Source organism: Ursus maritimus, unplaced genomic scaffold (genome assembly GCF_017311325.1).
Source record: "Ursus maritimus isolate PB19 unplaced genomic scaffold, ASM1731132v1 scaffold_22, whole genome shotgun sequence".
Taxonomy (NCBI): Eukaryota; Metazoa; Chordata; class Mammalia; order Carnivora; family Ursidae; genus Ursus; species Ursus maritimus.
Window position 1 is genome coordinate 10,229,752 of NW_024424675.1, and position 136,400 is coordinate 10,366,151.

The 136,400-nt window shown below is 37.9% G+C and overlaps 3 protein-coding genes across 12 annotated transcripts; 1 reads left to right on the forward strand and 2 right to left on the reverse strand.

Annotated features, from left to right (window-relative positions):
* Positions 1 to 15,726: 15,726 nt before the first annotated feature.
* Positions 15,727 to 43,368, reverse strand: NDUFAF5 (NADH:ubiquinone oxidoreductase complex assembly factor 5). Of its 8 annotated transcripts, none has more exons than XM_040637974.1 (12): positions 43,081 to 43,211; positions 41,578 to 41,694; positions 40,668 to 40,708; positions 37,709 to 37,772; positions 34,641 to 34,688; positions 33,180 to 33,283; positions 31,559 to 31,598; positions 28,674 to 28,871; positions 23,004 to 23,064; positions 16,435 to 16,518; positions 16,003 to 16,085; positions 15,727 to 15,838 (listed from the first exon to the last, which is right to left on the reverse strand). In XM_040637974.1, the coding sequence occupies exons 6-12, from the start codon at positions 33,266 to 33,268 to the stop codon at positions 15,749 to 15,751; spliced, it is 645 nt and encodes a 214-aa protein (XP_040493908.1). In that variant the 5' UTR covers positions 33,269 to 33,283; positions 34,641 to 34,688; positions 37,709 to 37,772; positions 40,668 to 40,708; positions 41,578 to 41,694; positions 43,081 to 43,211; the 3' UTR covers positions 15,727 to 15,748. The 8 variants fall into 8 exon arrangements, 5 of the variants coding, with proteins under 5 accessions (XP_040493908.1, XP_040493907.1, XP_008701585.1 ...); XM_040637973.1 differs by having other exon boundaries at positions 41,578 to 41,639; positions 43,081 to 43,136; XM_008703363.2 differs by lacking the exon at positions 41,578 to 41,694 and having other exon boundaries at positions 43,081 to 43,366.
* Positions 43,369 to 43,383: 15 nt separating this feature from the next.
* Positions 43,384 to 106,644, forward strand: ESF1 (ESF1 nucleolar pre-rRNA processing protein homolog). Of its 3 annotated transcripts, XM_040637972.1 has the most exons (15): positions 43,464 to 43,496; positions 43,641 to 43,742; positions 45,233 to 45,915; positions 51,139 to 51,524; positions 52,565 to 52,678; positions 54,686 to 54,786; positions 55,774 to 55,926; positions 58,211 to 58,325; positions 59,950 to 60,097; positions 65,419 to 65,580; positions 89,449 to 89,570; positions 93,005 to 93,092; positions 100,379 to 100,461; positions 103,877 to 104,023; positions 104,740 to 106,644. In XM_040637972.1, the coding sequence occupies exons 3-15, from the start codon at positions 45,273 to 45,275 to the stop codon at positions 105,031 to 105,033; spliced, it is 2,556 nt and encodes an 851-aa protein (XP_040493906.1). In that variant the 5' UTR covers positions 43,464 to 43,496; positions 43,641 to 43,742; positions 45,233 to 45,272; the 3' UTR covers positions 105,034 to 106,644. The 3 variants fall into 3 exon arrangements, with proteins under 3 accessions (XP_008701584.1, XP_040493906.1, XP_008701583.1); XM_008703362.2 differs by lacking the exon at positions 43,641 to 43,742 and having other exon boundaries at positions 43,384 to 43,496; XM_008703361.2 differs by lacking the exon at positions 43,464 to 43,496 and having other exon boundaries at positions 43,504 to 43,742.
* A 12,710-nt stretch (positions 106,645 to 119,354) lies between these two features.
* On the reverse strand, positions 119,355 to 119,912 carry LOC103674546 (60S ribosomal protein L17-like). Its single transcript, XM_040637823.1, has one exon. It carries the CDS (start codon positions 119,712 to 119,714, stop codon positions 119,355 to 119,357), a length of 360 nt encoding a protein of 119 aa, XP_040493757.1. The 5' UTR covers positions 119,715 to 119,912.
* Between the last annotated feature and the right edge of the window lie 16,488 nt (positions 119,913 to 136,400).

The following is a 136,400-nucleotide window of genomic DNA, read 5'->3' on the forward strand; positions in this document are numbered from 1 at the left end:
TCCTCTAGGCTCTCCTCCACATATATTAGAAAATTCTACAAGAGTACACATGAAAATGAATGTTAACTGCTGACGTCTCCTCCTTCAGAACCACAGACTCCTTAGCTCTACGAAAAAGCAGCCTGTGACCAACCCATCTTCCTGATATGCTGCAGGTTAGGTCTCAGAGGAAATAGACAAAGTGCGGAGAATTTCAGCACTTGCTAGGGGACCAGCACCCTCAAAAAATGAAAGGAGCAAAAACAAAGTTTTGCCTATATTTAAGCGTATAGTACTTAATTAGCCCAGAGTTGGTGTCCCCTGGAAGAGCTATTAAAATAAGGTCTTCTAAAATTTTCTCAAAGGAGCAGTGACAACATTCTGGCTCTGTTTCTAGCTTCTCTCTGTACTGGCCTTTTCACTATTTTAGTCCATAAAAGATGCCATTAAATTAAAACCATTAATTTGGGGCGCCTTGGTGGCTCAGTCATTAAGCGTCTGCCTTTGGCTCAGGGCGTGATCCCGGAGTCCTGGGATCGAGCCCCACATCAGGCTCCTCCACTGGGAGCCTGCTTCTTCCTCTCCCACTCCCCCTGACTGTGTTTCTTCTCTCGCTGGCTGTCTCTCTCTCTCTGTCAAATAAAAAAATAAAATCTTAAAATAAATAAATAAATAAATAAATAAATAAATAAAAATAAATAAATAAATAAATAAATAAATAAATAAATAAAACCAGTAATTTGACTAAGAAAAGAGGAGGCTAAATTATTGAGCAACCACGTACTGACCATCATGGCAAAAACCCCTCCCAGTCCAGGCTGGACTTTACATTTGCATGATTTAGAAATGACCTCATGAAAACAACCAAAGTGTGTGGAAATAGGCACTCTGGTATGCCTCAGCTGCAATGGGTGGTTTGTTAACTTACATCAATTTCACCTTGACATTTACACTAAATAACTACAAATATGCATAAAATTAGTTATAAGGATGCTATTTTCATTGTGCTACTAGTAATGACAAAGAGGTGAAAATCATCTAAATATGATGGACTGGTAAAATGAATTGTCAAGACAACACTGAATGATTTTAAATGCCATATATCAATATTTATTGACATGGAAATATCACGTTCTATTGTGATGTGGGAGAAAAAAGCATATTTCAAAATAGTTTATGCAGTTTGGCCCCTTTGTATAAACACTGAGAAGTATGTATTTATATATGTAATATATTAGAAAATTCTACAAGAGCACACATGAAAATTTATCTTAACTGTGATTATCTCTGTGGTGGGACTGGCAGAATGGATTTCCTAAAAGCGTGATCCAACTATGTGCTGTCTACAAGAAACACACATTAGATTCAAAGACAGAAATGGGTTTAAAGTTAAAGGTTGGAGGAAGATATGCCATGCAAACAGTAACCAGAAGACAGCAAGAGTAGCTATCCTAATGTCAGACAAAAGAAACTTTAGACAAGAGTTGTTTTTAGAGACAAATAAGGATATTTTATAGTGAAAAAGGGCCAGTTTATCAGAGAAACATAACAATCATAAACATACGTTTCTAACAACAGGAACGCCAAGTACATGAAGCAAAAACTGAAAAAATTGAAGGAAAAAACAGAAAATTCAACAATTACCCACTTTCAGTAGTGGATAGAAAAACCAGGCAGAAGATCACAAGAGACTAGAAGGCTTGAACAGCACTATTAACCAACTAGACCTAATAGAATGTATAGACACTCTACCCAGCAACATTAGAATACACTGTGTGAAAAACAGTCCAGTAGTCTCTCAAAAGTTAAACATAGTTACTATATATGACACAGCAATTCTACCTCTTAGTATATACAGAAGAGAACTGAAAACACGTTTATACAAATATTTATATACAAATGTTCATAGCAGCATTATCCTTAATAGCCAAAAAGTGGAAATAATGCAAATGTCCGTCAACTCTGGTTTTTTAAAAATGTGGTATATCCATACCACAGAATATTATTCAACAGTAAAGAGGAAAGAAGTATAGATACTTGCAACAATGTGGATGAACGTTAAAAGCCATATGCTAAGTGAAAGAAGCCGGTCACAAATGGTCACGTGTTATGTGATTCCATCTACATGAAATACCCAGAACAGGCAAATCCAGGGAGACAGAAAGTAGATTAGGTATTGCCAGGGCCTGGGACAGGGGGAGTCTAGAAGCAAGTGCAACTGTGTGCAGTCCTTCATTTGGAGGTGACAAAAATGTTCGAACATCGGGTACTGATAATGGTTGCACAACTCTGTGAAAGTACTAAAAACCACTGAACTGTTCACTTTAAAACGGCAAAGTTTACAGCAAATAAAGCTGTTATAAGAAATAAATGGACACAAATGTGATGAAATCTCAAGTTATTCAGGTGGGGTTTGGAGAATAGGAATGTTATTTTATTCTTTAAATTTTAACTTATAAATATCTCTAAATTAAAAGAAAAGGGATGCTGGGACAATTGACTAGGTGAAAAAAAATTAGGTTATTCCCCCACTCCCTCTAGCAGAGACAGTTGTGTTCATCGATTCATTTTCCACATGTTCTCCTAAATTTCCCAGCTGCCCCGGTTGCTAGGCTGGGCCCATGTGACTAGTTCGATGACTCACGCAGTTGTGAGTAGCCCAGTGAACTGTGAGTGGATGTAATATTAGTCACTTCTAGGCTGGTGTGCTCCTTCCATCCTCCTTTTCCTGCCAAGAATACCTTCGAAGCCACGGGATGAGACAGAGCCCAAGACAGAGGGAACACGGTTCTCTGAGGCACTAGATAGAGGCCCTCTTCCCCATCCTACACACTTGTCCTGAAGGAGAAATTATTTTTGCTGTACAAGCCACTGGTACTTCAGGGTTTATTTGTAACTGCTGCCAAGTCTAGACTAGTCTAACTAAAATAAATAACAGATAGATTAAACCATTTTATACAGAAGCATTAAGAAATAGCCTAGAAAAAAAAAATCAAGAAAAATGTTTGACATCCCAGCGTGAAGAAATAATTTTTAAGCACCAAAGCAATGAAAGTTATCACAAAGGAAAATATGTACTGATATGAGTAGAAATAAAATAAAATTTTGGTACATTAAGAAAGCCACCACATACAAAATGACAGAAATGTGGGAAAATGTATGGAATGAATATGTCAGAGAGTTAAGGCCCTTAATGTTTAAAATAAGCTATGAAATAGAAAAAAGTGGGGAAAGGATATGAAAAGACAAATAATCAATTTAAAACATGATCAACATTTATTGCTCTGCATTTGCAGGCACTCTGCAGTATACATTACGTTATTCTTCTTCACAGTGATTCTATAAAGGGAGGGTACTATCATCATCTCCATTTTAAAAGGAGATAACAGGCTTAGTAAGCATTTTGCAGGACTCAAAAATTGCACAGCTAGTAAGTGTATGTAAACCTGAATTTTACCAAATGCCAGAACTAGCCTCTACCCTTTCACAGGAAAATACATGAGCTCATACTTAATGATCAAAGCAATAGTATGGAAAACAACAATGATATGTCATTATTCACTTATCAAATTGGCGAAGATCCATTAAATAATTATAACTGAAAGAGCGAGGGTGTGGCAAAACATTCATTCACTCACTCTTCATTCATCTATAATTTTTAAAAGTTCAGTAATTGTTGAATATCCACGAGAAGCCAGGTACTTTCTAGGTGCGGAGAGTATAACAATGAGCAAAACAGACCCAAATCTTTGCCTTTCTGGACCTGCCTTCTACCCAGCTGATAGAGGATATATATTGGTACAACTTTACTAGGGGTGCAGCTTGACAATAATTATCAAGAACCCTAAATATGTTTATGCATTTTAATCTGGTAATTCCACTCCTAGTAATTTACGCTATTCATCTTATAGTTGTCTATCAGGAGAAAAAAATTGAAAGAGATATAACCCTACAAAACAGAAATCTCTTACTAATGTATGATACACTCGCATGATGAAATGTTACATTGTCATTAAAAAGTCATGTTTTTTTAAAGAATGACAGGAAAATGCCCACAGCATGATATGTGAAAAGGGCAGGATGCCAGATGATATACTATATTTGATTTTTGTTATCTAGGTAGCTAGTAGTTACTAAAATACTGGAATGATATACACTGAAACTTTAATGGTGATTGATAGGATTTCAGGGTTTTAAGAATTATTATTTCCCCAAATGTCCACAGGAAACCCATATGACATTTATAATGATGGTAGGGGGTAATTAGGAAAAATGTTTTCTAAAAAAGTCTTGGTCCTCTTTTAATGGCCAGCTCAAATGGGAAGGAAGCTCCCTGCCTGTGTGGTATTTACTTATCACTAGATACATTCTTCCTGGACCATTTCATCCAGCATTCTCCATCCTCTCCCCAGCCTCCAAGCCGATCAATCAGTCACGGGTTCCTACTGATTACCACCTCCTAGATCTCTCATCCTCACATTTCAGCCTACGCTCACCCTCATCACCATCTGTCCAAACCATTCGGGATGCCTCCACCTCTCTGGACTCTTAGCTCTCTAGATCTAAATCTTCTGTCTCCCCTATGGCATTCCTCACACTGTATCCACAGTGATCTTTTTCAAAAAGAAATGATGTATCACTCCCTCAATTTAAACTCTTCAATGACTCTACATTGGCTTCAGGATGAAGGTCAAACTCCCTGTTACCAGTTTGGGTTCCACTGAACTAAACCCTGAGACAAGAGCTCAGTATGTGCAATCACTCACTCTGTCTGGGCCATAGAAAGCACTCTGGGTTATCTATTCCTACCTTATTTCATTAATTCTAAAATACATAATTTTCCAAAATTTCACATCTTTAAAATTAGGATACAACTCACAATGAACAGCATTTAGAATTAAAAAAAAAAAAAATCCTGTATTATTTGTTGTTATTCCTCCCCAGTTGACTGAGGGCCCTTAATGACTGCCCCTCCTTCATCATTACCTGGCACGATGTCTGGAACCTAGTAGGTGCCCAGTGAATTGGAGGAATGAACAAAAAAATTAACACCCCCACCCCCACCCCATACAGACTGCACATCGTCTGTCTCCTCTGAGTTCTCAACGTGCTTTGGTCAGACATCTTTTCTGGCATTTCTCATAGTCTGTTGAAGCTATCGTGGAGCACCTGTTACCCTGCACCACTGAAATGAAGGCAGGGTTGCTGCCAATTGATCTGAGAACCGCCACGCGCTATTTTGTATAGTGCCTTCACACAAGTGTCTACCAACGCACTTTTGGTTGCAAAAAAAATACACAACGTCAGCTTCACTGTGGTCTCCAGTCAGTCCAGGGGTGAGCTCTTTGAGGGTAGTGATTAGGTCCTCCTCATCGCTGGGTATCCAGTGCCTACCTAGCAGATGCTCGGTAAATACTGAATGACAAACTTGCCACACCCACCTTTCTTCAGCCCCCACCCCAGTCTGACATACCCTCCCTCTCCAACACAGGCTCATCACCAAGCACACAAAGACTCATGTGTTTTTATAACCAATATGGCATCAGGAGTCCTTCAGAATTCCCAACTATAAGAGAGGGGAGGTTAAAATGGGATCCATCCGTGATTCACACAGGCGCTTTCTCTCTGCTGGAAAGCTGTTGCTCTAGAGCAGATTGTATGGCTTTTAAGCCGCGCCCCCACCCCCACCTCCACCCCCACGCTAAATTAAACCAGAATCTCTGGGGTAGGAGCCAGAGAGTAGTACTTCCCAGTTCTCAACGTTCATTCTACTGTAATCTGCAACCCAGAAATTTGCTCTAAACAAATTTCACATAAGGGGTGACCAACTTTTGCAAAGAACTCAATATGGAAAGCCCTTAAATAGAGCAGTGGGAGAGGGACCTTGAGAATGTTCACTTGGCACACTTCATGACTCCACGTCCAGCGTAGGAGAAGTGTGGCAGCTGGGCCTCAGCTCTGCTGGGGTTGCATGAAGGACGTCCAGCCTGCCACAGGGTCCTAGACTCTGGAACACCCACCTTTCAAGACCCGGCTCTCCACGACCAGCTAGCGACCTCAGGCAAATCCATCCCTCGGTGGAACTCAGTTTCCTCAACTGTAAAACAAGATTTCGCCGAAGTCTTATAGCTCAAAAGTTTTATAATTCTGATCTAGCCTCTCAGACAAGAAACAAAAGTCTATAACAGAAAAATGCTTTAAAATCTTTTCACGTGTGGCAAGAATAGAATTATTGCTTAGGCTGTGAGGTGTTTTGTTTTTGTTTTTGTTTTTTTTTTTTTGACACCCAATTAATTTCATCCAGCATTGGTACCTATGTTTTGATTCAGAAACATTTTTTTTTGGTATTATGTGCTTGTGTGAAATAAGTTATCCTAACTTGTATTTCATTAATCAGAAAATAATGTCTACGTGAAGTGCCTCTAAAGAAAGAAACATTCAATCTTCACCTAACAGAGCATTAGAACAACGTCACTTAACTGAGATCTATTTGAATTTTGCCATAGAGGCTAAACAGCTGTCTGAGGCTGTGCAATTTATTCTTTTTTAAAAAGAGCAACTTTAAAAGCAGTTATCTATTTATTAATCAATCTTCTTGTGTGGGTAAGAGGGAATTTCATGTAGGACAAATGGTAAGCTAGCATCACAACAGAAGTCAATAATTTATTCTTGAAAGCATCTCTAAAATTCATTCTGTCTAGAATAATAGCTAACATTTCATGCTTATTATGTGCCAAGCACTGTTCTAACCCAATGTATTATTAACTCATTTGATCTTCACAGCTACCTTCCCAGGAGGATACCCTATCATCTTCCCTCTTTCACAGAAGAGGAAACAACTTATCCAACAACTTATCCAACAACTTATCCAAGGCCACACATTCAGGACAACCTGGTCAGAGTCCATGCTCTTAACTACTGCACTGGACTGCCTTGAGAAAGTTCATAAACAATTTTTCAGATGAGTAGATTCTGACAACTGAATGTAGGTTTTCCCACAACTATTCAACAAGCCTATACAATGCCTAGAATTAGCTAGGTTAATGTTTCCTCTAATAGGTTCAAGATCTTGCAAAGCCCTCCTTGATAAAAGGGTTATTGGGTCATTAAGTCTGGAAGTCTGGAATCACTCTACTAGGCCACCCCGGTATCTCATGACAGCTGGACATCTTGCCTGGACTTGAGACCTACCATTCCAGCATAATGCCCAGTCAGCACCACTGCCTGCCCTGCTTTGACCTCCCCTCATAGTTCTAGTATTATTCTCTAGGACTGAGCTCTTCTCTGTTTCCCAGTCCCAGCAATTGTGTCCTGTCCCGTTATCGATATCTAACTGCTTTGATACCAAGATTCCACCAGAATAAGAGTCAAGCCTTGAAGTCCAATCAAGTGGCTGATTTTTAGGATCTGCAGCTGAATGTGCCCAATGCAACTGCCGGTCTTTTAGGTCTCCTGCTGCTTGCTGTGCTCACAGAATCCCATTGTCTGTTTGGAGGGACTCCATCTGGGAGTTCCCTGAGGCATACGAAATCCCGGTTACAGCAATGCCAATACTTAGAAGAACTGAATATTTAGCTGAAGAGGCAGAACTCATGGATAGGAAATAACAAAGTGTTAAAGGAGAGAGAACTGCACGATAGTCTGGGACAAGAAAGCAAGATGAACTTGAGCTGATTTATCTTTTTTAATTTTTAAAAGATTTTATTTATTTGAGAGAGACACAGAGAAAGCACGAGTGGGGAGAAGGGCAGAGGGAGAAGCAGACTCCTCGCTGAGCAGGGACCCCCATGTGGGGCTAGATCCTGGGACTCCGGGATCATGACCTGAGCCAAAGGCAGACGCCTAACCAACTGAGCCACTCAGGCGTCCCAAGCTGCATTTAAAGGATGGCTGATTGTAGAGTGGAAGGGTCACAGAAGAGGTCAGAGGGCAGGCAGCTCTGCAGGAACAGATACAAGCACAGAGCTGAGCATGTGCTGGAGACAGTAGATGGAATCGCCTGCCTGGTTCCAATTTGCTGGTTGGAGTGTGAACTGGTTGTGGCAGGTTGGGGGGACATAGAGGGAAAGAACAGTAGCTCTTGGAAGGCTCTGACCTCCCCAGAGAAGGCGGCATAATAAAACTGTTAATCGCACTAGGTTTGTCACCAAAGAGACTGAAGTCACATATTGGCTCTGCCATTTATGTGACTTTGGAGAGGTCACAACCTCCCTGGGACCGTTTCCTCCTCTGAAGAATAGGGACAATAGTACTAATATCTACCTCATAAGGAGCTGTGAGTATGAAATAATTGAGGGTGCACATCAAAGGCCTGGAAAGAATGTACTTTAGAAAAAGGGCTTTACCAACCTATGACACTTTGGTACAGGTTAAATGAAGCTGCCTTTGTTGAGAAGTTTGGTTGGCTTCTCAAGATATGACGTACACATTCTTAGAGATCACAAAGTACTTCGTATCTATTCCTTCGCTTGGTCTTCCAGAGTGCTGCCACTTGAAGCCAGAGCACTTCCTCTTCTGACTTATAACCAGAAACTCATCACCTGGACAAATAACTGGGAACTTTCTGCAAGATTCAGGAACACTTCCTAAATGCTAAATGTTTGGTGACTGAAAAAATGGCACGTTCCATGGAAAACGTAGAAGGCAGTCCATGCTAAATACATAAGGGTGTGGAGCCCTCCTTTGTGGTCCAGAGACTTACAGCAATGATGCATTTGGGCCACTTCTAAGACTAGGAGACCTAAGGTAAATCATACTGTGCCCACCTTATCCTCAAATGAAATCCAAGATAACTTTGAAGGGAAAAGAAGTCCTCAAACATCATCATGGAATCTGAGAAATAACAAAGGGGGGAAAAAGAGAGAGAGACAAACCAAGAAACAGACTCTTAACTATACAGCACAAACTGATGGTTACAAAAGGGGAAGAGGATGGTGGTGGGGGGGGGGATGAGTGAAACAGGTGATGGGGATTAAGGATGCAATCGTGAGGAGCACCAGGTGCTGTATGAAAGTGTTGAATCACTGTATCGTACACCTGAAACTAATATTACACTGTATGTTAACTAACCGGAATTTAAATACTTGGGGAGAAAATGGATTAAAAAAATCAATATTGTGAAGGATTAAAAAAAAGAAGAAAAAAAGGCAGATAGAAAGAAACAAGGAAGGAAGGAAGGGATTGTGGAGATGGGAGGGCAATCCTATCCACTTGTCTTGGGACCCAGCTCCTAGTACCGGGCTGAATGCTTCTGATATCATCCCGCCAATAGCTCACTGCCATCTTCCCACCATGACATGATGAAGGGGTGTCCCAGTCCCCTCAGTGACAGAAGCTCCCTATGGCCATAGTTTCCAACCAACAGGAGGAAGGTAGAAATGTTCTGTTTGAAAAAGCCCCTCAGGAACTTGGAAGGCAGGCCAGGGGTCTCCTTTGAGACTCACTGAGTACCAAACCTGTAATTTCACAGACGAAACCCTGAGGTCAGAGAGAGGGAGTTTGCCCAAGTATTAGGAACCAGCAGGGCCAGGACTAAACCCAGACCACCTGACTCCCAGTCCCGGCACTGACAGAGCTAGCAATGGCACGCTGAGCACATGATGAGATTCTTGTACGAGGAGTCTGGACAATGTCCACACTACGCTTGCCACTTCAAAAGGGCAGGCAATTTACCTTCGCCTGGTTTTAGCAAGACAAGATCAATTCTAGCTTTAAAAAAGCCTTTACTTCTACAGCATCATGCTCAGCTGACAGCCTGGCAATTAAGTGCAGAGTGTCAACAGTCCATACTGGTAACAAGTTGTCAGCAACCCAACAGCTAAGGCACAAGGGAAGGGAGTGAGGAAGCCACATGCACTTTTTAGCTCACTGAATCCTCATGGTCAGAATCCTCTCAAATTCTATGGTTTCAGTTTGGACTAGCCCCAGGTGGGCTTCCAGAAAGTTGATCCTAGTATTCCTTGGAAATGAAATTTAAGGCCTGCTAAATGTACCTTGGGAGGTTAGTTCTATCTAGAGAGACCATGGACTCCCACCTCAAGGTAAGAGGATCGCCAGTCCAGGTTTCCCTGAGAACAAATGTAATACTAGTAGCTTATGCTGACTTTACCTAATTTGAAATAAGCAGGCTATATTCTATAGAGTAACAACCTGGCATACCCTGGGCACCCAACTTTTCTCAGGCAGTACTGTTATCTATTGCTACACTAAGAAATGACTCCAACTCCAAAGACAGTAGCTTAAACAACAAACATTTATTATCTCGGTTTCTGTGCTTTGGAAATTTGGGAGTGGCTTAGCTGGGTGGGTCTGGCTCAGGGTCTCTCATGAGGCTGCATCAAGGTGTCAGCCAGGACTGAGGTCATGTGAGTTAGATGGACTGGAGGATCCGCTTCCAATACAGCTCCCTCACACGGCTGCTGGTAGTTCCTCACCTCTATGTCCTCTCTACAGTGCTGCTTGAAGGCCCTCATGCTATGGCAACTGGCTTTTCCAGAGTGAGTGATCCTGGACAGAGCAAGGTGGAAGCAATGCCTTTCATCACCTTCTCTCAGAAGTGACACACCATCTCTTCCACATTTTATTTGTTGGAAGGGAATCACTAAATTCAACCTGTGCTCAAAGGGAAGGGAATTAAGATACTCCACTTAGAAAGGAACATATCGCACAATCTGTGGATAGATTTTAAAACCACCACAAGTCCAAAGCATTATTTACTTATTTGTTAACAACTTACCCGTGCCCACTGTACCTTCCATTATTTTCAAATTAATTGTTTTTAAACCAGCAAGATAAATATCTGTCAAGTATCCAGGCAGAGAACTAAAGTATACCAATTTCTGGAAGGGCAGGCCCACTTATGGTAAGTTTCCTGATGATAAACTTCACATTATTAATGACAGAGGTAATAAAACACTACCTCAAACCACCCCGCCCACAAGCTCAAAACATTTCTTCTTGGGCAAGAGGATAAAATAACTTATTAAGGAATAAATAATAATCACTGTGCCAAATACCCTTCTTTTCCCCAAATATCTATTAATCTTAACTTCTTTCCTATACAGAATCCAATCCATGGTAAAATACTTTTATCTCATCCTTACTTAAGGGCTGTCTTCAATACAAGCCATGCTGTAACTGTTTCCACCTAATAGGTAAAATGGTACTAAAAGGGTTTGAAATGCAAAACTTGCTTCATAGATACTTTTTATGGTCACATCACATACTTGATATCTAGGAGTGGCTTCCATCTCAACAAATCCTGCAAAAATTTTCTATAAAGCAACAATCTTTGTTTTAAAAATACAAACTGTCAGGGCGCCTGGGTGGCACAGTCGTTAAGCGTCTGCCTTCGGCTCAGGGCGTGATCCCAGCGTTCTGGGATCGAGCCCCACATCAGGCTCCTCCACTAGGAGCCTGCTTCTTCCTCTCCCACTCCCCCTGCTTGTAGTTCCCTCTCTCGCTGGCTGTCTCTGTCAAATTAATAAATAAAATCTTTTAAAAAAAACTGTCATATATACTGCATATACATATATACATATTCTGGAATTCTCCATACCAACAGTGTTTCCGGAATACTGCTAAGAAACAGGGAATAATCCAAAGTCTCTCAGCAGCCAACAGATGTCCCAGTGCCCATATATGGAAGCCCTGTTAGATCGACAACTAAAAGCAGAGAATTGGAAGCCTAGTACAAGAAACTCAAAGGAGATTTGTTAAGGAAACCAATAAAACCCATGCATTTTACTGCAAAGGAGAGTCTTTTCCCCAGAGCCTTGCTCCTCTTTCCTACCTTACACACTGGGCCTGGAAACCTTCTAATCTGAATTCTAATCTTACTAACCAGAAAGAAGAACAGATTCCCCAAAGTTCATTTGGTGAGCTGATGAAATTGACAAGTGGCAGTAAATTTAAGAAGTGTTGGATAAGAGTCAAACCATATCATTCTTGGGGTCAGTGTAGAAACAAGCAATGCAGTGTAACCTGAGTTTATGACAATAACTGTGGAGTTATAAAGAAATGGTCATGTTCTACACACTAAGAATGTGACATATTTTGGAAATATTGTTGCTTCAACATTTTTCTAGATAAGTATCCTCAGGCAAGGGAAACAAAAGGAAAAATAAACCATTGGGACTACACCAAAATAAAAAGTTTTTGCACAAGGAGGAAACCATCAACAAAATGAAAAGGCAACCTAGTAAAAGGAAAAGACATTTACAAATGATATATCTGATAAGGAGTTAATATCCAAAAAATATAAAGAACTTATACAACTTAACACCAAAAAACAAAAACCAAAACCAAAAAATCAAACTCCATACAATCCAATTAAAACATGGGCAGAGGACCCAAACAGACATTTTTCCAGAGAAGACATACAGATGGCTAAGAGACACATGAAAAAGATGCTCAACATCACTCATCAGGGAAATACAAATCAAAGCCACAATGAAATATCAGCTGTACCTATCAGAATGGCTAGAGTCGAAGAGGTAAGGAAGTAACAATTGTTGGCAAGGATGTGGAGTAAAAGGGACCCTCATACACTGTCCGTGCGAATACAAATTGGTGCAGCCACTGCAGAAAACAATATGGAAGTTCCTCAAAAAATTAAAAATAAAAATACCGTATGATCCCAGTAATTCTACTACTGACTGGGCATTTACTCCAAGAAAACAAAAACACTAATTCAAAAAAATATACGCATGCCTATGTTTATTGCAGCATTATTTGAAAGAGAGAGAGTGGGAGAGAGAACTCACACACACAAGCAGAGGGAGGAGAAGAGGGAGAGAGAGAAGCAGACTCCCTGCTGAGCAGGGAGCCCGATGCAGGGCTCCGATCCCAGGACCCCAGGATCATGACCTGAGCCAAAGGCAGACACTTAACGGACTGAGCCACCTATTACAGGTGCCCCTACTGCAGTGTTATTTATTATAGCCAAGATATGGAAGCAACCCAAGTGTCCATCAACAGATGAATGGATAAAGAGGTGGTATATATATATACATATATACATATATACAATGGAATGTTAGTCATAAAAAAGAATGAGTTCTTGCCATTTGCAACATGGATGGACCTAGAGGGTATTATGCTAAGTGAAATAAATCAGGTAGAGAAAGACAAATACTATATGATTTCACGTATAAGTGGAATCTAAAAAAACAAAGAAACAAAAACAGAAACAGACCCACAGATAGGGTCTTCCAGAAGGGAAGGGGCTTGGGGGTAGGCAAAATGGGTAAAGGGGAGTGGGAGATACAGACTTCCATTTATGGAATGAATAGGTCATGGAGATGAAAGGTACAGCATAAGGAATATAATCAATGGTATTGATAGTACTTTATGGTGATAAATGGCAGCTACATTTACAGTGAGCATAGCATAACATAAACTTGTCAAATCACTAAGTTGTACGTTTGAAATTAATGTAACATGTCAACTACAATTTTTAAAAAATTGTTTTTAAAAAAGAAATTTTAAAAATAAAGTTTTTTAAATTAAAAAAAATAAAGTAGTGTTGCTTAAAAGGATGAGTTCTTAATCATCTGGAAAACACAGCTATTCAGAAATACGAACTGCCTGAGGGTTTCAAACAATTAAAGCTTGATAGATACTTCAAGCATATATTAACTAAAAATTACTACTGTCACTCGTGTTAAACAATAAGTGTCCTCGATTAGTTGTGCTAATTTTTCTTTCCTTTATTTTTTTAAACCATAATCGTATTTTTGAGATAGCCCAGGGTAGACTCCTCCCGGCCCACCCCACCATCCATGTATCCACAATCAGCATGAAATAAACAGGTAATATTCTTGGTAAGAAACTTCAAATTTTACAGAAAGATAAACAAATGAAAAGTACAAGTCTCCTTCCTAGCTTCTGCCCACCTCCTGCACCGGACGTTCAAATAGGACAGATGCAGACACACCTAGTTCCTCAGTCCCTTTCCTCGGCAATAAGCACTTCACAGGTTTGTATGCATTTTTCAAAAACAAATAATGCATATAAACACATGTCCTTTAGGAAACATAGTCACCACAGGACTTATCTGTTCCTCAGTTATCACTTTGCAATTTTAACACATGGGTTTTTGTTATTTTTCTCTTCTGCCTTCAAATTCTAAAAATTAAGCTTAAAAACTTCACCAAATTCTACTTCCTAAATATTCCTTTGTGTTAAAAACAAAACAAAACAAAAAGCTGAAATGAGTATCCCAATTTCTAATACTGATAGATTTCCTACCCAAAGACAGCAAGAATAGTAATTTCTTTTTCTCCTACAAAACCTTGGTTTTTAAACTGTAACTTAAGTTTTTCAAAGGGCACATTTTTCACATAATTCAATTCAAAATGTCGTTGAATATCTACTATGTGCAAAGCACTATGCTGTTGACAAGGCAGACACAGACCCTACCCAGGAGAGCTTGGTGCCAGTGTGGTCATGGGAGGGAAGGCGAGGGGACACAAACACTGTAATAACTTACCTGAGGCTGAAGAGGAGGCTGAGCGATACCTGGTAAAATGGTGAAATGTAAAGGAGAGCAATAGCTCTCCATCGCCTGGTAATGCAGACTCAGCTCTCACCTTTTTTTTTTTTTTAAGTATGGTGAGTTTTGTGCTTTATCCCATGTGAACTGACACAGACCTGTCTCTGCTGCATTTTTCTCAACATATATGACAAACAAGCAAGCGCCACCACCTGGCATTTCACAGTGAGGATGAAGTTTTAAACACACCTGCTCAGCTGTCCCACAGTTAGACAGCTGCTGGCACTACTCCCTATCTCAGCTTGGAGCAATGGACGTCGGTACTCACTCTTGTTTGCTTCCCAGCCTCCTCCCTGCTTCCTCATCACCACCTTCTTCCCTCCATTCTAAGCTGTCTGCGATTGACTGCTTCCAAAAGATTTTGATAACTACTAGATGACAATGGGACAGTGGACCTGGATTAGCATAATAATGCCAAAGGCCTGAAATGACAAAGGAAAGTCAAACAACCAACAGCACTTCTCATCACTGTGCAGATACTCTCACGTAGAGGGTTTTGCCTCTGTAATTCTTTCAAACGTACTCTTCTTACCTAAGGTAGCATGGGGTATAAAACCCTGGGGGTCCTACCAAGATCACGAAGGTAAAAAAGAAGTAAGAAGAATTCAGGTCAGGAAAGAGTCAATAAAGATCCATACTTTTCTAAAGTACAAAACTATATAATAGCTCTGAAGAGACATATAATCCTATATTGTCTTCACAACAAAGATGACAGTGTGATAAATAATTTTAGCTTTAGTATCTTAGTGATTATAAAAACGTTTTTATTCCAAATGATCCAGAACTCTAGAGAAATCTACCAACTTGTCCTTCCTCTCATCTCCATGGCTATCGGCCTCTCACGGCAATAACAAAAGACCGGAAGGAGAAAAAGGTACAAAATGTCAGCATGAGCAATGTTTTTCCATCAAGTCAGGCGCTTATATATAACATATCTGTGGATTTTTCATCGAAATATCTTCTTGCTTTTGGGCTGAATCTATAAATAAGACATTCGAATCACCAGGTAACAGTACCCATAAGAAAACAGAAACCACGTTAAACTGAAAGGGTTACCAGACGTAGATGTAGGATTAGGTTATTCTAATTACTACAAGTCTGACAGTACATCGCTTACACATTGCTTCTTGCTCCAAAATGTAATAATTTAAGATGTGAAAATTATCTATCTCTGATGAAAATTCTGGACTACGTTAACATTGAATAAAATATTTATTATGACTTTTTCTCCTGTGACATAAGCTTGTTTATTTTTCCCAGCTCTCCAAATGACACAGTTGCCGAACCTCTTTCAGCTGGTCTTGCCTGAAAATAATGAAAGATTAAAGATATTAGAAATAGGTAAATATACTCTACATTAAATCCCTTAATGCCATCATATATATATATTTTTAAAAACCCACCCTATGTAAATAAAAAGAAAATAAACATGAACCCACTAAATAAATGATTTGTCGTAATAATATTACCTGTGAATCATGGTATTTCCACCCTATCATGTAATAGATCTGATATGTGGCAGGTACTGAACCATCCTCATTTCTGTACATTTCTATAAAGACAAATAATGGTTATGATCTGAAAAAAATGGAAGTAGAAAGAAAAAAAATCTGCTCAATAAAAGTTATGTCCTCCAAAAAGAAATGGATATTGGGATACCTGGGAGGACTTCAAGAATGCCTCACATGAAAAATCAATGCTGAAAAGCTGATAGAACTAGCTAAGGGTTGTTTGGAAAAAGAATATGGAACCATAGGATCTGTGTTCTGAAAGGAAGGACAAGAAATCTGATGATGCCTTCATGGGAAAGGAGAAAAGTACTGGCAACTTTAAGGGATAAACATGGCAGGGCATGCGTTCCTCAGCGAGGCGCAGGTGGAAAGGACGGCCAGCTCACTTACCTCTGTACACGGCAGCCGCCGCCAACATCGTGTCTCGGTGCAGCAGGGCTTTTCTATTCCAAGCACAGTTACTCTCACCCATACCTAAAAATACACTACAGGCAGTTTTAGATAATACCGCCAATACCTTAGCTGCTCAAAGCCCAAATTTAACCTCTTCATCTCCAACAGTGTACCCGTCCCCATTCTCTAATAGATTGTGTCACTCTAAGGCAAAAACTACTGAAGTTTCTGGTTATTAAGACCAGAGACGAAGTCAAATTTCAGGAGGCAAGTCCCGTAAGCATGCCTCACTTGCCAACAGTGGTCTAAAGCGGGCCAGCTGGGCAAAAGCAAGGCAAGTGACCCTCCAGGTGAGTCATCAGGACTTGGCAAGTACCTTTCCAAGGACGCCACATTTTATGCCCCTTTTAGCTGCTCTTCAGAGGACAGGGCACTGCTCTAGTTGCCTCACTCCATCCAAGCCAGAAATGTCTGTCTGATCGTGACACTTGGGAAAGGGCTCTGAGACTCGTTAGACAGTACCAAAACTACAAAGTGTTTTCAGATTTTACAATATCTTACTAATCCCAGATTAGGAAGAAATTATGTGCATTCTTTACAAGGGAACTTTTTTTAATGTTTTAAAATTTAGTCTTCTGGGGCACCTGGGTGGCTCAGTTGGTTAAACAGCTGACTCTTAATCTCAGCTCAGGTCTTGATCTCAGGGTTGAGAGTTCAAGCCCCAGACTGGAGCCAAGCCCAACTTGGAGCCTGCATACATACATACATAAAATTTAGATTTTTTTTTTAGATTTTATTTATTTATTTGTCAGAGAGACAGAGAGGGAGAGCACAAATAGGGGGAACAGCATGCAGAGGGAGAAACAGACTCCCTGCTGAGCAAGGAGCCTGATGAAGGACTCAATCCCAGGACCCCGGGATCATGACCTGAGCTAAAGGCAGATGCTTAATTGACTAAGCCACCCAGGCGTCCCTGGACTTTTTTTTCTTCAAGTTGATAGCTAAAAGCTAGGATTGATATTCTTCTACTGTTCATTAACAATTAGTGCTGTATATTTGATTTTTTTGCACATACTTAAAATTCCTTTGAAAGGCCACATTTTAAACTAGTCCACAAAATCAAAACAAATTTCAAAGATAAACTTTATATTTATTCTCTATATAAAATACCATCAAAAATCAGTTTACTTTTGTTTTCTATTTTCACAAAAAAAAACCAACAAACTTCCCAATATCAGTTGTTCTGTAGAAGTTTAAAAATAATAATCTTCCAAGTTTTCAATGGCCTTATTAAAAACAATCAACAAATCAGCTGTATAATAAATGAACCTTTTTTCTTCTCTCCAATCCCAAAAGGTTCCTACTATTCCTTAAGATAATGAATCTCTGACACTAAAAGCAATGTCCAGCATCCTGTGAGTACAACAGCCCCAATTCATGAAGAACAATAGACATAGGAACTAGACTGTCATAAAGAAAAAGGTGGATCTTTCTGTCACGACGCAGCTACTGACCTCAGACCAACTGCTGTGGGTCTTCCAGGTGGCCAGACCACAGGATCTCGGAAAGCATCTATAGCTATCATTACAGACCCATTACACAATCTAATTTAAAACATTCTCCTATATTGTGAGTATCAACCGTATCAAGTGACTAGAGGTAAACTGGGAGTTGGACTGAAAGAATCTATTGCTGATGATGGCTGTGGTGCTTTCATTTCTGTTCACCTTCCCAGTACCGTGACTGATTTATTACACATTAGACATAGGCAATACCAGTGGAAAACAGGTTTAATTTACTTAATGTAAATAATACATGAGGAGCGAGGGGCGGGGGAATATTTAATACACTAGAAATTCTAAAATGCCTTTTAAATAATTGGTATTAGATACACTAATTAAGATTATTAGGCATAATGTTCTTTCTGATACAGAAATTCAAGAACACTACTAGTAGTCAGTAACTCTGCTGCAAGGGCAGCATCCCCCTGCTTCACAAGAGAAACAAATCACCATACCAACCTTCCTTTCTCCTCACGGTAGCAGTGTGATGTGGTGCAGAAAGTCTAAATTTTGGGATCATAACCCCAGTTCGATCCTTAAATAATCTAGGGCAATCTCTCTGAACTCTAATTAAACTCAGTTTTATCATCTTCAAAATGGAATGATAGCACTTCATAATGCATCATGGTAGACCTTCACTGAAGACCACCTGGGAAACACACTCAGGAGCTTTTGACCAGCTCTGGGCTTTGGGATAACAGAAAAATCCAGGAAGCAAGTGACTGTTTAAGACTCTCACAGTGTTTTTAAGGTTAAGTTCAACTGCTTGTATAAAAATCTAATCTATTATGCTTTAGAAGGAACAATACTAAGTATTGTCTTTAAAAAACAAACTGAACTTACCTTAAAACTACTGTGAAAGCCTCCAAAACTTTTCATGCATTCATCAGCTGATACACAACTTGTTTTGTAAAATTAGGTCAACATTCTGGATTTTTTTCTGTGAATTAATAACAACGGCAGCTCAAATGAGAAACACTACAACCATCAAGAAAAATGTGTAACAATATAAAACATCAAAAACCAGTTTGAAGGTAACACAATCTTCCAGTAGGCAAACATACCTGGAAGTAGTCACCCAAGCTCCTCCCCTCTTCCATTCATCCCTGGACCACTCTCCTTCCCATCTCAGCTGCCTCTGACCTTTTAAAGGCAGAATGGCTGAGATTTCAGGATCTGAGTTAGGCTGCTACACTGGACTTAAATCCTGGATCTATCACTTATATCACCTTGGGCAAGTTACTTAATTTCTCTCTGTGCCTCAGTTTACTCATGTGTAACAAGAGAGATGAACTATGTTAGTTCTAGTCTTACTTTCCTCATAGAGTATGCTTTATAACCAATGCTGGAGGATAAGCTTTTTAACACAGTAATCTAACAGTCTCTCCTCTGCATGAAATGCTCCCCCCACAGTACCAGGCTCACCTGATAAAATCTAGAAGCCTCTGCTGGACTATCCTGCATCATTTCCCATCATCTCTCCATTCGACATATTCCAGCAATACAGAATTACTGTAGAGTTTCTTAATTAGGAAAGTGAAGGAAGTTGTTTATCCTCTCGCATCTCCATGAATTTACACAGACCATTCCCTTGGCTTGGAAGGCAATGCCCCAAACCTGTACCCACCCACTCACTCCTCCAGGCAAACTCATTTTAGCTTAGGCCCTGCCTCTTCTACAAAAGCATCCCTGACTCCATAAATAGATTGTTTTTCCCTATACTTTAAAACACAATTACCTCACTTTACAGTTAAATGCCTATGTCTCTCTCTCTATCTCTGTGTCTCTACTAGAGCACAAGCTCCCATAAGAAACTATGCATTTTCATCACTGGCACAATAGTTGGCACGTGGTAGATGTTCAATAAATGGTAAGTGAATGAATATAAAATCAACCATTTAATGTTTGTATCTACTTTGTTAAATATCACTTTTACAAGTCATCTTTACAAAATTCTTCTTAATCCTAAGGATAGGAGACTCAAAGACTAAAATATATGATTTATGTAAAAGGCTTCATAGTAAAAATAAGAGAAGCATTGCCAAAGCCTCTTAAGGTAAATATTAGGCAACAGGTCCTCAAATAAATGACCAATTTAAAACCCTTGGGGGAAGCGGGGGTTATCAACTGGATAGTGGCATGAGGCAACCTTCTGAGGGGGCTGGAAATGTTCTAGTCCTTGTCTGGTTAGTGATTAAAAATATAAGCAACTATACAGTTAAGATTAGAGCATTTTACTATGCTAACTTCAATGAAAAAATAATGCACTGTACAGATCAAGTAGGCAGTATTGGATTTTGGATTCAAATCCTAATTCCAGATCCCGTGTGACCATGAACTAGATACTTCTCAATGTCTCTATTTGCTCATCTGTAAAATTAGGATATCAGAAAATGTCACAAAACCACACGCAGCACAGAGTAAGTTCTGTATTTTTTAATCAGTGAGTAGTAACCTTTTCCAACTGATGCATCTAATTTCTAGTCTCTTTCTTGCTTCTCTCTTGAAATGAATCATGAGCATAGCATTTATTATATATCAGAATAAAAATAAATGCTGCATTTGAGAAATATTTTTATCATTAGAGTCTGAATGATACATCATTGGCCCACCACCACCTCTCAAGTCTTTGGATGAAGGGACTCTGTGATTATGTCATTGGAAGCCAAGTGTTTGGGGCAGAGCTGGGGAGAGGATATGTGATTTATCATCAATCCCCTGTCATCTCAAGTACACATGCTATAAGCTGCCAATCCCTGTATTAAATTATAATGAACAAAGAGTGACTCAAATAGTTAGGTTTTCAGCTACATATCTTTCTCGTTGTAAAGCCAACAGAAGTGCCATTCTCAGAGGAAGCTGGATGATGGGTAAAATGGACTGTTAGAAATGGGCAGCCAAAAGTAGAGGCAGGTAAGAGAGTGCCAGAGCAGGAGTCAAGAAGGCAAGGGTTTGGCACCTAATTCTGCCACTAACTGACAAGTGTTCCCTTTAGGCCTAATATTCCTTACTTGTAATAGAGAGATAAAGTAGTTACCAGAAGACTACTGAGAGAAGCAACTGCAATGGCGTTTAAGAAAAACTATAAATCTGTAAACAACTGCAAGCTATTCAGTCTTATAAATCTCTTGCTTAAATCATCTTATCATTTTTCAGGATCCAGATTAAGGTTCCCCTAGGTAAGCACAGTTCTAGTTTCAACGAACACACCTTTAATCACTTCAGCTTCCCTCATTCATCAAAACTGCCTATGCCGTTTGTGTAAGAAAGTCAAAGCTCATAATTTCTGAGGCAAGTTGAAGCGCTCCTCGGAGAAAATCACTTCTCCAGCAGCCCCCTGCGTGGCAGATGTGTATGTCTGCGTACCTTAGCTCTTTCAGAATTGGGAGGTAAGGGTTTGTATCCTTGTTGCTCCTCAAAGCCTCTTCCAGGCCATTTTCTCTAACTTGTTAAAAACCCTTGCCCTGCTGAGACCCACACTATTTGGCCGTCACCCTCTCCTACTCCTGCTTGCTGTGAGACACAGACATCAGGATCCCAGTCCCTGTTCTCATTCTTCGGAGGGTTGGCGCCTGGTTCAGGTTCCATCTGTACCCCAAGTCCTACCACCACCCTAGGTGACTTCAGTGTTAATAATCACCAGTACCATGGTCTCTAAGATTTTTTAGTCTTCCCACCGCTAATGGTTCTCCATTACTCTGCCTCTGCCATCAAAACTGTAATACATCCAGACGTGTCCTCCTTTCACACAGTCACTGTATATTAGGTTCCTAACGGCTCAGTATCAGGCCATGTTCTCTTCTCACTTCACGCTCTTGTTCCAGGCAATTGCTTCAAATACCACCAATTCACAAATGACTCATGATATTTTAACCAGGCAATCACCTCCTCTAAAACGACATACCCACACACCCAGCCACCTACTTGACATCTCCTCTTAGACATTTCACAAGCACTTCAAACCCAAAATACCCACATGTGAACTCAAGAGGTATCCCTGCCCATACTTGGTCTTCTACTGTTTTCTCTGTCAATAAAGGGGCACCGTCTATCTGGCTGTGTGAGCCAGAAACTCAGCAGTTATGTTTGAAATAGCTCTCTTGACTCACCCTCATGTAACCCATCAGTAAGGACTGTCAAATTTACATCCTAATTATCTCTAGAATCCATTTACTTGTCTCACATCTCCACTGCCACCACCTTAGTCCAAGCCACCATCATTTCTCAATAAGCTTTACAGCAATGAGTTTCCCTACTAGTTGATCTGCCAATCCATTTTATCCAAAATGCAAATCTGATTGACTTCCCCCCTCTCCCTCCATTAAATGCCTCAAAGGGGTTTTAAGATAAAGACAATCTCAACAGGGACTGTAGGGTGCCCATCTACTCACAAATTTCATTATTTAATTCTCTCGTTTTTATTCCCTGTACTCTAGCCAAAATGCCCTGCTCTCAGTACTTGCCATGTTCTTTCTTGCCACAGAGCCTTTGCACATGCTATTCTCCCTGCCTGTGATTCACTTTCCTCCCCTCTTCGCCTAGTTAACTCATTTTTTAGAGTACAATCACCACTTCCTCAGACAAGATTTTGCTGACTCTCTCCGACTAGGACTTATCCCTCTAATAAACCACAATCCTATACTAACTCAACTACCCGCTTTCTTGTGCTTGGACCTGACCTGCCAACTGTTGCTGAAGAAAGTCCCGGATGTGCTCTACCAGCCTCAGATGCACCCTTCAAGAAAGACCCACCATCTTTTTAGAGGCAATCATAGCACCACGCACCTCAATTTTGTAGCACTTACCAAAATTCCAATTTAACATTTATTTTTATGGCAGCTGCATGATGTCTGCCTCACCCATTTTATTTTATAAGCTCCAGGAAGACAGTCTGTTTTCTCCTCACCAATGTATCCCTAGTGCGTAGCCCCAGTACCTGCCATTGAGTCTGCTCTCAAAATATGACTCTCAAATGGAGACTAAACATTCTTTAAAGTGCCTTACCTTGTAAATCTTCCATCAATTCAAACATCCCAGGATAGTTAACCTGAATTTCATCAGTATCCTATTTAAAAGAAAAAGGAGTAATTTACTTGACATTCATCATAAAAGACCCATATTTGAAAACAGGCCACAGAGATTACCAGACCAATTTCTCATGGTAAACAGGAGTCTTCTTTATAATATTCTTCATAGATGTCAAGAGAAATTTCTAAGAGAAATTCTAAGAGAATTCTAAGAGGAATCTTCCTAAAACTCCATCAGCCCAGTTCTAGTTCTCTCCTTGGAAACAACACAGAACAAGTCTATTTTGTATCTGCAAACCATCACCCTCTTCTACAAACGATCACCCTCTTCTTCAAGTCTCTGAACTCTTCCAGGACACTGTCAGCTTTTAGATGGAAGAGTTAGTCTTCTGGACAAAATTTATAGATTTATAGATCCTTACGCATCCTTACTATGTTACTCTGTACATTGTCAGTATTAGTGTCTTAAAATGTGGCACCCAGAGGCACCTGGGTGGTGCAGTGATTAAGCATATGAATCTTGGTTTCCACTAAGGTTGTGATCTCAGGGTCATGAGACTGAGCTCCACGTCGGGCTGTGCTCAACTCGGAATCTGCTTGGAATTCTCTCTCCCTCTCCCCTACTCTCTAAAAATCTTAAAAAAAAAAAAAAAATGTGGCCCTCAGAATCAAGCCAAATAGAGTCATATCCCAAGATGTGTCCAATTTGCTTCTAAAAATGCAGCCACACTGCACTAGCTTACTTGGGAGACAGGCACACCACTGGCACATACAGTTTATTTCTCAAATGGACTTCAGGGCAATTATGCTCCATTTTTTCTGAAGCCTGATACAAGAGTTTACTATTGGTACAGTGGCAGAGACTACTGATGCTCCCCAGATATCCGGGTGTTCCTTGATACTTCCCAGCCCCCGAAAGCCATTTCTTCTGGCCTACCACAGCAAAAGAAAAGGAGAGAAAAAGGTAATAAAGAGCTAGTGAGCCTTTCTCAGGCCATCCCTTTTGCTGCGGTAACCTCAGAAGATGCAAGGACCAGGTGGCACAACTACAGGATGGAGATAAGCTGCCCAACCAGCACAGGACTGTAATGTCATAAAATTCTGTGTTAAGCACGAAGATGTAGGAGTGTCTATATTGGAAATTAGCCCCCAATACAGGACACATACTTTTTTTTTTTCCAAGTTTGGTATCAAAATGCTGCACGTATCTCAAACTTCATTTTATTTGCACTAACCACTTTTGAAGTGTCTAGATCTTTTCGTGTTTTGTAACTTTATCTAATGTGCTCATTATTCCTCCTAATTTTGGACTTCAATGTTGAACAGAATCTTAAGTATAAAACCCAAAGAACGCTTATCAAAAACATCCATTCTGGGGGCGCCTGGGTGGCTCAATTGGTTAAGCATCTGCCTCTGGCTCAGGTCATGATCCCAGGGTCCTGGGATCGTGTCCCATATCAGGCTCCCTGCTCTGCAGAGAGTCTGCTTCTCCCTCTGCCCCACCCCCGCCACACGTTTTTTCTCTCTTTCACTTTTTCTCAAATAAATCTTAAAAAAAAATCCATTCTAATTCCCAGAGAAATGAGAAACAAAATGACCACTTTTTTTAACCTTAGAGATACAAAACAAAGTATAAGCAAGAGTTCCCATATTCCTATATTGTTGATGGAGCATATAAATTGATGCTACGTTTGGAAAGTCATCTGACCCTATCTATCAAAATTTCAATGTATAGATTCTTTGACCCAGCAATTTCATTGCTAGTAATTGACCTCACAGATGTGCCAAGATTATGTGAAAGGAAATTCATTGCAGCACTGTTTGAAATAGCAACAAAATAACAATGAAAAACCAAAAAACGAGCTGTAAATAATCTAAATGCCCATTAACAGAGAACTGGTTAGATACAGTATATCTATTTAATGAAATACTATACAGCTGTTAGAAAATGTGGTAGATACATGTAGGGGAAGATCTCCAAGCGCTATTAACTAGGCCACCTGGGTGGCTCAGTCTATTAAGTGTCTGCCTTCAACTCAGGTCATAATCCCAGGGTCCTGGGATAGAGCCCGGCATCTGGCACCCTGCTCAGCATGGAGTTGGCTTCTCCCTCTCCCTCTGCTCCCCTCTGTCAAATAAATAAATAAAATCTTAAAAAAAAAAAAAAAAAAAGATACGCTATTAACTAAAAAAACCCTAAAGAGTGCTTATAGAAAAAAAAAATCAAGAGTGTATACATTGTTGCATATGCAGGTCTAAATGACATAGTTTTATAGTGGTCTATGATGAAGAATTATTCTGAAGGGATATACACAAAATAATGGTCATCTTTGGGGAGAGGGACCAGGTATCATAAGTCAGGAGGAGGAGACTTCTTTTCACTTTAGACCTGCTCTGTTTATCTCAGCCTATCCATGTATTTTTTAAAATTTCCTTTTTCTTGTTAACATATGCATGACCATGTTGTATGGGCACTTTTTAATAAGACCATCTCTGGGTAGTCAATTTCTTCTCTATATTTTTCTACCTTAGGAAACTGTTTTTTAAAAGAGATCATAAGATTAAAAACAAAATTCCTTCTAGCCTAATACCTAGCCATTAAGGAATATCTTTCTAAAACAATCTTTCAATGAAACTAAAAGCACTATCTCCATCTCAATCAAAAGAATACCACAAAAGCTTTGTCAAAGTCCTTATTCAAATTAAGATGGACCATGTCTGCAGTGTTCTCCTAATACATTAGTCTGGCAACTCTATTCTAAAAGGAAATGATCCTCATTCCGAATGCCCACTAACTCTGAAAATAATTCACTATGAAAGTCATATAAATGTAAACAGGCAAATCTTGAATTCACTTTAAAAATAAAAATCCACTGCAGTATAAAAATGATATACCTAATGTTTGCAACATAAACCTGCATAACTGATTTTATAAGCTTTTTGGGATGAGATTTTTAGAAAATGAATTATGATACAATGTTAATACAGCATGTTAAGAGACAGCATTATGTCTCAAGGAACAAATCTGTATATAATTATTATTAAATCAGCAACTCTCTTAATTTTTATAAACCACCAAGAAGATTTCATACCAATATTTTTGTATTATCTTAATGTCGGAGTTATTCAGCTCATTTTTTAGAGAAGAATATAGAAGATATTTCCATAATAGATTTCCCAGCTAACAGAAATGTAGGATTTTAAGTGCTATGTTGGGTTAAACATTTTCAGTAGAAATTTTTTTTTAAAGACAGATTTATTTATTTATTGAGCATGTGCATGCTAGCGGGGGGAGGGGAAGAGAGAATCTCAAGCAGACTCTGTGCTGAGCACAGAGCCCAATATGCGACTTGATCTCATAACTCTGAGATCCTGACCTGAGCCGAAATCAAGAGTCAAACACTTAACCGACTAAGCCACCCAGGGCTCCAGTAGAAATTTTTCTAAAACGCACAGTCCACTTTACAACCATAGAAAACCACAAGAAGGCACACTTTTGGGGGTCCACAAAGTCAAAACTATTCTTATAACACTAAGATGCTATTTGGCTTTTTCACCTCTCAGGCTCTCACGACTAAATTGGATTTTTCATAAGTTACGTGACATGTGATCTTTTTTTTTTTTTTTTTTTAAGATTTTTTAATTTATTTATGTGACAGAGAGACAGCCAGCGAGAGAGGGAACACAGCAGGGGGAGTGGGAGAGGAAGAAGCAGGCTCATAGCGGAGGAGCCCGATGTGGGACTCGATCCCGGTACGCCGGGATCACGCCCTGAGCCGAAGGCAGACGCTTTAACGACTAAGCTACCCAGGCACCCCGACATGTGATATTCTAATAGACAGTCTTATGACTGCAGAAGGTGGCATGAGAACTTAGCACTTTTATTATATCATATGTTAAAGAAGTTTGCAAAAATGTAAAGCAATGACATTCTTCTAATTTGTTCTTTTAGAAAATAGTTTTCTTCCCCCACAAAAAATAGGTTATTTATGTTAATACATAATAGGTACACTATTGTTAGTTTCCAAATGTATTAATAAATACTAAAATTCAGTTTCAATTTCTAACTTAATATTGGTAGATATAACCCACATAACAAAAGCTCTCTAAGGTCCTCAATAATTTTAAGTGTGCAGCAAGGTCCTAAAAACAAAATTTTGAGAACTGCTGCTCACAGGAGAAATTGAATATTTCGGGGATTAAAGGCAAATGACAAACTGTCACTTCTTCTGTACCGTTTATAATGTTTACAACCAAAATGTATTTGTGTTATTACTTATATAATTAAAAAATGTTGAAAAATATACACTGATCCCTCTTGTACAACTGCCTGTGTTTGCCAGTGTTTGCTTTAATTACAAAGCAGAACCCTCACATGAGGCAGAGCTTTCCCATTTCTAGCTGCCAACAGCTGACTGTTGTTCTGCTGACTCAGGCCATTAGCAGTTTATAAAAGACACAGCTGTGAAATCTCAAGGGTTGCTGTCAGTTCCTTGCCTACTGTCTCTTCCCTTCTTGAGGCCCCTTCCCAACATCAGAGACCCTCGTGGTCTACGCCCCGTGCTTTCTACCAAAACAAGGAAGGACAGGACAATCTTTTTTTGGTTGGTTGATTTTATGATATATTTACATTAAATCTCCTTAAATGGTTATTTCAATCTTAAGCCTATCATCAATGAGAAGCTTTCCTCCTCAGGGAATTCCTGTTTCCTCTAGGATAGAGATGTGTTTAAACCTGAGAAGTTTAGAAAATCATAGCAAGTCTACTCAACTGCCTTCCGAAGGCAATAAAATCCTTTAGAGTGACTGCACTAATGAAAGGAGCTGGAAGAGGGCAACCACTGTCTCTCCAGATTACCCCCTGTTGGAAGCCTTGGATAGAAAAGTACTAAGAGTATGACGAGAGGGAGAGAGGAAGGCAGGAGCGAATAGTTATTCAGCATCTTCCACGGTACAGGCACTTCACAACCTTTATCTTAATACTAATAGCCACCTGAAGTGAGAAACATTTGAATTTCTTTTAAAAACATGAATGCCCAAATTCCGCTAGCTAGTAAAGGGGCAAGATAAGGAACCAAATTACACCTGTCAGACACTTATGCCCCGTACCATCACTGTACTGTGCTAACTCCCATGTTTCTTCTGACAGCCTACAGGTCCTCTTTCCAGATCTCTCCAGCCATAATGGAGTATAGCCCCCTTTCCTACATTTTCTACCCTGGACCATAAATGCACATACCTTCATTTCTGCCTCATACAGCACTATTTGAGGGCTGGTTGGTAGAGGTAGTGCTGTAAATGCTCCTGTACATCCCCTTTCCCCATCATCTGAAATGCTCTCATATTACATGTAACTCTGGTTTTAAAGATTCTAATGGAGTAGTAAGTCTTGGAAGACAATCTCCTTGTTTACTGAGGTTTGGGTTTTTTGTGCTACATATTCAGGTAACAAATACTAAAAATTTCACGTTCCTACCTTTATCAATCAAGATGTGTTTATACAAACTAAATTTAAAAAGAGAAAAAGTGCAAAAACCTTTCCACAATACCATCAATACCTACAGATTTCTACTTCAAAATGAGACGTTTTTCCTGGACTGTGTGATCAATGGGTTAATGAGAATTAATCAACTCTCTTGATAGTTACCACAGTCAGTGTATTAAAGCCAGCTCTCCCAAGCAGATGTCCTAAGTCATTGACTGCAGTGAAAGGAGAAACGTGTGGAGAAAATCCTCCTTCCCTTTCTGTTTCTGCTAACTGTAACGAACACCGAAGTTCATAGAGTGTGTCACCTCCAAACATTGCGCCAATAAATACTCCATCTGGTTTTAAAACATAGTGAATCTGTAATAAATACAAGACAACAAAATTAGTTAAAATTTTATATTAAAAAATGTTAGAAGGATAAAAAAAATTAAAAGAATGAACATATGCTAAATCAATATTTTATGATTACTGTTCTTATCATGTCAAATAATCAGAAAATAAATAACACCTAAGGCAACCAAATGTCACAAAGGAACTGTGGTATAATATTATAAAGACAGACAATAATTCATTGATAGTATTAATACCTATAAAATATGTTATATGTTTTCAACTTTTCTAATAATAGACATAAATTACTTTTATAATGAGAAAAATACTGAAAGAAAAAAATTTAAAGTGTGGTAGACTGCAAAAATCACAAACCTCTAGTGTGCCCTTTAAATGTCACTCCCATCAAAAAATGAAGTCTATTTCCCCTCTCCCTGAATTTGGGACAGCCTTGTGACTTGCTGCGGCCAAAAGGCAGTGCAAGGTGACAGTGTGCCAGTGTCACACCAAAGTTTGAAATGGCCTTACGTGAGTGATTCTTTGTGCTGCCACCATGCTGTGAACTAGCCTGAGCTAGCCTGGTGAGGATGAGAGATATGAGGAGCAGAGATTACGCAGACATTCCAGCTAAGGCCATTCTTGAGAGGCCAGCTTCAAGATAATTGAAGATCAAGATAACAGCAGATCAGAGACACTGGCTTGGTGAGCCAAGCCAGACCCAGAAGGCTTTCCTGACTAAGGCCAACCCAAATTCCCACCCAATCCACAAAATCCTGAGCTAAGTAAACTGTTGTTTTAAACCATTAAGTTGGGGTCGCTTTTTAGCAGAAAAAGCTAATTGATACAGAACTTATTATGATTCACAACATTAACCCAGTCAAACATTAGTTTCCTTTAAGGAGAAGTAACTAACTTATTTTCCAACTTTAAAACAAAAGCAATTTTTAATTGATAACTCAAGCAAAATAGTGGCTGGAATGGCTTCCAGAATCACAAATGTTTATTCACGGACTCTCTCGGAACTACCATATGTAACTAGATTTGATGGACTATTCTCAACAATGAGGAATGTTACAGGAAAATGCAGATTCTGAAGTAAAGCCAAATCATAGTACGCTCTCTCATCAAAGTATCCACCTTACATTTATATTTAATAAATTATGAAGCAATTACAAAACAGTATATAAGCAAACCAACTCATACAGTCTTTGCTTTCTTCCCTTCTGCCCCTTTGGTGTTGCTTCCTTCCATTGTCACCAAACCGTAATATAGCAGGGACCTAAGAGGTCTGATCCTCAGCTCTCTGCAGCTTCTTTCTGCCTCAGAGAGGCTTATCAATTCCCATGGATTTCACAAGGATGACTTCCAATCACTACTATCTTTAGCCTGGACATCTTCCCAGAATTCTAAACTCATTTTCATCTGCCTGTGCCATGGACATTTGTCTCTTGGCAAACTCACCCTCCCAACACAACTAACACACACACAACATTTATTCTCAAACCCACTCCGCTCTCCAATTGCCATATTTCTGTCAATTACCATTTTTCATTCCCTTTAGCTGATCATTACCATTCTTCCCCCTGCTTTTACTAATTATTCTCCCAGGCATCCAGACTCAAAACTTTAAGGTGAGCTTGGACTCCTCCCTGTCTTTGCTCTTCAGATCTAACCAGCCACCAAACTGTTGATTCTTCCTCTACAGAGTTCCAAATACTCTCTCTTCCTGTTAACTCCTGCCACTGCCACCTAGCTTTTAGTTTCTCTCATGCCTGGACCATGGAAACAGTCTCTTTAATCGAACCAAAACTTCTGGCATCAGTTTTCCAAGTAGCAAAATGAAGACATCTTACAGAGTTATTTATTTAATGCACATATAAAACAGGGCACAGTGATAGGCAAACAGTATGTGCTTAAGATATGGTAGTTATCCTGCCAGCCTTCTAATCATGTCACTTTTCTCTTCAAAATTTTCCAGCTGAATTACATAAAGAATGAACTCTAAATTCCTTAATCTGTTACCCAAGTCTTCCTAAATCTGGTCCCAATATACCTTATCTTCCAGTACTATACTAATCGCCAAACAGGCTCCCTCTCCGTCCCTTCATGCTTCTGAGGCTCTGATACCTCCCACCTATCCTGTGATTCTGCCTTCCCACCCCAAATCTGACCTATTCTCTAAGGCCCTGCTCAAGTAATTCCCTGTTCTTGAAGTTTTCCTAGGCTACTCCAAGCCACAGTGATCTCCTTCCCTCTTCGAACACAATGCTTTTTACCTACTCTTCACCAGTTCACTGATAAATGCTACCCAACAAACATACCTCACACTCTAATTATAAGGCACAAGGAAGATACAAATATGAACAAAGAGGTTCCTACCCACACAAAATTTATAAGCAATTGAGGGACCCACACAGAAAATGTCTTTTACCAATGTGATGTCAATATCATTTTGTCCAAGTTTTTTGTGTAACTTTTCATGAATATTTAAAACATTTCCATAATTAGATTTCTTGAATCCTAGGCAAGGGAGTCACTCAGTGTACTTAATATGCCAAAGGGTACCAAGTGTATCTTGCCCATAGAAGATAATAAATACTTGATTTGCATATAAAATGGAAAATATCTGGAAGATTCTGGTAAAAACAGAAATATTTAGAAGTTTCTAATAATAAAATAACACAGGCTACTAGAGTCAACATTAAGTTTCTTACCTGTTCAAGCGCTCTAGGAAGGTCATTCACCCAGTGTAAACTAGAATATTAATAACACATTGGTTTTAGCTTAATTCATATAATTAACTAGTATAATTATCACTCATATAAAGAAAAGTCACCAAAAAGGTATTAATTTTGAAGTCTGAAATTGCGTATCAAAATTCACTGATTGTTTTTATACAAGATTTAAAGCAAAAAATATTCCTAGGGGAAAACCTCCCTTCTATCACAGTAGAAAATGTTATAGTACTATAAATACTATATAGTATTTAGAACTTAATTTAGGAAATCTCTTGCACTTTCTTTTGCCTCTACTCACCGCCCCCTAGTGCGTGGTGATATGTGATGGCAAGAATCGTAGTCTCTAGAGTACGGTCATACTTGCCTGATAGAGGTGGCATTCTGCTATGCTGACTTCCAGGACAGCACTGAATACCCATTTCAAACCATACTATGTTAAGCTCACATTTATCTTTCATAATGCTTTGTAACAATTATTAGATACTTCAAAAATTAAGGTCATGTCACAAGCTCTATCATACTTATGGGGAAACTGAAAGCAACAGAATTAGGTACTTGCAAACAGCAAGCAGAAGAGCTAAAACTCACATTCTAACTCCTCGCCCAGGGCTTTTTCCCTTAGACCAACATTCTCTGTAATGTTTTTCATTTCATGATAGAATGTGAATACTTTTCTAAATTTGCTCAGTATACCTTAAAACACATGGAAGAAATTACAAACTCACTGAAGAAAACAGCTAGAGTGCAACTCTCCAAGTTTGTCTGGGAATGAGGGGTTCCCGGTATACAGGACTTTCAGTGCTAACACTGGCAAAGTCTTGAATGAACCACAGTGACTTGTCACCCTAAAAACAGCTATCAAAAGGGCTGTGCTGACATGAAGAGCATGTTGAACCTTTGAAAGAAAATCTGACTATAAAACAAGGTGGGGAAATAAAGTTACACACAGACTATTTTATTTTTCCCTATTAGATGCTGAGTTCTTGAGGATGGGATCCTTGTCTGGATTCATTTTTGTATTTCCCCAAAGCATCTAGCTCAGAGCCTTGTATATTATAATCTATTCAATAAATATTTATATGTTTGTGTGATCAATGTGGAGGGACACGGTAGGAAGCACAAATGGCAAAATATAACCTTAAAGACTATTTTCTGTGTGGAAGAAAAACTGAAGTTGAAGGAAATACTAGCTTTTCCTTATTTGTCAGATGAGTTTATAAGAGTGCTCTAATATTTGAATGTTGGAGCCAGTATACTCTTTCCAACTCCTGCCCCCATCAATATGGATACTAAGTTATGCACATTGGGGACGAAAACCCTTCTATCACAGATGAGCTTTAGCAAGTTGAAAAAAAGTTGGGGAGAAAAAAGTTAAGGTACTGTATTATATCATCTTCACTAGGGAGCATATAATTCATAATTCTTTACCAGAGAAATCTTATAGTTTATAAACCAAGAAAGCCGGTTTGTGACTTAAAAAAAGTTATTAAGAATTTACTCCATTACCTATTTTCTTTACCCCATAATATTAAAACTGCATGCCATAAATTATTTATTTATAACATACATTTTTAAGAAGTACAAATGGATTACCAACCTTAAACTGCTAACCACCAGGTCAAAGGTATTTTCTCTGAAGGGAAGGAACTCTTCATCAGCTATAACACTGACAGTAGGAATTTCCATTTCTAAGATATTTTTCTAGTGGTTAAAAAATAAAAGTTCAAAATACATTCATATAGAATCTCAGTTACTAATACAATCATTGTTAATTTAAGTCAATGTTATATTTACTTGGCAGTTTCTATCCCTTCCCAAAAAACAAAAACAAAAACGAAAAAAAACCCAAAGCCACAAAGAAGCTCAAGCAGTGTTTCTTAAATGAGAACTAAGACCAGCCACAAAAACTGGCTAGTGGTTTGGAAAAATATAAACAGGATACATATCTTACACCAAAACAAAGCTCAGAAGACTGAAATTTTCAGTGGAATAACTGAAGCCATAAAAGTACTAGACAAAAATATGGGTAAACATTTTTATACTCTTAGATGGTAACACTTCAAGCAAACGTGACTCAAAAGCCAGGAACTGTAAAGGAAGAGACTGATTTATGTGATGATAAACTAATCAAAAACTTCTAAAAACCCATAAACAATGTAAACAACACACTTTGGAAAATATTTACAACATAGATGATGAAATTAATATCCCTAAAAAACAAACTCTTAAAGCTACCTAGAATAAGAACATACTAAGGCAACAGTGCAGGTATAGGCACATCACAAAATTACTTACAAATTCACAAATTAAAAAATAACAGTAACCCAAAGACACCAATAGCTACTTGGCTGCATTAACAATCAAAGTGCAAATAAAACTATCAATAAGATTAAACTTCCTGCCTCTCAAGCTGACAAAGACAGAATACAAATGGCCCAGTGCTGCCAAAGAGAAGAAAAAGTGCTTTCATATAATATTACTCTATCTCTCTTACAGCAATCTGATGTATATCAAAAATTTAAAGATGAACATCATGAATCCAAAAATTACACTACTAGGAATTTATTTCCAGGGAGAAAAATAAATCAAATGTACCAAGTTGCTTTATATGAGGATGTTCTTCACAGTGTTGGTTATTAAGAAACTAGAAATTTAGCCAAATAAACCATGGAATATTCTTATATTTGAATACTATATAGCCATTTTAAAAGGTGGAATTTATGTATATATGTATCATTAGTTGATATAAAAGAATCATATCCTGTGAAAAACATGGCATGTTATCATTATAACATTTGTATAAAATTTTATGTTGGGAGACAGTTATACATCTGCAAAGGTGGAGATCAAAATGTCACCCATGGTTGCCCCTGAATGGTGGAACCAGAGATGATATTTTCTTTCCCCTTTGCATTTCCTGTATTGTTTAATTCTCTGTATGTGTTATATATAATCAGAAAAAAACAATAAAGCTATTTTCATTTTGAAGAAAATAAAAATAAAAAACTAAAAATAAAACCAAGAGACCAGAAATCAATAGTGTTAAAAAGCTACCTACCAAAGCATTTTCTGCAATGTCTACTTGGAAAAACTTTCCAACAGTTTCCTGTAATGGAATAAAGTTAATCAGATAATACAAAAACAAACTAACGAAAACACACTAACAAAACAAAATAACTGTTGAAACTGCTAAAGGCAAAAGTCGCAATCATAGAGTCATTTTCAGCTTTGTAAGGGTATTTTTTTTGCAGTAAAACCAGTATGGTAAACAATTAGCTTTAATAACATATAGTAATTTACACAGATTTAAATATATGCAACCATGCTTATATTTAACACATTTAACTATATTTAATAAAATACACAACATAAATGTGAATAATCAACCTCTTCAGTTCACTCCACTGGATTAAGGCTTATGTGTTGAACTTTTCCACAGCACAACATGCTGAGAGCTAGTCCCCACTGCTGGGCCACAAAAGACCTGGACGGTTTTTCCTGCCTTTTAGTTGTTCATTCAAAGAGTTTACAGAGAGTAAAGAAAGACTTAATAAACACAAACTCTTAGGGAGAAGGGGAACTCACTGGTTTCATTTTCCGTTTCATCTCTCCTTTCTTCCTTCCAAGAGCACTGCACCATTTCTTTCCCAGATTAACACCTTCCACTATGCTCTTTCTCCAGGATTCCGCTTCCCCCCGCCCCAGCACCATCTCTGTCAATCTTCCATCTCTGTCTTCTGTGTCTTTTCCTTTACCTTGAAGCAGGCATAAGCCTTCCAATCTTGAAAAATCTCCTCACCTCTAACTACCTTCTAGTTGTTCCGTTTGCAATCTACAACTCCAATTCTCATTAATGTCTTTCTCCTCCATTCTTGGTAACCTATTCCCACTTTCAGTGCTCCATTAACACTATTTATAGAGATTATTAACAACCTAATCAACTACAACAGCATGTGTGCTCTCAGTCCTACTTTACTTGACCTCTTTGAAGCCCAGTACTGTTGTTGTCTCCTAGAAACTTCTTGAGTACTTTCTACTTTGCTTCCCCTCCTCTGATAAAGAAGCCAATCCTTTCCACTTCATGCACACCCCCTTCTTAAAGAACTTCCCTGCCCACAACTTGGAAAGGGTACCTTACCATTACCTGGTCACTGCTAACTACTCAAGTGTAACTGGTGTGCAGGTAAATGTTTAACTACAGGCTTCCAAAATAAAAAGGTGCCCCAAGTCGTAGTGTCTGCCAATTTCTGGTGTAATTACTCTTCATTCTCCCACCCCCAAAAACAGTGTGGAAGGTTCTTTTCTATATGCTTCTCCAGTAAGCTTATATTCCTGTGGCTTCAGTTATCACCTCTGACAGGCTTCCAAATAAGAATAGCCTCCATTTAACCTTGTCTCACTTTATCCTCTTGCTAACCTTTGGAGATAGGTATTACTGCTCACATTTTACAGAAACTGAGGTCTAAAGAAGTTGGGTAACTGGTCCAAGGGTATATAGTCAGCAAGCGGCAGAGATGAATTTGAAATCCTTATCTGTCCAAGTTCAAGTCAGTGCTCTTAACCGCAACACCCCAATTCCAGTTCCACATTTCCAACTACCTGTCAGACATTAACACTAATATAGTCCACTGTTAACCTCAAACTCAACATATCTAAAATAGGAAATTCCCAGGCTCCTTGCCCCACTACATCCCCTGACTTTTTCCAGTCACTGAAGTAATAACTTCAAAGTCATCCTGCATTTATTCGTGCAATATTCATTTAATAAATTTTCATTGTGTATTCTAGGTATTGAGAATTTAGCAGTGACCAGAAATGAGCAAGACCATGGGGTTTATATTCCAGCAAGAGAAGACAGACACCAATTAAACAAACACACATCTGGTGCTAATAAAAAAGTGCTCTGGAAACAAGCCAGGCAAACAGCCAGTGGAGAGTGGGGATCCTATTTTATAGAATAGTCAAGGAAGGAATCTTTGATAGGGGTCATCTGAGCAAAGACCTGAAAAAGGTGAGGAAGTAAGCCACACAAATATCTTGGGGAAGAGAGAACAAGTATAATGCAAAGCCCTGGCCAGTTTGAGAGACAGAGAAAAGGTTAGGGTTGCTGAAAAGTAAGGAATGAGGGAAGGACATAAGGTCAGAGACATATTATGGAACCAGATCACTGAGGGCCTATGGATTAAGACTCTGGATTGTTACTGAGTTAGAGGAGAAGCCAGCAGTTCTGAGCAGAGGACTGGAAATGAAATGACTTGTGCTTTAAAAGGACTACATTGCTGTGAGGATGGGCTGTTGAGGGCAAAGGCAGAAGCAGGGTGGCCAATAGGAGGATACTGCAGTATACACCAAAATGAAAATAATGGAAGTGGAAAGAAGTAGTAGTTATGGATATATTTTGAAATCCAAGTAAGATTTGCTGATGGATTCAATGTGGGAGGGGAGGACACAAGAGGAATCAATGAATAAGGTTTCTGGCCTGAGCAACTAGAATAGATTTGCCCTGCCCACGACAACAGTGTTTTGGGAGCTTCTCATGCCCCACTCCCACCACTCTGGCCCAAGTGTATGTTTTCTTGAAGTAGATTTAATATGGAAAGTCCACTTTAATCTATGTCCAACACAGTGTCTTATATACAGAGGCTAAAACGATAAATGAATGTCTTTATGGTCTAAATTAGAAAACAAAGCAAAATAAAATGGTTTAAGCCTTTAAGAAGGCTATTATATATAGTCCCATAGAAGCACTTCCAATTAAATGATAAAATTAATATTTTTCTCAGCTAAAAATTAGCTTAATCACATTTTCCAAATGAATGTTGATCTGATTTTATTGTGAAGTATCAAAAACATTTGCACAAAATGGGAATGAAGAGCAACATATCTTATATAGATTTAAAGAAACTATAAGTAGGAATCACTGTACAAAACAGACTGAAAAAAAGAAAAACCACTTTAAGAAATACTTAAGACACAAAACAACCACTGGTTCACCATTTAAAAAAAAAAACAGTGGTTTTGATATAATCAAAATCTAAATATGATACAAACTGAATTAAGGAAGATTTTCTTTAAAAATAGTCAACTTTACTTCTTAAAGTAAATTAAGTCACTGAATACATATACCTTATTCAAATGTTGTGCTATGTAACCTCTTCCACAACCAACATCCAAAGCAAGGGAAAAATTTCTAAAAAATAGATACAGAAGCTATGTTTTGTCTGTAATAACACAGTCCACAAAACAATTACTTAAAACTAACTTTTCTTAAGTAAAAACATTTTAATGAACACAACTTTCAAAAAGTTACACCATCTGCCTTTTCTGCTTCACTTATAAGCTGTTTCTACCAGAGAACATATTTAAGGACAAGTCTGTCTGGTCCAGACACTCACAGGACCTCACAGTCAACTGGCTTTCCATGAGGTCGCTCCATGATGTGGATTCAAAGAACAAATTTAGTGGGATATTTTAATTTAGTAATATATACAAATAAAGAATGAAAAGAGGCTAACATAAATTAACATGAAAATATCAGCATACTTGTCAGGAACTTAATTATCCCTTTTTCTCAAATTTGTTGAGGCAGCAGATAACTTAAAAATCATTATATAAAATACCATGAAATATTAATATGTTAAACTAAAAACTAAACAAAACACCAACTAAATAGCAGCTAATCTTTATTGAAATCTTAGCAGGTTCAAAGCAATGTGCTAAGTGTTCAAAGTAAGTCAACCCAAGGTCACTCAACTAATAAGCAGTAGTCAGAACTTAAATTCAGTTAGTCAGAATCCTGAATCAGAATTTTTAGCCCCCACACTACATTGCCTCCTCTCAATATATGTCATACAAAACCAGTTCACACATCTACAAGCCAATTTCAAGTGACAAGAAAACTTAAAATTTTATCCACTAATAACATTTTTTTCTATTGCAACCAAAATTAGGAGTACTTTTCCAATTTCTGTTACAAACATGTCAAAAATACAGAACACCAGCACACAGTTGGAGAACTGGTGGTGAGAATGAGAAAGAACCACTTATTTACATAATGCCCTCTATCCTGATTGTGAACCAGGCAGTATGACATGGTAAAGTACACAAGCTTTGGGATCAGAAAGACATGATTCAGAATTCTGGGCCTGCAATTTACTGGCTCTGAGACCATGGACAAGTGATTTAATCTTACTGAATCTGTTTCCTCATCTATAAAATGGAAAAGTTACTACCTCCCTCAAGAGAATTTTATGAAATGGTGCACATAAATTGTCTAGCACAGTACAAATGCTCAACGAAAGTTGGTTATGTTGTTATTATCGCAGATAACAGGTTTTTTAAAAGATTTTATTTATTCATATGAGAGAGAGAGCACACGCACGCGCTCGAGCACACACATGATCGGGGGGAGGGGCAAAGGGAGATGGAGAAACAGACTCCCCAGTGAGCAGGGAGCGTGATGTGGGACTCAATCCTGGGACTCTGGGATCATGACCTGAGCCAAAGGCAGACACTTAAGCAACTGAGCCACCGAGGAGCCCCCAGATTATAACAGTATTAAATGGACTTCAGATTCCACAAATAAGACATTTAATAATATGTGGGGTTAGTTTTTTAAAAATCAACAAAAGATCAGTGTGGACAATATAAACTATACTTTGTAACAATAGAATGTTAGTGCAAAGGCATTTAGACTGGTATTTTATTTTTTAGACTGGTATTTTTAGTAATTTAGTTCTAAAGAGTTAATGTTAAAGACATGCTTTTAGCCATAACCACAGGTATCTCTGTAGATCTATGTTTTGCTCAGTACTATGACATAAAAAGACTATAAAATCCATATTTATTTGGAAAATTTAGTGTTTCATTTTTAATAAATGGCCTAAAATCTAGGCAAATGAATGACTGCAGTAAAGAGAACTAGCTATTTGTTTCAGATCCTTAAAATAATGGAACTAATAAAACAGATGAAATGGGGGTGATTATCTGTAATAATGAAGCATTCTTTTACTATATGAAATTCACCCCAAGAATCTTTTAAGTAGCATGAATATCTCTAAAAAATGACTAAGTTTTCAATTTTATAAAATTCCCCTTTTTATAAACAAATGTAATAAATTCATCCAATGTTGGTCTAATTTAATGGATGTCTTTTAAACAAAAGAGCACAAAGTGATTTGCTAACATCACAGAGCAATTCTACAGTAAAGACATTATTTAACCATTAGTTATGTGGTTTCTGCCACAGCTGTAAACTTGAATCTGTAAAATTTTTGTCATGCCTAATACAGAGCAATGAATTCATCAAGGTTTTAATAATACTTCATGAAAGTGTTCTCTTCTCAAATCTGCCTCTATATAATTATCATAGAACCCTACTGCCATTAACAATATTAAAGATAAAATGGCCAAAGTCTCATATAACCTGAGTGGGGAACAAATCTAGGTAGACTCTTTCCTTCACTTAGTAAAAGATTCTGTTGTTAATTGTAGTTAAACGTTTAAAGCTAGGTTTATTAAATCTTAAAAATTCACATAAGGTCAATTTTTATCTCCATTTTTGGAGCAATGTTTTCATCACTGGCTTTTGGCCAAATGAAACTGGATCAGTCATTCAGGCTCATAGAGAACCTATGAGTTGTGCTTCTATTCATTTTTTTTTTTTTTTTTTTTTTTTTTTTTTTTTTTTGCTACAGTGAAGGAAAAAGAACACCTGCTCTCCAGACATAAAGAAGGAGAGACTTGGGGTGCCCAGGTAGCTCAGTTGGTTAAGCATCTGTCTTTGGCTCAGGTCAGGATCCCAGGGTCCTGGGATCAAGCCCCATGTCGGGCTCCCTGTTCAGTGGGAAGTCTGCTTCTTTCTCTCCCTCCTGAGCGCGCGTGCGTGCTCTCCCTCTCTCACAAATAAATAGATAAATAATCTTAAAAAAAAAAAAAAGGAGACTTAAGACTGTGATTCATATCACTAATCCTGGTAATAAATTCCTCCAGATTCTGCCATTCAAGACATTAAGCTCTCAGCATTCAATCTCTTGAATCTCCAGTCAAAAGTTAATTGTATCTTATTATGATAATGATCACTTACCTGGTTATGTCATACACACGGTCTGCGATCCGACTTCCAACCTGAAGGATTACAAGCAGCAATGATGTATACAAGTTAAGTAGGTTTAACAGAGAAGCAACACTTTTTCTAGTATTCAGTAATCCACAGGTTACTTATGTTTCAACATGTTGATGAGTACTTCTCTCTATCTCATTTTCAATTTGACCACAAATTATATAAATTTGACCATGATTATAAACACCATAAATTAAACTACTCCAGGAAACAAATTGAGGAAAACTACTTCAGAAGTCCATTTAATAAATCTAAAACTAAATATCTATGAATATGTATTTGTATTTTGGCCTTTACATTCTATGTTCTATATAAGATTACAAGGATAAGAAGAGGAGCATAAGAGATACATTACTGTCCACAGATATTAGCATGAAGTATATGAAAGTGAAAAAATATTGTTAGCTTGGATTACAGATCAATGCATAAATGATCACTTAAAAACTCTATTATTGGAAGACTCATAAGAAATTCTGTGGAACTACTAAACAAGTAAACAACTTTTCCAAGCAATATGTGCAAGTTAGAAAGTTAGCCAAAACTGAAGAAACTGCACTTCATGCTGTTCTCCCCCATCCCATTCCAATCTAAAAGAGGTCATAAGGTAGGTGCTTCCTTTTGCTAGGCTAGCTTCATCTGGCAGGAATAAAGATGTGGGAACCTAATATTCCTCACATTCCACTATTCCTTCATAAACACCCCAGAGTTTCTATCAGGACTTGGCAGTTCAAAACATATGTGTATTTGCTTTAGGAGGTAGTAGAGGAAGGGAAAAGAGTTATACCAGAAGTCTTTTCCTGGAGGAGACCGCTTTGTATATCATTCCTATTATGAATAACGTGTTTATTATAAAAAGAACATTCATATACTTTACCTCACTTATTCTAGTCCTACAGATTGATGAGGCCTCAGTCAAGTTGTAATCTACATGGTTTGCTTGGAGAAGAGTGGTTAGAAATATACATCTTCTAAGTACATGTCATTATGAACCCTAAGAACAAACACAGTCAATCATCTGGTCAGGCCAAGCCTGCACAGAGGTCTGTCCAAAGGAGCTCAAAAACTGTTTCCTGCTTTGGCTTTAAAGAGTTCATTATACTTAACTTCAATTTTGCTTCATCCCCAAAGAAACATTTACTTAGGCCTGAACTTGGTGCTGTGTGTCCAGAGAGTAAAAACCCTTAGTTTCTAGTCCACCTGGACAGAGGAAGAGGTCCTTCAAACGAGCACAAATCAGAGATCTTAGTTAATTTTCCTAAAACATAAACCAGATCCTATCACTCCACTGCTTAAAGCCATTCAACATGCTAGGGGCGCCTGGATGGCTTAGTCAGTTAAGAGACTCTTGATTTTGGCTCAGGTCACGATCTAAGGTTTGTGAGTTCAAGCCCGGGGGGCTGATTCCCCAACCCCCTCCCCCAAACAAAAACAAAAAACCATTCCACAGGCTTACACTCCTCTAGAGCAGTGTTGACCAGCAGAAAAACAATGAGAGCCACATGTGTCATTTTAAATTTTCTATCAGCCACTTTTAAAAAGTAAAAAGGAACAGGAGAAATTATTTTTCACATATTTTACTTTATCCAATATATCAAAACTACAATCTCAACAGGTAATCAAGATTAAAAAAAAAAACTGTTAATGAAATATTTTGCATCTTTTTTCACAGCGAGTCACTGAAATCCAGTGTATTTTACAGATACAGCGCATCTCAATTGGACTAGCTACATTTCAAGCGCTCAATAGCCACATGTGGCCAGAGGTTACCATATTAAATGGGCAGTTCAGTTAGATGAGAAAATCCAAAGTCCTTTATCTTCTACTGCTCTAATAACCTGGGCCCTCCCTGACCTCCTCTCCCACTCTCTCCTTCACCGAAGCGTCACTGGAGGCCTCAACCAAGGTCCTTTCCGTCTCAGAAACTCTTCACTTGTCCTTCCCTCTGCTTATTAAGGCTATTCCCTCCAGAGCTCAGCTTGCCTAATTTCTCATCATGTCGTCTGCCTGAGCGGCCTTCTCTGACCAAGGCTGTCATTATATACTACTTCACTTTAGTGCCTCACCGTACCTCTTTGGCTGAAATTACATTTCTTGTTCACCGACACCCACAAAAATGAAACCTCCTGAGGGTAGCGGTTTACTCTGCCCAAGACATAGCTGTAACTCCAGCGATATTTGCCGAGTAGATGAATGAATCAATGAATAGCACCTTACAAATATCCTCACCCACCCCTTCAGTGATCACAGTAGACGCTCAGACAGGCAGGGCAGCTGCTCAAGGTCACCCAGTGAGGTGGGGTCGGCTGGGGACGGGCCAGAGCCCCGGAACTGGCGCCAAAGCTCGGCGCCGCCCTCCCCCACTGCCCCGCGGACTCACCTCCTCCCTCAGGTAGTCAAACTTCATCGGCTCAGGTTGCCGGGCCGCCCAGTTTTTCTGTTTTCTCTTCAAATCCCGGTCGAAGATATTTAAGGCTCTGGGCGACGTGCTGCTCGGGGTAGAGACGCCGGAGGCGACCTTCCTGAGACCGAAGTTCTTTACTGCGACCCCCGCCGCCGGAGGTCGCCGCCAGAAGAGCCAGAGACAGCCCGAGCGCAGCATGTCCAGCAGTGACGCCCCTTGCCGATGCACTTACAGTGCACATGCGCCACCGCGGCTCCGGCGCTTGCGCCGGAGATCGCCGCAGAGGAAAAGGGGAAGTAGTTTGGCCCAGTTCTCTTGCCGTCACGGTGGAGCGTCACGCGGAGGATTGTGGGTGTGGATCGCACGTGAGACTCGGCGAGTGCTCAGAGCCGGTGAGTAGGTTCGGTTTTCCAGAAGAACTGCCGGGGTGGGTGCCCAACCCGTCTTTGACGGGGTCTTCTTTGGATTCATGAGGGGTTGCGCCCTTTTTCTTTGCCATGCCAGTCTCATTTTTCAGACTTCTTGGCCCTCTCCAGGGTCCTGTCGAAGGAGCTCAGCCCAGTAGCTGTGCCCTGAGGTTTGGGGTTGGGAAGGAGATCGTCGTCCTGGGACCACCCTGGCGTTCTCCGCGTTAGAAGGTGGGTAGAGGGGAGCGTGGGCTGCGGAGTTGAAGGTGGGCGTCGGAAGGTGAGGTCAGGTCGCCCATCTCTGTCTGAATATCTGACGCTTATTGAATGCTTTAGTTGTAAACAGTTATATGCATTATCACTAATAGTTGGATGAGGTGATACCTACCTCGGTCCCACCTGTTCAGAGGGTTAAATGCTTACGCGAATAAGTGCATCATTGAAACCTGTGTGGGTTTGGTTTTGGGGGTTTTTTTTTTGGTTGTTGGGTTTTTTGGTTTTTTTTTTTTTGATGTATAAAAATTGTTTTTCAATTTAAGGGAAAAAAATAAGCCTTGCTTTCCAAAGAAAGCACTGCTATCCTATTTGATCAGTTCCTTTTTGTTCTTAATAATCAATGACTCTTGGGACGCCTTGGGTGGCTTATCGGTTATGTCTTTGGCTCGGGTCGTGATCCAGGGTCCTTGCATCGAGTCTCCCATTGGGCTCCTTGATCAGCGGGGAGCCTGCTTCTCCCTCTGCCTGATGCTCCCCCTGCCTGATGCTCCCCCTGCTTGTGCGCTCTCGCTCTCTGACAAATGGACAGATAAGGTCTTTTTTTAAAAAACAAAAAAACGATGACTCTTAGCTCTGCAAAAATCAAATTGAGATGCTAAACTGTTACTGTTTTCAAGGGAACAATACTAATATCTCTTACAGAGTCTAATATGTTTTGGGGAGACTTTGGGTCTTATAGAATAAGAAATTATAGAAAGAAGTGATGTTTATTAATAACTGGGATGAAAATTTATCTGGTTTTTAAAGGGAACTTTGTGAGCTAAATCTGAATTGATGTGGGTCTTAGGAGACTAGCATTGTAGAACTGTTCAGAGTAGTAGCATGAAGTAAGGACTAACAGAGAATGGGACCAGAATGTGAAGAAACAAATAGGATCAACTGAGGCTTGGGAAATTTTTGATCACATTAGCTTTTAACTTGAAACAGGTATACAAAAAAATATATAGAAATTCTAAGTGAGTGCAATTGGCTCGTGTTTGTCTCCCTCTGTAAAGCCCTGGAATTTTGCTTGGTTTTGTCTTAAATTTATTTCTCCAAATGGTGTATAATCAAAAGGGGATATTCTGATAGTTTTTGCTTCTTCGTATGTGACTCAGAATAAGTTTGGGAAGGGCGCCTGGGTGGCGCAGTCTTTAGGCGTATGCCTTCGGCTCAGGGCGTGATCCCGGTGTTGTGGGATCGAGCCCCACATCGGGCTCCTCCGCTAGGAGCCTGCTTCTTCCTCTCCCACTCCCCCTGCTTGTGTTCTCTCTCTCGCTGGTTGTCTGTCTCTGTCAAATAAATAAATAAAATCTTTAAAAAAAAAAAATAAGTTTGAGAAATGAAATTGGATGTATTACCTTTATTTATGTTTAACTTAGAATATATTGTGAATTAGTATTTTTTTCCCAAAGCATCTTGTTTAACCAACCCTTCATTATTGTAATATTTGTTTTACTTTTTAGGATTTGATTTCTTCAAGCATTTGTAGTCAGACATTTAAAAATGGCATCCAAACAAGAAATAATGAGTGACCAGCGGTTTAGGAGGGTTACAAAAGACCCAAGATTTTGGGAAATGCCAGAAAAGGATCGAAAAGTCAAAATTGACAAGAGATTTCGAGCAATGTTTCATGACAAAAGGTTCAAGTTGAATTATGCTGTGGATAAAAGAGGACACCCCATCAACCACAGCACTACAGAGGACTTGAAACGTTTTTACGACCTTTCAGATTCTGATTCAGATCTATCTGATGAAGATGATAAAGCACTGAACCAAAAGAAAATGAAGAAGAAAAAACCCCAGACTAACAATAAAATAGAATCAAAAGATCTAGTTGTGGAGAAAAAGAAAGAAACCAAGAAAATTAATCAAAAGGATTCTGGAGATAAAAATGATTTAGGTAACTCTGACAGAATCCAGAAAATGAAAAAGTCATGCCAATCTAAGAAGGTAGGTTCAAAAATAAGTCCCAAGAAAGACAGAGAAGAATTTACACAAAAAATTACAACAGAGAAAAAAAGCACTGTTCAGCATTGTACAGACTCATGTCTCAAAGGAAAACTAAGCACAAGAGACTTGGGCCCCTCTGAAATTGTGAAATCTCCCAAGGTCAAGTACTCTGAGAAAAGAAGAGAAATGCAATCAGGTTGGTTTGAAAGAATTATGGATTCTTTGATAATACATCATTTTTATACTGATTTTTTTTTTAAAGAAGGTATATATAGTAAGTATTTTCATACTGTAATGGGAATGATCAAATGCTTATTTGGAAGTATAAAGCTGTGAAAGAAAAAATGCCATATAATGATTATTTTTTATTTGGTACTATAATGGCTAGGAGAGAAAACTTGAGGCTAAACAATGATTTTGATTTGTGGTAGGCACTAGTGAGAGCTATATTCTCTAATCAGATAAAGTGTTATATGTTGTCATCAAATAGTAAGAAGAGGTGTGTCTGAAGAGGGCTAGCAGAGTTGTGTACTCATCCATCCTTCATTCATTCAACTACTTTTAGTAACTAGTATGTGGCAGGTAGTACATGGGTAAGACCCGTATCTTGGGGCTACTGCTCGCTTATATGATGCCTGTGCAAATTAGAAAAAGTTATGCCCTTTTGGATAGATAGAGCTCTTAAAGCTCACAGTTTGGTAAGAGACAGCATCTTTGAGTGAAGCAGTAGGTTTATTCACTCTGAGCAGACACAGCACCTCTGCAAGGTGCATAGCTTGTTGAGTGGAGTTTGACCTTCCCAGGATCCTCTATTGCAAATAAAAGCCTGCTAAATTCTACAGTTCTAAAGCAGCACTGTCCAATAAAAGTGTAATTTTGAATTTTCTAGTTGACACGTTAAGACGTAAAAAAAAAAAGTGAAATTAATTTTATTAACATAGTCTATTTAATACATAAAAAAATTGTTTCAATGTGTAATCAACTTAAATTTTAATGGCATAGTTTGCATTCTATTTTCATACTAATCTCAAGTATAAAATTTGAATGAGCCACATTACAAGTGCTCAGTTGCCACATGTGGCTGCTGGCTACATACTGGAAACCACAGATCTAAAGTGGTAGAAATCAGATCTGTAATATAATAAATAATAGTAAGTGCCATAAAAGATGTTTAGCAGAGGGCTATGGGAATTCAGAGGAAGAGGTCACTCAAGATATGGTAATCAGAGAAAAATTCATAGGGGAAGTACCATAGGGTTTGGAAAAAGTAAATTGAGAGACCAGAGCACTCTGTATAGAAAGGACTTTTTGAGCAAAGATGTGGTTTCGTATGTTCAGAAGAGATCAGTACTCCCATTTGATGAGATAATAAAGTCTCTGAAGGGGTAAGTGGGTAATACAACTAGAAAGGGTTGTTTGGAACTAAGAAACATCTGATTCTGGTTCATGCTTACTTGTTTACTGAGCTTATTAAAATTTGTGTCACCTCCAGCAGCAAGCAATTTTGAGTGTTGGTGTTTCCTGTTGTTAATGTTGTTAACTGAAAATTGGCATTCAGGTGAGCCAAAGGCTGGCCATGATTACAATATCCAAGGAGGATAGGCATCAGGAAAAAGTCAGAGTGGACTTGACAGGCTGAAATCGCATTCAAAAGTAGGAGGTATCAGGCAGTGGATAGAATTCTAGATAGCAGGGACTAAGGAGCTCGGGGTGGCATCTCATTCCATTTGTAGTAGAACCAGGCAGCAAACTGTGGTGTAGGGAGAGGGATAGGAGTTTGGGTACTGAAATTGGAGAATAAGATCAGAATGGGAACAGCAGCAAGGTTTGTTTGATGATGAGTTCATTAGGTAAGTTAGTCTAGTATCTTTTAAATTTCACTTGATTTGGGGCACTGGATTTTTAAAACATATCCATATAATCCTTTGGATTGATTTTACAGAATCTTTTTGCATGTCTTTTTTTAATTAAAATTTCTCAATAAGCTTGAGAAATTAGGGTAGATTAATCAGGAAACAAGGCTAAAGTGATTTATGTGAGGCTATACAGAGCTAGGCCTGTAACTCAAGTCTTTGAAAATCCTTCTACGCCATCATGTTGCTTCCAGTAGTTTACATCAGTTCCACAGTCTAGGAAGGTATTATGTATTAGTAGGGATTAGTGACTTCATATGTAAACATCTTTTGTTCATTATTCATCAATTACTAGCAACTATTGTGTGCAGAGACCTTTTTTTTTCTTTTTTAAGATTTTATTAGAGAGAGAGAGATCACGAGCAGGGGGGAAGGGGTAGAGGGAGAGGCAGACTTCCCACTGAGCAGGGAACCCGATGTGGGACTACATCCCAGAACGCTGGGATCATGACCTGAGCCGAAGGTAGATGCCTAACTGCCTGAGCCACCCAGGTGCCCCTGCAGAGAGCTTTTTAGGTTCTGCAAGGTAAAGGTGATGTGAAGAGTGCAGTTCGGTATTATGTGTCATGAAATGTTGATGCCCAGCACTTGCACTCTTAAGAACTTATTTTAAGTAAATAATTGGACGTTTGTGCGAAGAATGTGCATCTTAGCATTGTTTTTAAAATTTAAAAAGTAATCTAAATCGTTAGGGAATTGATTAAATAAATTGTGACATATCCCACACATGTTTATTATATATGAAGTTTTAAAAATAAGTTACAAAATAGTATAAATGTTATGATTAGCTACTTAAAAATTAATGGGTACGTCATAGAAAACAAATTTAGGGAATTATGTACCAAAATAATTATCCAGTTATTGTTGAATGAAAAATTACTAGTTAATTTTATTTTCTTAAACCATATTTTCTCAATTTTTTTTCAATGAGCATTCATTACTTTTATAATTGGAGGGGGGAAATAAAGCATTTTTTTAAAAGTAGCTAGGTAAGTACTGTTTACAGTTAACTACTAGAGCAGTACCATCCAGGAATAGAGATAATACCATATTATCTAGCATTGTACATGGTGGACTCTGAGCAAATATTTACTGAATCAATCAGTACTCTGAATGTACTTGATGTTGTCAAAAATATTAAAATACTAGATCTTTTTTAAGTCTAGTAAGCATGTGTCAATTTATTATACAACCCAGAGTGTGATATGTGTACCATTGCCATATGTGAAAACAGGGCATATGTGAGATGATACTCAGACTTTTTTATGTCAATAGTTATGTATTTGTTTCAACATCTTAGGAAAAAATGTAACCACTACATTACATCTGTGACTTCAGAGATATTTAGAACAAAGCTATTTTTTTTAGCTTAAAAAAATTCGGTTTAATGAAAAAGAGTGAAATGCAGAAATCATTTAATGGTAAAATAATGACTGATGCTTGAGAAATATTGCAATATTAGGTAAAGGTAAGTCCCCGAGGTGTTATTTCCGAGCATATTGCTTAAAGGTGAATTCTAAAGCTTGCCTCGTAGTAACTTTCTTTCACTATTGTGGTGACATTTTTCTGATCCCATATGCAGAACTTAGGATAATGCCCTTTTTTGGCTTTTTCACATCTACTGCCTAGTTATTTTTTATGTTCCCCCCACTCTCTTATGGTACTGAAATAAAAGCCTGTTTCTTTTCCTCCTCGAGGAACTCTTTTACATTTAGCCTCAGGTCAACTGGCATCTTCCTGAAGCCTTTCTTATTGTAAATGCCTCTCTACAGGCAAATTTAGATGTCTCGTCTATGTTACTTTATAGAACATGGTTTCATAAATCAGTAAACAATTTTTTTGTTTATAAACCCATCTAGAGCATGAGATGATGTTACAAGCCATCTCCCTTTTTCCTTTCCTGAGCTCAATGCATTTTACATAATAGATAATAAATATTTGGCCAATGAAAGACTGTTATAAGATTATAGAACTAAGAAGAAAACTAAGTTCGAATTTCATTCCAAGTGTTAAGCTTTTAAATTTTTTTTTAATTCTGTGAGCAGAGCCTTGTAAGCAGAAACATAAGCTCCAACTTAAAGGTGAACAAATGTGTAAGGTACTGTATGTCAACATACACACATACCCATCGTAGAATCATATGATTGCTTTAGAAATACAAAATGAGTTTTTTCAGGGTTATGAGGGCTAAAAAAAATCCAATTTAAGTAAAAACAGTCTTTTACTTTTCGTATATCGCTAACCGTAAGTTAGTTACAAAGTTCAAGATTTAGCAGAAAACTTACTGTTTTGTTCTGCATAGATGATCTCATCCACATCACAACTTCTGTTATTACTACACATGAATGAGTGAAAAATTTTCTCTCCAGCATGCAACTTTTCAGAGCTGTAGACTCAACCAGCTGCCTTCTTGGTATCTCCTCTTATATGATTCGAAGGCCCTTCATAGTCAACATATTGAAAACTGAACTGATGATATGCCTCTACCAAACAAGCAGACTGGTTCTTTTCCAACATCACGTTTCTCTGTCCAGCTAGCTAGCTAGCTCTGCACACCAGGAAGCTAGAACTCATCTTTGACTTTTCTTAAAACTTCTGAGTCCCATACCAAGCCCCCATCACTAATTACTGTTGATTTTACCTCCTGACTCTACAACTCTGAAGTTAATCCATTCACTTCTTTCTGTCTCTAACAGTTTCGTGCCACCTTCTTCTCTTACTAGGAGTATTGTACTACACTTCTAATTCTCTATTCACATTTGCTTTTGACTCCCTCCAGTCAATTTTCTATAGTGTAGTCAAAGTGATCTCACTGTACAAATAAGGTGATGTCCCTCTTTCTGAAAATATAACAGTGGCTTCTCATTGCTTTTATGACAAAGTCCAAACCTTCTACGTGGTTTTTGGGAAGCATGGCCCCTACCTCACTCTTCAGTTTAATTTCTCACTTGACTCCTGGCCATCTGCAATCCAGACATTCTTGCCAATTTTTTCCTATTCGTGGATCTTTGCATTTGTTTTTTGTTTGTTTGTTTGTTTGTTTTGGTGTTTGGAACATTTCCCTCATCTATTAGTCTAATCTTGAATACCTCCTCTTCATCCTTTAAGTAGCAACTCAGGTATACTTATTTAGAGACTCCTATTGTATGCTTTTTATGTGTATTGATTTGATTGATTTTATTTGATTGATATTTGTCCATCTATCCTCTCGACTAAGTTCGGTGAGGGCATTGATAGCTTCTCTTGCTGATGATTTTATATTGAGCACCTAGCACACAGCAGGTACTCCATAATGATTGAATGGGTATGTGAATCTACTTGTATGATCTGGGTATACATCAAAATTTCTGTTAAATAAGTTCAGCATGAACCTTGCTGACTTTATGTTTTTTTAGTCTGTTTCATAGAAGTTATATTTTTACTGGATTTGAGGTCAAAATAAGTTGGATTCAATTTAATTGTGTTTACCTTTTCTTAATTTCTCCCACCTCTAATTTTTTTTGCAGTGGTTCCGCTAATAATGGCAAAAGACAGCAATGGTTATGAAAACTCTACAGGTGGTAAGATATTTGACAAAGATGCTCTGGAGGAAGATTCAGAAAGTTCTAGTGAAATAGGTGATGAAGAATCTGAAGATGAAATTACAAGCACTGGTAGAACTTCAGCTGATGATGATGATGATGTTGATGGAAATGAAAGTGATGAGGAGGAGGATGAAGATGAGGATAGTGACAATGATGAAAGTGACAGTGGTCCTGATCTTGCAAGGGGTAAAGGAAATATAGAAACTAGTTCTGAAGATGAGGAAGATATGGCAGATTTAGTGCCAGAGGACTCTGGTTTTGAGCATGCTTGGAGAGAATTAGATAAAGATGCTCCTCAGGCTGATGAGGTAAGCTTTTGAATGTAAGATTATTTGTGAAAAGCACAGTAAAAGTAGCTTTTATGGGTGGTAGAATTGATGTCATTAAATTGACTGGAAAAACCTTTGTTGGTAAATAATATTAATGATTATTCTGATTAAAACTTTTTGATATGAAAAAACTTCTTGATATGGAATATAGCTATATAAGTTAGATGTCTGTCCAAGCAAATAGAGATTAGTTAAAGAAATGTCACGTGAAATTTTTTATTTTTGTTTTTATTTATTTATTTGGCAGAGAGACCGCGAGAGAGGGAACATAAGCAGGGGGAGTGTGAGAGGGAGAAGCAGGCCTCCTGCTGTTCAGGGAGCCTGATGCGGGGCTCAGTCCCAGGACCATGGGATCTTGACCTGAGCCAAAGGGAGACGCTTCACAACTGAGCCACCCAGGCGTCCCAGGGCACATGAAATTTTTAGAAAATACTTATTGTAACTGGTAGTTTATATTTCAGTTCCTACTGCACTATTAGAAATGCTATAGGGTAACATACCCAATCTCCATACTCATGCATGGGTAGCAAAATAGCTTAACAAACTTGGTTGTTAAAAAGTCAGCTGATTATCAAGTTCTAATTCAAGAACTAAGAACCTAGTAAGAGAAAGTGCTTATCTGTTGACAGTTTTACCATTGTGTGACTCAACCGAAATTTTCTTCTACATATTGAAACTAGTTAGATAAATATTGTATTGGTGATTTCAGAATTTGGGGGAAAGGGGCGCCTGGATGGCACAGTGGTTAGACGTCTGCCTTCGGGTCAGGGCGTGATCCTGGCGTCATGGGATCAAGCCCCACATCAGGCTCCTCCGCTGTGAGCCTGCTTCTTCCTTTCCCACTCCCCCTGCTTGTGTTCCCTCTCTCGCTGGCTGTCTCTATCTCTGTCAAATAAATAAATAAAATCTTAAAAAAAAAAAAAAAGAATTTGGGGGAAAGAAGACATATTTTTTTGAATAGTTTGCAAGTGATGGGAATGATAGAGATTTTGTAATATTTAATTTTTCTCATTTCTTAGGTTACACGTCGATTAGCAGTTTGCAACATGGACTGGGACAGATTAAAGGCAAAAGATTTGCTAGCTCTGTTCAATTCATTTAAACCTAAAGGGGGTGTTATATTTTCTGTAAAGGTGAGAATTGATTTCATTTTGAAATATTTCTAAACATTTTAAGTTTAATCTTCTTGTTTTAAGTCATAGTTTTCCTTTTAAGAAAAATAATCTGGCATTTGTCCAGTACAGTTAAGCACAAAACTGGTAGCATAAATATAAAAGTTAGAAAGGAAGAGGTAAGATTATTGCTGTTGATGGGTCATGTGATTGTATGTATTTTAAAAACCTAAGGAAATCAATTGAAAATCTATCATAAAGCTCAATAAAGGGACAGAGTAAAATAAATATTTTTTAATTGCATTCTTCAATTCTTAACCACTTAAGAAAAAAATCTTTTTTTTACTAACAGCAGAAATGTAAAATCCATGGGAATTACCTTAAACATATATGATATATAGGAAGTAACCTATAACACCGGATAAATTTGAAAAACTTAAATAAATGTTAAGATACCATGTTTCTGGAGAGCAAGCATAGTGATTAAGAATCTAGGCTTTAACCAAAAAAAAAAAAAAAAAGAATCTAGGCTTTGCAGTATGATAGACCTGCAGTCAAACCTTGATTCTGATACATGCCATGTGATCTTGGGCATTTAATTAATTTCTCAAATGTGTTCTCTCACGTGACAAGTGAATATAATAATAGCACTTCCTAGAGTAGTTGTAAGGATGAAATGAAAAGAAGCTCACACTAAGTATATAGTACAGTGCCTGAAACAGCTCTAAATTATTTTTCTGTTTAAGTATTTAAAGATGTCAGTTCTATAGTTTTAGTATAGTTTCAGTCATAATCTCAGTTCAAATCAAAGTAAAGAAAAAGGATATCAGTAATCATCTAAAAGAATAAATAAGTGAGAATGACTAATAAATTTTTAGGAAAACATAGCAGTGTAAAAGGATTCGCCCTGCCAGGTATAACATTGTAAACATTTTGTATTGCTACAAGAGTTAACAAGTTTGGGTAAAATTGGAAAGACAAATTGATGGAATGAAATTGGTAAATAGAAGAGTATATTTTAATATAGACCAAAATAAGCTTGAATACCTGGCATTGGGAGAAATGGGTAAGTCTTTTTATAAAGAGCTTAGTTCAGATCTTTACGTCATCATAGTCCAAAATAAACTCCAGATAAAATAAGGGGAAAAATTAAAACTCAAATCACAGAAATAGAATAAAATAGTACTGTGTTTTTGTTACATCTTGTGTTTCAGGAAATGGATAGTAGGAATTTCTAGACTTAGAAAAGAGAAAAACAGAATCAACAAATGTGACTACATGCATATTTAAAACTTCCACATCAAAATCTATTATTGCGGCTCAACTTAGTAGGAAAAAGTAGAATCCCCTATTTAATAAATTGTATATTGCAGAAAACTCAGAAAAGCATGTATTAGCAAAAATATATTAATCCCAGTAGTGTCAAAACAATACAAATTAATACAGTTATATTTTTTCTCAAAAGTAGCCAACATACAAATTTACCAAATCCCAATGAGTGTGAATTCTTTTTCTTTTACCAAGACCATCTAAACTGTGGATACGATTATTACCAGTTCTTTTCTATTTAAAGTGTTTCTTAAAAGAAAGCATTGGTTAAATGATATAACTTAAGAGATAAAATTGTTTTTCTCTATGTTTTATATAGTTCTTTAATCATTTTTGTATATTTTGTGTCAACTATTTAATCCAGTCATTTTTCGTGTGTGTTTAAGTTCCTTGAGCACTTAGACTGTTGTTTTGCTTTTCTTAATTTTTCCCTTGGACCATCTTGTCCCAGTTGATGTATGCAGGAGATTCTCTATTTTTGTTCTCAAGCTCTACATCTGTTACTCTCCAGCCAAAACGACTATTTTTAAAGAGATTCCTCAGGATGTTTTAGCTTCCTGTAGTAGGTTTGGAAGTGAGTCATCCTTACTGTTTTCATCGAGTTCAGTTGTAACTCTTAGAGTTTCTGACCTTGACAGGTCTGGATGTTGTAAGAAAAGTAAAGTATGAATTACATTGACCTTATTTTTTTGTGTTTAGATATATCCTTCGGAGTTTGGAAAGGAAAGGATGAAGGAAGAGCAAGTTCAAGGACCAGTAGAGTTATTAAGTATTCCTGAAGATGCCCCTGAGAAGGACTGGTATTAACCTGTTACAGAAAACAAAACTAAATCTCATAAGTTCATGTCACTAACTCAGAATTCTAGTCACTTTAATGGGACTAAAGTTTATGTTGTGCCTGCCATTCATGGTTAAAACAAGTTGCAAAGCAGATTAAGGTCTGTTAGAAGTGGCACACTATTCCAATAACCTTTTGTGTGTGTATTCATATTTCTATATTCACAAAAACAATTATTGCAGTTTTGAAAAACATTTCACAATTAGACTGATTTAGGGTTCTTGGCGTCCTTGCTCTTAATTAGTAAGTTTTGGTTTTTTCCTGATATGTTGCTCTTCATAGGTGTAGCATTGAAACCCTATTTGCCTTCAAAATAATTTTTTTTTAATTTGAGGATTAAATAAATAATAACAGTTTTTATCATCCTAATGTAAAGAAAAAAAATTAAGGTAGTTTTTAAACCACTAGGTGGAGCTATATGTGCACATAATAAAAATGGTTAACTAGATTGGTGGCAGAACAGCCAATGAAGACACTCAAAGAATATGTTGTAGTTAAATGAAATTAAACTTATAACCATGTAGACTTAACAACACATAAAGCTGGAATAAACATTTTACAAGATCAGAAATTTCTTTGTACTTAGAGCTAAAGCTTTTCCTAGCATACTTATTTTATAATGTAGTGATCTTGTTCAGGAGTTTTACTTAAGAGACTACATGTGGTAGCAAAACAAAGAAATGCCTTTCAAGAGTTAAAATTATGAGTAAGCGTATGTGATTCTCACACACTCCTTTTCTAGATACTAAATTTCAATCAAAATACCTAGTGTGCTTTGTCAGAATAATAAATTGAGCTTAAATATTTAATGTCCATGAAAGTAGAATCATGAAGGAAAGATGGATTGGAATGAAAGCCAGGTTGTAATATATTTTTCTTGAAATAATTGCATTTATTTTTTAAAGGAAGATACTGTATAGGTAAACTTAATGAGTTTTCTTCCTTTTAGGACTTCTAGAGAAAAATTGAGAGATTATCAATTCAAACGGCTCAAGTACTATTATGCAGTTGTAGACTGTGATTCTCCTGAAACAGCTGGTAAAATTTATGAGGATTGTGATGGGCTGGAATTCGAAAGCAGTTGTTCATTCATAGATTTAAGGTAATCCAGTATGTCTCTTACCAATTTTATCTTGTACCACAATATGATTGTAGGAAGTAAGTTATTAGGTAGTATTTTCTGTTGTTTCATATTGTAAAAGGGGATTTATTGCTTTAGGTGAACTCTGTCCTATGGAACATACTCTTTTTTTTTTTTTAATTTTATTTTTTATTTATTTGAAGAGATAGAGACAGCCAGCGAGAGAGGGAACAGAAGCAGGGGGAGTGGGAGAGGAAGAAGCAGGCTCATAGCCTGCGCCACCCAGGCACCCCTCTATGGAACATACTCTTAACAGAGAAAACTATAATGAGAAAAAGCTAAAATATTGTGTATGAGTCGCCCCACATTTATATCCTGAATTTTAAACATATTGGCTATGTTTTTACGATGGATTATATGCAGTGATATTTCTTTGCAACTCTCTTTTAGAACTAGGAACCAGGTGAATTAACTTTAAAAAAAGCATTGAGGTGGGGGCAAAGGAATTTGCTAATAAACTGGTACCTCTAGACCTGTGCTGTCTAATACAGTAGCTACTAGTCATATCTGACTATTTAATTAAAAATTTTAAATTCATTCATTTGCTTCATCACTAGGCGCATTTGAAGTACTTAGTGGCCATATGTTGGACAAAGCAGATATAGAACATTGCTATCATCACAGAAAGTTCCATTGGACAGTGCTGCTCTAAATGCTTAGTGAATGGATGTGCTGCTGGCATTGTCTTCAGACTTGGGCATTATTTTCACCCCATGCGCAGGTTTCACTGGCCCAAAGCTGAAAAACCTTAGGTGGTCATAAATCTCAGTTCTGAGGAAATGGGAAGCTGGACTACTCTACCATTTTATCATTAGCATAGTGCTTTTGAACCCAGTAAACCATTCTTCTATGACACTTTGAATAGAAATCAGTTCTTTGTATCCAGGTTTGTGAGAGGCTTTGTTCACAAAATGAAATATTTCCGGGAAGAAAAAATGGATCATTTCGTAGTCCCTGGCTTTCATACTTCAAAGGCATTTGGACTGGTAGAAAAATACAAATAAAAATTTTTGAATTGATAATTTGAGGTAAGATTTTAGTACGCTTGCATTTATAACAAGAAGGGGTATCTCATCACACAAGTATTTCTCTTTTCTGTTAACAATTTCAATAGGAGGTACTTGTCTTGAATGTTTAAATAGCAGGTACCAAACATTTGTTGGAATGTCAAACTCTTTGGGTTTCATGAATTCATGTTAACATGTTCTTTTCAGGATCATTTTGTTCTCTCTGTTTCCTTTTTGGGACATTTCCATGCAATGTTAGAATAAGCTCTGGCAGGCCTAGAAAATAAGATCAATGACCATGGAAAAAATTTACATTCCCTGTTTTATTTTGTTAAACATAACATCAGAAAAGAAAATTTGAGTTTTCTGCTGCCATCCATTTATCTAGAAACTTTTTTTCATCTGCCCCAAAATATAAATGCATGCATATTAATAACATTTAAAAATACTGAGTTCAGGTATTTTTCTTCTAGTAAGTCTTTGCAAAAGTATAGCTTGAGGATATTGTGTAAACCTAATGAACTTTAATTATCTGTTTTTTCCCCCTAAAATAATTTTTGGTGAGTTATAGAGCATATGCTTTTTGTGTGTGTGGAACCAAAATCTCCTACATAAATTATAAAACTTAAATATATTAACCATGAGTTATTTAACTCTGCTTCCCCCCCCCCCATTTTTTGGCCTGATGCCTATGCATTGTCAGACAATTACAGTGGCTAATTTATATCAAATAGCTAATTATTTGTGAAAAAATATTGTAAGATTATAAAGATTTTTTAGTCTTAAAGATCAGCCTTAAGCTTTTTCCTTGTTTTCAGGGACACCTTATGTGTCAGATACTTTACATTCAGAACACTTATCCACTGCTAATTCTGTTTGTTCTTCAGAATATCATATAGCAAGCCAAGACTGTGCTATCAGGAGTCTAGGTCTTTTTGAAACATGAGGGACCCATGTGTGTTTGCACTTGACTCATATTAACTAACTCCGAACACAGCGTTTCTACCTACAGAGTTCACTCAGATTTAGTGGAATTACAGATTTATAGTTCATGAATTTCAGAAGTTTTGTGCCAAGGTTATTTCTAACGTTATTTGCCCCATCTACATGTGTGTTCTATAGAAACTTTTATATGGTATGTATGTATAAACTATAACTAATTAGAAGAGAACCTAAACTCTGGTTGTTTATCACTACAGCATATGTTTAAATAAATTTATCTTTTCTTTGTTTCTTAGGTTTATACCAGATGATATTACTTTTGATGATGAGCCCAAGGACGTAGCCTCAGAAGTGGATTTAACAGCATATAAACCGAAATATTTCACATCTGCTGCGATGGGAACATCAACGGTATTTCTTAACTTTTAAAAACGTATAGCTGGACTCTTGCTTTCAGAAAAGAATTTGTGTATTATTATAGCATCTTCAGAAATGGAAAGTACTCAAAATTTCAATGCACAAATACAAATAGAAGTGAGACACAAGTGTATTTGCATTTTTATCTACCACATCTGTTTGAACCTATTTTCAGATTTTTGTTATGCCTTTAAGCTTGAGTCAATTACCTGCAAATGTTTCTTTTCTTCTCCTCCATCTTTTCCACATATTCAGTTAGATTCTTTAATAAGTAATATGTCAGTTATTAATATCCTAGGGTGTGGGGGAAGGCGGTAACAGATTACCTCAAATCACAGTTAAAACCAGTGGAAATTTTAAATAGGAAAACATATTTTTCTGCAGATATGATCCAAAATTGTAAAGACAATTGAAATAGAATAATTCAGGACTATGAGATGTCACATTATTGTCTAATAATGAACAGCCAAAAGATGTCTGTTGAATTAATTTGTTGCTTAGCTGCCCACCTTCTCCTTCTCCCCCTCCAAAAAAAAAAAACCTTCTGTCCACAGACTCTGCAGGAACCACACAGGTCTCCCATTGCCTTTTCTGTGACAGACCGTAGTGCTCTTCTGAGGATAGGCTGGTGGTAGAGAGAGCTACTGTATCTGTCACGTGCATGCTGTGTTGGGTACTGTGTGGCCTTGATTAGTTACTGAGTATGGTAAAACCCCACCATGATGCAGTAAGTGAAATGTAAAAGATTCACTAACATAAAATATAAGGTCACGTTATTTTCATGACTGAAAAATGACCAAGGCAAGTCTGTCCAGACAGCCTTTTCCAATTCCTAGGGTCCAGCCGTGCCATCCACGTATGTCCCAGTTCTAGCAGTAGTTTTATGGTTATCACTGAGGCAGATGATCAGAATAGGGATAATTTGCCTAATTAGAACTTCTAAGGTAGTGACGGCTGTCTTAAAGATCTCTTGGTTAATTGGTACCCATTTTGTTGTCCTGATCTGAGGAGATTAGCCTGAGGGGGAAAAAAATGAGGATAGGGGACCTACCCTGTGATGAAGCTAAAACTTCTGACAAGACACTTATCTGAGAATGGAGGCTGCGTGGAGGGCAGGAGCCAAACCAGTCATGTTACAGATGAATTTCTGTGTCATGGGGGTTTACTGTACTTCGAACCAGTAGATGCCTTTCTTATCAGTGACTCTTAATCTTTTTCAGGAAAGGACCCTACTGAAATTCTGTTGAAAGCTTTAGTAATAGGTTTCATGTTGTTTGTAGACCTCCCGAAATACTTAGAACTCCAGGTGAAAAACATGTTTTTGTCGATTCATAATGTTAACTTTTTCACTAGTGCGTTTTCTTTTCCCTACAATTAATTGACACACTGGTGAATTTTTACTTCTGGTATTAGAGTAGATTGCATTTAGCAGAGAGTTAGGAGGAAAAAGATACAGGTTAATGGAAATGGTTCCTCCTCATAAGTAAAATACTTTTTATTCATGTCATTTATTACTTGTTTTACCATGTCTTTTTTAGCTTACATCCACATTAGTGATAAATATTCTGTGAGTGAGAGTTACTGACACTTCTGTTTTTGTTTGTTTTATTGGTGAAAGGTGGAGATCACTTGGGATGAGACTGATCATGAGAGAATTACAACACTCAACAGGAAGTTTAAAAAGGAAGAGCTTTTGGACATGGATTTTCAAGCCTACTTAGCTTCCTCTAGTGAGGATGAAGAGGAGATAGAAGAGGAGCTGCAAGGTACTTGTTAATCTTTTGATGTTTTACATTTGTAAGCATTTAGATGCCTAATCTAGACTTGTTCATGGAAATATGTCTTTGGCGGTAGCTTAAAAGGGAGTGCCAAGCTAATTCTTAAGCTGTCTGCAAAGCATACTCCCATGTATAGTATTATATACACCTACAAATCGTATTTGAAATTTTTTATTTAGAGGTATTTTTTTTACCTGAATTTCTTCAACCCTGAGCATTTTGTTTAAAGCTACTACCAAACAAAAAAGCCTGGCCTTTTAGATTTGTCCTGATTCATATAGTTCTGCAGTCTCTTAACAAACTAGTAAAATGCTCTGTTACCCACCCCCCCCCTTTTTTTTTTAAACTAAGAGCTTCAAAGATTTATTTATTTATTTATTTTAGCTAGCACAAGTGGGGAGGGGCAGAGGAAGGGGGAGCGAGAATCTGCAGCAGACTCCGTGCAGAGCCCAATGCAGGGCTTCAGCTCAGCATCCTAAGATCACAACCCTGAGATCATGACCTGAGCTGAAACCAAAAGCTGGATGCTTAACCAGATGTGCCACCCAAGCACCCCAATTGATTGAATATTCTTTATATTCATTTTCTCTTCATATAATTTAGAACGTAGACTCTGTTTCTGTTCATTTAGTGATTTTCCTAGAAATTATGACTTGCATTCTTAATTTACTAAGGTCTAATGATAATATTTTTACCCTCCAAGACGATATAGGGATCTTGAAACAACTCTCATGCTATCCTGTGTATTGTAATTCTATTTTTATGTAAGTCCTGTGAGCTATTAATATTTAAACTGCCCTTATTTCCATTTACCCACATTTTCTCCACTTTCTTTACTCCTTTTTCTTTTTTAAATCTCACACTTCTGTCTAGGATCATTTTCCTTTTATCTTATGTATGTCCTTGATAAATTCTGGTAGTATTTGCTGGTGTCACACTCTCTTGAGTTTTAGTATAAAAATGTCCTTATTTTGCTTTCATTTATGAAAGATACTTTCACCGGTAAAAAAAAAAAAAAAAAAATTGTAGGTGGGAAGTCCTCTCCATCCCCACACTAATGATAATATCCTACAGACTTGTACTTTCATTGTTGTTTTTGAGAAATCAGTTGTCTTTTTTTCAGTCTTTTGAAGATTGTCTATAATTTTTTTCCTTGACTGTTTTTGTCAGTCTTTTGAAGATTTTCTGAATTTCTTTTTTCTTTGCTTTTAAATTTTTCTTGTCTTTTTTTTTTTTTTTCTTTTTTTGGTCTTTCTGCATTTTTACTGTGAACAGTAGATTGCTTTTTATTTGCATGCTTGGGGTTTGTTGGGTTTCTTGCATTTGTGTCATGGTATCTTTCATCAGTTTTGGAAATTTCTCAGCCATTATCTAATCAGGTATTTCTTCTAACCTGTCCTTCTGGGATTCCGATTAAGTATATATGTTATTTCTTTCCACTGTAACTTCCATCTTGCTACTCTCATGTATTTCTTAATCTGTTGTCTCCCTCTGCTGTGTTTTGGATATTTTCTTCCGACCTATCTTCCCATTCACTAATTTGGTTTTCAGCAGTGACGAATCTGTTGATAGACCTATCCATTGAGTTCCTAATTTTGCTTATTGTATTTTTCACTTCTAAAAGTCCTATTTGGCTATTTGTCAATCAGCAATATCACTTTTTATAATTTTCTATTCATTGCAGATTATTTTCAACCCTTATAAATGGTGTAAGCATGTATTTTAGTCTATGTCTGATAATTTCAGTAATTTAAGCTTTTTTGGGTTCATTTTTGTTACTTTACAAGATATTTCTTTTTTGTTTATTTGTATATGTGGTTAACTTTGTATACTAATCTGATAGATGAGATGAGAGTATCTAGTCAGAACTTTCATTTACTCTGGTCATTCTAGGACTACATTACTCCAAGTTTTAAGACTTCAGGTTCCTTGGACTTTGTGGGTGATACAACTCTTCTTGGGCTCATTTACTTCTGGTTGGCTTCTACCCTAACTGTATATCCCTCTGGGTCCTTGCTTAAAGTGGACATAGTAGTTGAAATAATCTCCTCTTCTCTGGTAACATTTGTCCTCTTGGCCCTGCCAGGCTGTCAAAACTAGTTTAGTTTCATAGCTGTTTCTTCTGTGGATCAGTAAATGTTCTCAGGGAAAAATAAATCTTGAATACAGGATCAACTCCCTGGTCCTCCCTTCTTGATTTTGACTTGGTAATTTTTTACTAATTTGTCAGTTCTTTGAAGTTTCTTTTTCTTTTTTTAAAGCCACTGAAGACTAAAAATATTTCATCCAATTTGATAACCTTGGTGAAAAGGTTGGTCTGAAGTATCTAGCTTGCCATGAATGGAAGCAGAAGTTCTCAAATTATCTGTTTTATTAAAAATTTGTTTTGATTGAAATGATCAGTGGTGTATTTTCTAGTTGTATATGCTATTTTCCTAAAATAACTCATTTTTAAAAAATAGAACCAAAAAAACATCTTTTTCCCTCTATGTAGTCTGGCTCTATTTGGAAATGGTTGCTTGATTGTAATTTCTTATCAGTTTTTGGTTGATGCTACCTCCCTGAAATATTCACATCTTCATTTGTCTTATTTGATAGAATTCCCAGTCACGCAAAATTGTGTAAGAGGTTTAGTGCTGACAACAAATACCATAAATGTTAAGCACAGGTATAAGTATTTTAAATTAGCAGTGGTGAATATTCTTGTTTTTACGTATAGCTTAATATTTTTCATAGCTGTCTTTTGGTTTTCCTTTTGCATGTGTGTTATTTTTATGACCTGAATGTCAAATAAAATTCTTCTTTAGTATTAACATAGGACCATTAACCCTTAACCTTCTTAGGTTCTGTGGTTGGCCTGTCATCATTTCTTTAGACTACTGAAGATACTGTATCATTTTTCTGAGTTTTTCATAAAGTGCTGCTCTTGAACTATGCTCTACACATGGAATGGAAAACCATGCTTAATCATTCTAGTTTCTTTTTTCAGACATCTCATATTAATAAAACCACATAATTTCTTAGGTATTTAATAGTCTTTGAAAAAGTATGATTTGCAAGGGTAGTTATGTTGGGCACAAAAGCCTTCTCATTTTTTTAAGGCCTCGGTGGCTGTTGCTTGTTAGCATTTTGGCTTTCTAAACAATTGAATGACCATTTTATTTCTAGTGTGCCCAGAAGAGCTAAGCCCTTTTTCAAATAGCCTTTGAAATATATATACTGATTTATCTGTATTTTCTTTTTATTCATATGCCTATATGGTCATTTAGCACTGTCTGAAAATTCTGGATAGTTTTTCTTCACTTACAGCTCTAGGTTAAAGGAAAGAAGAGAACATGTATACTTGTGAAGATTGGCTATATGTTAACAGTTTGGGAGATTGGTTTGGGAGAACTGACCTAGATTTTAAAATGATATTATTGGCATTTGGGCAAAAATGTATTAAGTTGTCAATATATTCTTAAGATCTTGGGCCCTCTGGTTTCAAATCCTGAGTTTACCCTATAGGAGAGTTATATAGGTTAGGTTTCCTAAGCCCTTTTCATAGCTGTGAAATGAGAATAATAATAGTACTTGGCTGATGGTTGGAAAGATTGAGTTAATGTTCATAAGGTGCTTACCATACTATTCCATATCATATATTTTTATTTCTAGAACTTAAAGAATTAATGGCTTTTTGTTTGAAATATACTACTCATTAAGTTTTTAAAGCATGCATTTTTCTTCAGTATTTTAATTGATTGCCAGTTTACTTTAATCTGTAATTTAGTACCTCTGATAGAGACATTAGAATATTTGAATGCCTTAGAGTTACTAGATGTTCCTGGTGTTTATAAAAGATCATTGCAGGGCTTCTTACTATTGGATTATTTTTTTTCATTCCTTATATAGTATTAAAGCTTTCACAAAGTATTGTCCTTGAATTGGAAAAAACAGACATACATGAGTTATCCCACATTTTAGAGCTTCAGAAAGTAAAATTTTAGTACTGGAAAAAATCAATTTAAAGTAGGCCATCAGAGACTTACTGCTAAAATTTCAACCTGGAAGGAGCTTGCTTCTAATTATGTTTTCAGAAGTAAGCTTTTAATAGAAAGAAATACATTGCCATTTCGTTAATGTGTTCCTGATGTTTTATCCATTGAATTACGGGATACATGACAGAATTCCATCCAACATTATTTTTGTGGCACAAAGCACAAACAGGAAAAAAATGAATTTCAGCTGTTTGAGTGAAAATATAAAAGTGTGATAGGATGGAAAGAATGTCCTGGACTATTTTTTTATTCATTTAGAGAAAAAAACTATGAAAACATTTACTTAACCAGTGCTTTTTCCATGTCACCTTTTTAAAAATGTGAGGACAATCCTTAACGTTGATGTTTGACAGCTAAATGCTTAATGATGTTAGACATTTTTAGTGACCAGTTAACCATAGCTTATGGAAGAGAGGGTCTTCCTTATGCTGCTTCTAAATTTTCCTTTACCAGGGACATTTAGTCAATTCAATAAGTCTGTATGTTTTGCATTAAAACCCAGGTTCTCAATTTATGTTTTTGACTTGGAAAATTACAGTGGAAATACAGAGCAAACAAACTTTTCACGTGTTACTGTTCTTTGGTATTTGTTGTCCATGAATTTTATATTGTTCCTTTGTATTTAATTATTTTTATAAAAGTAGGAAAAGTGGATATTTTTCCACACAGGGATATTAGTTGGATTAATTTCTAATTTATTCACTTTTATTCTCCGTGTATTGTTGAGATCCTAAGAATAAGCACACTTTTTTTCACCATCAAATGGGAAAGACTCATTGTTTTGGATTCCAAGGAGCTTCCTTTATCTGTCTCTTCAGCATAAACAGTTAAATCCATGTATGAAATGCATCCCAACAATATTCAGTCTCCTTTTAGTGACTATAACCTTTTTAAAGCCAGTGTGCAGATGGCGGAGGACATAAAGAGGGATAAAATGCTCTCTCTCCTGTCTTGTTTATAGGAAAGAGAAAGTCCAAGGATGTTGCATGTCTATAAAATTATTTTGAAACATGAATTTTAATAAAAAGGGTAATTCCCAATATACTGCTTAGACAGTGCTAACTTACATTGCAAGTGAATTTTATTATAAACAAGAGTAAATGCTTTCATCTAATTCATTTAATATTAAGAAGTTTGTCTGATTTTGATATTCTGTTGCATTTTATCTGACAACATTTTTTAGAAGGTGCTATAGTGATTGTGAGATTTAAATCTAGATTTAAAAGTCAATTATTTCTTGTATTAAATGAAATTGATTTTTTTTTTAATTAGGTGATGATAAAGTCAGTGTGGAAGAAGATGGGAAAACAAAGAAAAGTCAGAAGGATGATGAAGAACAAATTGCTAAATATAGGCAGCTCTTGCAGGTTATTCAAGAAAAAGAAAAGAAAGGCAAAGAAAATGATATGGAAATGGAAATTAAGTGGGTTCCAGGTAAGAATTAGATACTCATTAAATGTTCACTTGTTTTTCTTCATTTCAGGACGTTGAGTGCATTTTAGATATGAAGGAAAAGAACATTAACTCTTAGAAACATAAGCCTAAAAAAGTCTCATTTGCCAGGAATGTTTTTGTGAGGAAGTTAACACGGTATTTGCATACATCATTTAATTCACTTAAGAACTCGTGTTCTAGACTCTTGCCACTTTTTTCCTGATTGGTTTCTTTGATTTACTAACTACAAATTATTTCTGTCCATTTATGAAGGTAGACCTTTCCTAGGTTTGATTCCAGTATTCTCAGTATATACCAACTTGAATCCAGGCACCATGCATTCTAAGGTCATTAAACTTTTTAAAATGTGTGATTCATAAGTGAACTTTTCTCCCATAACTCCTACTAGACCTTAATTAGCAAGGTTTCACTAGCACAAAATATGTAATACATAGTTTTCCATCTCAGTTTGCTGTGAAGAGTCAAAGAAGTACAGCATCATAAGTGATTTTTATAACTGCCTTGAAAGGCTCCACAAAATTTTTTTAGAATAGTACAATACTAATTAAATTAAAACCATGTCAAAGCTAAGCAAAGATAAAAACTAATGTAAATGAGGATTGTTTTCTAGCATACCCATTTTTTTCCAGCAACCTGAGCAAAGCAGCATGTACCCTTGGAACCAATATTGGTTTTGCAGATTACTGCTGTTTACATTCATGTGTATCTTTTTTTTGAATTTCAGTATAGATAACATATGGTGTTATATTAGTTTCCGGTGTACAACATACATGTGTATCTTTTAAAGCTAGGTAGAATTTTTGACCAGGATTCAGTTCTTTTGCCACAATTCAGCTCTAAATGAAAGAATACTAACAACCTGCAGGAATATCATTGCTTAAAAGTTAAGTGTTCTATGTACAGTTATATCTGTTTCTTACAACTAGTATGTCTTTTCACTGGGAATAAAATGTTTGCATAGATTTTTATTTTGGGGCGTATTTTGATATTTGGGAGTTGATTGACTATTGTAATAGATTTCCTAGGGTGAACTTGTCTCCTGCATATTCCTGTAGGAAGGTGGTACTGTGTTGTAGCCCACTTGTTTTAAATGTTTGTCTTTTGCAGGAAGTTGTGGTAAGAAAAAATGAAATTTGGTAGTAGTAACATCTGAACAATGGTTGGGAGAACTCCGTTTAGCCTGGAGAGGAAAAGTCTAAAAAGTGACTCACTAGTTATTATCAGGTACTTGCAGAATGAATATATTAATGAAGGCTTCATTACTCTACTACATCAGAATTCAGTATTTTTGCCAGTAAATCAGAGTTGAAGGAAAGTAGAGTTCATGTAATATAAAGAGGAATTCTCTTCATCATTAGAATTGTCCAGCAGAAAGTCAAAGAGGCTGCTTTAAGGGGTTGGGTGCCCTTTTCAGTAAGTCTCACAATATGGTGATATTACCATACCACTCAGGGATGTTTGGGAAGCAGTATTTTGCTTGAGGTCCTTTACTTTATGATTCCAAGGAATGTTGAATTCTGTCTTTTAAGTCAAGTATGTTGTAATTGCAGTTTAGTCTTAGAATGAGCTCACTGAATGAAGTTTTTTTTTTTAAGATTTATTTTTGAGAGAGAAGGAGAGGGAGTGCACGTGCGTGCTGGTGGGTGGAGAGGGAAAGGAAGAGGGAGAGCAAAAATCTCAAACAGCCTCCTTGCTCAGTACGAAGCCATAGCAGGGCTCAGTTCCATGATTTAGATCATGACCTGAGCCAAAACCAAGAGTCGGACGCTTAACTGACTTAGCCACTCAGGTACCCCCAAATGAAGATATTTTAAATGAACACTAAAAAAAAAAAAAGAAGAGATTATTTATTTGACAGAGAGAGAGAGCGTGCGCACACAAGCAGGGGGAATAGCAGGCAGAGGGAGAGGGAGAAGCAGGCTTCCCCACTGAGCAGAGAGCCTGACACGGGGCTTGATCCCAGGACTCTGGGATCATGACCTCAGCCAAAGACAGATGCCCAACTAACTGAACCACCTTTAAATAAACACTTCAAATCAAAGTATTCAATTGACTGAGGAGGCAGATTTATAATAAACTTGACTGAGAAGTTTTATAGCAAATATTTCAGCTTTGTCAAGTGGACCAGATCAAACCTTTGTCTATGTTAATACAGTTATATAGGGAAAATACAAAGTAAGTGATAGTTACACTTGTATTTATAACTGGAAGATATAAGCAATATAGTTTTCCTGGGATAAACCTCATGGTATACCACCTTTTTTATATATTCCTAGATTCAATTTAGTAATATTTTGTTAAAGATTTTTGCACCTGTGTTAAATGATGAGTATTTGTCTATAGTTTTTGTTTTTTTGCAGTGTCCTTGGTTTTTGGTGTCAGGGTAATGCTGACCTCATGATATGAATTGTGAGCTGTTCCCTTTTCTATTTAGCAGTACATTTTTATCTTGACTTTAACTTCCAGATATAATATTATTGTCGCAGAAAATATTTTGAAAATGAAAAATTATCATCTGTAATTCCACTACCCTAATTTAGCCACTGAATGATTAGTAGGATTGATTTAATTTATCATTTCTCTGTTGTTGAATACTTAGTCATGTTTTTAATCTTTCATTGCCATAGATTTATGGCATTGGGAAGAAATGTGACTGAAGGCCATTAGTGATCCCAAACCCACAAATACCAGTATTTTCTTAGACTCTTCACATTCATCACCAGCCAAGTAATTGACTTGCTATTTTAGGGCCTTTTACTTTTAAGCAATTTTTTTTTTTAACAAAGATGTCTATCCTCTCCCTTCTCCATTTTAGAAATGTCGGTACATGTAGAGAGCAGTCAGACCACAGGGAAAAGCTAATGCTGGCAGTCAGCCTCACTCAGTAGTTAGTTATGTGACTTCCTCATTCACAGAGCAACTTGACATATGCTGTGGATCAACCTGTGGTTCTCTTACCAGCTGTTAAAACTACCAGTGTTAAAACCTCAAATGTTAAATCTCAGATGCCAAGCATCTAGGATGTTATAAATAATCTATAGCTTTTTCCATATTTTGAAATATTTTCATAGGATAGCTTCCCAGAAATGGAATTACTAGGGAAAAGCATGAACACTTTTTGTCTCTTGAGATTAGTGCCAAATTGCTTTCCAAAAGGGTTGTACTAGCTTATAATGCCTTCAACGATAGGTAGAAGTGCCAGTTTCGTGGACTTACAATCAATACTGGGTTTTTTGGGGGTTTTTTTTACTGCTAATTGAATAGAGGAAAATTGATATTCTGAAATATAGTGTGTTTTGTAAGTCTTGCCATAGTGTTTTTGAAGGCCTCAGTTAAGGTTTCACTGTCTGCGAATTTTGGTATATACATGCACACAAGTATGTATGTGCATGTGTGCACGTAAATGTCTTTTACATACTACACATGTTAAATGACATAAATGAGCTAATCTTTCAGGATCTCAGTTTGTCTGGAAAATGGCACTGATAATACCTTTCTTGCTGAATCTGAGATATTTATAAAGGTTTCTAATAAGCTAGAGCATTATTCATGTCATATGTGTATTTTGGTGGATTTGTGTCTGACAAAATGTGTATTCCCAGTAACAATTATCCTGAACCTCAGGACTTTTATGATGCTATACTTCAGTAAACCACAAAGGGTCACTATGAGATTATACTATATCGTTCATCAGTTTTTCTGTGGCTTGATTTCCAAAATATTAAGCTCTTCAGAAAAATAACTACCCTTAATCACTAACACTTGTTGGAATATACTTTGGTTTGGTTTTTAAAAGGAATTTTAGTTTAGACTATTTAAACTTCCTGTCCTTTTACGTTGGATTATATACCATAGTAACATCAGGAGTTTAATTCCTTAAAGGTAGAGTATTAAAGGAGGCAGATAACAGGTACATAGGTGTAAAAGCTAGAATAAGCTAGTCTTTCTATTGATATTCTAGTTCTTTATAGAAGTGTTATCATAAAATCACATTAGTTCAGATTATAAATAAGTAAAAATGTTGAATTATGAGATTTTTAAATAAAGTTCTAATTCAGTATTTTGATGTTTGTAGAATAATATTTTCCATATCAGTGTGTTGCTGAAAAGGTCTCCTGGCTGACTCAGTTTGATATATAGTAAGGTGATGCATGTTGGGCCTTCATCAGTGAATGTGCCTCTTCAAGGAATTTGTAACATACGTACAGATAAAGGATATTCAGTTTTATCTCATATATTAAATAACTTCTCTTACATTAATAGTTCAAATTAATTTTTTGTTGTAGATAATACAAGATATATATAAATAATATCTTTGAAATTCCATCCAGAATATGAACAAATAATGACATGTTTCTTTGCTTATAATCTTAAAAGAGACTAGATATGATAAAAGTCTTCTTTTTCTTAGTTATCTTTGGTTTAATAGATGCCAGTGAAAAGGTTATCTGGTCTTTTTTTCACTCAATATCCTTCAGTAACCCAACTTTCCTTTAAATAGTTATCGGGCACCTCGTAATGCCGGGAACTGTTCTAGACACAGTGTGAAGAAAATATAAATCCTTGACCTCATATATCTCATGTTCAGTTGAAGGGGAGACAGATGAATCTAATAAAAAAAATATTTAAGCAGAAACTAGTAGAGGTCAGGGAGTGAGACATGCAGAGAAGAGTGTGGGAGCAGAGGAAATAGTAAATACATGGCCCTGAAGCTGTAGTTCATCCTGTTTAAGGAATGGCAGAGAGAACAGTGTGACGGGAGGGAGTGAGTGGAGGAAAGAATAATAGATGAGGTTAGAGCGGTAACATGAAGCCAGATCATGAAGGTCTTTTAGGTTATTTTAAGGACTTGAACTTTTTCTCTGGGTGAGGTAAGAAGCCACTGGCGTTTTGAGCTGATCTGATCAGCTCAAAACAGATTCACCCTGGCTGCTGTATTGAGAGTAGATTAAAGTAGGAGGTAAGGACAAAAAAGAGGAAATCAGTCACGGGCTATTGCAGTACTCTTAAGATAACGTAGATTGTGGGTGGAAGAGGTTTGCAAAGGAACCTCAAAAATTCTCTTTTGGACACATGCTAATTTTAAGATGCCTATTAGATATCAAAATAGGCATGTCAAGGAGACATTTGGATCTATAATTTAGAGTTCAGGAGAGAGCTCAGAACTGGAGATCTAAATTTGGGGGTCTTCATTGTCTAGGTCTCTGGAAGTAAAGAACACCAAAAGAGTGAATATAGGTAGGAAAGAAAAAAGGTTCAAAAACTGATCCCTGGAGCACTCCAGCATTTACAAGTTGAGGAAAACATGTATTATCCAAAGGGCTGGGAAGAAACTACCAAAGCCACAGGAGGAAATTCAGCGCTATAGGATATCCATAGAGCCAAGTGTGAAGAAAGCATTTCAGTGAGAAGATGGGTCAATAAAATACAGGCTAAGAATGACCGGTGTGGAGATCATTAGATCATCTGTGATTTTGAACTGTTTTGATGGAATAGAAGGGATAAGGTTAATGTGGGTTCAAGAAAGAATGAGGAGTGGAATTGGAGACAAGTACAGACAACTCCTTTTTCTGAATATTTGCTCAGAAGTTGCAGGCATTGTGACTCTTCATCCCTAAAAAGTACTTCAGCATGTAACTTCCAAATACAAAGACAGTCATCTACATAAGTGCAGTGTTGTTAATCACACTAAGGGAATTTAATATTGATACAAAAATAAATATCTTGCTCATTCCAATAATACTCTTTATAGTTCTTTCATGGTCCAGTGTCAGTCAGTTTTATAGTGTCTACTGTAGTGGCTTATAGAATATCCACAATCTGAATTTGTCTGATTGTTTCCTCACAGTTAATTCTGATAAAATGTTTTTGGCAAGAATTCTCCATAAACAATGTTGCGTGTTTCCCATTGCCTCACATCACGAAGTCCCTGATGCCAGTTTGTCCCATTATTTGTGCTGTTAACTTTGCTCACTCAGTTAAGAAGGTGTCTGACTAATTTTTCCATTAAAGACACATTTTGTTTTTGGTAATTGGTGAGTTAATTAGTGAGTGGGGTGTGTAAATATCCTATTTCCCAACATTTTTTCTGATGCCATTGGCATTCTTTGATGATCCTTGCTTGAGTCAAGTTATACCATTCATTGCAAAATGCTGATTTTCCGTCATTCCTTCTGCATTTGTTAGCATCCACCCCTTTCCTGAGTTACCATGCACTAATGGATGGACAGGTCTTGAGGCATTTTCCTATAATGGGTCACAGGAATGGGAAAGAAACTGGAGGAGAAAGTGAGATCAGGAGAGCATTTTTCTTTCATATGGGGAAAATAACAACATGCTTCTGGGAATGATCTACCAGAGATAAGAAGAAATGTTGATGCTATGATGGTAACTATGTTCTAAAGTAGGCAAAAGGAGTTGAAATATTTTTATACAAGTGTAGGAAGTGGCTTTTGGTCCATTCACATGGCATTTCATTGTAACAGGAGAGAAGGCAACGAATATGGTCACAGGATAATGGATAAAAGCGGTAGTGAGAGCTTGTAGCACTCTTCTGTTTGCTTGTATTAGTGAAACAGGAAGGTCATCAGCTGAGAGCAGGAATGAGGGAGGAGGTAGAGATTTGAAAAAAAAAAAGATATGAAATAGCTGTTTAGGAAAGTGGTGAAGTGGGAGATTTAATAGTATTGCTGAGCAGCAATAAGGGTGCACTTGTAGCTAATGGTCTTGTAAAGTTAGATGAATCAACATAATTATGTTTTTCTTCAGCCACATTTAATTATGTGCAACAATGGAGTAAGGAGAGAGTTGGATTAATCCAGTTTAGAAGATTTGTCAACTATGACCAAGCAAGAGAGGGGCAAGATTATATGCAAGGGGTTGATTGTAATGATGGACCAAGGTATCTATGTTGGGTTAGGAGGAAAATGAGGGCACACTGAGAGTGAGGGATGAGGAAGAGGTGAGAGAATTGTTGGATTGTAGGTCCCTGTGAGACATAAGATTAGGCTTGGGATATTAGAATAAAATGGAAAGATTGGAGCTAGTGTTTGGGGAATAGGATACTTGAAATTAAGATTATGATGGGACTGCAATTTTGGGTTATGACATGATCTAGTTATGATTCTGGGAGTAAGTTTCTAAGATGAGATGGAGTATAGAGTGATAGGAGAAGAGGAGATCCGTGAACTGGGAGGCCCAGGATGTTAGAAGGATCATCTGTGTAGATACTGCAATCATCAAGAATTATGACAGGGCTCGTAATGGAAAGAGCGGCAGTGAGCCAAGGGCTTAGTTCTTTAAGAAATGAGAGGAGAGACTATAGTCATTACAATCAGACAATCTATATGATTAAAAAAAATCCTAGATGTTTGCAGCCATCCTAAGACAGCAGACCAATTAACCTGAAACTTCAAAACATAAGGGAATTTTAGCACTATGACTGTGAACTTTCTGACAGTGATTGGTATAAAGATATCCTCAAGTTTTGCTTTAGATTTTTTTTTAAGCTTTTTGGAAAGAAGGGCTAAAGGTGGTATGGTCTCATAACATGATATTCAAAGTTGGGGGCTTTAGGAAGAAGGGCCAGCCAATGGACTGAAGGTGGCAATGAGTAGTAAGAAAGACAAACTATGGGAGAGAAAATTAACCACCTAAAAAGAAGATAGGACTGTAGGCCCCAGAGGAGAAACAGGTTTCAGTGAGACTCAGACTAGCAGGTGAATGAAGAGGATTCTGTTTATATTAATGAATATGTTCATGACTTGTAGAAGGGTTTCATTGTCGAAGAAGTGAGAAATGGGAATGTTTATCACCTTATTAGAAGAATGATTTGGAAGTTGTAGACTTCCTGTGACAGTTTTAAATAGGGTTGAAGGGCATGATGAGATTAGTACTGATGGTCTTTAAAGTTTTATTTACTTTTTTTTTTTTTTAAGATTTTGTTTATTTATTTGACAGCGCAGGAGCAGGGCGGGGAGGGGGGAAAGGTAGAGAGGGAGAAGCAGGCTCCCCGCTGAATAAGGAGCCCTATGCAGGGCTCAATCCCAGGACCCCAGGATCATGACCTGAGCCAAAGAGGACACTCAGCTGACTGGGCCATCCAGGTTCCCCTGTCTTAAAGCTTTAACAGTAGTGAGACTGTGACTGTCTTGAGGGAGCTCTTGTGGGGAGCCTAGAGCTGTAGGATACTTTTCAAAGGAGGCATGGAAGCTAGAGAAGCAGCAAGGTCTCCTCCTGCTGTCTGAGCCAGCTCACTGAGGCAGGAGGTACAGTTGCAGCTCTTCCTCACTCAGCTTACTCTTTCTTCTACTCTTTACAGTTGTAATTCTGTGTTCATTCTGCTGTTTGCTATGTCCTTTGTCCTTCCTTTTTTCCGCTTTATTCCACCTTCATTCCTCTGTTTAGTGTCCCACTGGGAAGCTTAAACACAGAGACACATTAATGACATGTGTCTATGGCCATTGTATTATTTATTCTCTATTCAGAAAAAAAATGCTTTTGAATCGGTTGGGCATTCTTTCTGCTAGGCAGCCCAGTTTCAAACATTTTAATTTTTAGACATCTCAAAACCTGTTCACTATTTACTTTTGGCTATATCAATATTTCCATTTATTGTCAAGGTATCCACCTTATGGATATATTTGAAATATATTTGAAATGCATTCACAAAAATGTTTTTTTGGTAAGAGCTTTTAAAAATAACCAGATGTTTAAAGTTTTGAGTTGATTGGAGAGGAGAGCATTAAATGGAAAACCTGAACTTTAAAATAAGCTGAAGAATTTACAGTATGCTTTGTATTTTGATGATAGGATAGAAATGAGTTTGCAGTGCACTCTCTTATCTTGTACACAGCTAGCAAATGGCTAGAAATTTAAAACTTAGGTTTGTGTCCTTCTTGAATTATCCAGTTAACAGGTTGACTATAAGAGTTTTGTAAGGTGATAAGCTGAAATTTTTTACTGTGCAAAAATAAATTTTTTTTTTAATCATTTGTGGAATGTATAATGAAAATGAAAAGCAGCTAGGGTTATCTGAAAGCATTGCTAGTACATTTTCTCCATAGAGTTGCCAGTAAATGTCTCCCAAATTTCCGGGATTATTTTAAAAATTATTTTCTTTCTTAATAATATTAAGACTTAATTTAAAAGAGCTTTCCAAAAAGCTTAAAAAAAAAATCTAAAGCAGAAGTTGAGGATATCTTTATACCAGTCACAGTGACAGAAAGTTCACAGTCACAGTGCTAAAATTTCCATATGTTTTGAAGTTTCAGGTTAATTGGTCTGTTGTCTTAGGATGGTGGCAAACATCTAGGATGATTTTTTTTAATCAGTCCTTTTTTTGCCCATATATCACATCAGTTGTACTGTTTGCATCTGTAGCCACTATTTTCAGGCAGTAGTACTTTTTTTTTTTTTGCCTTTACCATAGATTTATAATCTGCCTGAAGTCAGTTCAAGAAGAGTGAGCTTGTTTCATGTATTATTTTCCCACAGCCCACAGCTATGCTGATTTGTTTGAAGTTGTGAATTCTTTGGTCTTTAAAGCAGAACTTTTGTCTGTTCTATTTGAGGTTGTCCCACGTCATCATTCTATATGCTAACTGCCTGGCTAGCAAACCATCATTTTTCTCACACATGTTCCATATATTATTTTGACAGAATCCACTCAGACTACTTACATTCAGCAGTTTCATGATTGTTCTTTTTTCCCCAAAAACTGGAAAATCATATGATCTTAAATTTACTACTTGAACACATTGATTTTTTTTTCCTGATTTTTTTTATTATGATTAAATACATATAACACCATCCTAACCATGTTTTAAGTGTACACAGTTCAGTGGTATTAAGTATATTTATGTTGTTGTGCAACCATTACCACCATCCATCTCCAGAACTGTTTTTCATCTTTGCAAAACTGAAACTATATCCATTAAACAGTAACTCTTCATTCCCCCTCTCCCTTGCCCTTGGCAACCACCATTCAACTTTCTGTCTCTGATTTTCACCACGCTAAGTACCTTGTAAGTGAAGTCATACAATATTTGTCTTTTTGTGCTTGGCTTACTTCAGTCAGCATAATGTCTTCAAGGTTCATCCATGTTGTAACATATGTCAGAATTCCCGTCCTTTTTAAACCTGAATGATATTTTATCCCACACCCCACATTTTACTTTCCATTTATCCATTGATGGTCACTTGGTTGCTTTCATATTTTAACTATACGGTACCTTCTACAAGCAGATATAATTAATTAGACCCCCCATTTTGAGTTCTCCTTCTTACTTAATTTCTCATACTTATTTTTACATGTTTTAAATGATCTTTATACTCATTATGCCTGGATCACATTCCATTGTGTTTCTGCTTTATAAATTATGGATCACTTCCCTGACCTTGTGTTTTAGGCTCTTTCTAATGTTTTGCTATTGTGGATAACATAATCTTATATTGGATTTTCTTAGGGTAAATTCATAACAGAACATCTTCATGTCTCTTATCTTATATCTTAAAATAGATCTATTAATTCATGGTGCTAACTGGGAAACATTTTTTAATTTATGAGGGTAGCCTCAGAAATGCTGATAACAGAGGTACCTGGGTGGCTCAGTTGGTTAGGTGTCCCGACTCTTGGTTTCAGCTCAGGTCATGATCTCATGGGTCATGGGATCAAGCACTGCATTGGGCTCCACACTCCTCGTGGAGTCTGCTTGAAGAATCTCTCCGTCTGCCCCTCCCCCTGCTCCTGTGTGCACATGCTCTTTCTCTCTTTCCCAAATAAAAAAACTGCAGATACAGGTTTTAATTTAAAAAAAAAAATGCTGATAACATTTTACATAAAATCAAATCCAGCTTCTGCAGCAGGTTCAAGTTTTGAAGCCACATAAAGGAAAGAGCATAAGTACTTTCTGCAGATCTTTGGTTTGATGCAAAACTTAATCCCACTCTGAGAGCGTATGCCATATCCTTGTTCTCTGAAACATTTGCCAGCCTTTCTCAGTGCCCTTTTGGTTAGACCATTGTAGACAAATGTTCACTCACTATAATGCAATGATAATTTTCAGCTGTGAGGTCCAGGATAAAGCCAGTAAAATGTCTGTGGCTTGAACTGGTGGCTAGGCAGGCTGAATCTGCCGACTTCATGTGGGAAGGGCTCTGTATTATTCATTTCACATTGACATTGTTTTCCTGATGTAATCTATTAGAGAAAGAGGTTGTAGGGGTACTTTCCTCCATTAGGGTAATCTTCTTTGAGGGTGTGTGGGATAGCACTCATCAAATGGACTGTCAAGAGACGTGTCCTTAGCTTAATCTGTTCATTCAGTGACATGGAAAACCTATCTGTAAAATTATTTGGCATAGCTTGGAATATGTATTCCAAAAGATGAGTGCCAGTAATTTGACTTGGGTGAGTTCCCTTTGGTGTTTGGAATAATATGCCTTAGTGGTAAGTCGAAGCATGTACTTTGATGGCTTTTGCTTCCCTAAGAATTGGCTCGTGTAAAATAGGGAATTCTGTCTGCAAAGGACTTAACCAAGATTTTCCTAAGCATTTCTGCTTAGATTGTCATAAAATACATTTCATTTTCGGTTCCCATTGCTCCCTTCTTAGAAGTATAGGGAGATTTAAAAAATTTTTAGGGGGCGCCTGGGTGGCACAGCGGTTAGGTGTTTGCCTTCGGCTCAGGGTGTGATCCCAGCGTTGTGGGATCGAGCCCCACATCAGGCTCCTCTGCTATGAGCCTGCTTCTTCCTCTCCCACTCCCCCTACTTGTGTTCCCTCTCTTGCTGGCTGTCTCTATCTCTGTCGAATAAATAAATAAAATCTTTAAAAAAAAAAAAATTAAAAAAAAAAATAAATAAAAAATAAAAAATTTTTAAAGTAATTTATTTGGATGCATAATTTTGATCCAGAAGAATTACCTTTTAAAATGTTCTTTAGGAGTGGGAGGAGAAATTGGCACCTATTGGATGCCTGTGCTCTATCAGAAACCATGCTAGGTGCTTTGCAAAAAATTTTGCATTAAATTCTTCCAACAATTCTGTAAAGTGGTTATTAGACCACTGTACAGAAGAAAAACTGAGGCACAGACTTACTCAAGATCACAAAGCTAGGAGCTAGAAGAACTGTAATTCAAACCTTGATGTGTCTGTTGCTCTCCTAATAGTTATTTGTAACCATTAGAGTATTTTCCCTGGATTACTAATTGAATCTGGATCCAGTGTCTTCCTTTAGTGCTCTTCTCAGTCTGCATATGTTTACTGTTGTGTGCAGAAAGATACATAAAGATGTTCAGTGAATTTTACTTGAGAATTTGGAGAAATTTTATAAAAAAACAATAAGCACTTACCGGGGATCATCCAGTATGTGCTTATTACAGACTTCTCAGGGTGTGGGAACATTTTGTTGTACAGCCAGGGTCACCTATGTGACAGTGTCAGAGAGGGCTCTCTTCTGATTAATAAGCTGTTCTGGAGGTTAACAAGCAAACAGAAAAGGCAAGAAAGCATTTTGCACAATGTTGAACACTACAGGCTTCTGGGGACGTACGTCTTATTAGTTGGTATTCCAAAATTCTATCCCTCGGGACCTAAGAATGCTTGGCCTGTTACAGATTTCGTCAGTAGATTCTGTCACCAGAGAATCCCAAAGAACAGAAACAGTGCTTGCTTATAAGCTGTGGAAATATTGAAATCCTGAGTTTTAATGTTACTTTCATTCTATGTTATTCTCATTCTGTAATTTTTTTAATGTTGCAGTAGAGAACATTGTCAATGAAATCAGCTCTGAGTTAATTACAAATGCTGGAAAAGTTGAAAAAGTAAACCTAAAATGATAGTCTGTCCGAGATTCCCAACCAATATATTGATCCCATTAGCCCTTAGGCCAACCAGAGCCCTCAGGTTGGTTTTCTTCTCTGGTTGCCTCCTCCATATACTGCAGTGTCCTACAGAAACCTTGTCATTTTTAATCTACCATAACAGGAAAAAGGTGGGCAGGTTATTGCCCTCCTAATAGTTATTTGTGACGTCTTTTTAGAAGTAGTCAGAATGTATAGTTTACTTATATATAAACTCCAGTAAATGTGGAAGAAAATACTTAGATTGTGGCAAGAAAACTCTAGCTTGAAAAGTTGTTAACTACTGAAATGCTAGGGAGGTTGATATATTTTTCATTTCCTTTTCTTTTTATAATACAAAGTTTTTTTCTTTAATTGACTTAGAAATGCCATTTTGGTTGGACCCCAGCCTCAAATTGTCCTTATATATTAATAGCTTCTGTGGTCAGAAACTCTTCCAGGAAGGAAAACAGTTAGGCTTAGTTTCAAGCCACCAATTTATAGGTGGATTTTTCAAACAGTGTATAGATTGGGACCTGCTTACAATGAAATTTGAGATAGCATTAATAGTTTACTGTGATTATGAAAAGAGCATAGAGGGCTTGCTATCAGAAAATCTGGGTTCAAGTATTTATTATTTGGATGGGGAGTACATGACAAAAGGCAGGTAAAAGTCATTTTTGCAAACAGTTGTCAAAGAATAAGCATTACTTTTTTTTTCCTTTACCATCGGGGGTGGGGGACAAGAAAAGATAGAAAAGGCAAACACAGTGAGTTATACAGTTTAAAGGAAAATAATAAAATGAACACCTGTGTACCCAGCTTAAGAAAGAACTTTACCAATGCCTACAGTCACCTGTGAGACTCCCCAGTTATACCGTCTTCCTTCCTCTACCAGAAGAAACTGAAACTAAATTTCATGTTAATCATTCTCTTTTTCTATATAATCATTTTACCACATATATCCCTAAACAATTTTGTTAATTTTGACCTTTATGAAAAGTATCCTCTCTATATTCTCTGCTGCTTGCTTTTTGCTATTAACGTTCTATTTTTGAAAGTTATCCATATCAATATGTAAGGACATGGTCTATTAATTTTCACTATTACACAGAATTCCATTGTAGTTATATCACATGTCTGTTCTATAAACAATGTCTTTGTGAATATTCTTGGGACTTCTCACCTAGAAATATACAGAGAGATTGTCTTGGATATGGGTAGAATTTCTTGGTTGTGGAGCCTACTCACAGAGTTAGCTTAACTAGGTCATGCTGAATTGTTTTCCCAGGTGCTTGTACCATTTTAACCAGTAGTGTGAGTTCCCAAAGCTCTTTATCCTCATCGTTAATTGATATTATCAGGCTTTTCAGCTTCTGCTAGTTGAATATGTAAGTAATGGTATCATGATTTTAATATGTGTGTTATTCTCAAATATTTGTTGAGTCCCTGCCATGTGTGTCAGACTCTCTTTTCTGGAGACAGAACACAGAACAGACCTTTCTGGGGCCCTCCGTTGTAGTGTGTGAGGGTTAGGAGAAAAGGGAGAAAGGGAATTAAAAACCAAATTGGTAAAATAATCAGGTGGTGATTAAGGGCTATGGAAACAAAAGGATAAAGCCTGGATGAGGAGTAGGAAGTGCAGGGATGAGAGTAGGTAGCAATTTCAGTAGGTCAGGAAAGGCTTCATTGAAAAAGTGACATTTGCACAAAAACCTAATAGAAAGGGCACTACATACTAGTTATTATCTTGGGGAAGAGCATTTCAGGCAGAGGAAACAATAAATGCAAAAGCCCTGAGGGGGAGCATTTCTGATTTGTCCAAGAACATTTCAGAAGCAGCAGTGGCTGGAGCAGAATGAGCCAGGGAATGGACAGTAGTAGAAGACAAGGGAAGAGAGATGAGCAAATCTCAGAGGGTTTTGAGACCTCTGAATGGACTTTAGCTTTTACTCTAACTGAAATAGGAAGTGGAAGGATATGACCTGACTTAAGTTAAAGGCTTGGTCAGGCATTTGCCTAATTACTAATGAGGAAGAACATTTTTATTTCCTCATCTGTGAAATGCCTGTTTAGTCTTTTGACCATTTTTATGTTATTCTTTGTTTTAGTGATTCATAGGAGTTCTTCATATATTCTGGACTGGTGTGTATCAGTCATATATTTTTCAAATATATTCTTTGTAATTTGTCTTTTTACTCTTCATGATATTTGAAGAACAGAAATGATATAGTCAACTTTATTAAACTTGTTCCTTTATTCTTTTGTGCCTCTAGTTCATATAATTAAATTAATTCTAATCCTTGGATTAGGACACTTTCATCATTGGTCCAGCATGGCCCTTTTATTTATTTATTTGTAGTAATTAACAAGTGAACCCACTACAAAAGCTAGAACCATCCAATAGCTTACATTTATCCTTTTGATTTCCCTTACTTCTCCATACCTGTTATAACCATCATTCAGATTTCAGCATTCACTCTTTGGCTTTCCATTTTATATACTTTCATTTCATATATAAGTATTCCTAAAAAGCGTTGAGTGCATCAAAAGGAATGAGGTGTACTGATGTATGCTACAAAGTGGATGAACCTTGAAAATATGCTAAGTAAAAGAAGTCAATCACAAAAGACCACGTATTTTATTTGAAATATCCGGAGTAAAAAAATCTATAGAGAAAGGAAGTAAAGAGTGTCTTTTTGAGGAAAAGTAAATGTTCTAAAATTGACTAGTGATGGTTGCACATACTTGTGAGTATATTAAAAACTATTAAATTATATCAATTAGAGCTGTTAACTTTGTTAACATTGGGGGGAGTGTTGTGGGTTTGTTTTAGACACTTAAAAAATCTTTGGGGACTGATTTTTTTTCACGCAGCATTATATTGCTAAGATTTATCCATATTTTGTGTAACTGTAGCTCATTCATTTGAGTGTGTATACCGCAGTTTATATATCCATTCTGTTGGATATGCATTTGGGATGTTCTTTACTATGATGAATCCTGTTGTTAGGAACATTTCTATGCATCTTCTGGTAGGTGTTTAAGGTTTTCTAGGTATTTATCAACGAATGTAGTTGCTGGATCGTTGGGTGTGTGAATGTTCAACTTTACAGATGAAATACTAAATTCTTTTGTGTTGATATTAGTTTACACTCCCACCAGCAGTCTTGATTTGCACTTCTCTTCTCACTAATGAATATTTTTTCATATGTATTGGCCATATGTTTCCTTCTCAGTGAAATACTCATAAATGTCTTTTGGCTATTTTTCTGTTATATTTGTGCTTTTTATGGCTGACTTTTAGGAGTTCCTTATTTATCTTTGATACTAGTCCTTTGTCTTTTATAGGATAGTAAATATCTTCTTCTATATGAAACTCTTCCCCACCCTAACCCTTGCCACAGACACTCTCTCGGAGGTTTATCTAATGAATAAAAGTTCTTGACTTTAATATTGTTAAAACAATCTTTCCTTTTATAATTAGTGATTTCTGTGTTTCATCTACAAAATGCTTTTCTATACAGATGAGACCGATATTCATCTTTATTTTCTACTACAGGTAGTTAGTTCTAATGTGTTTGACATTGAAGTCCTTGATTCATCAGGAGTTGATTTTTTATACAATATGTTAGACATCCAATTTCATCATCTTCTACATGGAACTTTTTATCCTGTTCCATTTATTGAATAATCTCTCACTTCAATAATCTGACATGTCACCTCTGTCATGTACCAAAGTTTCAAAACTGCATGGATCTGTTGCTTGGTTCTCTGTTTTATTAGTCTTTTATTGTCTATCCCTGGACCTGTACCACACTTCTTAAACTGGATAAAGAGCACTAATGACAATTGCTTGAGGGCTCCTTGAAGAAAACAAGCTCCAACAACAACAAACTACTTGCAAGTGCTGTAGTTTGCAATATCTTCAGGGGAGAGCCAGGTTTCAGTTAGAGCAAGAGGATGCAGAAAATGTTCAGAGATACACTAATTGAGTGTTTACTGATAATGCACTGTGAATTCCAGAGAATTTAGTGGTAGAGAGTTGGAGGGGAAGAGAAATAGTGGCAGAAGAGTGGATGTATAGTTAACTTCTGAGAATGAAAACATGGGAGATTAGGGGGAACCTGATGATTAGGGGCTTTTTGTGGTGACCAAAATGAGTAGGGATAAAAGGCACAGAGATTATTTCTGGTGGGTGTAAGGCAGATTTTGGTGGTGAGGCTGCGAGCGTTGAGGGTTTAGGGAAGGAAGGAAAGGTATCTGGTGTTGCCATGGATGCACCAAGCTAATCACTGTCCTAACCCCTTTCTGGGGACAGGCAAATTTACTGTGAGCTCACGAGGGTCCGCCTTGACTCCTTTTGGCAGTTATAGGTAAAGAAACAAGTGTAACTAAAGAACACGCGTGCCCTGCTCCACAGTGCTGTTTTTTTGTCCCTGGCTTTTAAAATACTTTAATGTTCTAGAATGTCATTACAGTTTACCTAGGTCATGCTTCTGCTTGGTAGCTTCAATCTTGTGTAGAGTTAATTGGATACCCAGAGTCTTAAAGATTAGTATCTTTCATCAGTTCTGTAAACTTCTATTAATTTCTCTTAAAAATATTGCCTTTTCCTCATGTTCTCTCTATTTTCCTTCTGAAAATCCTATTTGATATGTGTGGTGCCTTCTCATTCTATATCTGATAACTCACCTGTTCCATACTTTTGAACCTATGTATCATGCTGGGTAATTTCTTCAATTTGTCTTTCAGTTCATTAACTTTTTCTCTGCTTCTTACAGGCTGCTGTTTAACTTGGCTATTGACTTTATTATTTCAGTTATATGTTTTATTTGAGGAAGTTTTTTTTTTCTTTTCCAAATCTGTCTCATACTTTCGATCATCTTTTAATTTTCTCTCTTTTTTTTTTTAATGTGCTGATTTTTTATTCTATATCTGATCATTCCAAAATCTGTAGTCTCTATAGGTCTGGCTTTTGTATTATTTTGTTTCTGCTTACTCTGGTTCATATTGAAATCTTTTTGTGATCTCATTGTTTTTGGATCTTTCTTTACCTATGGGAATTCTCAGAGGCTTGGGTCAAAAGTACGTCTTTAGAGAGTGCTTGAGAGAGTATTTGCCAGATTGCCTAAGGGCACTTCCAATCCAAGACCAATTGAAACCAAATTTTTGGTTTGGGGTATTTGGGGCCACACAGATAGTGTGAATTCCAGCCACAAACCCATGGATTTGTGGGCTTGTGGTTATAAATTCTCTGGGGGAAAAACGTGTTTTTGCTTCCCTTGTTCTGCTCAAAGCCAAAGCCCAAAAAGGCATGTATTCTCTCTTAAGTTTTTGGAGGAAGGACAGCACCTCTGAAAGGCACCCTTAAGGATCCTGGCTTCATGGTAGTTGTCTCCAGTGTGACCTTCCACCATAATCAGGCTCCAAACTTGGTATCCTGCCGCCTTGGCTAGAAGCCCATTAAAACCCAAGATCCATGCTGGACACTATTGGAATAGGGTATGTCCCCAAGGGAAAGTCATTGCTTCTGAGCTAGTTTGAGTTTTCTTATTGTGACTGGACTCCAAAAAATCCCCTTTGTTTCCTTACATCTTAGCCATTCACTTAAAAGTTTTATATTTACTTTCTACCTTGTCTGTAAACACTAACGTGTAAAAAATAACAGTAAAATAGGCAGTTTGTCATTCTTCTTTGCCATAAATTAAATAGCATAATGGCTTCAACAAACTCAGCCAGAATTTTACTCTGTTATTATTAGGATGGCTTGTTATTATGTACATTGTGATTACAAGCTATTTGAAAGGCAAAAAAAAGAAATTTTACAGATACAGAAAACAATAGCTCCCTAATGAGGCCCAAATGTCTTGTATTTGAAGTCAGCTTTTTAAGAACATTCAATTCTAAGAAGCAGGGACAGCTTGGTTCACAGTAAATTGAAAATACTTACAAATGGAAGGCATCATTCTAAGGAAGAGTAAAAGGAGATTTAGAAGAGCTTAGAGTAGAGGGTCAAATTCAAGACAAATGTAAAACAGTTGCTACACACTGAAATAGCTTTTAGATAATCAGCAACAGCAAAAAGCATTAACGTTTATTCATTCAGTACATACTTTGGAGGTATCCTCTATGGATATCTCATTGAATGTTTTAGGAGAGACCAAATTAAATGTTACGTGAGAAATTATTTCCAGTCTAAGTAGCTTACCTGTACTCTCTTATCATTATCATCTTTATTGTAGATGTCTGTGTTGTTTCCATATAGTAGGTATAACAGTATTCTAACAGTATTAAGTGAATAAAAAAAAGAGCATTTTTGGTTCTGGCTGACTGGTAATTTTTACTGTTTACTACTGTCCCCCAAACTAGTCGTTATTTTACTTTTGTAGTTTCATGCATTGTTGCCCTCTCTCCGTATGGTTGGCAACACATTTGACTTGTTTATCCTTTCGGTTGTCAACAGGCTTTTATTAGGTATGTGTAGTAGGCCCTCCACTAGCCAACAGGGTGACTGTCACTGGGACTGGTAGGGAGATAAGCTATGAATGGCCTCTACCCTCATGGAGCTTGCAAGCTAATAAAGGAGATATCCATTAATAATAAGTTTTAAAACCACACAAGTTATGAAGTTGCAACTGTGATAAATGGTACAGAATAAAGGAATATAGTACTGTAAGAATTGAAGAGAGAGGGACTTACAGAAGTTAAAATAAGAGATAACCAAATTCTGAACATGTTCTAAACAATTTCTTGTTCTGAACAAGTCTTGAACCAAGTTCAAAACATTTCAAATCTTCATCTTTCTCATTATAAAGATGGATAGTTTGACTTAACCAATATGCTTTGAGGATATCCTAAGTACATAGTCACTTGATTACCATGGAGGAAAAAAATGCCACTGGTGAAGATCCCCATTACTCATAGGGACCAAGTATTCCTGTGACCTCTATTATATAAGTAAGTGTTCTTGCCTCTCCCCACACCATTGAGGATAATTGGCCAGTTTGAAGGGGTGCCTTTGATGTCAGTGTTCCTCAGGACATGGTTGGTGGTTTTCCTCTAAAACCCTTATACCCAGAGTGAATTCCAAGTTGGGAGTTCCAGTGCAGTGGTGGTGGTGGTAGTTAGTTGCATTTTAAAAGCTACTTTGGAATTGTGTTACACTGTTTGATTTAAACATACAACCATAAGTAAAGATAGAGCCATAAATGTTCATAAATATTCCCAATGGATCCTAAGTCCTCATTTAAAAAGAAGTGCCGGTTTCAGCTTATATCAGAAATCTTAAAACATGCATTTAGTTTTAAACCAACTGTAGTACCTAGTTAATTGAAGTTATTCATGTCCTGCCTGTTGAAGACTTTTCAAATATTTCAAATGAGTAAGTTCAGGAGAAATGTGTACTTTTGTTTTATTGGATTTTGAAAGCATATTTAAAAGTATTTATGTATGCAAACTGCCAAAATAATTCTGAATGGATTGCACTTAAATTATTGTCATAATTGAGTCATCCGTATTCATGGTTGGCTTTGAAAGAGTTTTCTACCCCTTATTTGTAGGATAATTGATGTTATTTTTAACTAATTCAGCAGTCTTTGGCTATACACTTACAATTTTTAAAAACAAATTTGTACAAAACTAAAAACAGTTATAATGAAGTTGTTTTTTAGGTACATAGTGGCTGCTCTCAAATGAGGCTGAAACTGTCTGAAGAATGTTCTTGTGCATATGCCAAGAGACTTCTGGGATGGACATATTTTTAAGAACCAGAACATAAACAACTGTGATCTGTGGCAAGAGATTTAAATGACCTCATGATGACAATGAGAACAAAGCATTTTTAAGTTATCATGGTGTTGTGTTAATTCACTGCAATGTGTTTGTCATTGTACTTAATACACATTTGGTGTGTTTAAGTGAGAGCCAGGCAAAAAAATTACAGACTGTGTTTAACCGAAGAGAACATTTCTTTGTTGTTATAAACAGGCTAAATACCAAAAAAATATTAAGTATTTTCTGAGAATAATATTTCATGAATTATTCTAGAACTATAGGTCCTTACACACACACACACGCCACTTTGGGATAAAGGCCATTTATATTTATATCCTAAAGATTTGATTCATTTTCTGTTGGAGAGAGTATGTTCCAAACTTGTAAGATCAAACAGTTGGCTTGAAATAAGAATTCTTCCTTCAAAACAGATCAATTAAGTGTTTATTAAGTACTTACTATGTGTCTGGCACTATGTTAAATATTATGGAATACAAAAGAAGGTGACTTGTAGCTGCCTTTGGTTTAGTTGGGAGAAAACGCTAACGTGAAAAAGACGTTATATAATCAAGTACCAAATAAAATAACACATAACTTATGTGATGCAAATGATGAAATAGCCCTTCTTTTCAGAAATGACTTCTAATCATTGTCTAGAACAGTGGTTCTCAACTAGGGGTGATTTTGTTCCCAAGAAGACATTTGACAATATCTGGAGACATTTTTTATTTTTATGACTGGGGCTATTAGCATCTAGTGGATAGTGCAGAGATATTGATAAACTCCTTACAATGTATAGGATAATTCCTTACAACAGAGAATTATCTGGTCCAAATGACAACAGTGCTGATATGAGGAACCCTGCTGTAGAACCTACAAATGTCAGTGCTTCTAAGTTTTGAAGTTATGGGAGCTTGCCTTGCATCTTCGTGTAGACCTCTACTGCCCCTGTAAATGTTCTTTGCCTGAGACCCTTAGATCCTTACACAGAAATGAGCATTGAGTATCCATAAGCCCCTGAACGCTGTGTGCAAGTTTTCCCAGTACAGTGTTTTCAGGAAGAGATTCTGTATCTTTTATCAAATTCTCAAGGTATCCATGTTCCCAAAAAAGATTAAGACCCTACATGTGGAGTAGAAAGTAATTAAGACACATCAAAGCAATGTCCTAGTCACCTAAAAGAGAATGATACAGAACTTTCCTTAGCATCATAGTAAGTTTCAAGGATCAAAATTAAACAGAGGATACTCTTTGGTGAAAAAGAAAATATCTAAATATATTAATTCAGTATTTTGGAGTAATAAAGTCTTTCTTAATGTTTGAGGAAATTATACTAGAATACCTTAAAGATTATTTAAACATCATATCTAATAATACAATACTGTGCATGTAGAATTAGACTGGACTGATTGTATGCTAACCCACAGGCATAATATATAAACCTATTATTTTGTGATTTAAAATCAACTTCTTTTGTCAGGATTTGCTGCTTTCTCCCAAGTAAGGATCCCAGTTTACATTTCCTAAATTCTGTATATCTGTTGATTCAGTCAAAGATCTGGACATCATTTATACAGTTCACATTTCTCTTAAAAACAGTTTAGTAAAGAGAATTGTATTTTCCTCATAAGAAACATCTTTGAATTAAGAGTTGTGTTTCTGATTTAGTGTTCAATAAATCCAAGATCTTACCAGTACATCATAAAAACAAATCTACATAACCTTGAGTATGCAGATAATTTGATACTTTTCTAAGTCATAGAAATTTGAAGATTAAGTCTTGGCTTAAAAGCCAAGGAAGGGACCTTAGAGATCATCTGTTCCAGCTGTTTCAGCCTGTTCTTTGAGGCACAAGACCCAAAACACTACTTCTAGTTGTTATATGTTTGGATTTCTACCAAATATTTTCTTTGAGGGGGAAAAAAGGTGTATGTGGGTGGAAGGGTTGCATGCTTCTGATCTAGACCAACCTCCTTTTGCAGATAAGGAACCTGAGGCCCAAAGCTTTTGACTATTCATTCACTTTATACATTTCTTTATTCTGGGTCAAACCAGCATTTTAGATGTATCTGGTCATAGTATAGAGGATAACCAGGCAGTTATATCATGTGTCTTCCTCTCTGCGTGTTCTTCGGCAAGTTGCTGAATGCTCTTAGTCTCAGTATATTCATCAGGAAAAAAAGGAATTGTTATATCCTTAGGATTGCTTTCACCTTAAAATTTAGATTGTATCTGGGAAGATGATCTGGATTGACCATGTCTCTCTTAAAAAACATTTTGAATCATCCCCTTAAGTATTGTTTTTCTGAAATGAATATCGTGTGATATAAATAGTGAAGCTGCCTCCTCCCCAAACCGAACCGTGGTGTCCAAAAAATACTACAAAATAAAACAAACGTCTTTATTATCAAAGGTAGCAGCACAATAATCACATTTCCTTTACTTTGGCAGTAGTGAGGGTCTTCAAGAACTGATAAGGTCAGCCTCAGGGCTTTTCTTTCTCACTCTCATTTAGTCCGGTTATTACCTAAGCCACCTAGAAACACGAATTAGGAACTGTAGAATATAAGAAATAAGGACCTTTAAAGATGGAAGTACGAGAGCAAATAACACTGAAAGAGGTAAACCATACAAAGTGGATTCTGAACTTGGTGGTCCTTTTGATCATAAGGATGTATCTCACAGAGGACTTGAGGAGAGATTATAAGAATTCTTTCTCTTGGGGTATTTCAACAAGGATTACCTTACTAATCAATTTTTTTGGTCACCTATAGTTTACAGGGAATGCAGTCTTTTATTTGGGCAACAGAAGCAATTAGAGATAATTATGTTAAAGACCGCTTATCTATTTGCCATCAAAAATGATTAGTAGTCATATCCTGAGAAGATTTTGTTCCAGGATTTTTCTTAGAGTCTCAAAGCAATTAAATATAGAGAAATGAAATCTGAACCTAAATAAAAGATTTTTCTTCAGTGTCCCAACTATGTATCAAGTTGCTGGGTTTGTTTATTTTGCTTTGGTTAAGTTTATTATTGTTTTTTGTTAGGAAATAGCTTTGATATGAGTTGATCCTATATTACTCTGATTTTGGAGTATTGCACAATTTAGTGTTGCATTTTATTTTGTTACTCTGGTAAATATATGTAAATTACCTTGTTTGGTAAATTACATTTTTAATGAATGAAGATATAATATTTTAAACTGAACCCTATTTGTGTTTTTTCTTAGGTCTAAAAGAAAGTGCAGAAGAGATGGTCAAAAACAAATTGGAAGGAAAAGATAAATTGACCCCTTGGGAACAATTTTTAGAAAAGAAGAAAGAGAAAAAAAGACTAAAGAAGAAACAAAAGGTATCAATGAAATTTTGAGCAAATATTTATTGAACAACAATGATGTATCAGAAGGTACCAGGTGCTTGGCATCCATTATCTCATAATGTAGCCATTCAGTAAAATAGGCCTTGTTATCATCACAATTTTAAAAAAAGGAAAAGGAAAACCCAGTAGCTTAAGTATTTTCTGCAAAGCGATGTAATGAGGTACAAATCCTAATAAAAGCCCAGAACCACTTAAACTACAGTGCTCTAGTATTTTACCTTTATATGCCACCTAAGTAAAATACATAGTTTAGTTGATACCTGAATATAAAACAGTTCAATTCTGTTTGTGTTTTTGAGGAAGAAAAATGCATACAGATTTTTTTACTTGAGGATATATACATACAGAATTTTTTTTAAGATTTACTTATTTATTTTAGAGGGAGAGCACAAGCTGGAGGGGCAGAGAGAGAGGGGAGAGAATCTTAAGCAGACTCTGCGCTAAGCGCAGAGCCCAGTGTAAGGCTCGAGCTCATATCCCTGAGTTCACGATCTGAGCCAAAACCCAAGAGTCGCACACTTAACTAACTGTGCCACCCAGGCGCCCCTACATACAGAAATTTTTGACATAGTGAAATTTTTTCTCCACATTTCTCAACCTGAATTTTTCACATTTCAGTATTATCATATGGATCTATTAACATCTGTCATTAAATCCCTTTAACGAAGGGTATTTCCTCTGCGCTAATATGTTGTCTTAAAAATCGGATTTAGGGGCGCCTGGGTGGCACAGCGGTTAGGCGTCTGCCTTCGGCTCAGGGCGTGATCCCGGCGTTATGGCATCAAGCCCCACATCAGGCTCCTCCACTATGAGCCTGCTTCCTCCTCTCCCATTCCCCCTGCTTGTGTTTCCTCTCTCACTGGCTGTCTCTATCTCTGTCGAATAAATAAATAAAATCTTTAAAAAAAAAAAAATCTGATTTAACTCCCATTATTTGAGGAAAACATCTTTTCCACAGTCAGAGTCCTTAGAAATAGCAGAGACCACTTAATGGTTTTTGCCACTAAAAATACCCTAACTTATCACTGAAATGCAGCATTCTAGCAGTACGGTTATTGTCTTAAGATAGTATCAGTAATCACAGAATTTTGCATTTTGAGTAATCTTAAATGATTTGATTTAGTCCAATCTTGATGCATTATAGTTGTAGGAAAAGAACTGATTTATCTCTGGCTCCACAGCTCGTTAATGACCAGGCTGAGACCAGAATCCAGATCTCTCACTCCAGTGTCCTTTCTACTGTATGGTATTGTTTCTCTCTGTCCTACAGAAGCTTGTGTTTTTGGTACAGCTGTGACTTTCAGTGCTTGTAAAGATAGAGGGCTGCAAAATTGAATGATGCACTGGAGGGATTTTTAATACTCTTCTATTTTAGTCAGTGTTTCTGGAAATAGATAATAAAATGAGAATAGAGCGTAAGAGCCCTGTCCCCATTGATAGGCTGCCTCTCTTCTTCCTTAGAACTTCTTTTAAAACTAAGTAGGCAGTAAAATATCTTCTAAATGGAATAATTTCACAAGTTATTAAGCCATCAGTTTATTGTAAATCTTACAGGTGGGTCCTTTTTGGGTCAATAAAGTGGTCACTTGTTCTGAGTTCTTTAGCAGCTATTCTTTCTGATTTTCATTTGCTGGGCACATCGAGCCTGTGCTTTTACTCTTTCATTTCACTGGGCTAAGACAACTCGTTTTATTACTGCCATTAAAATACATCTGTTGAAAGCCAGTCTGCTCTAGACCCAGTGCTCTGTGCTGAATCGGTGCAGGATTCCAGCAGATCCCTTCCATCCACAGTTGTTCATATAGAGAAGAATTTTAAGAATTTCCTTCATGTTAAAAATATTTTTCCCCTTTTCCTCTGTGTGACTTCAATTTTGAAATTGAGAAATTATTACTAAAGAAATGAATACACGTTTATGTGTCATAGTTGATATAGCTATAGTTTAGATCTAAAAGCAGTTAAATATGTGAATAGATGTGTAGTTAGATATGTAGGTGTTCCATAATCTTTGTTAGAAACATCATATTATTACTGAATCTACTGTAAGAGTTCAGTGAAAAATTTTTAGAATCTCTTGTTTGTAAAAGGATATTAATATTGGGGCACGTAGGTGGTACAGTCGGTTAAGCATCTGACTCTTGGTTTCAGCTCTGGTCATGATCTCAGGGTCGTGAACCAGTCCTGCATCGATCTCCTTGCTCATTGCCGCGTCTGCTTGAGATTCCCTCTGCCCCTCCCTCTTGTGTTCGTTCTCTCTCTCTCTCTAAAATAAATAAATCTTAAAAGGGATATTAATTTCAAAATGAACAGTCTTTAGGGCTTGGTGGGTCTTCAGCATGCAGGGTGATGTTTAACAATATGCACTCTAAATATTTTTGTTACAATGACTCATTTTTTAGATTCCTGGGAATAAAACTCAATCTGGTTAGTCTGATCTTAGTTCATATGTTCTATTTATTTTATAGGCTTGATTTTTAATTTAATATTCTAATTTAGTAGACTGTTCAAATTTAATTAGGAAAAATTTAACCAACAGTTCTTAAAAATTGCCAAAGGGTTTTCGGGGTGGATTACAGATAAAACAAGATAATTATTGAAACTGGGTGATAAGAACCAGAGCTTCATTAAGCTGTTCTTACTGCTTTTTATATGTTTTAATTTTCATAATAAAAAAGTCACTTTCTTGGGGCGCCTGGGTGGCTCAGTCGTTAAGCGTCTGCCTCCGGCTCAGGGCGTGATCCCAGCGGTCTGGGATCAAGCCCCGCATCAGGCTCCTCCGCTGGGAGCCTGCTTCTTCCTCTCCCACTCCCCCTGCTTGTGTTCCCTCTCTCGCTGGCTGTCTTTCTCTGTCAAATAAATAAATAAAATCTTAAAAAAAAAAAATAGTCACTTTAACCAGCAAATAAATTGTTTTAAGTAATAATTTAAATGATAACCCATAATGTACTACTTCAAACTATTGATAGTCACTGTGATTTCTCAGTTTTGTGAGCGAAAAGGCCACCTCTTTTCACTGTCAGCCACATAAAAGTGTTCTTCTCTTTTGAATGTATCATTTCATTTTTGCCTCTTCTAGCACTTCTTAGCTTGAACTACTATTACAGATATATGTGTCTGTTTATGTGTCTAGCTTTTTTTAGATTGTAAAATTTTTAAAGACAGAAACCATATATCTGATAGCTTTCATTTTTCCAAAAACCCTACATGGTTTTCTGTATTTATTAAATATTCCATAAATATTTGTTGAACAAACAAAAGAATAACTCAGATGGGAGTTACTTTACAAACCAATCCATTTTAAAAACTGGTTTAATTCTAGATTGAACTATTTGATTTAAAGGAAATGATAGGATTTTCTTTCATGGTCTTTGTAATAAACTTAATATATTTTTATATTCAACTTTAAGGCTCTTGCTGAAGAGGCCAGTGAAGATGAACTTCCTTCTGATGTTGACTTGAATGACCCATACTTTGCTGAAGAAATTACAAAAATAGGTAAGCCAACCCATATTTGAGTTTTTAATTGGAATTTTTTTTTAAACAGGTGACATGGGTAGAAACAATGTAAACTACTTATTCTCTTAAAACTCCTAGAATTTGTGTAGCTTTTTTAGTGGCTTTTTAGTTTTGTCCAATGGGGTATAAACATCTCTCAGGTTAGAAAGGGTCAGCATGCCCCCTGTACATACAAGGAGTAATTTCATTAAAAGGCTTTTGGTGATATGATTGACATAATGGTTTACCAGGGATTCCTTTCTCAGAAATACCCTTGTAGAAGGATTGATGAGAGAAGGGATGAGAGAAAAAAAGAGTCGGCTTCTTGTGTGCTTTCACTGCTTTTTTTTGATGCATCTACTCCAGGTCTTTGCAAGGGCTATGAAAAAGTGAAAGTGAAATAAATTTATGTTCATCTGGATGTGTGTATAAATTTCTTTTAATTTTTACACAGTGTTATATAACATATAAAAACTTTTCTGCTCAAATATACAGAAACGTCTGTGTTCCATTTTATCCATTTTACATCTACACTGCTTCATCATTGTAGATGAAAGCCAGCTTCCTCCCCTTTTTCCTTGGATCCCTGAACTATCTGGTATTCAATTTCCTATATCCAAGGAGCTTTGTTACCATTGCGTATGCACTGCTTATTCTTTCCTGAATGCTTTCATTCTTACCTTTTTGGTATGTGTAAATGTGTGTGGTAAGGTTCAGGCCGTACTTAGGCAAGTCAGTGCAGAGACTACTGTAAGCATTTTCCATTTGTTCTCATGCATTTTGCCTTTCCCTGATCTAAATACCACACACATGAACTCCAAAAGACTTGCTCCTGGAGCAACTCCAAGCTGGCATTGTAAAGAGAAGGATTTTATGAAATTTCCCTGCTTCTTGTCCCTCGTGACTAGTGGGCCAGAACAGTTCTCAACAGGAAAGTCAAAATTGCTCAAAATTATTTCCTGGTTGTTACAGCCTTTTAGCACTGACATTTTATTGATGAAAAAGAGATCAAGATGAATAAAGTCTATTATAGGATGTCAGATTCTTAGGAATTGGAAAGGGAAATGGAAACTTAGCATATTCTGCTTTTTATCATACCTGAGCGGTCATTTCTAGAAGATGATGGATTTTAGCCTTATCCTCTGATTTCAGGAAACCAAATTTATAATGGAGAAATGCAAAGCATTATAGTTTCCTTGTTCTCATTCCAAAGTGCTTCATTTGGCATATACAGTCTCGTCAGATTGTAGAACTCAGGGTAGGAGTCAAAGAGTAAGTTAAAAATGTTTTGATGGGTTGGGGTAGCTTGTTTCCTGGAATCAGCACATTTAAATTGTGAAGAAGTTTTCTCGAAAGGTAGTAGGAGAAGTTCCAAGGGAAGGTATAGATAAAATTTATTTGCTTTAATATACTTTTTGATTCCAGAGTGTATTCTAGGAGTAATCATTTGTATCGGCTGAAGTTGTTTCTTTAAAGGAAAAAGAAAAAAAGGACTGAGATTTTTTTTATGTAAAATTTAGGACCAAAAAATAGTATCTTGCCATATTTGTTTATTCATTCAATCAGTAAGTATTACCTACTAGGTGCTGAACACTCTGCTAGGCTAAAGATAGAGAGGTAACAATACAAGCAAGGTTATGTCTTTTGAGAAGTCTGTGGTATTAGGGAAGACATGCTAAACAGGTAAATAAGAATGTTGTGAGAATATGCTCAGTGTTTAAAAGAAAATAGGGTAACATAGATATAGATATAACTGAGAGGAAGAAGAGTAGCTTACTTGAGACATAAGGTAGGCAAAAAAGACTTTTCTGAGGTGATGACATTTGGCTAAGACCTGTAGAATGAGGAGTCCTGCATAAAGAACATTGCAAACAAGGGGTAAGTAGGTAGAAAGCTGTGAGGTGAGAAGGAATTGTCATGTTGGAGAAATTGAAAGACCCCAATGTGGCTGGAGCATGGTCAGAATAGTTTGGTATGAGGCCAGGCTAGGATGCAGGATCAACCCTGCAGGGTCTTGTGTCATGGCAACACATTTGGATTTTACTCTCCTGACAGTTGGAAGCCACTGAAGGGTCTTAAAGCAAGAACATGACCTGATCTGGTGTGTATTCTGGTTCCTGTGAATAGCACAGAGTAAGCATTGGTGAGAGCTGGGAGACCAGGCTTTACAAGAGATGATGGTTGGTTTAGATAGCATGCCAATAATGGAATTGGAAGGAGAAGAGTAAATGGAATTCTAGATATATTTTGGACGTAGACTTGCTGACTTACTTGAATAAGGAAGAAATTTAGCATAACTCTAGATTTTTGGTTTGAGTCTCTGGAAGAATATTCTTCCATTTACTGAGTTAGGAAGGAATGTAGGAACAATAGGTTTGGGTGGGCAGTAAGGTCAATAGGTCCATTTTGGGTATAATCACTCTGAGATGTTGGCGGTATTAGATTACATTTATAAAGGAGTCTGGGCGATCAGCTGAGAAGTCAATGCAGATATAAACCTAGGAATTAATAGCATATAAATAGTATTTTAAACCACGGAACTGGAGGTGAAAAGCACTGATAAGAAAGGAGGATGCAGGATTGGACTCTGAGGTTGGGTAAAGCCTACACACGGTACTATTACTCTGTCATACTGGCAAAGGTATTACTTGGAAGGTAGTGGAAACGTTGAAGAAACTGAGAAGGAGCAGTTGTGGAATAGGAAGAAAAGCATTAGTGTTTGGAAGGGTGTGTAGTTCAAGGCCCACAGTTGAGCAGGACAGAGACATTTTAAGCCAGATGGACTTGGATACATTTATAACACCTTTGCCCTTGGCAATCCCATAGAGCTAAATTTACATACTCTTCAAACTATGGAGGAATTGAGTTCATTAATTAATGCCAGACCTGGTGTTTGGCTTGCGTTAGGAGCCAATGTGAGTACTAGAAATCTTTTCTCATTTTTCCTTCTATTTTTCCCCCTACACTATAAACTTGCTATAATTTTTTTCTATTTTTTTCTAAACTGCAAACTTGATTATCAAATGAGAGTTTCAAAAATATAATGTATTTCTAGAATGAGTTAAAAGTTATTTTTTTCTTAGAAATGAAATACAGTTGACCCTTGAACAATATGGGTATGAACTGCACTATGAACCATGAATCCACTTTTACATGGATTTTTTTATGATGAATACAGTGCAGTACTGTAAATGTATTTTCTCTTATATTTTTTATAACATTTTCTTTTCTCTAGCTTACTTTATCGTAAAAATATATAATACAAACAAATATACAAAATATGTATGAATCAACTCTGTGTGTTATTAAGGCTTCAGGTCAACAGTAGGCTATTAGTAGTTATTTTTGGAGGAGTCAAAAGGTATATGTGGATTCTTAACTGTGGGGGGGGGGTCAGTGCCCCTAACTTCTGTGTTGTTCAAAGGTCAACTGTATTGGAAAAATTTGTTTATTGCTGTCTGATCACAAAATTCCTTGTAAGATTTTGTTTTTGAAGAAGTAGGAGTAAAATAAAGTATATCACATGTAAATATACCCTATTAAAATGTATCCTTTGTCTCAACAAGCTTAGATATTTGATAAACTACCATGAAAATCTAATGATATGCTACACATACTTGATTCATTCAGTCAGTATGTTGAGTGTGTATATCATACTGCTTGTATATGTTGGTTTATAATTTAAAGATGCTTTTATATGTATTCTGTCCTCTAAACTTCAGCCCACTTTATAGATGAGTAAATTGGAGCTCAAAAATCATAGCTGAATTGCACAAGGGCCAGTGGTAGATGGTAGAATCTCAGTCTTAATGGACTCTCTTTACTTTTTGTAACCCTTAAAGTATGTTGTAAAGACCAAAACCAGAGCCTGGACCCGTGTGTATTAGAGGTAGACATGGGAATTGCTGGATTTTCAAGCAAAGCCAGAATGCTCAAGTCCAGAGGATGATTAACAGACTGTATCTAATTATGGGCACTGGAACTTGCTACAAAAACAGTGAATTGCAAGGGGGCTTGCAGATACACTCCCGTCTGGTCAGTACTGAGACCGCATTTGCCCTCCAGTGAATTCTTTTAATTATTCTCGTAAGAAGTGCTCAGCTAAACCCTTTGGAGGAAGTTTTTTATGAGAGTACTTCTCAGACATTACAAGTAATGGAAAATGGAATTTCCTTTACAGATACTCCTTTTACAGGTCAACTTTTCGTAACACATCTTTTTCCATACATGTATTCTGTTACATTTTTTGCTTAAAGAGATAGTAGCCTTGGTAAGGATTTGTAGATTTATTTATTTAATCCATAACCTCTGATCTAGAATCTCTGTTAGTATTCAGTGTGTTAGAATCACCCGTTTGTACTTTTCACAGCAGTCCCAGGACACATGGTTTCTTACTTGCCAAAAGATTCACTGAAAAATAAAGAGAACATTTCAGAACAGGGACTTTCATTTCCCTAGTACTCTTTATGTAACTTAAGTCTGATAACTTTACAAAGAGAAAAAAAATGCTTTAAAAAAAAATTAAGATGATCTTGTTAACAGTGCAGAAAAGATCTCTACACATTATTTATCTTCTGGCTAAACAGTTTGGGCCAGGACAGTAAATTCTTTGTGAGCAAAGAAATGTTCATCATGTTAAAATTGGATATCATTTTTAGCCCTGACCGTTTGGGAGATTCTTTTTTTCCTCCTTTGCTACAGTCTTTCTTTCAAGTTTATTTTTATGACTTTTCACCAGGTTGTTATAAAATCCGGAACAGTTCATTGTGGGTTCTTTGAAATTATTTCCCACAGCTGTATATGAAGATCTTTATCTCCTTTATGTATTAATCATATACAGCCTGGTTTTTTTCCTGCCACAGAACGATCTTCTGCATATGTCACTTGTCCGTTCACTTCAAAAGGAGTCTTGCCCTGAGAACATAGGAGCAGAAGTAAACTTAGGGTATAGAAGTCAGACCCTAAGAAAGTAGAACTTTGATGATATTATATATAAATATACACATATTTTAAAATAGAGAAAAAGTTATAATCTGAAAGTAGATACATTTCCTGAAAAACATTTGAGATAGGAACAATAAAGGCTTTCACTTTAGGAAAAAGGGCTGTCTACGAATATTTCTTCCTGGAAGTGTAGACATATGCCTTGGTAACACTGAGCACTTTTATGCTAGCATTTTCTCTCCGCTGGGAATGGCTGCAAAAGTACAGCAGGGGCTTAATGCTCACAGAGCAGTTTCTAAAGCCTCTCTCAACTTTAAGGCTTCATTTTTTTCCTGTTACCCCTCATTAGCTGCAGTTCTTCAACCACTATATGCTTTGTGATTTTTTTTATTATTTCACGATAAAATGTATTTTAAACAGAAAGAGTTGTTACAAGGAGAATGACATTCGATAATAAAGAAGTGTTGTTTAGTGATTAGCAGTACAGAGACCAGGGGTGCCTGGCTGGCTCTGTCGTTAAGTATCTGCCTTTGGTTCAGGTCATGATCCCAGGGTCCTGGGATCAAGCACCACATTGGGCTCCCTGCTCAAGAGGAAGCCTGCTTCTCTCTCTCCCACTCCCCCTGCTTGTGTTCCCTCTCTCACTGTCTCTTCCTCTGTCAAATAAATAAATAAAATCTTTAAAAAACAAACAGTAGCAAGCCTGAGCTGGACTGGTTGGGTTTGAATCATGGTTCCTTCACTTACTAAACTTCAGAGAATTACTTAATCTCTCTGTGCTTCAGTTTCCTCATCAACAGAATGAAGATTATAACAAATGATGGAATCTACCTCATAGATCATTGTGAGGATTGTAATAGTTAATATATGTAAAGTGAGTAGAACAGTACTACTGACTGATACACAGTAAGTGCTATGTAAGCATTAATCATTATTACCTTAAAGACTGTTGGTTTCTCTGTGTGGGAAGGACAAAGCACAGCTTAGTCAAAGAAGACAGCTTTCAGTAGAGAAGATTGGCATTGTGTAATAATATTCTAGAGTATCATGACATCAGAACATGTCTTTGTAGATTCTGAAACTTCTTACTCATTAAACTAGTCTTTCATACTTTAGCACCTTGATACCAATTCCCTTTGCACCCCTCCCACTCCAACAGACACAAAAAAAGAAGAAAAAATAAGGCATCAGCATGATCACCAAGGAACCCAGGAACATCTTCTTTACGTGTAGTAATAGCAAGCACTTTATAGCACCATGTGTCAGGAGTTAACTGAGCCCTTCACATTTACCAATTTATTTAGTCCTGGTAGGTGCTACTATTACAATCCCCATTCTACAGATGAGGGCATAAGCCCAAACTGCCACAGCGTAAGTGTGGTACAGCTAGAATTTACATCAGGTCAGCTGCTTCAGGTTCAAGTGCCCTTACCTGCTGCACATGACTACCTCTCATTCAGGATGAGAACATCTCTTCTAACATCTTGTGGTCTCAAGAAGTCCCTGAGTCCCTGGAAATAAAGCAGTGCTACCAGTCAGGAGCCACTTTTACCATAAGTAGTTTTGCTTAATAATAGGGCTAGAAAGTTAACGGAAGATCAGTTTTGTCTTTAGAGAAGGAAAAGTTGTTTTTACTAAACTTTTACTCTGAAAATCTTACTGTAAAGATGAATTTTTCATTTTCCAGATGACTTTTTTATATACGGAATTTTTAGAGTTTATATATTAAAATCACTTTTTTTTCTTTGTGATTTCTTCTCTTCTATGCTTAGAAAATATTTCTTCTATTTAAGATCAGGTAATTAATCTTCTGAATTTCTCATAGTGTTTTTTTTCATGTTTAACTTTTAATCCATTTGCATTTTATTTTCCTGTACATTTTGAGGTGAGGCTATAACTTGATTTTTTTCCCCAGAATAAAGCAGATTCCCCAGCACCAGTTATTGAATAATCCCTTCTTTTTTCCAGTGATGTATGATAGTGCATTTTATTACACACTAAGCCATATTGTTCTATTGTATGAATGGATGTTGAATTTTATCCAGTGCTTATTCTGTATCTATTCAGATGATCTCATCGTTTTTCTTTTTTAATGATGTAATTATACATTATTTTCAGAAGAAATTCCTTCTTTATAATATTCAGTCACTGCATCCAGATGTATTTATTTCATTCATACCCATAGTTCTCTCCAGTGACATTTTTATTTACTTTTTTTAGTTTCTATTCATTTATTGATAAGATTATTCCTAGATATCTTGCATTTTTGTTCCTAGTGTAAATAGAATGTCACGGATTGTCTTGTAATTTTTTCACCCTTCTGTGTTGGTTTGTTGTGCCAGGTATAAAAGAAAAGAAAAAATCAACGAAATCTACAAAAGATGACACATCTCCAGTGGAAGATGCTGAAATAGAAAGACAAAAGGTAAAACATGATCATTGCTACATTCCTGCTGGATAATTGATATGTACAATTTAAATGAGGTTGTCTACATGAGTTTCTAGTGTCCCTAATAAAAAATAACTGATTTTAGAAATAAAATTTATAAATAAATTATAAAACACATAATTAAATATTTTAGCAATGTAGGTTTTTTTTTAAAGATTTACTTATTTGAGAGAGAGAGTGAGAGAGAGTGAGCGTGGAGAGGAGGGGCAGAGGAAGAGAATTTCAGGCAGACTCCCTCCTGAGCAGGAAGCCCGATGTGGGGCTTGATCTCACAACCTGAGATCATGACCTGAACTGAAATCAAGTTGAATGCTTAACCACCTGAGCCACCCAGGTGCTCCTAGCAGTGTAGTTTTTATCAAACATTTTTGCAGCTAATACAAAGTTGAAATTTTATCTCAAACCCAAGTCATGTCCCTTTTTGATTTAGAGGAAAATAAGACACTATTAAAAATTCTTACTATAGGGGCGCCTGGGTGGCACAGCGGTTAAGCGCCTGCCTTCGGCTCAGGGCGTGATCCCGGCGTTCTGGGATCGAGCCCCACATCAGGCTCTTCCGCTATGAGCCTGCTTCTTCTCCCACTCCCCCTGCTTGTGTTCCCTCTCTAGCTGGCTGTCTCTATCTCTGTCAAATAAATAAATAAAATCTTTAAAAAAAAAAAATTCTTACTATAAGTAAGACCAAAAAAAATGCTACTATTAAAAGCTTGAAATAATATTGCCATAAGTTTAATTTTTTTGACTTCTTAAATTTAAATTCAATTAATTAACATATAGTATATTATTAGTTTCAAAGGTAGAGTTTAGTGATACATCGTGCATATAACACCCAGTGCTCATCACACCACGTGCCCTCCTTAATGCCCATCACCCAGTTACTCCATCCTCCCACCCACCTCTCCTCCAGCAACCCTCAGTTTGTTTCCTATAGTTAAGAGTCTCTTAGGGTTTTTCTCCCTCTCTGATTTCGTCTTATTTTTCCCTCCCTTCCCCTATGATCCTCTGTTTCATTTCTTAAATTCTACATATGAGTGAAATCATATAATTGTGTTTCTCTGATTGACTTATTTTGCTTAGCATAATACCTTCTAGTTTCATCCACTTTGTTGCAAATGGTGAGATTTCTTTCTTTCTTTCTTTCTTTTCTTTCTTTCTTTCTTTCTTTCTTTCTTTCTTTCTTTCTTTCTTTCTTTTTTTTATGGCTGACTAGTATTCCATGTGTATATACACCACATCTTCTTTAACAATTTATCTGTCAATGGACATCTGGGCTTTTCCATACTTTGGCTGTTGTGGACATTGCTGCTGTTAACATTGGCATGCAGGTACCCCTTGTGATCACTGTGTTTGTAGGATAAATACCTAGCAGTGCAGTTGCTGGATCATAGGGTAGCTCTATTTTTAACTTTCTGAGGAACCTCCATACTGTTTTCCAGAGTGTCTGTACCAGCTTGCATTCCCACCAGCAGTGTGAGAGGGTTCCCCTTTCTCCGCGTCCTCACCAACATCTGCTGTTTCCTGACATGTTAATTTTAGCCCTTCTGACTGGTGTGAGGTGGTATCTCATTGTGGTTTTGATTTGTATTTCCCTGATGCTGAGTGATGTTGAGGAGCTTGGGACTTCAAGATAAAAAGCTTTTGCACAGAAAAGGAAACAGTCGACAACACCAAAAGATAGCCTACTGAATGGGAGAAGATATTTGCAAATGTCTTATCAGATAAAGGGCTAGTATCCAGAATCTATAAAGAACTTACCAAACTCAACACCCAAAAAACAAATAATCCAGTCAAGAAATGGGCAGAAGACATGAACAGACATTTCTCCAAAGAAGACATACAAATGGTCAACAGACACATGAAAATATTGCCATAAGGTTTAATTCAGCCTGAATCTGTCCTATAATTCAGACTTTGTTTTTGTGTTGTCATGTGCTAATTTCTCTTACTATTGCAAAGAACATAAAGGTAACGTACAAAATTAAAGTCTTTCTTGGAAATGCAGTGACCTTTATGTTTCACTGACTGCAAAGATCCATGGCACAGATTAATATGTATTTTTGCTGAGGCAGGAGTTGGAGTCAGTAACGTCTCTGTGACCAGTGTTCATGTCACTGCCTAGGAGTGAGCCTAATTGGTCACCTAAACTGCATGATGATAATGCATCTTTTCTATCCTCCATTTATTGCACATGCAGTAATACTCATAGAGTAAAGGAGTGCGAAGAAAATCTTTCTTTTGTGGAAAATGGCCCTAAAAAGAAAGCCAACTGCAGGTGCCAGTGATGGAAGTGAAAGGAAATCAAAGCAATCTAGGGACGCCTGGGTGGCTCAGTCGGTTAAGCATCTGCCTTCAGCTCAGGTTGATAATCCCAGGGATCGAGTCCCACATTGGGCTCCCTGCCCAGCGGGGAGTCTGCTTCTCCCTCTGCCTGCCACTCCCCCTGCATGTGTATGCGCGTGCTCTCTCTCTCTCTGACAAATAAATAAATCTTTAAAAAAATCATAATGTAATCTAAAGTGGTAGTATAGAAATTTTCACCAAAGTTTGGGAGTATACTCTGTATTTTCTCTAGTGTACATGGTTGTTTACTTAGTTCCTCAAGGTTCATGTTTAAATCCATGGTTGGAAGAAAATTCCACTGTTTAGTGGAAACACATATTTCAGAAGCAAATATTAAGATCCTGCCTTCATAGAAATGTGTCAGTTTTGAAAAAGTAAAGGCAAAAAAAGCAAAAGAAAAAAAATTCCTTGCTGTTAAAGCACGTGTTTGGAAAGCATAGGTTGTTTCACAAAATACTACATGTTTGCTAAATATAGTGTCATTGCTTGAAAAGACCAAACTAAGTGAAAATGAGAAATTGTTATTTGGGGGTTTGAGGACTCTTTCCTATAGCCTGTTAACCAGTTACATGAAGTGAAATGTGGTCTGGGTTTGGGGTTTTTTTTTTTAAGATTTTATTTATTTGACAGAGAACAAGCAGGGGGGATCAGCAGGCAGAGGGAGAGGGAGAAGCAGGCTCCCCACTGAGCAGAGAGCCCAACGCAGGGCTCGATCCCAGGACCCTGGGATCATGACCTGAGCCGAAGGAAGACACTTATCTGACTGAGCCACCCACGCACCCCTGTGGTCTGGTTTTTAAATACAAACTTTCACTCCTTTCCTGCTCTTGGTAATGTTGCTTCTAAAAATTTTATCTTACTGCTCTACAAAGATCTCTGGGTTTCTTTATGAGTTTTGGTAATCCACAATCAGTTTATGGATGACAGATGTTATCCCAGAGCATTAGCGACTGGGTTCTCCTTTCCTAGAGGGAGTATCTGTGCCCCATACTTCTGCTTGGGGAAAAAAAGCACTGTTGTATATTTGATCTTTCTTTTTCTCTCTCCACAGGCTGAAATGGCTTTGCTCATGATGGATGAGGAGGAAGAGAATAAGAAACACTTCGATTACAACAAGATTGTAGAGCACCAGAATCTGAGCAAAAAGAAGAAAAAACAGCTTATGAAAAAGAAGGAATTATTAGAGGATGACTTTGAGGTAACCAGGGACATCTCTTAAAGCTGGTGTTGAATTTAAAGTTGGCTCTGGAGATGAGCATTGAGCACAGCCAAAGTTAACCTGAAATGTCTTAGGAAGGGCCCATAGTGGAGCCAAAGCTGCCATCTTTTAGTCCAAAGTAGGCAGTTTATCCCAGGGTGGATCAAATCACTGTTTAGGTGAGCACCATGTGAAGTATTGGCTTCTTTTGGTTGCACCAAAGCTGTGGCTGTGCTTTTTTTTTTTTTTTTTTTTAAATACCTAGCTTTTAATGTTAGGATCTCATGCAGAATCTCATGATGGGAAAGATATGCATACTCAAGCTTGACTGAGAAAGAGCAGGTGCATGTCACACACTCACTGTGTACAGCGGCCACTGCAGTAGGCCATGCTTTTTTTATTGCTATGTCTCTCTGTTTCCGTCCCTCCCTCTTTTTCCTCTTTTTGCTAATAAGAACCTATTCCTAACGGCCATTCACTCCTATGTGCGAGTCTGAGCCTGTACAAAAAATCTGCAGACTGCTGTCAGCAACTACTTAATGACTTCTGAGAGTAGGCCTTAAAACTCCATTGAAAATCTGTGGGAAAACAATTTTCTAATGAATCAATACAAAACACTCATATTTGTATTTTATATAATCAACAGCTCACTTTCAAAATTCTGCCCCATTTCTGGGCCTTTTGATTTACTAATTGTTTTCCTTTTGGATTTGCAGGTAAATGTTAAGGATGCACGGTTTCAGGCAATGTATACCTCTCACTTGTTCAATTTGGATCCTTCAGATCCTAATTTCAAGAAAACAAAAGCTATGGAAAAAATCCTTGAGGAGAAAGCCCGGCAGAGAGAACAAAAAGAGCAAGAACTTACTCAGACAATAAAGAAAAAAGAGAGTGAAATTCAAAAGGAATCACAGAAGAGATCCATTGATCCTGCCTTGTCAATGTTGATTAAATCTGTAAAAAATAAAACAGAGCAGTTTCAAGCAAGAAAAAAACAAAAAGTCAAATAGCTGTATGTTGTTTCTTTTTGGATTGAGAATGTGTTCTCCTAAAGTATAATGAAGTGATAGAGGGAATATTTATCGGGAACAAAGCTATCTTTCAAGAATATGAATAAAATCTTATTCTGACCATTGTAAAATTTCTCCACCTAGATAACAGTTTGACGTAATTGTGAATGATTGACAGATTTGTTCTGTGTATTTCCACAGATTAATCATAATTAACTTAATTAAATTGAAATCTAGGATTTATTTAATTTTTGTATTTTATGAAATTCAACCATTCTAGTAGAAACTTAGCCTAATTTTTTAAAAAACTTTATAATTCTATGTAAAAAAAATAAAGCAGTGCTCAGTTCTTAAATCTGAATAAGAGTTAAAATTTGAAAATATGTATATGCTATACATTAATTTCTCTGGAAACAGGAGGCAAATTTAGGTATCTATGTAAATAATTTATTTTTCTAGCCATAATGGACAGAAGCCAATAACTTTCTTTACTGTTTGTTATGTTTATTATAGTTTGTTTATGAAATTAATTTGTAAATAAAAGTGTAAAATATTTTTATTATTTTGTGTAGGATTTATTTCATTTTATGCACCTTAAATAAGCCACTCTCTGAAAAAATACCTGAAAAGTGACTAAGAGGACAATTCTGTGAAGAGGCAGTTTCAGGTTTGCATTGTTCATAATTGTATTTGAAATGTTCATGAGCTCTGCAATGATTTTTCTATTTGTAGTAACAGAAAATTCTGTCTGCCCTTCAGATTTTTGGAATGCTTAGAAGGGTGGACATGCTGCCATAGAGTTTAAGGAATCTTAATTCCTTTTAAAATTAAAGTACATCTTTAAGGCCTTAATACTCCTGGATCTCATCTGGTCTGTCTTATAAACTATTAACCATTTAGAGAGGAGAATTAGGTGTGCTATATAAATAAATGAAAATAAAAACCAAAATGGTAACTTGGAACAAATGATAAATATGGTAGCTTCTGAAAAGGCAGTAGGAATTTAGCCAGGTTCGTGGTTAATAGTAAACGACATTTTTGGTATAAAAATTCAAGCCTACTAATGTAGTATGTGTTTTCAAGAATAAAAGGATGTAAAACTCAGGGATATGAAGATAATAAGGGTGTATAAGCAGTCTCTGAAAGAAAAAAATATTTAAATTGCTTATTGTAACAGAGAAAAATGCAGGAAATTGTGGGGTGGTTTTCTTTTTTTCCATAAAGCACTGGCATTGTTAGGTAATTCAGCCAAGTAGAGCAGTGTTCCTGTTGATCTATCCGTGAACTTCCCAGTATTTACTCATCATTGAAAAAACCATGAATCTTAATATGTTAATGAATACAGTATAGAAACAGTTTTATAATTACTCATATTTCATGTATGCAAGGAAAAAAACTTGTTTCCTTTAAGCTGTTTAATCATAATGTAGGGATTACTCAGAGTTTGATTTTAAGATTCCTGTGAAACTTAGCCCTTTGGTTTTTGGTTTGGTTTGGTTTGGTTTTTTGTTTTTGAGTTCTATGTTTTAAAGTCACTGTTTTTAATTATAAACCTCGTTTTACAGTCAGGCATGTAATTGCTTATAACAAATAAATTGAGCTTGTAAATTTTGCATAGCCCTGGCTCCTTTTCTCAAAGAGTTGATATTTTATTAGTTAGAAAAAAATAGCATTATCAGGTGCAGCGTTAAATAAACATTCCACACAGAGTGTTAAGATCTCAATAAATAATTGCTGGTAGTAAAAGGATACAAAATGTCCGCTGTCAAAATTCAGCATTTATGGAACATAAGAAGTAGGAAGATCGGTAGGAGAAGAAAGGGAAGAAGAAAGGGGGGGTAAACAGAAGGGGGAATGAACCATGAGACACTATGGACTATGTTGGTGCTATGCTTTGTACTGAAGTTAGTTTATGCCAAGGGGCGAAGGGGCTAAGGGGCGGGGGAGGGAAATGGCACCAACCCGCTCCTTTGTCCCTGGAGAGGGGAGTCCATGCCTGCTGCTCTCAGGGAAGCACTCCAGAGGAGCGAACAATTTCCCCTCCTGAATCACAGGCGTTTTTTCAGATTGCTGATTTTCCGCTGTCTTTAGGTCGCTTGCCCACCAGGAGCAGCCCAGTGCACCCTAGGCTCTACCCTAGCCAGGCTGCTGACTTTCAAAATTCCAAACTTTAGGGACCTGGTGTTGGCAGGGACTTGCACCGGTCCCCTGGGAAAGGGTCTCACTGTGCTGGAACTGAGACAGGTCTGACCCAGAAGGGCAGTTGCGGCAGAGCACAGGGGCACGGGGTTTGAAGCAAGCAGGTGAAACAGCCAGCGCCCCTGTTAGCCGCCCTCAGCAGGTGTCTCTGCGCCTATGTTCAGGGGTGGGGGTGGAAATGCCCCCCCGGGGGGATCTTTTGTCCCCAGAGAGGCAATGCCACCTCTCACAGACGCGCTCCGGAAAGACGAACCGTCTCCTCCCTGTACCGCTGAGGCGATCCTCAGACCGCAGTCTGCCCCCAGGGTCGTTTGCCCGCCTCTGCTCCAGGAGTAAGGCAGCACCCTCAGGACTCGGCCACGTCCCAGCCTGACGACCTCGGAAGCTCCAGCCTTTGAGCCCCGCTGGTTGTTGCAAAAACTCATGATATTCGGCCCTTCTCGTTTTCCCGGACAGTGACTTGGGGGAAGTGTTCCTGTGCTTGTCCCTGTGCACTCCTCTCTCTTGCCTTTCTCCGCAACCAAGGCTTCCTCCCCACAGTACCTGCCATCCATTTCTCTCCCAAACCACGTCTCCTCACTTCCTACCTTCCTCCAAGTGGCCTCCTCTCTCCCTCTAGTTGTGCGGTTTGTTCTCTCAGTCCTCGGGTCAACTTCTTGAGTATGTAGAGTGATTTGATGGCAACCTAGATATGTTTGAGGACCGAAGCAAACCTAGGGTCCTATGTCACCATCTTAGCTCCCCCTCCCTCCGCCCATTTTTAATCCAATTACCATTTTTTTGTGCGCTGAGTTGTATAAAGTTCTTTATATGTTTTGATATTAGCCCCTTGTCAGATATATCATTTGCAAATATCCTGTCTCATTCAGTAGGTTACCTTTTTGTTTTGTTGATGATTTCCTTCACTGTGCAACATAATGCAATTTCTAACAAAATCCCAGAAAGCTTTTATATATATGTGTATATATATATATATATATATATGTATATATATACATATATATATATATACATATATACACACACAAGCTTTTTCTAAACTTTTTAATGAAAGTTACAGGTGCTAAAATAATTAAAATAACCTTTGAAAAAAGAACAAAGTGGTAGGAACCACTCTACCCTTTTACTCTGTGAAAAATGCTCTTACAGGGATGGAAAGATAAGTTACAAACTGAAAGAAGATATCAGTCAACCACATACCCAAAAGAGAACTAATATCTAGAATATATAAATAATTCTTAAAACTCTACAGTTAAGGGGCGCCTGGGTGGCTCAGTCGTTAAGCGTCTGCCTTCAGCTCAGGGTGTGATCCCCCCATTCTGGGATCGAGCCCCACATCAGGCTCTTCCGCTGGGAGCCTGCTTCTTCCTCTCCCCCTCCCCCTGCTTCCCTCTCTCGCTGGCTGTCTCTGTCAAATAAATAAATAAATAAAATCTTTAAAAAAAAAACAGCTCTACAGTTAAAAAATGTCTCATTAGAAAATGGGCAAAAGACATGAGCAGACATATCACTGGAGAGAACGTACAGACGGCAAGCAAGCTTGAGAAAAGATGTTCAAGTTCATTGGCCGTTAGGAGAATACAAATTAAAACCACAATGAGATATCACTACATAACTATCAGAATGTGTAAAATAAAGAATAGTGACACCAAATGCTGGCAAGAATGCAGAGAGATCATTAAGCAGGTCAGAGCAGGAGAAAGACTGTGCGTGCTCCCCAAAGAACTGTGTGACTATGAGTGAGACTAAAGACTGTTCCCCAATGTCTGTTCTCTCCATCTTCCATAGTAACAGAACCCTTTAGTTAGGCATAAAGCTTTGCATAATAAAACCATTTTACCCATCCTCCTTTGCAGCTGGTATGGAAGCAAATTATAGCACGTAGGGCCCTATTTTTGAAATCATCAGACTAGTAAATTTTGCCTCTTGCCTTCTTCCCTTCTCTCACTCTCCTGCTTGGAATGCAGATGTAATGGCTAAAGTTCCAGGAGCTATCTTGGATCCTCAGGACAAAAGCCCCACTCCAGGTATTGTAATAGCATTGTCTGGTGACAAATAGTAGTTACAATTGAGGTGAGCATAGCATAACATAGAGACTTGTCAAATCACTATGTTATACACCTGAGACTAATGTTACATTGTGTGTCAAATATACTTCAATTTTTAAAAAAAGCCACACTCCATTATCCAGAGATAATGTATGGTAAGCTGGAAAGAGCCAGGATCTCTGAGGACTTCATGGAGAATAACCACCATATCATTCATAGGCTGTCTTTTTTCAAGACATCTATGTGACAGAAAATATAATACTTCCTTGTTCAAGTCACCATTTTCTCGGGTCTCTGTTACTTCCCACGCTACCTGTATCTTAACTAACACAAAGACAAATATAGTGGCATTGGGACATACTCTTTTTTTTTAAAGATTTTATTTATTTATTCATCAGAGAGAGAGTGCATAAGCAGGGGGAGCAGCAGGCAGAGAGAGAGAAGCAGGCTCCCTGCTGAGCAAGGAGTCTGATGCGGGACTCGAGCCCAGGACCCTGGGATCATGACCCGAGCCAAAGGCAGACGCTTAACTGACTGAGCCACCCAGGCATCCCTGGGCCACAGTCTTTATGGACTATTTTGCACTAGTTTGAGACTGTTGTAGATTATTCTTCCATATTCTTAAAAAAAAAAAAAAACCTTAGCAGTATATTACAGTCAAAATGCTTGCACCTTGAAGTTAGCAGAATAGAATGCTCAGTCAGGTAAGCCTCCTGGCTTTCTGGAAATGACATGAGTCATGAGAAATGAGACAAACCCCCTTAGAAGGCAACTGGGACCCTTTGTTCTACAAGTCCCGCTGACATTAGAGTTACAAACTTTATATTCAGCATCTCTGGGTTCACATTATCACTTTCTTGAAAAATTTATGAAGGAGCAGTTGCCAACAGCAAGCCAGAACCAGGCCCACGGGAAAATGACAAAGCGTGAATGAGAGTCAGTGCTCAGCCTTAAATACGGTTGCCCAAATTTTGCCAAAATGTGGAGGTGACAATGCCACGTGGTACGACAGTGCCAAAGCAAATAGACTAACAGATTATACCGTGTTAGAGAAAGTTGTGAGAAATGCTAGCTTTGGGGTTATAAGCTGTTTTCATGAATTTTTTAAAATTAAAAGTCATTATCCTTTATCGCTGTACCTGCTTTTGTCTTCAGTAGCCTCTCATGAGTTTTTTAACCCCTTTTACTAAACTCTAAAATTAATTGGTAGTGTCTTTCATCTTAGATCAGTAAGAAATAATAAACTCTGTCATATTTCAAATAGTTCAGCTGATGAGCAAGGCAGGAAATGGCCAATGAAGCATATCAACAATTTTTAAATGGGGGGAGGGGCGGATTATTGAGCTAAACTAAGAATTAGTTAGGAAAGACCTTTAAGTTAGAAGTGGAACAACTCTAAAAAAAAATAAGTTTAATGTATAAGCAGTAGCTCATTATTGGACTGAAAAAAAACTCTGAAAATTATTTGAGTACATATGTTCCTCCATTTGGGTCTGTTATCTGGACCTGTTCCAGGACAATCCTAGGATTCTTTTGGAGAGCTCGAGCAATATCAGAAACCATTCAGGAATTGTTGTGCTCCTTCAGATTTCTTTGCATTCAAGTGAACCTCCATTCCCCCACCCGTTCACTGTCTTAGGAATGTTGCATGTGCCGCAAGCCGCCTCAAGCTAGCTTAAGCAACGATTTCAAATGACTGAAGGTGGATATTTATTATAAGGACCCTGTGGGATCTCAAAGCACAGAATCCAAAGGTAAGAAAGTAACCACTTCTCAGGAAGAGACTGGGAACAAGGAACTAGAAAGTCCTAAGAAACTCCACTTTGCCCATTTCTGTTTTCTTTTACTCATTTTATCTTACTCATATTGCTGCCAACAAGCCTCTCTCTTTAGCCCATTGGGAAATGGAATAAGATGACCACATCAGAGTTTCCATGTTTTAAGTTACAGGCCTACTTTTTTATGTTATTGAAAAAGAGTTTTGGCCTTATGTTTAAGATTCAGAAATGAATTTTACATTTTTCATCATGACACCGTTAAAGATAAATTAAACATTTATATGATTGCACTCTGGAAGACAGTATGGAGGTTCCTCAAAAAGTTGAAAATAGAGCTACCCTATGACCCAGCAATTGCACTACTGGGTGTTTACACCAAAGATACAAATGTAGTGATCTGAAGGGGCACCTGCACCCCAATGTTTATAGCAGCAATGTCCACAATAGCCAAACTATGGAAAGAGCCCAGATGTCCATTGACAGATAAATGGATAAAGAAGATGTGGTATATATATATATACAATAGAATACTACTCAGGGATCAAAAGAAATCTTGCTGTTTGCAATGACGTGGATGGAACTAGAGGGTATTATGCTAAGCAAAATAAGCCAATCAGGGAAAGACAGTTATCATATGATCTCACTCATATGTGGAATTTAAGAAACAAAACAGAGGATCATAGGGGAAGAGAGGAAAAAATAAAACAAGACAAAATCAGAGAGGGAGACAAACCATAAGAGACTCTCAACTATAGGAAACAAACTGGTAACTGGGTGATGGACATTAGAAGGGCACATGATGTAATGAGCACTGGGTATTATATAAGACTGATGAATCACTAACCTTTGCCTCTGAAACCAATAGTACATTACATGTTAATTAAATTTAAATAAATATATATATTTATATGATTGCATACAGTGCAATAGTAAAAACAGCTTAGTAAATTTACTTTTGAATATTATATACCAACCAATACAGTTTAAAAAACAATTTTCACACTATTACTTTATGATTTATATGATAATCTAAAATATATTCAAAGCATTTGGAACAACTAAATAACAAAGGATCCTTAATGTCTACAAAGAGAGAAATCAAGTATTAAATTGGCAATATATTAATACTGGTAACAGAAGAAATTTATCTCTTCTAAGTGATCAAAGACTTTCATGTTCAGAATTTGGGAAAATGTATTCACTTGGAAACTTATTTAACTTCTGTCTTGATGGCAAGCAACAAAGCTCCCAATAGATAGCTAATACTCTATATCTTTTTTAAAAGATTTTATTTATTTATTTATTTATTTATTTATTTATTTATTTGAGAAAGAAAGAGAGAGAGCACACAGAGCAGAGGGAGAAGGAAGAGTGGGGGAGGGAGAGGCAGAGAACGTCAAGCAGACCCCACGCAGAGTGCAGAGCCTGACGCTGGCTCAATCTCACGACCCTCTGACCATGACCCAAGCTGAAACCCAGAGTTAGTCACCCAAACGACGCGTCACCCAGGCACCCCTGGATATTTAACGTTCTTAAAGGAGGAACTCTTACCTCTGATATTATTTCTTCCCTGAGCTAGGAGGAGCTTGGACATCCCTTTTCAACCATGTACATACATATGCTGTGTATGGTCGACTGTAAGTACTCACGAGTCACTGGTAACAGAGATTGTCTCTGGGGAGCAGGGGAAACGGGAGACTGACTTTTCCCTAGACAGCTTTTTATATGGCTTTGTTTTACTTTAAAATTTCCTTAAATAACCCAATTTCTAATAAGGAGACATGTAATGATTCCTAACTGGACCCTTTCTCTATACAGGACATCACTGAGACCATGGTAGAACTGTGAATTTCCTGATTTTGATGGCTTACTTTTTGTTATAAAAAACTCTGTCTTTGTTTGAGGGCAATGAATGCTAAACGATTTGATGGTGAGAAGGCATCATGTTGGCAGCTTGCTCTCAGATGACCTAGGGACAAACAAATACCCTTGTACTGTCTTAGGACTTTTCTGTAAACCTGAAATTGTTTCAGATAAAAAGTTTTTTAATTCCCTTTTTTAATAGTCTAAACTTGAAATTTCAGAGAAACAATATGACTGGCCAAAGTTAAGGCCCAACTTGCATCCCCTGCTCATGTAACAGCTATGGTCAACGAGAGCCAGGAGACAACTCTCTCAACAGTTTCTAAAACAGAATTGGAGAATGACCCAATAGATGTCCTCTCCGCCTACAATGGCTTTACCCTGTTGCATTTTTTGGTAACCCATCAGTATTTATGAATTAATCTTGTTAGTTCTGTAGCTCTTTTCCTCTTTGGGAAGAAGGGAGGGGCAGTGGACTAGACATATGAAAGGCAGTAAGAATCTGTGACTAGCCTCAAAATGGTGTCCAATATGGACTCGCTGTAATGGTCTCTGCCCTCCTGATGAAAATCCCGTCCATGGCTGGAGACAATGCTTTATCAAGGTGTGTTATCATATTCTTTGCCTAGACAAGAACCAACTTTGACAGTGGACCATTTTAGAGTACTACGAGAATGAGAAAGTCACAAGTGTTCCTTTTTCAGTTCGTAGTACTTAGGTACCCATAGGTTGAGCTTTACTCCACCACCTCACTTCCCCTTGAGTTTTCTCTGAGAGTTCCCCTCTCATCTCCCTAGGAACTTCGGAAACCACTGCACAGCAAGGACTTTCCTGCTTTTGGCTTTTACAGGAAATTTTTCAGGAAACTGTGATCTTCACTTGCCGTGTTTCATCACTATTAAAATACATTAAAAATTATTTGGTATAATCAAGTGTGGCCATTTAACACTACACAAAAAATTTCCTTTACAAAATGGGAAGTTCCAAATGTGTTCTGAAGTGCCTCCTTCCCCTCAATTATCATCAACTGTAGAAGTTTTTCAGTCTCTGGCATCTATACCTGTCCTCTTCATTCGCAGACGGACTGGAAAAGAAGGAAAGGCAGTGGGCTCGTCTGGGCCATTCTCACACCCAAGTCTTTATCTCCCACAGGTCACTGAATTAGTAGTGCTGGTCACCCTATTTCTGGCTCTCCGTATTTTGGGCACATGGCAGGGAACTTTCTCATGCCTTTTGTGGCTGTTGACTTCCTTTGTCAATGAAAAAAAAAAAAAGCAGAAGAGATGTGCATCACTCCCACACAGAAATGTAAAGAACTAACATAGAATTTATTGCATTCTCCTCCCCCTTCTCAGTGTCACTTCGGTAGCCAGATCAACAGCCATTGTTCATGTAGCGTGAGTAAAAAACAAACAAATGTAAAGAACATAGAATTTATTGCATTCTCCTCCCCCTTCTCAGTGTCACTTCGGTAGCCAGATCAACAGCCATTGTTCATGTAGCGTGAGTAAAAAACAAACCCTGCTTTAAGCCACTGAGACTGAAGCTGTTGGCTTCTGCAAATAACCTAGCCCATCCTGCCAGATAGAGATACCTCATTCCCCCAACCTCTGCCATTCTGAGTTGTTTCCTTCCTCATCCTCGTCTTCTGTATGTATCTACAAGGAAAGCCTCTCCCTCCTCTGAGAACTTGATTAATATTTTAAAATACATATTACTTATTATTGTTTATATGAATGTATTTTTCTTAAAATGGCCTACTTGTGAGATATCTCCCATTATCACAACATATTACAACCCTCTTAGACCAACCCAACTGATTCTTTCCCTTCCTTCCTTCCTTCCTTCCTTCCTTCCTTCCTTCCTTCCTTCCTTCCTTCCTTCCCACCTGCCTTCCTTCCTTCCCACCTGCCTTCCTTCCGTCCCACCTGCCTTTCTTCCGTCCTTCCTTCCTTCCTTCCTTCCTTCCTTCCTTCCTTCCTTCTTTCTCTTTCTCTCTTTCTTTGAAGCAAAAAAGCATGGGTGCTTAGCAAAACCTAATGAAAATGAAGAGAGAAATGTTCTTTGTTGCTTTTTATTAAACCTCACTAAAGTCATGTGGTGTCTACAGTCAATAATGCAACTCAGGAAAACAGCGTGACCAGAGGTGTTCGAAAAGTAGAGGCAACTTGAAAAAATCCCAAACTGCAGAGCTATTGTATGGCAATGAGACAGCTTCCATCATCGGCTCTGTGTGCATGGGCCTATAGCAGCCTTTCTTGTCCTAAGCTCAGGCTGATTGTTAGGAGTGATGACTGAATGTGTAAGTCAGGACATGCAGGGATATAACATTACAGGTCGAAACCACAAGAGCTTTGATTTTTAAAATAACTTAAAGAGATGAGACAAACAGATGAACACATGATTTCTATTACTCTTGCCTTCTGAAACTAAATGTAATGTTTCCAATTAATTGTGATAGTTGGCTTTTATATTCTTTTTATATATTTGGGGATTCCAAAAATAACCTCACTAAGCAACACTGACACATATTTTAAATAACCACGGTGGCCAAAGAAAAAAAAAATGACGGGTTATGACGATAGCCCATTGGAGTGCATCTTGGAAGAGTCTGTATCAGGACTTAAGCCATAGCACAGATTCATCTGTATGTATGGCAAAGACGGACAAATGGACAGGTTACAAGGGAGGGAAGATGAAAAATGAAACAGCTTATCAGCTGTTGATCCTAAAGATGAAACTGGAGATGGGGAGATTAGAGACAGATTTACCAGTCACCTTTTGTATTAGTCAAGGTCCCAGAAGGAAAAAGAATTCATCTCAGATGGTTCAAATGAGGAGGCTATCATGCAGGGACTACTCACCAGGGAATAATCAAGAAGTAGGAAAGCGCTCACAGAAAAGCAACAGTGGGGAATTGCACCTTCTCTGTTCAGGAGGGTCATGGAAAGGCAATGCAGTCACAGGAGCTCAGGAGACATGGAACCAAGCAGGGACTTCCTGGTGAAACGGTTGGTATGGAAGCAAGCTTCCTTCTAACATTTGTGGAACCTAGGCAGTCAGATACAGGTAAATGTTAACAATCACCTGCCTGGCAACAAAAAATCGCCCTGATTTGTAGAGTTTGCTGATTTCCCACCATGACAATTGCAAGCTACCACCCTAAAGTCACTGAACACAGAGTCGAGAAGAGATGTATGTTGGTTATGGGGATCTGGTATGAGCTGACTCTGGCACACCACTGGACTGGAGCAAATGTGCAAATGGAGACCCATGGACCATGCGCTTAAATGTATAAACGTTACAAAGCAAGATTACACACTGTGTTCTGTTCTCCTATCTTCATAGTCATCGTTAATATGGTGCACCACCCAGATCCCTTGTGGGAGTCAGAATTCTCCAGAGAAACAGAAGCAATAGGGTGTGTGGGTGTGTGGGTGTACAGAAATTTATTTTAAGGAATTGGTTCATGTGATTATGGAGATTGGCAAGTCCAAAATCTGTAGGGTGGGCTGTCAGGCTGGAGACCCAGAGAAGAGCCAATGTTGCAGTTCAAGTCTGAAGGCTGTTTGCTGGCAGAATTCCCTCTTGCTCGGGGAATCAGTCTATTTCGTTCTACTCAGGACTTCAGCTAATTGGATGAAACCCACCCTTGTGCTTATGGAAGGCCATCTACTTTACTCAAAGCCCTCTGATTAAAATGCTAAACTCATCCTAAAACACTCTCACAGAAACATCCAGAAGAATGCTTGAACAAATGTCTGGGCATGATTGGCCCTGCCAAATGGACACTTGAAAATTAACCATCACATCCCTCCTTAAGATGAAGGCACTTGTTCCTCAGCTGCTGGTAGGTTGAGGTGCTGACAGCTCAGAGCTGAGCCCCTCTCCAGGCACTGCTCTCTCCTTAAGGGAGCTGCCTTGTCCAAGATCACACCTTGCCCTCCCGGCCCAGGGCATGTCAAGGTATAAAGATCAGCCACCTTTGCGTCATGTTGGCACAATACTAAAGGGCCACCCCTGATACTGGGCTCCCCATGGGATCCGCTGAGGTGTTTGTTGCATCCCAGCCCCACTTCTCTTTCTGCTAACCCTACTTCCCCTACAGGTGTCCCCTGATGGTACCCTCAATCAGCCTCCTGCACACAGATCTCCATTTCAGAGTCTTTTGCCTGACACGGGGGTCAGCAAACTATAAACTGCGGGCCAAATGGAGCCCACTGTCTATTTTTGTAAGTATTGTTGGAACACAGCTATGCCCGTTCGTACATATGGTCCATGGCTTCTTTCACCCACTCAGCGGAAGGTCAAGAAGTTGTAACAGGAATTGTCTGCCCCACAATGCCTCAAATAACTATCTGGCTCTTAATGAAGACATTTGCAAACCCCTGCCCCCAGACAACAAATATACATTCATTACCACAAAATTGAAAAATACGTAAACATTTAATATGTGAGAATCCACAAACATATAAAAATGTGATATACGTATACATAGATATGTGAATATGTAAATATGCAATATGTGTAAATATATGTGAATATATGAATATGTAAATATATAAACGCCTTGGTGTAAATCTGAGGCATTTATATAATTGAAAGTAAACAAAATATTAAAGACAACTAAATTAAATTTTTATTTCATATGATTGATCTTGCGCTAAGGCCAGCAAGATTTGGATGAGTAACAAAATAAAAATGTAATAAATTTATCCTATAAATATTCCATTCATATATTCCACAAAATTAATTTCTGTCTCATTTTTAGTAAAATCACTATTTTGTAAAGCAGATTTCACATAATTTATGTTTTATTGATAGTAATGATTGAAGGACTAAAAATAAAATATAATTATACTTGAAGTATTCAATATTTAAATAACTTTTCATAAAACTTGCAAAGTAAATGTAAATTTTAAATTATCTTTCATGTTTTGCTTCAAAACCTTCTTGTTCTAGGGGCGCCTGGGTGGCACAGTGGTTAAGCGCCTGCCTTCGGCTCAGGGCATGATCCCGGCGTTCTGGGATCGAGCCCCACATCAGGCTCCTCCGCTATGAGCCTGCTTCTTCCTCTCCCACTCCCCCTGCTTGTGTTCCCTCTCTTGCTGGCTGTCTCTATCTCTGTCGAATGAATAAATAAAATCTTTAAAAAAAAAAACAAAAACAAAACCTTTTTGTTCTAGAATATTCAAAATTTATTAAATTTTTAAAAATAAGCAAATTATTAATTAATTCCAAATTTAAATCAAACTATGTGAAAGTCAAGTTTGTATCTACTTCTTAAAATTTAACAAAACCAGGGCCCTGGGTGGCTCAGATGGCTAAGCGTTTGCCTTTGGCTCAGGTCATGATCTCCAGGTCCTGGGATCAAGCCCCACATTGGGCTCCCAGCTCAGCAGGGGAGTCTGCTTCTCCTTCTCCCTCTGCCTGTCCCCCTGCTTGTGCTCTCTCTGTCTCTAATGAATAAACAAAATCTTGAAAAATTTTTAACCAAAACTTTAAAAATATTTTTATAAAATAAATCTATTCACGGGGCTGTAGTATCTGCTGTCCATCCAGTTGCCAAATGTAAAGAGTTGGTAATATGCTGAGTTCAAGTGCCATCTGGACTGCATATACACAACATGTATTCCTTAGCCACCACTCAAAACTGTTGTGAATATCATACTAAATAGTGAGTACTTCTAGAGCAAGAATTGGAACATCCAAAGAGCAACAAGAAAATGGATACTGAGCACAATTAGAAAACAGTACTTCATTCTTCAAAAACCAATTGCATCCCTGCGGACGGGAAGGGTTTAACAAGTTAATTCACAGGTCTTTTATCTAAAGTCTGCCATCGCATTCTCCCATACTCCAAGCATTGTTAGCACTATTGGTAGTTCTCTATCCCAAGTGACAGAGATGTGTCTGTGGCCTTTAATGTGTGTGTATCTTTTGCATGGGTCTATGATATGCAGTGCTTTCTAGAGTATCAGGTGCAAGGCTAGCCACTACTGCCTGGGTTTAAGAACTGTACTACCAATGGCTCCCATTGAAAAAACCTGACAAGAAGCAACTGCAAGGAGCTCTGGTCAGCAAGGGTCAGATTCCCAGGCACAGAGAAGGGAAGGGAAGGGTGGAGATTGGAGGCAAGCAAGGTGAGTAATAGCCTTACCGAAGAGCCTTATACCCATTTACTTTACAGAGCTACTCTGTAGGCCAGTGGAAGTTGCCATATATGTCATCTCTGGAAAATGTGCTGAAGGTCACTGACCTCATCTTATTTCATGCTTCCATGAACCCTCCTCTCATCATGAGAGCTGAGCGTTTAGTTTATGTGCCTAAAGTCAATTCACTCTTCTTTAAAATTTTTTATTTGCATTTATTATATTCAGAATGTACTCCTGGGCCACAGTTTTTGTTTCTTCTGTTTCTTCTGGGATATCTTTTACTTCTGGGCGACGTTCTCTTCTGATTTAAGAACAGTCTGCTCTTTTTCAGTAAGGATCATCTCCATGTGGCAGGGAGAGCTCATGTGTGGGTTAGCAAGTCTGTGAGCTCTGAAAGTTCTATGCCGCATCTTTGAGGCTTTGTTCACCTGGGTGTGCTCCATGACCAGAAAATCTACATCTGAGCCTGTAAGGTTAGCATCACTCTCTGCATTTTTAAGCACATGCAGTAAAAATTCAGTACTCTTCTTGGGCCACCAACCTTGTGTCCAGCCCCATTGTTTGGCCTGGGCAGATCTACCGACTCCACCACTGTCGCAACAGAGTGGTGCACGTTGCTTCTGCAAAGTGACATCCATCACGCACTTGGTGGCTTTTTGGATGTGCAGACCCTAGATGGCCTGGGCAGTTTCACGTGTGTTCTTAAAGTGAACGTGAAGATTCGAACCTCTTGATTTGCATGATTTTGTAGGGTTTTCTGGGTCAGGTGAATAGCAAACCATTTTCAGAGATCGTCTTAGACCTCTTTTTTTTTAATTTTAATGTTTTTTTATTATATTATGTTAGTCACCATACAGTACATCCCTGGTTTCTGATGCAAAGTTCGATGATTCATTAGTTGCGTATAACACCCAGTGCACCATGCAATACGTGCCCTCCTTACTACCCATCACCGGTCTATCCCATTCCCCCGCCCCCCTCCCCTCTGAAGCCCTCAGTTTGTTTCTCAGAGTCCATAGTCTCTCATGCTTCATTCCCCCTTCTGATTACCCCCCCTTTCTTTATCCCTTTCTTCTCCTATCAATCTTCCTAGTTTTTATGTTCCATAGATGAGAGAAATCATATGATGATTGTCTTTCTCTGCTTGACTTATTTCACTTAGCATCATCTTAGACCTCTTATGAGAAAAGCCACTTCAATTCACTCCTAGTCAAAGACTTAGATTTGTATGTACGGCAGAGCTCATAGAAAGGGCAAACCAAAGCCCTCACCCTAAGGCTGAAGGCCAAATGGTTTTCATTCCTCTTTCTTTTTTTTTTTTTTAAGATTTTATTTATTTATTTGACAGAGATAGAGACAGCCAGCGAGAGAGGGAACACAAGCAGGGGGAGTGGGAGAGGAAGAAGCAGGCTCCTAGCGGAGGAGCCTGATGTGGGGCTCGATCCCATAACGCCAGGATCACGCCCTGAGCCTAAGGCAGATGCTTAACCGCTGTGCCACCCAGGCACCCCTTCATTCCTCTTTCTTTCACCATAATAATAGAATCATAAATTGCAACTTTTGGGATATGAAAATAAAAACTTTTTCATGGACACAAGAGTATGTTGATTTAAGAAACAGTAGTGACCCGGTTCAATCTCGAAGACTTCCAGATTAGCCTGAAAATTTCTCAAGTCTTGTTAGAAGTTTGTCTCACTCAACCGAAAGCTTTTTATCTACCTTATATATGTGGGGGCAAGGAAAGAATATTGCTTCACTATCCCACTACCAAACGAACATTCTTTTATACTCAAATGGTGTTCATCCATTGAAGGGGAAAAGAAAATTAATATTTTTCTCTTTCTCTTTCCACCATCTTGGAGTCTGTAGAGGCCTGCTGGGAACAGGACTCCTATATCGCCAAATAATGTCTGGAAGGCTGTAGTCCAAGGCCATTTTGCTGGCTATAAGCAGGGTCTCCAGAACCAGAAGGAGCACACAGTTCTTCTTAAAAAGTCAAAGGTGTTTATGCTCAAGATGAAACTGAATTCTATCTAGGCAAGAGACGTGCTTACGTGTACACAGCAAAGAACAACACAGTGACTCTTCATGGCAAACCAAACAAAACCAGAGCAATCTGGGGAAAAGTAACTTGTGCTCATGGAAACAATGGCGTGGTTCGTGCCAAATTCCCGAGCAACCTTCCTGCTAAAGCCATTGGCTGCAGAATCCATGTGATGCTGTACCCCTCAAGGATTTAAATTTAATGAAAAGTAAATAAATAAAGGTGTTAAAAAAGAGAGAAAATTAATATTTGTTGTTTACCAAGAGATTCATGAAAATTAATTTTTATCGAGTGTGTACCAACCATTTCCTGGGATAGAGAAATAAAGTCAATTAGCCAGGCTGGCAGGTCATATAGACTGAGGCCAAAGCCATGGTTTGGTTTGGGTTGGCAACATGCTGGCTAATAAGCAATTGGTGAGAGTCGGGCATCAAAGAGAAATGAGCTGAAACATTGAGCATTAAGCTTTGCTCTAGAGAGCAGAGACTACTTTTAATACTTTATGAGAAATGAGACAAGCAGAAAAATGCAGAGATGAGCCACCATGCAACTCAGGAAACACAAAGAAAGCTCTGCCAAGTTGCATTTCCTGCGATTGAGGTCCTAGAAGTTCCTTGGTATCCTCACATAAATTCAACTTTACTTGAGTTAGCTTGGGGAGATTTCTATTCCTTTTCATTGGTTTCTGTGACAAATAGCGTCAGTTCTTAACAACTTTGCTGGTAATTCTACCCATGGCATGGGATGTGGGTTTATTGAATATGCTACCTTTTCACCAAAAAAAAAAAAAAAAAAAAAGTATAAGTCATTCTAGAACCAGATAAATCTTTCCATTTAAGTACATTCTCAGTCACTTTCCTTGGGTTCTGTACAACTAATCTAATTTCCTATAGTTTCCAAATACAAAAATAATAGTGAATGAAGCTGAAGAGTTAAATACCTACCTGTCACTTTTAGCCATTCTGACTGGTGTACGGTGGTATCTCGTTGTGGTTTTTGATTTGTATTTCCCTGATGACAAGTGGTGATGAACATTTTTTCATGTGTCTGGGAAACAAACTGAGGGTTGCTGGAGGGAAGGTGGGTGGGGGGATGGGGCAACTGGGTGATGGGCATCAAGGAGGGACGAGATGAGCACTAGGTGTTATATGCAACTGAGGCATTATTGAACTCTACATCTTGGGCACATCTGCTGGCTAATTGAATTTAAATAAAAAAATAACTACCTGTTTCCACTTTGGAGCTGTTACAAATAGTACTGCTAAAAATATTTTTTGATGTGTCTATGGCGGACATATACAACCATTTCTGCTCAGTTCATACCAAGAGAGGACATGCTGGGTCCCTGGAGATACATGCTTTCAGCTATATCCCTCGGAACAATGGAAAGTGATGAAACCAGTCCCTTTAGTGGACAGAAGACAGATTGTTAACTTCATAAGATTTTGTTGGATTCTTTTTTTTTTATTATTTTATTTATTGATTTGACAGAGAGAGAGAGCAGCAGAGGGAGAGGGAGAAACAGACTCCCCACGAAGCAGGGAGTCCGACTCAGGACTCAATCCCAGGACCTTTGGATCATGACCTGAGCCAAAGGCAGATGCTTAACCCACTGAGCCACCTTTTTGTCAGATTCTTGAGAGAGGCCTATGATTACCTAAAGACGGGACTTAGGCTGAGGCAGAAAATATATAACTTTTTAATTTTTAACCTGTAAAACAAATTCACCAGAAGAAGAGGTTCAGTAACGCCAGAACTCAGCTCTGCTTGGGACAACCTAAGCCTCATTCCCCTTCACTATACGTCATGACATCCAAATTCACTATAAATATGTCTGTTATATTTCCTTTTTCTGCTTGGAAAATTTAGAGCTGGGTGGTTGGCTCCTCATGTCCCTTTCATTGCTTGATTTAGCGTTATGCATTGCTCTGGAGAGCAGAGACTACTTTTCATAATTTATACCTTTCCTGAGCTTTTGGGGTCGAAGATCGCAAGCTAAGAGTTGGCAACAGAGCACTAGAAATCCCATCTCTATTAGGACTGCTGTGGAGTTCTGGAGAATTTGTGCTTTCTCTTGGGTTGTATTTTTGTCCTGGGTTATATTTTAAAGTCCAAAGGCGCATTAGGCAGGATAAATCGTTCACTGAGTATCTCTAGAGACACCAACTTTTTTTTTTCATTTGAATGTTTTTCCTTCTGTATAGTATTCATTCCGCCTTAAAAGACATAGAGCAGCTGCCCAAGAGAACACAGGCCACTGATTTTTTTTATAGTAATTTTTTATTATGTTATGTTTGTCACCATACAGTATATCCTTACTCTAATGTAGTGTTCCATGATTCATTATTTGCGTATAACACCCAGTGCACCATGCAACATGTGCCCTCCTTACTACCCATCACCAGTCTATCCCAATCCCCCACCCCCCTCCCCTCTGAAGCCCCCAGTTTGTTTCCCACTGATTTTTAATAACTCTGAAAAACAAGTAGAGTAAGCATTTTTCTTCCTATTCCACCAGGGGGAAACCTGAGACTCAAAGAAATTATGTAATTTTTCCCTGGTCACAGGACTAGTTTATAGGAGAAATGGAATTAGAAGTTAGGACACCTTGGGGCGCCTGGGTGGCACAGCGGTTAAGCGTCTGCCTTCGACCCAGGGCGTGATCCCGGTGTTGTGGGATCGAGCCCCACATCAGGCTCCTCTGCTATGAGCCTGCTTCTTCCTCTCCCACTCCCCCTGCTTGTGTTCCCTCTCTCGCTGGCTGTCTCTATCTCTGTCAAATAAATAAATAAAATCTTAAAAAAAAAAAAAAAAGAAGTTAGGACACCTTTCTTTGTGCACTAAACCACCATGAAATGCCCCCAAATGGCATTCAAGCATGCTAGGTCCAGATTATCTCACCAAGCTATGTCATTGGATGTAGCCATTTTGTCTAAATCAACTCTATTTATTTCACAATATTTGTTAAGTTCTAACCATTCGCCAAGTACTGAGACCTATTTAAATAATTGGTGAATATGGGTCAAACCATCAAACTGGTCATGTTCCTAGACACAGTGATGTTCTATGTCTCCTACTGGCCCCCTTCACATGGATGATAGTTACCTGTCTGGATAAGGCGGAGTCCTATCTTACGAATCACCGACATTTGCCTCAACAGTGTTTTAGACAAATGTTCCTTGAAAGCCCTTTAGGTAAGTTGCCTTCGAAAGTCCTCTGGCAATGACACATTCGAGACCGACTTTCTCAATAAGTGCTGCTTGCTCCGTTCTTCCTCCCACCATTTCTGTTCCTTTTCTTGAGCACCAGTTAAAGCAGAGGCAGGATAGGACCACCTTTGACGATGTGTGTTCTAGAATCACATTATGTTTGACAAGAGGCTCACTTGACATCTGCCATCTCAGATGGACAGTGGAATGATGAGCAGAGCTACCCAAGCAATTTCAGCTGTATTGTCCTTTTGTATAAGCTAAGTGTCCCTGTGATACCACCCCACTGTGTCCAAACTCTTCCCGGAAATTTAGGCCACTTTTAGTTTTTCTGTCTACACTAGTCTAGTCAGATGTCTTAGTTAACATTCCTCAGCTGTAAGTATCAGAGGCCAAACACAAGAATGAACGTGATGAACATTCATTGGCTCCTTTCCCAGCATGCACTTCCCTCCTGCTTCTTTGGCAATAGTTCCAAGTTTCTACGTGGGGATCTGTATGGATCTGGGGGCTGTGACTCCAGCTCTAGTCTAGGGGTGGGACACGTGACCTAGACTCATCCAATCAACATAGGCTATCTCACTTCCTACACACCCAACCTCCGTCCCATCACAGTGATTGGTGCAGAGATGGACATGTGACCTATGTCAGTCTAATTAGCTTGACTCATGGGACTTGAGTGGGAAATTTGGATCTCTTTCCTTTTGGATGAAAGAAAGCAGGTAGCTCTGAAGGCTGTGGCAACCATTTTGACTTCATCATAGAGAAGGAATGAAAAAAGCCAGATCCTTGGGGCTCTCATAGACCCACTTGATGAAGTCTCACTTGAAAACAGATTTCTCTGTCTTTTCAGTAATATAAACCAAGAAAATCTCTCTCTTTCCCTTCCCACCTGCCCCCGCACACCCCATCTTTCCTCACCATCTTTCTCTTTCTCTCCTTCTTTCCCTCCCCTGTCCGCTATGTCCCTGCTCCTTCCCCTCATTTTTGTTCTCTTCTCTCCCTTCCTCTCTCCTTTTACTCTCCAGACCATGTTTACCGACGATACAGCCAAACACAGTTCTCCAAAATTACCGATATTTCCTAGATTCAGCTCAGGTCAAGTGAACAGGCAAGACTGAATTAGAATGTCTTGCACCCACATTACATCTAGAGAAATCAGGGATTTGATTGGCTCAATCCACAGTAGCCCTGAGAGAAGAATAAGACAGTGGCAGATTTGAGAGGCAGAAGGAAATACAAATCCCACCATTGATCCACCACAGTAGTAACATGGGGGAAGCGGAACAAAACTCAGGCCAAATTTGTACCCTAATAAACTGGCTGAGTCAAGGACCCCAAGATCAAAATGAAGTGAAGGTGATGACATATTTTTTTTAAGTGGAAGATAAGTTGTCAGCAGATAAATTCTCCAATTACCTGGTTTTTCTTCAACAAAAATGAGATGAAAATATGTCCTTTTGAAGAATTGTATGCGGTGCAAGATTTCATCAAGTAAACTAAAGTCAATTCCTAGAAGCCTTTTGAAAAGAAAATACTAAAATTCCTGGGGCGCCTGGGTGGCACAGCGGTTAAGTGTCTGCCTTCGGCTCAGGGCGTGATCCCGGCATTACGGGATCGAGCCCCACAGCAGGCTCCTCCGCTATGAGCCTGCTTCTTCCTCTCCCACTCCCCCTGCTTGTGTTCCCTCTCTCGCTGGCTGTCTCTGTCAAATAAATAAATAAAATCTTTAAAAAAAAAAAGAGAAAATACTAAAATTCCTACGACCACAAGAGATGAAAGATGAATGGCAGGAAGCAAATGGTAAAAAGAAGAAATAAAGAGCAGCATTTGTATTTAGGGACTTCTGTTCAGATAAATTGCTAAAAATGATTACCCATTGATTTAGGAAAGATCTGGTTTTTAAAGTTATAATTCTTTCACAAATAAAGTGCTTTGAATTTCTTTCACTCTGGCACACACAGAAACTTCTGGTTCAGGATTGCATTATGATTACCCCCTTGTGGTGGCAGACACAGTTCAGGAATGTTCTGTGCTTAGCTGAGCTCATTGTTCCTGTTCAGAAATATTTCAGATTCTTATTCAAGTTTCTTGGGGACAGGAGAGTTTTGCACTTCAGAACATTTAATTCAGCTTTGTTTTCAAAAGATATTCTTAATGAGCAGATTTTCCCCCCATGCATTTTGAAAGATATTTTAAATTTTTGCATCAGTTAGGATTATGTCAAATTGACAGAGATTCAACCCAATCTAGTTCAAGCACAAAAGAGAAGTCTAAGCGTGGGTATGCTTCAAGCATGAAATTGTATTTTAAGTCATCAATAGACATTAATGGCCAACAAGATTTTAGGCATTCTAATAAATGTACAGCCATGTTCATAACAGCACTACTCGCACTAGCCAAAAGATGCAAACAGGCCAAAGATCTATCAACAGATGAATGGATAAACAAAATGTCTTTGTGTATACAATGGAATATTATTTAGCCATAAAAGAATGAAGTACTGATACATACCACAATATTCATGAACATCAAAAACATTATGCCAAATTAAGTAAGCCAGACACAAAAGGACAAATATTGACTGATTTCATTTATATGAAATATCCACAATGGTCTAATTTATAAAGACAGGGCACAGCTTGACAAAGGCTGGGAAAAGGAAAAGACTGGAAATAACTGCTTAATGAGTATGGGGTTTCTTTTTGGGGTGATGAAACGTATTGAACTAGATAGAGGTGGTGGTGGCACAACATTGTCAAAGTACTAAATGCCACTGAATTATTCATTTTAAAATGGTTAGTTTTGGGGCGCCTGGATGGCTCAGTCGGTTAAGTGTCTGCCTTCGGCTCAGGTCGTGATCCCAGGGCCCTGGGATGGAGCCCAACATCGGGCTCCCTGCTCAGCAGGGAACCTGCTTCTTCGTCTCCCTCTGCCGCCCACTCCACTTGTGCCCTTTCTCTCTCTCAAATAAATAAATAAATTCTTTAAAAAAAATAAAATGGTTAGTTTTATGCTATGTGAATCTCACTTCAATAAAAATGAAGAGTAAAAGAATAATTTTTAAAAAAGATTTTAAGTGTTCTGCCCTTAAAAAGTAGGTTTTTAATAATTAAGAAATACTGCCTATTGTGATTGTAATGATAGTAATGCTCTTATGGTTGGTTTATCTCTTTTTTTATTTTTAATTTTGAAATAATTTTAGACCTAGAGTAAGGTTTTAAGAATAGTATGAAGAACTTCCACCCTTCACCCATATTTGCCAATTGTTAAAATTTTACTGCATGTCTACTGCAGAGAGTGAAGCGGTTACCAGGAGCTGGGGATGGAGAAATAGGGAGATGTTAGTCAAAGGATACAAACCTCTGGTTATAAGAAGTTCTGGGAATCTAACGTACAGCATGGTGATTAGAGTTCATAATTTTGTATTACATACTTGAAAGTTCCTAAGAGAGTAGATACTAAGTGTTCTCACCACAGGAAAGAAATGGTCACTATGTGAAGAGATAGAGGTATGAGCCAGGAGGTGTTAGCTAACGCTACGATGTAATCATTTTGCAATATGTAAGTGTATCAAACCAACATGTTGTACCCCTTAACTTAGGCAATGTTTTATGTCAATTATATCTCAATAAAGCTGTAAAAAATAAAATGAAAAATGTTAAGGTTTTCACCGCATTTGCTTATTTTCCCTCTCTCCATTATCTACTTACCTGCCTAGTATGCTAGGATGTGTGTATATTTATATATATAAATATTTGTATATTTATACATATTAATTATTTATATAAAATAATTATATAAATAATTATTTTATTTTAAGGAGGTCTGCAACTCTGATATTCTATAAATAATGCTAGAAATTAGGGTAGAGGAGCAAGTAGGTCTGAGGACATCCATAAAGCAACGGCAGGGTCTGGTTAAGTGAACCCTAGGTGCTGTGGTTTTGGGTAAGAGCAGTGGAATGGGGGGAGGGGGGAGAAGATTGCGGGGAGAGAGGAAGTTCCTGGCCATCTGCAACAACTTTGCAAGTGATGGGTCACTGCCAAGATGAGTGCCGGGGACCACCAGCACAGGAAACAGAGGATGTGATGGCGCCAGTCCAGCTCCCTAAGTAGAGAGACCTGCTAATCAAGCCATCAGCCCCATCTGCCCACATTTCTGATTCTTCTTTGGATTGTGTTTGCCGTCCTTTGCTTTTGAAGATGACACCACCAGTAATGCGCCCCAGCTGGGAGAACAGGTGCCACTGATAAGACCAGCAGAGCCCAGCGGTCTTCCCACGCTAGGACCATCTGGCGATTCCCCTTTGTTGGGCTCTGGTTGCCACTCACAGTCTTGTGTTAGGTGCGCTTAGTTGGTAGACTGTGGATTGGCTTATTAAGAGGCATCTCATTTCTTGTCCTCCCATGTGTGAGAGCCTCTTTAAGCCACAGCAAATACTTTTTCATCCAACATACTTCTGTGGGACTCTCAGTTGTCATGTGGGAGTATATTCCAGCTTCATGCACACTAATGCTGTTTATATCACTGATTCTATAAACACACACATGCTTTCCGCTATTTTTAAAGCAAGACAGCATGTTTAGAGGTCCTTTATCCCTTTATCTGCAGAATCTATTGAAAAGGACATTTTTGGAGAGTCATCTTTAAAATACACACAACTGTGTGGAGAATAAAATGAAGAGCTTAATGACACTGGTTCACCGTCAGAGTGGTTATCACAGCTTTTATGCTTGTAAATATACATTGATGGCTGGAGTTTAAACCACTTCAACCAACGAAAATTCAGCCACGTCCTGAACACAGGCAAATCATACAGAGAGATTGGAGTTTACCAGGCATCGGAAAGGTGTCATTTTCTTCATGTTGACTCCCTCAGAAGCAGACTCTGAGTGCCAGTAGTCTATATGGGACAGGATCCCAAGAAGCACTAATGAGGGAGTAGGGAAGGGACACAGGGAAGGGAAGGAAACCCATAAAGGGCAAGTTGGTTGATAGGTAAAGGTACTGCAGACAGCTAAAGCTTAATTCTACTGGAGTTCTTTTGGAGACAGTACAGAACAATCACTTTAGAGCGCTCCCCTGAGGCCTGGGGGCCTGGGGTATTCATATACTAGTTCTTACTTGAGGGTTGCTCAGGGACCTGTCTGACTGCCAACAGAGTGCGGCAGAACCTGGTCTTGCTAAGAGGCCTTCAAACAAAGAGATTGAAATGCTGGCGGCTGGAATTTAAGTGATAGAAATGCTTGAGGGAATGTGATGGTATCCACTACCTGCGAGATAGGCGGGGTTTATAGTTTTACCATTTTGCTACTTGGAAACAAGTTTAGAGACATTCCATGACTTTCCCAAGTTCACGTGGTGTTTCAGGGTTCTTCTAATTACAAATTCTTTTATTGACAACCCAACTCAAACAGGCACAAACAAAATAGAGACTACATGAATTCACATGACAAAAAAGCTCAGGGGTAGGTCTTCAGGCTCAGCTGGCTCCAGAAACTCAAATCATGACATTAACACCAGAGTCTGGCCATTCTCTTCTGTGTATATTTATTCATTAAATATTAATCTCCAGAAACTAAACCAAATAAGTAGCTGACAGGACACCTTATAAACAACACGACTCTACCGAGAAAATAAATTGCCTATGGACAAAGTATAAGGACATTTAAAATAATTAAATATTAGTAAGTAAATAATAATAGCATAAGAAGAGTGTATATATGTCTACAAGTTGGGGAACTTTGACAAGCTCAGAAATTGGAATGAATCTATGCAAAAAGCAGCCAATTAAAAAAAAAAAACAGTGTGTTTTATTTCCTACCCAAGTTTCATCTGAGATCTTACGACTCTAGTGCCCTCTCTGGTATTTCGGCAACGGCTCAGCGATTCAAATTCACAGGATTTTAAATCTTTAAAAAAAAAAGAGGGGGGGGCGCCTGGGTGGCGCAGCGGTTAAGTGTCTGCCTCCGGCTCAGGGTGTGATCCCAGCATTATGGGATCGAGCCCCACATCAGGCTCCTCTGCTATGAGCCTGCTTCTTCCTCTCCCACTCCCCCTGCTTGTGTTCCCTCTCTCGCTGGCTGTCTCTATCTCTGTCGAATAAATAAAAAAAATCTTTAAAAAAAAAATCAAAGGATTTTAAGTGGTGCCTTTGTATGTGGGTGGTGTGTCATACCCTCTATCTTGGATTGTGGTTACCTGTTTTCCGCGGATCCCATGGCTATTTCAGTATGCTTTTACCATACATTCCCTGTTTATCCATCCCAGACAGTATGGTCCTCACCCTGTCCCAAGACACTAATGTCAGGATCCACAAAATAGGGCCTAGGCTAGTAGGACTCAGCGGGTAACTGGAGGGTGTTTGTTGGTGGTGAGTCTAACAGAGCCTGGCTAGAGAGGCAGGTCCTGGGAAACCTGTGAGCATTAGTACAAGTTGTCAAGTTAGACCTTGGGAAAACGGGAGGAGGGGCCATCAGGGCATCAGGAAATAGGGAACCCAGGAGGATAACTGAAACAAGAATGAGATGAAGGAGTGTCCTGCAGGTTGGGTTCCCTGGAAGGAACTCTGAGCCTCTGAGATGGAATTTGGTCTGCAGGACACTGGGGAGTGTGCTTGGGATCCAGGCCTGAGGAAAGTAGGAGAAAGAAGCAGAAGTGGACAGAGGGGAAAATTTAGCTGCAATGTGGAGCTAACAGACTCCATCAATTCATGAGAAGCTCCGAAGACAGAATGGGTCTTCAGAGTTGCCCTGAGTCAAGCTGAGATGGCCAGGCCTTTGCATTCCAGCATTGATTAGTCATTGGATGCGAGCGCCCCCAGAAGGAGGTGATCTTGGATGAATCAGCTTCCTGCAGCCAAGGCAATCCTTGAGGCATGAATGACTCAAAAATATATCTTCTGAAATTCAGATCTCTGCACGTAACTGCCAACTTGACACCTCTTTCCCATTTCAAATCAAGTTAAGAGATGGAGAGCCAGGAATGGGAATGCAGAGCAAGATGATGATGGTGACTGCAGAAAAGTCGTAGAAGACAGAGGTCAGGGCACCAAAGCTTGTGTCGACTCCTTTCATAGTTTCCCAAAGGTTGATCATTATCCTAGGAATGGTTCTGTGAGAATGGACCCCAGATCTTTGAACACTCCTGTGATCTCTACTCTTCCACCCAACATTCCCCTCACTGATGCACTCCTCACATTTCACAGTTCGTGAATATTTTCTCCTTTTGCTTTGAAAGTTGATCTTCCTCTTTTATTACTAGTTCAGTGTTTGTGAAAAGACCTTTAGGAATTAATATAAGACCAATGTAATTTAAAAATCTCAGAGCCAAAAGACTTTGGAAGAAAGGTCCCAGGGCTTTTTTTTTTTTTTTAATTTTTTATTTTTTTTAGGTCCCAGGCCTTTAAAGCATAAATGGCAGCCAACAGCTTCAGCCATTGAGATTTTCTTGGGCAGGGAAACCCTGGAATACAGGAATGAGACTTCCTCCCTGTCTCCTTCTTTTGTCTGCAAGTTGTTCCATAGGTCAAATACTGAAATGGAGGAGACTTCAAATTTGATCCCCAAGACTATGATTTATCTCCAAAAATTTAGAGGAAGGAAAAACAAAGAGAAAAACTTCAGAAGAATGAAACTGTACATTTGTGGTGTTGGAAAGAGTATGGGATTAGAAGCCAAGAGATTTGGGTTTCTGGTCCCAGTTCTGCCACTGAAAGTAGCTGTGTGACCTTGAACAAAACACTCGTGTTTTCTTGGCCTGTTCCATAAAAAGAAGGGGTCTGGGAATGGTTATCTGTAACCTTCCCCACTTCTTTTTCCTTTCTTTTTTAACTTGTAAAGCACTTTTATTCTTGGTTCCCTTTCCTTCTGTTTAGTTTACTCAGTGGAGCTGGGTTGTTTCCTGTCCCTGGATGAAAACTCTCGGCAGCCAGAATGACTTTTCTGATAACTCATAAGTAATACAGTTTCCCAGTCTAACTTTCCTTTTAAGGCAAAGATTCTATTATTCGCATAATTGTGAGCAACAATAGCACACGTTGCAGAACTGTGTTGAAGTCAGCAATATGCTTCCATATATAGTAATTCAGTTGGGCCTCACAAATATTAATGGGCTTACGAGGTAGGCTAGGCAGATAGTAATAGTTTTCCCATTTTGCTACTTGGAAAAGAAATTTGGAGACATTTAGTTACATACTCTATCAAGGTTCTTTTGGTTGCAAGTTCTTCCTGAAAAACCAGTTCAAACTGGTCCTATCAAAAATGAGAGCTTATTGGCTCATGCGATTGCAAAGCCCAAAGTTAGGTCTTCAGGTTAAGCTGGATCCAGGAGCTCAAACTATAACATTAGCATCTTATTTCTTCTCCGTAATCTGATCATTCTTTTCTGTGCATATTTTTCATTAAATTAAAAAATATTTCTTGAATACCTGGTATGTGTTAATCATTGAAGACACTGAGAGTATAATGAACAAAATATTATATTTAGAACAGTGACTAGCACACAGCTATGTTCGATAAATATGTAAATATAGAATTTACATTCTTACATTCATGGAAATATTGGTTGAACTTAAATTCTATGAAAAAAGAGGGCATACGCAAACAAATAATGTGTGTGTGTCAGATGGTGATAAAGACTATGAAGATAACTAAATCAGGAAAAAGTAAGAGAGTTGTGGTCAAAAAGTAGTCTATGATAAGGTAATTTGAAGACATTTTAATTATTATTATTATTATTATTTTAGAAAATCAGTTTTCTATTCGCCACACTGAACAGGAGAAAGAGAAAAGACAGGAAGGAAGGAAGGAAGGAAGGACGGAAGGAAGGAAGGAAGGAAGGAAGAAAGAAAGATGGAAAACCATCAATTTAATCCACTTCACAGATAGAAAGCTTGAGAACCAAGCACTGAACAGAACTAGGCCAAGGTCTTACAGAAAGTTAGTGTAGCTGAGATTTGAACACCAATTCTCAAATTCCCAGCTCCACTTAGGGCTCTTTTAACAGTACTCCAATTCCTTCTGTCCACAAGGCAGTTCTGGCATAAAGGGAGAGGGGAACTCAAACTCTTTGTCAAGGAGAACAGACCAAAGAGCTCAATCAGAAGTACAATATGGCAGTTGAGACCACGAGTAGATGCCATCTTCCAGAAAAACCCAAGCCAGAATGGCAGCATCTAGTCTGTGTGAAGGTCCAGCCAAGACCTAAGCAGGGAACATGTGTGCAGGTGTCAGAAGGCCAGGATATAAATCCCCAGTTATCGAGATGGAGTCCATCCCCACTGGCATGCCCTCCTCTGGGCCATTTTATGGTTGTTGCAAATCAACCTGGAGCCATCTGCCTTCTGACACTCCTGGGTTCCCAAAGGTCTTTCTCCATGGGCTCAAATATCAGCTTCTGCTCAGATCGGAGACTCTTCCAGAGGTTTATGGCACGTCTGGCATCTACTTAAAGGGAAGTCCTATCCCCTGTGGACAGATTCTTCTTTCTCTCAAGAGCTCAGGCACTTCTTTTTCATTCAGACAATAATTCATCCCCTTCCTTAATCAACAGAGTTGGGTTTTTTTGTTTTTGTTTTTGTTTGTTTTTAATGTATACCAAACACCTTGCCAAACCCCAGGGAGATACTAACAGGTGACAACTCTCAACCTGAGAAACTACTGTTTCATTCAGCAGCTGAGGTGGGTAAAGGGGAGGCAGCATCTCTCCTTGAAACCAAGAAGGTCCTGAGGCCAACCTTCTGAAGGTCACAAGCCACATGTGTTGTGAAGAAAGCTCCTTCATCACATATCACTGCCATTTCATTTCATCTCCTCAATGTTGCCACAGGGTAGATCCCATGATCCTGACGAAAGAACGAGGATCCAGAAGGGGGATCATATGCTGCTTTGTTTATGCTGAGAACCCTCTGGGGTGGCGGTTCTAACACTCTCTGCTTGTTCAGCCCATTTTTACCCACAGCACAGCTTGCTGCCTGGGTGGCAGGCACCAGCAGCCCCAGCTGTGAGGAGCGCAGGCCGAGCACCAAGATGCCCTGCAACAGCCTCCAACTCAGGGCAGCCTGAAGGTGTCCCCTGGGCTCCGTAGCCAGAGGCCCCATCTCCACCAGGGTTTCCCGCAATTGGTCGGTAGAGTTTTGTGCCAAGAGAGGGAATGAAGGAAGAAAGACAAAGAGGCGAGGGAGAAAGAGAGACAGAGAGACAGAGAGAGACAGACAGACAGATAGAGAAGGACATGGAAGGAAGGAAGATGAAGACATTTTTAGTATGGAAATTTCAAACACTCAAAAGGAGAGAAACTAGAATGATTCATTACCGTTTCACCCATTTAGTGAACATTTTTCTAATATGTTTCACCTATTTCCCTTCTATCATCACACACACACACACACACACACACACACACACAAAATCACATTCACACATAGCAAGCCAAACCAAGACATCATACCATTCTATCCATAGGGTACACAGTTATGACAGATGAGAACATTTTTAGCATAATCTACAATGCTGTTATTGCACTTAACAGAATTAATAATAAAATCTTTAGTATCAGAGAGTGCCCATTGATAAGGCGATATACGAAGGAGGTGAGGGAGCAAGTCATCAGCTATCTGGGGGAAGAGCTTGGCAAACAGAGAGCTGGAGGTCCCAAGGCTCCCCAGTGGGACCTGCTTGTCATGTTTAAGGAACAACATGGCAGCCAGTGTGGCTGGAGCAAAGGGAGCAAGGGGGTGAGTGGGAGAAGAGACATCAGAGGTTAATTGGGAGTTGGACCCAGGAGACCATCAAACAAGGTAAAGACTTTATTGACTGAGATAAGAGATTTCAACGAGATTACAAAGGAGGTTTCAAGCAGCTGGGGTGACCCAGTCAGATTTTTGGTTGAAAGGATTACTGACTGTTTTGTGGAGAATGAACTCTAGGTATCAGTTTAGGAGAGATAAAACTTTAAGACACTATTTCAATAATCCAAGCAAGAGATAACAACAGATTGGAGCAGGCTAGTGGAGGCAATGAGAAGTGTTTGGATTTTGGAATTCTTTGAGGGTAGAGCAGAAAGGGTTTCCTAATGGATCAGATGCGTGATGTAGAGAAAGAGAGAAATCAAGGATGACTCCGTGATTTCTAATTTAAGAAATTGGGTCAGTGGTGGAGCCATTTATGGGATAGAGAAGACCCTGGGAGAAGCGTATATAGGATTTTTGGTTACCAAGAGTTGTTTTGGGACATGCAGAGTTGCAATGCCTATTCAACATTTAAATGGAGATGTCAGGCAATCCACTGGATACACCCAACCGGTCATTAAGATAGGGGCCAGGCTGGAACTTGCAGTGTGTGTTGTGTTAGTTCAATATACTCTTCAGTTTTGTTGCTTAGATCCTCACAAACCCAATTTCAGTAGAAGAGAAAATGCTTATTTTCTGGTCGTCGAAATAGAATTCTGTGATTTATCTTGGTTACCTTAATCATTGTCAATCACTGCGGCCAGGGGGAAAGGAAATTCTGGTTGGCCAGGCCTGTGTCCTAAATTCCCCTATTGAGTGAGGGTGGGCCCAGCACATGGACTGAGCGTGGGAAAGGTTGAATCTTCAGAAAACTATGACCAGATGCTTAGAAGGATCTGGTGGGAGGTAGAAACCATGAAAAATAAGTAGTAGATCTGGGGCTCAAAACAGGACACCCACACTTTTGTAACAAAATTTTAACAGAAAAAAAAAAAAACAACACACAAAATAAGTTAACAGGTGACACTAAGAGAAGAACGAAATCATCCAAGCAAAACAACCAAATGCTGAAACGATGGTGCCTAATTCCCTGTTTTAGGGCTCCATTGTTGGAAGCTTGAAGTTAAACAATTGTCAGTTCTTTCCTACCACTGTTTTTGTGATCTATTGCATTGTAACTAACCACTCCACAATTTAGTGGCTTAAAACAAGAAACATTTTATCTTCATGGTTCTATAGGTTAATTGACCTCAGCTGGGCAGTTCTTCTCTTGGTTTTGCTTGGGCTACAGTCAGATGGTGGGTGAGGCTGAGATTCACCTGGGATGCTGGGGAGTCTC

Excerpts from the sequence above, each read along its gene's own strand:
- LOC103674546 (XM_040637823.1), bottom strand. The coding sequence starts at position 119,714 with ATGGATGTCACTTTGCAGAAGCAACGTGCACCACTCTGTTGCGACAGT.
- NDUFAF5 (XM_008703363.2), bottom strand. The coding sequence starts at position 43,302 with ATGCTGCGCTCGGGCTGTCTCTGGCTCTTCTGGCGGCGACCTCCGGCG. Across the intron at positions 37,773-40,667 it reads CGTGTGTATGACATAACCAG|AAATTTTTCCCTTGCTTTGG; the intron begins GTAAGTGATCAT and ends TCTATTTTTTAG. Across the intron at positions 16,086-16,434 it reads GGCGGCTGCCGTGTACAGAG|AAATGTACAGAAATGAGGAT; the intron begins GTAAGTGAGCTG and ends TTGTCTTTATAG.
- ESF1 (XM_008703362.2), top strand. The coding sequence starts at position 45,273 with ATGGCATCCAAACAAGAAATAATGAGTGACCAGCGGTTTAGGAGGGTT. Across the intron at positions 60,098-65,418 it reads GATAGAAGAGGAGCTGCAAG|GTGATGATAAAGTCAGTGTG; the intron begins GTACTTGTTAAT and ends TTTTTTAATTAG. Across the intron at positions 65,581-89,448 it reads GGAAATTAAGTGGGTTCCAG|GTCTAAAAGAAAGTGCAGAA; the intron begins GTAAGAATTAGA and ends GTTTTTTCTTAG.